This window comes from Netta rufina (assembly GCF_964035555.1).
Source record: "Netta rufina genome assembly, chromosome: 1".
Lineage (NCBI taxonomy): Eukaryota > Metazoa > Chordata > Aves > Anseriformes > Anatidae > Netta > Netta rufina.
The window spans coordinates 160,991,889-161,136,067 of record NC_140123.1 but is presented as its reverse complement, the minus strand read 5'-3'; positions in this window follow the sequence as shown (position 1 = coordinate 161,136,067).

The following is a 144,179-nucleotide window of genomic DNA, read 5'->3' as shown; positions in this document are numbered from 1 at the left end:
ACATGCACCACTTGTTCAGTCCATTGTTCAGGAAGACTGGGAATTTTGGCAGGAGGCCCACTTGGCTAAGCAAGAAGCTTCTTAATGAACTAAAATGCCAAGCACATAACAAGTGGAAACAAGGGCAGTCAACAAAGGAGAAGTATAAAAGTATTGCTCAGACATGTAGGGACAAAACCAGAAAGACCAAAGCCCAGTTGGAGCTAAAACTGGAGAAGAAACATAAAAGGTAACAAGATGTGATTTTACAAGCATGACAGAAGTAAAAGGAAGCTCAGATAAAATGCACTTCTATTTCTGAATGGGAGAGAACCTAGTGGTGGAAAAGCCTGAAGCACTCAATGACTTTTTGTCTCGGAGAAAACCTGCTCTCAGATCTCTGCACACACTGGTGCAATTTGGGAATGAGAACAACTCTGTGGGGAAACAACAGTTTGGGACTATATAGGGAAGGTGGGTGGATGTATTGAAGTCCATGGGGCTAGATGGGGCTCCTCAGCAGGTGCTGAAAGAAGGTGCTGATATGCTTCTGAGGCCACTGTCAATTGTGAAAAATCATAGCATTTGAGGGCTTGCTGATAACTGAGAAAAGGCTGATGTTACACACAATTTTATTGGATTTACAGAGCTGTAGGCTGGTTAGCCCCACTTCAGTACTTTGAAAACTAACAGAGCACATCTATTTCTAAACTCATGAAGGACAGGTTGTGACCTGGAACAATCAACAGATTTAATGAAGTAAATCATATTTGTAGAAGTGCAGGGTAACTGAGTACTGGGCTCCGTTAAAAGATCACAGCCAGCAGATTGAGACAGGGTGGTGGTTATTTCCCTCTATTTGTGTGGTGGTTTTACTTGGGTGGGCAGCCGAGCTTCACCACAACTGCTCTCTCACTCCCCCTTCTAAAAGGGCAAGGGGAGAAAATATGATGCAAAGGGCTCCAGGGTTGAGACAAGGACGGGGAGATCGCTCAACAGGTATTGTCATGGGCAAAACAGACTCAGCATAGGGAGACAGTAAGATTTATTGCCTATTACTAACAAGCTAGAGAAATGAGATACAAAGAAAAGAAACCAAAAGCGCCTTCCCCCTATCCACCCTCTTCCACCTCCTCCTCTCAAGTGGCACAGGGGAATGGGGGAATGAGGGTTGTGGTCAGTCTATAGTGCTTCTTCACTGCCGCTCCTTCTCAGTCACTCTTGTCCCCTGTGCCATGGGATCCCTCCCATGAGATGCAGTCCTTGCTGAACTGATCCTGTGTGGGCTGCCCACAGGCAGCAGCTCTTCAAGAACTGCTCCAGATATGGGTCTGTACCATGTGTCATGGTTCCGCTCAAGTGGGCAGCCGAGCTCCACCACAGCCACTCTCTCACTCCCCCTCCTCAAAGAGGAACGGGGAGAAAATAAGATGAAAAGGGCTCAAAGTTTTAGATGAGGACAAGCAGATCACGCGGTAATTATTGTAACGGGCAAAACAGACTCAACATAGGGAGATAATAAGATTCATTACTTATTACTAACAAGCTAGGGAAGTGAGAAACAAAGGAAAGAAACCAAAAGCACCTTCCCCCCCATCCACCCTCTTCCACCTCTTCCCCCTGAGCGGTGCAGGGGAACAGGGGAATGGGGGTTATGGTCAGTCTACAGCGCTTCTCTGCTGCTCCTTCTCGGTCACTCTCGTCCCCTGTGCTGTGGGGTCCCACCCACGGGATGCAGTCCTTAATGAACTGATCCGGCGTGGGCTTCCCACAGGCAGCAGCTCTTCCAGAACTGCTCCAGATATGGGTCTATAGCACGGGGTCCATCCCTCAGGAGAAAACTGCTCCAACTTGGGTCCCCCACAGGCAGCAGCTCCTGCCAGGTCACCTGCTCCTGCGTGGTCTCCTCTCCATGGGCTACAGGTCCGGCCCAGAATCTGCTCCAGCAGGGGTCTTCCACAGGCAGCAGCCTCTGTCGGTGCAGGGCCACCTGCTCCACCGTGGTCTCCTCCATGGGCTGCAGCGTGGAACCCTGCTCCACCGTGGCACTCCATGGGCTGCAGGGGGACATCCTGCTTCACCACGGTTCTCACCACAGGCCGCAGGGGACTTCTGCTATGGCACCTGGAGCACCTCTCCCCCTCCTTCTTCACTGACCTTGGTGCCTGCAAGTCTGTTTCTCACTCCTCTCACTCTCCCAGCTGCTGTGTATGGCAGCATGCTTTATTTTTTATTTTTTTTTTCCCCTTTCTGAAATATGTTCTCACAGAGGCACAAGCAACATCTCTTATTGGCTCAGCTCTGGTCAGCAGTGAGGCCCTTACCTAACATGGGGCAGCTTCTAGACTCTTCTCACAGAAGTCACCCTTATGGCCCCCTGCTACCAAAACCTTGCCACATAAACCCACTACAATTTGACCCTTATGAAACCACATCTGGAGCACCAGTTTGGCCACCCCATTTCTCCTGTACGGACCCAGCATGAAGAAAATACTGACATTCTAAAGCAAGTCTTGGAGGGCATTGCAGTTTCACCCCGGCAAGCAGCTAAGTGTCTCACAGTCACTCACTCACTCTCCCCAGGTGGGATGGGAGAGAGAATCAGTGAGGTAAAAGTGTGAGAACTCACAGGTTGAGATAAGGACAGCTTAGTGGGTAAAGCAGAAGCCGTGCACAAGCAAAGCAAACCAAGGAACCCATTTGCTGCTTCCCATTGGCAGGCAGGTGCTCAGCTACTTCCAAGAAAGCAGGGCTCGTCACGCAGAGCAATTCCTTTGGAAGACAAATGCCATCACTCTCAGTGTCCCCCTTTCCTCCTTCTTTACCCCAGCTTTATTGCTGAGCATGATGCCACACGGTGTGGGACACCCCTGTGGTCAGCCTGGGCCAGCTGTCCTGGCTGTGTCCCCTCCCAGCTCCTGGTGCACCCCCATACCCTTGCTGGCAGGGTAGTGCGAGGAACAGAAATGGCCTTGGCTCTGTGTGAGCACTGCTCTGCAACAACTGAAACCATCCATGTGTAATCACCACTACTTTCATCAAAAATCCAAAACTTGGCACTATTTGAGCCTCTTTTAAGAAAATTAACTGTCTGAACCAAAACCATAACTGGGAGGGCCACCAGTGTAGCTGGGGTTTGGAGGAGCAGGGCTTGTTCAGCCTGGAAAAGAGAAGGCTACAAGATCACATTGTTGATTTCTACTACCTAATGGGTAGTGGAGGTAGAGACATACACTTCTTGATGGTGCCCAGTGAAATTATATGCTATAGCAAAGGTGATTTTCATCACCAGAAATATTCAAAACTCAGTTGAACAAGTTTCCAACCAACCAAATCTCAGCTTTGAAATCAGTCCTGTTTTGTTTATTGGCAGGAACTTGGACTATTGTGACCTTCGGAATTCACATTCAACCTAAACCCTCCAATGTTTTTGTGATTCTGTGTTCAGCCAACCTGATTCTTTTTTGTGGCAGAAGAACTGACTACATGGATGAGAGAAGAGTAGCAACCATGGGTTTTCATTCCATCCCTTGTATCATTCTTGCCTGGAAACTGAAGTCTGGACAAATGGACTGTTAGATGAACTGAAAACTGAGCCTGACCACCAGGCTTAAGGTTGAGGCAGCAGCCAGTAGCAAACAGAGTGCCCAAGGGCTTGAAAACAGGGCTGATACTTCATCGTCAACTTGGATGATGATATAGAATGCATCCTCAAAAAGCAGTGGATGATATTAAACTAAAGGTGGTGGCTACAGTTACTCAGTAGACCTTTAGTTCAGACAGAGATTAAGAAATTTAATATCTGGGCTAAAACGAATCTCCTGAAATTCACCACCATGGCTGGGAGCCTACAGGCAAAGTGTCAGGTCTACCAAAACGTAGGGCTGGTGATTGTAGTGGACATTAAGGTAGTACTTGCCAAAAGTATGTTCTCATTACAAATAAAACAAACTGCATTCTAGGCTACATTAGGAGAAGCATGCCAAGAAGTTTAAAGCAAATTTTTATTTTCTTCTGCTTGATGCTTGTGGGGCTACATCTGGAATATTACATCCAGTCTAGAGCCCCTAAATTCCAGACTGGTACTGAGAACTGGAAAAGGTTTGGTGGAGTGCACCATAACAGTCTTGCTCTTGAGGCATACGACCAATGAAATAAGATTGAAAGAGTTGGTCTTGCTTAATTTCGTAAAGAGAGTATTTAGGGGGAGAATCCAAGAGCAGACTACAACAGGTTGAAAGGAAGTTACAGACACAAAATCTTCTATTAGGCAGCAGATGGTATAAAAATATGCAAAGACCACAAACCATAGTTTTGAAGGTTCAGAGTGGACATCAGGAATAACTTATTCACTAGGAGTGTAGAGCAACAGTGGAACAAACTTCCCAGAGAGGTGGTGAATCTCTGACTTTGCATGTTTTTGATTTTCACTTTTTTCACTTGCTAGGCTAGACAGAGATGCAAATCTTGACTTAGTGTTTACAGTATACTTGCTTAAACAGGACTCAGGACTAAGTGACCACTTCCAGTCAAAATTGTAATCACTCTATGAGGCATACTGTGTCTGAGCAAAACAAGAAACTTGACAACGTTTCCATGATCACCATGGTAAATGCACCACTACAGAAGCATCAACACCCCTGGCTTCTACATAAGCACATCCCAATAAACATTATGCACTGATCAGTGAGACAGATGCTCACACAGTTTCCATGGGAGTAAAATAACAATAATCTCACACTGGAAAAACTCACAGAGATCATCACTAAAGGACAAAACCTCCCAGTTAGCAGACAGACTTTTTTCACAAAACAGCTACTCCATCTGCTACCACTCAGGCCTAACTCTCCAGGGAGATGAAAAAGCACCTTTGAAGAGGAGTGAGGGTACTAAAATGCACACCCCTGCTGGACACTAAAAATTACAGACTAAATAGAGAGATTGACTTTATGGCACATTGTAATTCCCTCCTCAAGCCCCTTCATCTTTCACAGGCAATGAATTACCTGTCTTTTTTTCTTTTTCCCCAATAGGAGCTAATAATCTTATCAACTTTTTCCGTGCTCATACCACTCTTCTGCTCCACAGGTGCCAACCACTTTCTCACCCAGATAGTCTAACTATTTAATGTAATCAAGTTAAACTCAGACCAACTGCTCAATTGCCTTTAAGACTGAAGGTACTGCTTGTATTTCAGCCTTGAAGAATAGCTCTTGAATCTGAAAGGCTGTCTGTTTTTTTTTTTTTTTCCCAACAATCTGTAAGGTCTAATAAAAGATACTCTTTCCCCAGCAAACCTTGCCACATTTATATCCATAGATTATCATGCTATAACAACAGTGCCAATTTTGTGAATTGTATCTTTTCAAAAAAAACAAAAAAGAGTTTTCAAAGAAAAATGCATAATTTCCTCTTCCACAATGACCCATTTTCCTTTGTGGAAGAGCATGCCCAGACTCTGCCTGTAAACTGAATTTTCTAGTGGAACCAGCTGATATGACAAAAGTTTAATTTACCCTAATGTGGAGTGCTCTAGGTCTTAATCCTGATATAGGTCAAAACTTACTTCTCACAGTCTGCTGAAGGCTGATACAAGTCAGCCATTGAAAGTTATCTGTTTGTCTTTATGAACTGCATCAATCTAAGGCTCGTCAGTACAAACACAAGACGATGTTGTAGCAGACTTCTGTGCTCCTGGAAATTGCAGAGCTGAGCAATTTATAATAGTCAGATGGTCTGTCAAGCCTGTACTGTTTAGGGCTAGAGAACTTGGTTAAGAAGTTGTTTTGTTTTTCCAAACATTTTATTTTATTTTTATTTTTTTACTGATCTAAAATCAAACCATTGGCTAGTTTCTGAAAATACAAGGGAAATTCTGAAACAAAAAAAAAGGTATTACAGTCCTCTCTTGATGGATCATATACCATGCCACAGTCACGGCATTTCATCGTAAGACTAATTTAAAGTGAAGACTTGTGTAAAATTCAAATATTGCCTCAAAGAAGGATTGCAGCAATCGATAGTTAAAGTACACTAACTTCTATAACTTTTATTGATGTGCATATACCAATTATACTCTTGCTAGAAGCCAGCACCATCACTGAAGCTATTCAGGATTTTCACTTTCCTTTGGTATAAACAGTTTCACTATAGGTCAGGGTTCGCTATAAGCTGCTCCACTGTATAATGAACTAAGCCAGAGGGGTTGGCTTAGTAGTTTAAGTATCAGCTTTGAAATATCCAGACACCCTGGAAACAAAGGTTTAAATCCCAGCAGGGTTGACTCAACCCTTCCACTTTTTGAGGTAGATAAATGGTGTGCAGTGTGCTAGACTATCTATGGACCTCTGATAAGGTGACACCTGAAAAAGAGACATGTGATCTATTCTCTGTATAGATTAAAGAGCTTATTGCCTTTTTCTTAAGTGAAAGTTTGTTTAAAATTCTTGGCCAAATTTTTTCAGCTCAATGAGTTGGGCAGTTTAATCTGTATCAGTTGTTTGATTGACCATTGCCTCCTGTTTTAGAGACAGAAATGCTCCAGCGAGACTGCTGGCACTCCAGCCTGATCCAAAGCCTGTCAAAATGAAGGTCCTTCTAGTAACCTTTACGTGTTTTTTTTTTTTTTTTTTCTTGTGCAGCACCTTCCAAAAAAACCTAACACCCACTCCTCCAAACCCAAATACTATTACTGACAATCCCTGTGGTTTAGTATATCAGAAGCACAAATGCATGTGTAATACCATATATTTACATCCTATTAGATATGCATCTGTGCACACACATAATACAAAAATGAAATCAAACAAATGTGACTCAGTCCTCCTAGCTACCTCAGCCCACTTGTCCCAGTCGTGCAGCACATTAGCATTCATCTCACAGTGATTTGCCTACAGAAATTTTGTGAGATGAAAGTTTGATGCATAAGAAGGATCTCAGGACACAGTGGTTCCCTTAGCAACCCTGCAGCCGGCTCCTGCAGCCCTGACCCAGCTACAAAGCCTTCCGCCAGCCGCGGAGACATTTAATGACAGCTGGCTGAAATTTGGGTGCACTGGTAAATTGCGTTCTTATTTTGAAATCACCTTAGAGGAATATTATCTTTATTGACTTGCTTTAAAAAAAAAAAAAAAAAAGCCTACAAAGCGGCTGCTACAAATTAGTACATAATAATAAGCAGCGATACCAATTTATTAGTGTGCCCTCCCTCTCCAGCAGTAAAGCACCTGGGGCACTGAATAACAGAGTAAAAATAAACACGGCATAATTAATTAACACTGATTACACTCCCTCCCCTCCAGCCCATCGACTCTCCAGCTGTTGAGGCCTGCCTGGCTCACCATGTCAGGCCTCTGCCCATCCGGCCTCTACAGGTCCTTGCCACCTTCCTCTGCTCTCCCACTGCCTGCACAGGCTCTGGCCTCATGTCTTGGAGCTGGCGTACAGCTCTGTCCTCTCGCTATTTCTGTCAGTTGCATCCCTGCTTTCCAACCCTGGCCTCCACTTTGTGAAAAAACAAAAACAAAAACAAAAACAAAAATAAACCAACCAAACAAAAAAAATCAGTTTTGTCTTTTGTTGGAGAGAGCAGTGAATTATGGATATGACAGTATAGGAACAGTGTGGAAATATTTAGAGAATAACATTATGGCCTGGACAAATGTTGCAATGATTTTTCAGGTCTTTCTACCCACAGTGCTAAAACTAAGTACTATCAAAAGTCTGTTTTTTAATGACATGTCCACATGGTATCTCTGGGCCAGACCTGAGCCTCCTCTGACAACTGTGCTGTCCAAATTAGCAAAAATAAAGTATCTCTCTCCACAGAGGGTTTGCAGTTGTTGGCCTCTCTGCTTGGTGATGAGGTGCTGCCTTCCAGCCTTCTGAGTTTTTTTAATCTCCTCCACTTCACACTAGAGCAGGCTCCTAGACAAAGACAATGTTTAGCCAGCAGGGATTGCAACAGAAAACTTTTAATGTGTTTGTGTGCTTGTGTATTGAAGATAAAGGAGGTTCAAGAGAGCTCTGCCACAGAATGCAAGAAAATGTTTTCTCTGTAGGTTATTCATCATCAAGATAATACCAACAAGATGAAAACAGTAAGTTGTTATATGTCAGAAAACCAAAAAGTGGCCATTAGCATCTTAGTTCTCTCTGGTGTGCACCTTTTCATGCTGAACCTCTGTCACCACCTCTGGTGCACATCTCTGCAAGCTAGAATGAAGCAGTGAGATCCCCAATAGGGACAGCTGTGCCAGTGCATAAATACGTGAGAACTCAGTAATGCCTTCCCACCTTAGAAAAACAAACAGACAAAAACACACACACGCACAAAGTGTTATATAATAGTTACTACATGGGGTAAACTGTTGCATGTTGCAACAGGTTTGACTGAAGCTTGTAGTGACTTCCTTTACATTACTCATATTAGTATTAAGACAGAACTATAACAAGATTAATAAAGTTCTGATGGGGATGGACCCCTTGGTTTCCGAGATAAAAGTTGCTCATGTAAACAGAAAATCTGCATGTAAAAAAGGAGATATTCCCTTTCACAGCTTGTGCCAAGTAAGAAATTGCATGAGTTGTGGCTGAAAAATGAGTACTGTGTAGCCATGCAAGGCTGTGGCCAGGGATGTGACAGTGCGTGTGACAGCAGCCTCAGTGGTCTGTCATGCTGGGGTGAGCATGAACCTTCTTTCCACAGATTTACATTTTGAAGGGCTTTATTGTGAAGATGAGGTGTTTTAGGACAAATACACTCAATTTAAACCACCACTTATTGCAGGCCTCAATTCTGCATCTGTAGACATTCAAGAATAGAAATAAGTAGGTTTAGATTAAATGCTGATAGATAAACAAACTATGCTTTCATGCCTCATGTTATTTAAAGCGATTTTCATCAGATTACTCACCAGTCTCCAAAGCTAAAAAATATCCCTTGTTATGAATAGACACATATATACAGTTTATCCTTTTCAATCATCCTTCCACCTTGAGATCAGCTTGGACAAAGTTTAGGCACGGTCAGAGCAGGTAGCTGCCTTGGATGGCTAACTGCTGGTGGCTGCAAAATTATGGTCAGCTCTGGCTGCTGCAGATTTGGCTTCTTTGCCTGCTTTGGCCTATCTTCTTTTTTTTTTTTTTTTTGGCTAGAAGGGTTGGGGACTGGCTGCCTGAGCTGCTGAGGTATCTGCAGAGAGGATATTTCTTGCTACCTGCACAGATGGATGTGCAGGGAGGAGACCTGTGTCATCACCCAGCAATACCATAAATCTTCCTTAGTCTCCCCAAAACTCCCCAAGCCACTGAAACTTCCATCCCTCTGCAACACTCAGCCCTCTTCCTTCTCTCCTTTCTCTCCAGGCATGTCATTCCTATGATACATGACTTCCCAGTTGGCACACGCCTTTCCCCACAATCCCTATGCTGCACCTGTGTTGCTTCTTTTCACTCAGGGTTTGATCGCTCCTACCTCTATATTTGACATAAGCTTTCCTGATCTCAGAGCAAAGTGCTCCTTTTTTTTGCATCCCATTTGTGTACTTCCATCCTCCACAAATCATGCCAACTTCCTTGGCTCTAGGAGCAGAACTGTGCCAATGTGTTAGCTTTGCCCATGCACTGGCATAGCTTTGGCCAGTCCATGCTCTTGCCGCGAGGCCATGAGGAGCAAACTGGAGCTGTTGGCTATGGACGAGCCCTTCAGCATTGGTATGCCAGTTGTGAAAAGCTGACAAAAGCTTTGGCCATGAAAGTCACTGCGATGAAAAATTTACAGTCTCGGTAGACAGGATGAGCACAGGCTTGTGATAAGGGAAACAGTAAAGCAGAGAGAAGAAATATGACAGCCCAACACAGGATGTCGGTAATGTCTTCAGAGCTAGATGTGCTAATGTGTACCTGCATCTCAAAAAGAACAGGGTATGGCTAGGGGACCATCACTCACAGGAAGCAGGGGTATCAATATTTTATGATCAACTATGAGATCCTTGAAAAGGCTGCATTTAACCCTCTAAAACCTAGCTCAAAAGAAAAATAATTTACAATGTTACATGAAAAAACATCAAAACCTATTAGATATCCATGGTGGTGCCCTAAGTTTAAAAGCCATGACTAAAAAGTTTCAGACTTTTGAAACAACAAGGGAAGTGTTTACTCCAGGGACATCACCTCTGAAGTAGACCAAAATACTTACAGAATACATGGTGAAATATGTAGGATAAGAGAAAGGACATTCTTGCTAGCACAGTACTCTAAATTAGGTGTGATTGAAAAGATTTCAGAATTATATCTGATTTTTTTCATGGAATGGTAAATCAAGGAAAAGAAGAAATGTGTTTGTCTCAAATATGCTAGTTTTGTGTTGTTTTGTTGATTAGAAATAACCCAATGTGTTTTATGATATCATTTGTTACTGTACCACAAGGTTCCAATAAACACTTTAATAAACATCATAACCCAAGAACTCCTCATCCCTGGTTATATCTCCATAAAATTTATTGCCACATCATTCTGCCAAGGCTCCTGACTGAAGAATTTAACTTAAAAGGTTATTTATGATTTTTGAGTGTGAGGAACACATTTGTGAAACAATTGCCATGCAGCTGGCTAATCACATCAGCTGCACAGACCCATAGCAGCAGACATTCAGACATTTGTTGAGGCATTTTGCATCTCCTGACCCCCACAGTGGCCTAGTGAGGAAAGGGATGAGAAGTGAAGCAGTTACAAACCTGAGCCTGGGCTCCAGCTCAATCCATTCGCTCTAACTTGACATTGTCCTGCTGGGTCCAACTGTTTATACTGGGGCTGGTGAGTGACTCTTTCTAGTCCCTGGAAGGTGAATTCCAGTCCAAGTTGCCTGACTATTGCTTTAAATGTATCTCTTACCTGCCTGATCTTTATGGTTAAAACACTGATGAGAAAATGCTTGAATTGACATCACCCCACAAAACCAATTCTGTTCTTTCTTTCTAGTTCATAGTTTCAGCTAGTAGTTTTGCATATTGAATTCATATTGAAACAGTGAGATTATTTGCTTACATATTGTAACAATACATAATGCTATCAAACTATTAAAATAAGCTCTAGTACAAAGACGTTCAGCAGAGATAGACTCCAGGGATAAGGGAGCAGAACAGCTGGGATAGAGAAGCAGCTACAGAAACAGGGAACTCAGAGGTAGCTTCTTAGATGAATCAAATGATAATGTATGCTAAACAGAGGTAAAGGAAATTTTAAGACAGTCATCAAAGTCTAAAACAGCTGGAGCAATCAACTTAAAAATAGAGAATACATGAATACAGCACTTGAGGAAAGAGATGAGGGGTGAGATCCCTTTTTGTGCTCTGGTAATTATGAACTGTTGGAATGGTTCCCTCAGGAGACTGGTAGCATCAGAAAAGCTGCCATCCTGCTTCCCTCCCTGGTCATTTTCATCCCCTGGGAAGCCCACACTTATGGTGGCCCAGGGGACCCGTGGGATGCAGCACACCTTGTGCTCCTCTCTGCCAGGGGGACCAAGACTGGATCTGCCCATGGCTCTAGGTTTGGTGGGAACCAACAGCATCAGCAGAACAACTCATAAGAAAGGGCGTGAAAGAAATTAACAATGAACAAGGAAGAAAAAAGGGGTCTGCTGCTGTTTGGAGCCTCCTCTTTTTTAAACTTTTATTTTTATTCAATTGTAGTTGCAGCATGGTAAAATAAAATACGAGGAATAAATTTGATACTCTCAAAGACAGTTCAGCTTAATGGTAGCAACAATCTGTCACATTCCCAATATTAATTGGCCATGTTTGTCTCCTCAGTTGAAAAGAGACTTTACCAGGAATGTGATTTATATAAAAGATAGCTGGTTTTATACCTCTTTATACAAAACAAGCAATCTTGGCATAAATCAGCATTAAGGCATTTAAACAATAAGTTGTTAACTCATAAAACAATAAGTCAGCTTCCAACACAAGCCAAAATCTGTCACTGTCAGGTTCTGCTCACTTGGTAGGAGTCTCCAGGCAAATTCTCTCACATCTGTGCCTTAAAAATAGATTTATCTTAATGCGTGGGGGATTTAGCTCAGATTCCAATTGCAAAGAGGTCCATTTCCAGGCCATTTTTATAGCAAAGTCATAGATGCACACAGGTGTGGGGCTTTTTTATTTGTTTATTGGCTTGCCTTTTTTGTTTTTAAAGGAAATGACACTGTTTTATTTTTCATGGGTATTGCACCACAGAGACCAAAAGTATATGGGCTTCACCACCGTGCCTTCATTTGTAAGTTCTCCTATGGCTCAGTATATGACTGTTCTTTACTACATTGGCTTATGCAGCTTTTTCCTTTTCAATTTTCTTAGTATTAGTTCCTACTGTACAGCTCAAGACTAAAAATAAAGGATAAAATGACAATAAAGGCTCCCAGGGAAAAACAAAAGAGAGGAAACATGAAAAGGACTTGAGAAGAAAAGAGTACAAAAGCACGAAGTACAAAGGAGCCTAGAGTTGAAAAGATTATAGAATTACAGAAAAAAAAGTGCTAATGTAATCTTAAAAAAAAAAAAAAAAGAGAGAGAGGGAGAAATAATTCAAATGAAAAGCTATCAAAAGGAAGATAAAAAAGAGGAACATTTAAGAAAAAACAGAGATATTTTTAGACAGCCTGCTTAACCTGAGGGGACAGCCTTCAGGAAAGCCAGATGTAGTTTACTGAAATTATTATCCTAATAAAATGTGTAACAGAACACAGAGCACCACAACAACACTTCTAATGGCAAACACAAAACCATGTTCTCCCTCTCCTTTCATAATGCCTTTATTTTGAATAGATCATGAGCACAACTTTCATACCAGATGCTGGCATTCCTAGCTTGTTAATTCTCTGGGGAAATAATGCCTGCATGGTTTGTCTTTATTTTCCTATGATAAACACTGAAAACTTGGGATTTCACACTTGGTCATATGTGGTCATATTATTTTGGGACCTGCCATCATGGAACAGGAAACTGTTAAGGACCAGCAAGACCCATTGGGGAACCCAAAGACTCCAAACTTGGCAATTTCGGCCAAAATGAACTACACAGGCAGCTCTGGAAGGCAGGTGAGAAACAGCAAAGGGTGGGACCTCTTAGCAAGAGGGAACCCCCATTGCCATGCCTGCTGGTACCTCAGTGGGTGAAAGGGTGAAGATATTTCAGTGCCGGGCAGGCAGGCTTGAGGCTGGTGGGAAGCAGTCACTAAGTCCTTTGCACATGGGGAGAGAGATAGGGATGCAGCCCTTCAGGGTGGGAGCAGGGTCCCCAGCCCTGCCCGCCCACTGCCCCTTCCACTCATCCCACCTGGCAGCTTTAATTATTTACGTGGTGCTCTTAAGCAGGGTTAAAATTGAATGGCCACTCTGAGGGCAGGAAGGGAGAGTCAGTTCAGCCTGCTAAAATGCAGTCATTAATTTTCTACATAATCTCTCATTATAGTGCTATATTTAGAGCAAAGAAGTCTCTCTCTCTCTCTCTCTTTTTTTTTTCTCTCTCTTTTTTTTTTTTTCCTCATTCCAAGTTCTTATTTACAGCAACACATCTACCTTTCCCAAAATATCACATTTTGACTGGAAGTTATTACGTTTCTCCTCATTGCAGAAATAACCTGTTTTGAAAGATCTAAAAAAAAAAAAAAAAGTGTTAAACTTGTGTTTAAATGGTATCAGTATAAAAAGATAAGAGTGGGGATTCTCATTAGTAAACATCTCATAGAATCATAGAATATCTGAATTGGAAGGGACCCACAAGGACCATTGAGTCCAACTCCTGGGTCCCCAAAAGACTGACCCCCAAAACAAAACAACAAAATCAGATCATGTGTCTGGGAGTATTGTCCAAATGCTTATTGAACTCCAGAAGGCTAAGTGACAGTCTTAATTTCCCATTTAATTTCAGTGGTGCCAAGGTATATCTCAGTTGAAAAAGTGGTTAGATAAACAAAAGAAACATTCATCAAGGACTATTAAATACAAAGGTGCAAATTCGGTCTTTGTCTTACAAAGCTACTAAGCTAAGTCTCTGGGACTACTGTAAACTGAAATAACTCTTAGTTCTTACCTTGCTTTTATTCTTGTGTTTGACCAGATGGAGCTGGTCTAGATATACTACTGGAGGTGGCTTATAACATATTTTTATGTTATAAAAACAGAGCTCAAAGAACCAAAAATACCTTTTTAATGTATTTTTCATGTGGATTTCTTTGGCATGGAGTGCAACAGAAACCAGGAGCCAGATTCTTACCACTACATACACTGTAAGGGGAGTGCCTATGGAGTTCATGATACTCAGCAACACATAGCATTGTCTAGGTTGGAGAAAATTGGGCAATGGAGACATGGATATACACCTTTTTAGGTTTTCACACATGCAGGGAAAAGCCTTGCCAAGTGAGTTAGAAGACTGCATAAATATTCAGAAGTGGTGAGTGCAGTTCCTACACGGGGTGAGTGGTTTGTGATGTTCATGGCAACTTTCTCATTATGGGTCACACATCACCAAATCCTTTCAATAGCTGACCTAATCATTGCAGGGATGGGGATAAAGGAGGGGAAGCAAGGTTAAAATTAGAGGAGCCTGGACAGCAGGAAAATTAAAGGTAAAAAATAGACCACTGCCAAGATGTATTTGACATTTCTGACATGCAAACCCCTGACAGTTCAGCACCTGTCTGCACAGCCAGGAGTAGGTTCAAAACTTCATTTCTGCCCATAGTCTGATGCAGAAGGTGCGTTGTCTCTGTGCCATAGCTCAGAGCTAGTAAGCCCTGAGAATGCCATTGCTCTCCTCTAGAGATGGCCCCAAATGTTTGACCCTGCCTTGGCCCTTCTCATTGCTCCTAATGAAGAAAACCATACTTGTACCAGCATTCAGTCCAGAAGGATCTCCCATTGTAGGAATTCCTTCATCTGTAGATGTTTTTTATTTTTTATTTTTTCACGATTTTATATTCATACCATGTATGTAGAGGAAATGCAAGTGATAAGGAAGCGAGGCTAGAATAGGTGGAGTACTAATCAATCTTCCACTGGCAGAACAGCTCTCATAACAATTTCATTTGTTTACAGATCTTCCTTGGTTTATCACATTTAGGCTCAGCTTACCAGCAAGAAAGCAGTCTGTCGTGTGTGGTGCCACGTGACCAAGATGCACTGTCAATCTGGAACAGTAATGAAGACAAATCACACAACCACATTTTGCGTAGCCCATGAACTGAGGTATATTTGAATAACATTGCTTATCAAATCCACTTGAGAAAATCAAGGGTGGTTTGTGAAATTCCCAGGAATAGAAAAATAGTCTGCTGGAAGAACTCATTGCTGATCACAGAAAGATCTTGGTAAACTATTCTGCAGTAAGTGGACCAAATGGGATGGAGCAGACAATTTCTCTGAGAAGCAGATGCCTTTTAGGAGCAGAGCAATAAAATATTACAGAATGGATGCAATGAGATGTAGGCTGGTCTACCAGTTTAGACCCACAAGCCAGGGACTAGACCTGTGCATGTGAACTTATTAATGCAGGACTGTGGCTCCCTCAGTTAAAAGACAGTCCTGTCTAATGGTATTAGTACAATGAATCTGTGGAAATTAAAATAAAAGAAGCATTTCCCAAATGGTCATGCATATGGCTCTTCTTGACTTCAAAGCCGAGTGCATTACTATGACCTGTCTTTCCCCCACTCACTCCCTTTTCCCAAGGGAAGCAACTCATGTCTCCAGTTCTTTTGCACCTTCCTTTGAACACATCTTAATGTTAACTCCATTCTTTAACAACATATTCTACTTTGTATAAGTCTGAAAGCAAACTCTCACATGAAGGTTGGTGTCAATATTCCCCTCCACAACCTCCTTATCTTTAAACAATAAAATTGTTGACACATGGCTCAGAATATGAATATTTGATCAAAATGAACCTTCAGTGATTCCAGAAATTTCACATCCCCAAGCGTCTTTTTTGGCAGATGGCCAGTAATCATCTACATTTTTTTCCGTTTGGATCCACCTTGTTTCAGGTTTAATGCCCTTAGAATAGAACAACCATTATGGAAATTAGTTAGCAGCTGCTGTACATCAATGTTTAGAAAATTAATATTACCCACATTACACAGCACAGAAGCTGAATTTTAATGAAGCATGGAAACTATAAGCAAATTGACCTTTAACCTCATCAGAGAAATAGTCAAACACAACTTTGTCTGAGAAAACTTATAATTTCCACCAGAATTCTCTGGACGCGATAACAGAAATATAGTATTTTCATTGTAATAGAAGAATTAAATGCTTCAGCAGATTACAGATGACAAAGGAAACTAAACTATTACCTGTTCTTACTGCTAAGCTTTAGAAATATTTTCTCCTAGTCATATGAGAGTGGAAATTATTATGCTTTGTAATAATAGACCTAACACATGAAGGGAAACGATGAGATATATGCTGAGAAGAAAACTGATCTAAGCAGTCAGCTGAGGTTTTTCCTGGTTTAGGAACTGTTATCAGCCCGTACTGAGAAGACAACAGCACCAGTCCCTTGCTGGCTTCTCTGTTTTGCTGTTCTTCATCGCTGTTCTTCTCTTTTCCTTTTTATTGGACTATCTGAAATGTTCAATTCTGACCTCTTTAATTTGAATAATGTATTTTCCTTTATAATCTAAGACAGTTATAACTGTATCAGAAAAAAAACAGAAGGGATAAATTTATTATCATCAAGTAATGTATCATGGACATTTTAATTTCAACTAGAAGTGTTTGGTTAATCTATTTTTCTCTCCTTTTTTTTTTTTTTTTTTTTTTTTTTTTTTTTTTTTTTTTAATTTGCAAAATCCACTTAGGAAAACTTGCAGGGTATCATTCTTCTCAGACTTTCTAAAACAAATTTGTAGCCTTATTAAAACACCCTCCTAGTGTGTGTTTCTGTGTATGTGTTTGTGCAGGGTTGAGCTTTTTGTAAACATGCGTCAAGACTGCCAGTATAAATTTACCTGGAGGGTACATTCATTCTATAAATGGCAGCTAGTACAAGAAAGTCCTCCAATGGAAAATTATGCACAGTTTCTAGCAGAACTGTTTACTGGTATTCAAAGTTAGAGGAACAGGTGTGAATGCTGTAGTGGCTACATTTAGTTTTTATTCACATTTAGTTGGCAATAGCTCTAAAACTCTCAAAAGTTAATATATGTAAATAAATAAATAAACAGTAGGATATTACACGATTCAGATACTGTAAAATAAACGGACTCACCTGGCTGTGGTATGAATCCAGCTCCATGAAAAAGGATTAAAATTAACAGGACTTTAGAGGAAGGAGAAATTCGGCTTCTCATTTCCTTCAGACACAATGCTGATTAGAAGACTGCAACAGAACAGAATGGGCTATAAAATTACTTAAAGGTCATCACATGTTGTAATAAACGGTAACCTAATTTATTTTTTTAATGCTGACATGAATCTGCTGAAACTAGAAAAGCAGGTAACTTTTTCAATTAATGTCAAAATCTCCCATTTTATTTTATAGGTTGTTTTACCCATTCTGAGTTAAAATGATGCTTTATTATGGCATCATTTTATGAGCCCAAAGAGACATTTTGACATTTACCATAATCTCCCAAAAGCCAAAAGTGAAATGGTTCCAAAAGATGTACTGAATAAAATGCCCTGAAACAAAATGTAAGAAACATTACTTTATAAATAAGAGTGGTGATTAAAGTATTGTTTTTTTCCACTTCAAATGCAGGGGCTGTATTTCCCCCCACCTTCTTAATACGCTCTGACACTGTCTTTGAAATAAAAGGCAAGCATCTTGCAAGAGAGACCTTTTAAAAGCAATAAAAATCCTTCCCCAGCCTTCATTTTTGTCTCGTTATTTTACCTGCAACCATTTGATGACAGTTCAGTGTAGGGGTGTTATGGATTTAAACCGCAATTTATGGACAGCCTCTGTTCCTTCCTGGGGCAATGCAGGTGAAGAGATGAGACAGAAAGTCTTGAACAATCTCAGTTGGGGAGCTGGTTCTTACCAGCCCTCTCTGAAGTCAGGCATTTGAGCAGCCCTGGTTTCCTCATCTCATCTTCTGAAGGGCATTCCCTACTTCTCTGTCCTGTCAGAGAGCTGAAGGGTGGAGGTAGCTCTGTGAGGACACTTTCTGCTGCAGGCAGAATTTGGAGGAGCAGATGAAGGGCAGCAGTGGCCCGGTGGGGCCAAGCTCTCTGGGCTCAGCCCAGTGGGGTATCACCATCCTTGGAGCTTCATTGCCTCACCAGGGAGGAAAGAGGAGGTTGTGCTTCATTAACTGTTGATTGCTAAATGCTGACATGGTGTCAAGGTTTCTCCATTTCATCAGCAACTACTTTCCAAGGACCTGGTATCAGTTCAGAGCAAACTTGACTCTTGGCTAAGAGCAAACTTGACTCTTGGCTGCCAGTGGAGACGATGCATGTTAAGATGCAAGATGTTAAGATGTTAAGATGCAAGATATTTGTGTGGAAGCAGCTGTGCATAAGGACATGAGGAAAGGTGTAAGGAAAGGCCTGGGCCTGCCCTGCCTTGGTGGCCACAGAAGTCAGGGTCTGTTTTCTGCACAGCAGTCCAGCTTTCCCTGCTGTGCCGTACGAAGTCCCAGCAGAGGTGCAGGTGGTGACCCTCAAGGCTAGAACAAGGTTGGATTTTGGTTTTGTTTTGGAGCCCAACAGTGCTAAGTTCTTGCACATAAAAGGAGCAGGCCAAGTGAGTACCATCACACCTTGGTTTGAGGCTTGAACTCAAGTCAGGCAGGCAGAGAAAAAAGTCTCAACCACTCTCTAGCACCACAGGATAGATATTTGGCCACTGAGCAGGTAGCAGGATGGGATGGACCACCATCATCTCCCCATGCTGGATGTGTTTCCATTGGGGTTTGGCATGGGGAGAACACCTGGTCCCTGAATGGTGCAGTGCCCAGGTGGCAGGCTGGTGCAGGGCAGTGTGTCAACCTGTCGGCAGCAATTTTCTCATGGGATTTAGATGCTGCCAAGCAATAGAGAGCATGGCAAAACCTTCATTCTGAACAAAGAAACATTCAGCTGCAGTGAATTACCTGTGGCTGCCTTATAAACCTCAGGTATTTTCTGCTCTGGTGGTGCTTATTGGAAAGACATGAAAATATATCTGAAACAAAAGAATCGGAAAAAAAAAAAGAGAGAGAGAGAGAGAGAACAGAGTAAAAATAATGAAGGCGTGGGCTTTGCTAAGCAAAAGGTGAATGCTAGAAGATTGGGCATATAATTTCAGGTATAGGGCTGGAATCCCCATTGATCTAATGAGTCTCACAAGTTGCTTCTCTCTGTGTGTTAAATCACCAGGTCCCTTCCCTGGTACACCTTGTAATATACTGCCAGCCTGCCAGCTGGTTTTCATCCTGAATGATACATTTGCAAATTCTCCAGTAGGCCTCATTAGCAAGGAGTTGCTAGCATTTGCAGCCATGCGTTAGATTTAACTTGTATCTTACAGGCACATTTTTAACGTCCTTGTTATGATTGCAATGGCAATTTTGAAAGATTATGCCAACTTCAAACAACAGCAACTTTCTAAGTGCCCACAGGAAGAGGACAGCAGTCACACTGTTTGAGGTCAGTTGGGAGACCAGGGTTTTCTGTTTTTGTGGGTTAATCAGAAGGCAGAATCTTAAGTGCCAATTTTGTAAAGAACTCTGTGTCCAGTTTTCCTCCAGCCCCAATGCTGAACTGTCTGATCAATACTAAATCTAATTTATAATGATGGCCCCTGTGAAGCTTGCAAATGTTATGTCAACATATCTTAATAGCTTTGGCTTCCTGAGCAGCCTTGTTAGCTGCAACCTTGTCTGCTTCTGCTACTCTCTTAACTACTTCCACCTACAGAGCCCCATCTGTAACAATGTTGACCACTTCTCCCATCTTTTTTGCTCTGTTCTACCAGCAGAGGCTTCAGAGCGGTCAGTTCCTGTTGTGTGATGGCCCTCCAACAAGCACAAGGAAGAAAAGAGAAGAGGAAAGAAAACAAAATTAATTCCCTTGTTGATTCTCCCCCTCCCTGCAACTGATGAACCAAAGAAGGAAATAATTGCTACTCTCTTTTAATAATGGCACGTTTACAGAAATTTCCATAAAGATGATTCAGAAAGGAATGCATGGATTTCTTCTCTGTGGGGTGTCCAAAATGGTTTGCATTGTTCCATAATGTTATGTTATTAGTGCTCCATCTAATTTATATTTGCATTTCCCTGTCTCCAGGGCAAACTGTTACAACTCACTTGCAAAGTACTAAATGAAGAACTGCTGCAGTGCTAAAGAATCGTATTTTCTAGCAAGCTTTCAAGCCATCCATTAATTGCAAAGAGGCTGAAACCTGAAAGGTATTGAAGGACTCCAAAGAAACATTGAGTTTTCTCCATCCTTGTGTGGAGCGGAAAGCACACAGCACTGTAGGAAGTCAGGACTGTATGGAGAAATGGTTGTTCATTACAGTTGTTGTGGGATGGAAACTATAAATATACACAGTCTGTGTCTGTAGACTGTATTCATTGTAAACAGGAGGGCTTGTCTTCCTGCTTGTCACTGGAAGAAAGGTTGAAAGTCGAACAGAATCAAACAAATGATGAGTGACAGCTGGAGAATCACTGTTTTTCTGAGGAGTCTCACTGCCAGAATATGTGCCACATCCACGTGTGTGGCAGAAGAGTTTAGGCAAACAAATTTTACTAATTGGATACTTACAAACACTTAAAGAGACCAGATCTTAACCGGGTTTCTCCTGCCAGCTACTGTGGAGGCAGTCTACCTGCCAATGGAACAATAGAGGTGAAGATAGGAAATAATGATAGTGGCATTAATGAATTATTCTGAAGTAGCAGTAAAATCTCCTTTATTGCATTGGGAAACTGATGCAAAGATATGTAAATGACTCACTCAAAAGTCAGATGAGAAATGAGTGGCGGAAGGGAGGAGGAGGACACAGATCTTCTGAGTCTCAGTTACATTCTTCACACTGAAACCATTTCTCACCTTTCAGATATCATCAGTATAAAAATATAAAAATGTATAAATATCTGTAAAGAAAACAAACAAACAAACAAAAAACAACAACAAAAAAAACACACATAAATTAAATCTCACAAGTAATTTCTTATTTCAGAGAATGAGTATATTTCAAGAATTTACCCGGCATCTCAGGGCAAGCTAATTTGGGTCTAGCAATACAAGCTGCAGATATGCCTGAATAGTCAGCAAGGGTAAATGGCTACTCTTTTCTTCCAGAAATAAAGCTAAGACTTCACAGACTATGGAGAATCTGTATTAAAAATCACCAAGTCTGGGAGAGAAAGTAACATATTGTGAGCTTTTTGTTCCAAATACCTGATCAAAGGACAAGAAAAGAAAAAAAGAGGCAGCTTTCTAGCCTTTCTGGGCAGCAGAAAGTCATGATGATTTCTGCGCCTTTGATGCCAAGGTGGCCGCCTTGTTTTCTAATGAGAGAATATTATAGTCCAATTAAAACAGGATAAACTTATTCCACCTGCTTTTTAATGTCAATAACTCTAGGCTGCAAACTCCATCCACACAATGGGGAAGCTGCACCTGCTCAAACATCAGGTTTTAATTTGGCCAAAAATCTGTATGGATGCACCTCAGATTTTGTTTTCATGAGTCTGCATGTTTCACTGGGTGCTAACCTTTCAGATATATTTGCAAAGCAGAAAAGTGTAATATTTCAAGTCTTAACCATGTGCCTTAGTTGGTGACTCAAGCCTTATGTTCCAACATTTTTTAAAACTCTTAATTAATTCAAGGTAAGAAGGCAGAATCACATAAGGATTATTTATTTATTTTTTTTTATTATTTTTTCTCAGCAGGGATTCAAAGAATCTGTCCACCTGTTCAAACCAGGAGATGAGCCAAAATTTCATGTTGGAGTGACAATTATCCCTGACAGAGAAACAGAGATATCCCCCCCCTTCCTTTTGGTTGGCCCATTCTGCAGTGAAGGTGTAATCTGCAAAACAACTCTTCTGCACCTCAGAAGATCTAGCAAATATCATTTGCAAACACTATGCCAAGTTAAAAACAGCAACAAGAACAAAACCTAATTTCTACTTCAGCAGCTTGAAGGCTAGGTTGGAGGGGAAGCAATGCCGACACTTGTGTTTATGAATATTGTATAAGCTCTAACATATAATGAAAGTTATATTTTAAAAATGAGGTAAATGCTGGTCAAGAGAATGTCCTGCTACATAACTGTTCAGACTCCAAAAGCTATGAGTATGGCTTTCACAATAGCAAAGAACTACATCTATCTCAGGACTAGTGTCTTCCACTCCCTTTGTTCGCTCCTCCATAGATTCGTCTCTCTCTGTTCCTCTGGCTTTGGTAGTCAGCAAGCAATTTGCTCTTTGGCAGGAGGCATTCTGTGTGGCAGTGATAAACATCTCCTCACTCACAACACTAAGATTCTTCATAAGAAAGAAAAACCTTATACAAGGTGCTCAGAAAACCTGTTTCTATATACTGGGATCCTAAGGGCAACAGCAGTGGATGGAGAATATAAACATTCTCTAATGTTTAGGAACAAGTACCTGTGATAAGAATTTAATAACTAGGCGATGTTTTCAAGAGACAGACCAGAAACTAACAGTATAACATGGAAAATGATCTTTAGCTCAACATTTACAGTTTCTGCAAGCTGGGTGCCTGCAGGCTCCGAGTATGACCTTTGGGAGACCCAAAGTCAGGCTCTGTATGAAGAGTGCCTAAATGAATCCCTGAAGATGATGCACATTGCAAGACAGGGCATCATGTGCACTTTTTCTGAATGTGTGTTCCTGCATGTTCTTTGAGGCCATTCCCTTCTCAGATATTTGGTTTGGGTGCAGTCCTGCAGTTCTGTCTCAGAGAGAACCCTCACTGAGGCCTATGGATTCTGATAGATTAATCAGCCATCACACAAAGTCATTTTAGCTGACTGAGTCATATATAGTGGATGTGTGTGCTCCCTGTCTGCCCCTGTGCAATATTCATTGGTTTAGATTGAACAACATTTAGGGGTATCTTGAGCTGACGCTGCACTCCGAGGGAGAAAAATCCACTGACGTGATGTGTTCAGCTGCACAGGAACAAGCAGCTGCCAGGAAATGGCTGACCATGGTAACAAACATTTAGGAAGTTTTAGATAGGTCAGAAAAGTATTTGTTAAAGGCAATCTGCCCTAACAGTGCATGACTTTTCACACAGGTTTGAAAGGGTTAGAAAACATTTGCAAACAACCCCCTACAAATCCTACTCTAAACAAAGCCAGAGAGAGGGAAGGGATGTATCTGGAGGGTTTGGCAAGCAGTCAAGCCGCTTTTTCCCTGTCTGTAGCAAACTGTTAAAAATAGAACAAAATTCAGAAGGCTCAGATCTGCCCTTCAAAAAAAAAATAAAAAATAATAATAATTGGAGAGTTTCTCTTACTGGCACGCTTCTATTTCTGATGTGAAAATGAAAGAAAAACTAATAATGTTCGGGTTTAATAGCAGAATATCCCCAATATACAGAAGATGCTTTGATTTTGATTAGGAGTATACAAGGTAGGCTGCTGTTAACCTGTGCTTAGTAAATAGTGCACAGTAAAATAATAACTGCAAGGACTGAGATACAGGTCATATAAATCACAGATAAAAAAAGAGGGGAGAGCAGTGACATCTTTCATTTCTCTGTCACCCTGTAGGGATTTAAGAACAATAATAAGTAAGCAGGTTAACAGCTGCCCACAGATGAGGGGTTTTGCTCACCAATGGACCTGGTATGTTTAGGACCAGGGTTTTAATGACCAGAACTGGTCCAAATTTCAGCCTTAGCATCTCAACAGAAGTTTGAGATTATCTTATAAAACATCAACAAGAACAGAAACTGTAAAACAGTCATTACAGGATCTGATTTCTGATTTGTTGCCTGGAATCCTTATTATTGATGGCACTCAAAAAAAAAAAAAAAAGTACAAACATGTATCTTAAAATGGCAGCTTGGAATAAATAGCCATTCCCTGTGAGACTTTTGAGAGATATGCATCCAGTTTACTGAAAAAAAAAAAGACATATTTTTCTTTCTGTCACCAGAGTAGAGGCAATATAGCTACACGTGAACATACTGTATTCTGTCTCAAACACTTCCCTGGAGAATTTCCAGTTAAGTTCTTATTCTACAATTTTTATAGTCAGTGACGATATATAAAATACAGAAATAACATAGTTTAACTTGAAGCTACCAGACTGAATCTGCAATCTTGATCAAAGAATTTTGAATTGACTTTAAAACTGAGGGGATTTCAAATGGAATTTATTGTGCAGAAATATGTAAGGTATATTTGGATGTCATTTTTATAAGGACACTTCTTACAGCAACTGAAGATGCTATAAACTGAATTGTGGTACATGAAACTCCTTAAGGTTTATGGCAAAGTTTGTGACTGCTGAAATGAAGACAAATAATTTGAGATAACAGGTGTGTCAGCAGCATAGAGGCTAAATATGATTCATTTTGATACAAAATTCAAATATAATATTATCTGGAAATATTAGAAATCCATTGTCATATTGTAAGTACTGATTTTGTATTAATTCAGACTGAAACAATTTACTTGCCTCTTTGTTGCCGAATAGATTATATTGCACTATAAAGCTTTTAGCACTGTTATTCTTTTTGCAACAATATACTTGCGGCATTTCGTAGATATTACACAGAGGAAGTCCTTGGACATGAAAATATGTTCTGTACTCTGATCCCACCAGATCTGTTTATGCATTTCACTCTCCTGAGTTTGTTTATTAGAGCAGTAATTACTTACAAGAGCATAGCTTGCTTTTTTCAGTCCTAAAACATGCTACTCTACCCTAATTAGGTTCTTTGAAGCTAGCACATTCTGTAAATAATTCAGACATATCTGATTCATGAAAACATCCAAATGCCCTGTAGAAGTTATTTCATAAAAAGCACAGATTGGGACACCAATTTCTAGATCTCGATCTCTTCTAAAGAAGCACTGGGGCTGCAGAAGGACTGCTGCTGCACTAGAATCGTTCATGGTCAAGATGTGCCCTGGTGGCTCAGGCACCAGTATGCTCATGTAAGGCAGGGTGCAACCTTGGCTTCAGCAGCAATCTGGCAACTGAATATTAGTATGGTTCAAACAATCTTTCAGCCTGAATGCAAACATCATACTTGTATCTAACCAATACTGAAGGGAGAGGATGCACTTGCCAATCAAAAAGCTTGTCTGAGGTTTTGCAAAAGGTTATGAGACATGCAGTAGATATAAAGGAGAGGAACAAACCCTGGATACATGGAGAAGTGAAGTCAAGGCAAGTGTTTGCTGAATACTAATTGCATTTATTTACCACTGGAACAGGTATTTTTGGAAAACAAACAAACAAACAAACAAACAAACGATTTAATGATAGGACACTGCAAAGGAAATACTCACTTGTTTCTTTCTTTTTTCTTTTCTTTTTTTTTTTTTTTTCTCTCTTTCTATCTCTCTTTTTTTTTTTTTTTTTTTTTTTTTTTTTTTTTTTTCCCAGAACAAATGGGCCAAATGTAGTAGCCAAATACAGCAAAGACAGCAGCCATGCCATGCAAATGGTGTGCAACCAGCTGACCTGGAGCAACCTCCAAGGGATAAAAGTTGCTTATTACTGTGGCCCATTTAATCTTTCATTTTTCAACTAAAGAGATGCTAACTAATGCAAAAGAAAATAGTGGTGTTTTTGTTTGTTTGTTTGTTTGTTTGTTTGTTTTTGCAAGCCAATTCCTGCAGTGGTATAAAACACATTGAAGAAAGAGACAGCTGCAGCATAACAGCAGCTGAGAAAGAGCAGTTAGAAAATGTGACAGAAGCAGCCCTGCCATCACCAGGGTCAGTGCAGGAGAGCAGGAGGTGCTCCAGGCGTGCAGTGCAAGTTCCCCTAGGGCCTGTGGAGAGGCTCCTGGAGGAGCAGGCTGTCTCCCTGCAGCCCATGGGTTCCACATGGAGCAGATCTCCACACTGCAGCCCGTGGAGGAGCCCCCAGTGGAGCAGGTGGATGTGGCCTGGAGGAAGCTGTGGCCCATTGAGAGCCCCTGCAGGAGCAGGCCCTGGGCCGGAGCTGCAGCCCATGGAGAGGAGCCCATGCGGGAGCAGGGGTCTCGGGTGAGCTGCCGCCCATGGGGAAACCATGCTGGAACAGTTTGCTCCTGGGAGATGGACCCCGTGGTGCACAGCCATGTGGGAGCAGTGCTTGAAGAGCTGCTGCCTGTGGACAGCCCCCGCAGGCTCAGTTCGGGAAAGACGGCATACCGTGGGAGGGACCCCACAGGGAGCAGGGGCAGAGTGACCATGAAGGAGCGGCAGAGAGGAACTGTCATGGACTGATGTTGGGGAGTTCTCACTCCTTGCTCTCCCAGCTGCTGTGGCACAGCAGTTTTTTCCCTTTCTTAAATGTGCTCTCAGTGAAGTGCAAACAACATGGCTTATTGGCTTGGCTCTGGCCAGCAATGCATCCCTTTTGGAGCCAGATGAAACCAGCTCTTATTTAACATGGGTCAGCTTCTTGACTCTTCTCACAGAGGTCACCCCTGCAGCCCTCCTTGCCAAGTAAACCCAATATACCTAATTTCAAGCCACAAGCCTTTTTTCATCAGATTTTCTTCCTCTGTTTGTTGTGGAGGGGGAGTTAGAGAGCAGCATGGTGGTGCTTAGTTACCTACTGGTGTTAAAAAAAAAAAAAAAAAAGAAAAAAAAAAGGAACACAACCAGGGATAATATCTTCCAAGTAGTAAAAGTGCATATAAATATGTAGCATAAAATAGTGCATAGTAAAGCAGAAGTTTAAGAATTTCAGATACATTGATCATAAAGAACAGAAATGTAATAGTTTACGGTCCTCATTAAAACGTTTTTAAAAGCTTGATGGAAGTACTTCTATTAAAAGTGCAACTCTATTAGATATGTCTAAGCTTAACCTCAAGAATATTTTGTAGTCTTCTCAGACTTCTTATATACCACAGTGATGGCTTCTTAGCTGGTAGGGATCTCAACAGAAATCTTTGTAGTAAATGGAGGTGAGTGTGCGCATGTGCTTTATGTTTAAGGGAGTAAGATTGCACAAAAAAAACACTAGTAAAGTTATACATTATAAAGATAATTCTAACAAGACGAAAATATTTAACTGTTTGACATTGGAAAACAGACAAAATGGCTGTTATTCCATGAAGAGCCTTGTAACTTTCTTCTGTGACCTCTTATCAAGCTCCAGCCAAGTTGCCTTACTCAGCCAAGTTGCACATACTCACCTCTATGAGCTTGGGAAAGCCAAGAAAATCCCTACTAACAGCTACCTGCTGTGCAGGCACACAAATTTATGAGAGCTCTGGAATGAATTTATTGAATTTGTTTCTCAACAAAAAGCCAATCTACTTTGTTCAGCATCACTGTAAAATGTATAGCTGAAGCACTCAGTTGCACAAGAAATTCTTACCACTTAACTCATCAACAGAATCACAGGACAGGAGGGCTTTGGGGACCTCCTAATTATATTCTAAAGCAACTTTTCATTCTCTCCAAGCTGACACATGCCGCATATGTGACCTTGGAGATAGCCAAGGAAATCACCACTGTGCTTGTGCTTCTGCTTCTGGTGTGTAATGGTGTGGGATGGGTGCAGGCACATGCGCAAAAAGGGAATAAGAAAAATTTTACCAGGACTTATAAAGTTATTGTGGGAATGGATCCCAAAGGTGAGAGCTGCTTCACTGCTCCACTATCAGAAAGACAACAGTTCATATAGTTATTAGAGTCATCTATAGAAAGAAAAGGTTGCAGTAGGTTTCATCAGTCTGAACATAATGTCTTTGAAACTCTAAGTTATCTGTTTAAAATCAGTTATGTTTTAAGAGACAATGAGCTATACCATACTTTTGAAATGACACTGACCTATAATTGCAGCATAACACTTTGCAATTCTCTCTTAACAAATAAAACCGGGTAGAAAATGTTATAGAATAGTGGGATTTCATCTGCTAAATTATTACAAATATTTTAACAGATACTAAAAAGCAATACATGAATGATATATATTTCAAAAGCTGAAACATAGCTGCCTTGCACTTCATACATTTAGCTTTGCTGCATCCTGTGCAGAACTTGAGATCCACTTTAACAGTGAACTTTCCAAGTACATATTTTACAAAAGGCCATCTCATTACGCAGCCAATTAAAACGATTTGTTTGTTCATGATGGAATCTAATGTAGAAATTTGTTTTCTTCCAATAGATACCTTCTGCTAAGAAGCCAAATTGGCACAACTTTATAATTGCACTAGTTCCACTGGGAGCTACAAAGAAGTTTGTGAAGCTGATAATTCTTTAGTGCAAATGAACTAACAATAAAGACAAGCCACTTATAAAATTTTCCACTGTGAAAACTGAGAAACATTGCAGCATCCAGAGAAAATGTAGAAGATTAAAAACCCCAGGATTTTATTATATTACCATCTTTATTGTATTACTTATGTTATAATATTTATTATATTAATTATGTTACAATATATATTATATTATCAGCTTTATAGATGACACACTGATGAAGTCTTCATCATGAGGATTTTAAGACCAACAACACAATATTGCAAAAGCTTGTTCTTTCCCAAGCAAGGTACCAAAGATGCTATAAAAGTTGTCACAGTCACAAAGTTTTGGCCTCTGTTTCCCCCAAAAAACATTAGTAATAAAAAACATACTGAGCATAAAATTCAGTAACTTGTATAAGCATGTTTTAAAATAGGAAGGAAAACCTATAAAGCCTTATTTTGCTTGTAGTGAATATGAATGGAAATTTGCTGTGAGCATCAATGCTGCAGTAGAAACATTCACAAAATAATCAGGCACTTTTTGGCTTTAAACTTTGTTATTCAGTTTTAATTCTGGGAAAAATGTAGCAGAATCAAGACTATCAATGTGATCATGGACAGACCCGATATCCCAAAGCTAATGAAGACACTGTTGGTCCTTGGTGCAGACGATGTCATCACAGAGGAATGTGACCGTAACTGCTCTAACAAGTTATATTCATGGGTGACCAAAACTGCAGGCTGCTCTCTCCCATACAGTTCAGTCTTCAGAAGAGACAAAGAATAAATACTACTACTGAAAACAGAGGAAACCTTGCTCACTTTCATTCTTTTTCCTTATCATGTGCAATCCAGCCCAAACATGAGGAAGGTGAAGGGGAGCTCCAAGGGCCCTAAGGAAGGGCTGCTGGAGCACCTGGAAGCTAAGCAGAGCACTTGGGTAATGTCGGGTAATGTCATAATGACATAGGTAATGTCAGAGGACACAAGCTAGCTGGTGGCCTGGGCAAGAGGATTTAGACTAGGGAGGATTTAGTGCAGCATTAGCAGAGAACTGTGTTCCTTTTTCTTGGACACGAAACTGTGTTTTATACCATTTGCTTCAGAAGACTAAAATTAGGGACTAAAATTTGGTCTATGCTCAGATCCTTTCAAAGATAGGAATATCACTTGGAGCATTTAAATTTAATCAAGAAGACCTATTTCTATGGTTATAAGTGGGTGGCACTAGCATCACCTTAGGTTGTGACTTCATTGCTTTTCAAGTCAGTGCAAAGCATCAGTCAGTGCAAAGTATCAAGTCAGTGCAATGTACCACCAAGCCAGCAGTGGGTATCATTGCATTTTGGCTCATTGACTCTGTAAGTTGCAGAAGAAGATATGGTTTCTTACAGTATTTGAGCTCTTTTCCTTTGGACAATAAATGCTAGTTTGAAACATCATTATTATTCTTATTGTGGATAAAATTAGAATTTAAACTTGTAAAATACATGGCAGCAGCTGATCATATAATAAAACGAAGTTTTGGAACTGATGACTAGTTTATACTGGGGTGCTCAAACAAGATAAAGAATGGAGTTAATGCTGAAAAAATGAGCTGGATACATCTCATTAAGGGCTTACTGCTGTATTTGCATTTTTGTTTAATACTCAAATCCTGAAGCACTGCAAATGAGCTGTAACTTTGCAGTCTTTAAAAAATAAATAAAGATTAGATAAATGCAGATGCTATGCAAACAGTCGATCAGCAGCAGGCTACTGAGCAACCATTAACGAGTGCTGGAATGTTACACAGGTGATCATGAAAGACCTTTCCAGCAAGACTAAATGCCACAGTGATGTGTGAGTTTCTTCTGATACTTTCCTCGAATTTGTCATGCAGGCTATACGAGGTAATCTGAAGTTATGCCTTGTTAGTTGAGAAATGATGTATCTGTAGGTGGGGAAATACACGTAGAATTACTATCATGTAAAGAAGAGACAAATAGTATAATTGCACAATGCCTGAATTATTGCAACAGAAAAGAAATAACCTTTTCTATTATTCCTAGTTTTTCTTCATTACCAAATAGCACATGAATAGCTCCAGCATTCAGGATCATACTCAGATCTTCTAAAAATGACTCATCCTAGACCAGAAGAGACAGTTGCTCATTTATACCCCAGATTACAAAAGCATTTTAAAAATCATTCTTGCACTATCCATTTATTTGTCTTCCCCATACTTTCTTATTGGTTGTTTGTTATGAAAGAGATTTATAGCTTAAAACTCCATCTTATTTATCCCCTTCTTTTTAATGAGTAACTATAAAATAAGCATCATTTTGCTAATGTGCATTTTGAGTGTCAGAAATAGGCAATTTAAATGTGAAGCTTCAAAACACTATTAATGCCTCAATTTAGTGACAAAATATCTCTCAGTTTCCAGTGCCTCTTGCCACATTTCTTCGTTTTGATGATTTATTGTATTATTTCTTTAGCCGTATTAGTTAGGGCCCTAAATCATTGGTTTATTTTTGTATTTCTCCTCAAATTAATACATTTCTGTAATGGCTGGCTCTACCTTTGTTTGACAATCAGCTGAGAGTGACGCGATGTCGGCCCCCCATTGTTCCAGGCCCTTCTAGACACTATTCTGAGATAATCTCTCCATTTCCAGCCTGCGTATGAAGCCTGAATACTAACTTGGGAAAGAAAGCTCAGACTGCCATCAGCAGCCCCAGTCTCGCCAGAGAGCAACCACGGGTTTCTCCTCCTGATGACAAGGGGGAAAAGCTGTCACAACGCCTAACATGAAAACGGAAGTAATGATAGAGATTAGAGGGTTTCTTGATGATTAGCTCAGCTTCATGTGCTCCAAAGCCTTCAAAAGAGGATGAACTCTGTCTCAAGAAAAGCACTGCTGCTCCGGGAGTTTACCAGTCTCTCCTCTCCTCTCAAACACGGTACAACCACAAGTAACTTCTTAGTACTCAGTGTGTGGCACACACTGCTTCAGGGTGCTGGATTGTATGCCTGCCTGCATGAGGTACAATGTAAATTATACAGCATCCTGCTGCTATTTGAAGATATCGAAAGACCATTTCTATTTTAAATATGCATTCAAAATCCGGAGACTATACCACCATGCCTGCATTAGATATACACTTGTACTGAAAATGTTTTCAGACAGCTTTATGCAAACTGGACATTTGGGAAAACGTACTGGGGTGCTTTGAAAGCTGCAAAAGGACAAATTATGCATGACAAAGCCCTCCCATGTTCTTCTCCTCTTCTCTTTCCAAACTTCAAAGCCTGTAAAAGTAGCATAGGTACCCTATTTGTACATATACTTTGTATGAGGTGAGGGAAGATTAGCATCAGTATTGCCTTTTAGGACTTAGGAAATAAGTCCCAGAGATGTGAGATACCTATCTTGGTGTTGTACAGCAGATCTATAAAAACCTCCCTTGCACAGTACCCTAATCAAATATTGTTAAATGGCTGACACAAGTAAGTTCTAATGACAATGTCCATACAGACAGCTATATCAAGTTATCAGCAACATTTGCTGCTGGACAAATACCTGTTGTTTAAGTGTGGGCCTGAATAAAGGGCTCCTGTGTCCCTGCAGATCGCGAGCCCCTCTTTGTTGAGATTTTGTCCTGTTGTTGTAATATTTGCAGAAATGCAGGAGTCTAGTTCTGGGGATGAACACATGGAAAGCATAGCCCCCTCCTCTGCCTAAACATTCAAAGAGCCTGAAGGGTTATTTCTAGAAGAAACCAAAGGTGTTAAGGTGCCAAGGTAAACAGGAATTATGGCTTTATTGTGAAACTAAATGATTTATTGTGATTAACAGCTCAGTTTGGTGCCACAAGAGCAAAACAGTTGAGATATCCTTACAGCTTATTGTTTTCCTCTGTGGAAGGATAATATCCTAGCAGTGGACATGGATGGACATGTGTCTCCTGGGTAGTGGAGAAATAGATGCTGAAAAAAGTCACCCAAAGGAAAAACAATTCTGAGAGATACAGAAAACAAAACAAAATAAAACAACAACAACCACCAGGTAAAACTGTATCTGTAAAATCTGCCCAGGCTTGTTGTATTGTTTAGGAGGGTCCCAAACAAGTGGTTTGGTCACATCTTCCTATCTTTAATTTTACTTAGATGTATATCCGTGAAGTATTTAGAAGTATTTAGCATTGAAACTTTTTTTTTTTCTTTTTTTTTTCTTTAAACTCCAAACTACATTTCTGCAGGGAGCAGAAGAAGCATGTATCTCTTTAGTAGAAGTGTTCTCGAAACCAACCCACTCCTACGCTCAGTGGAGAGAGGCTGCATGGGAAGATCTTTAACATACTACCTAGACTATGGACTGGACAACCCTGTGGAGCAAGTTTTGTACAAACCTCCCTAAATTTAAGATCTTGCGTAAAACTTGGGGCACCCAGGAGCTGAAACAACCATGCCCTCTGGTTGATTTAGAGGTGACCAGTTACATAAGACTGCATGTGTCTGAAATTCTGCCATTATGAGCATGAATTATATCCACTTGATATTCAGTCTCACCCTGAGTTTTACTGTGTGAAGACTTAAGTTTGCATAGAGCCTGAAACAATAGATTGAAAGACATATATTCTCCACCTGAAATAAAATACTGAAATTTTGTAAGAGAAGTATGAAATAAATGCCATTTTACTGAATGAGTTCACCTGAAAGAACACATCAACCAGAAAATTGTTCTCTACATGCACCTGAATGCTCCTTGATTGCTGCAGTCAGTCACAGACCATCACATTAGTCTGTGAAAGAAGAAACTGCAGACTGACTGCAGAGACTTGGGGACATTAGGCCAGCAGGGCTTGGAGTAACTCTGAAGTTTCTCTCCCATCTCACATGGTGTGGCTCTGCTGAACATTTTGCAGTTTAGCTAACTGCAGAGGAGACTGTCAACTATTTTTCCAAGTGATAATCATGCCACTTTTGTGGAGAATAAAAGATGGACATAATAGGAACAAATAGTGCCTGGGAACAGGAGGATGGAGATGGCCCATCTGAGAGCACCATTTCAGACACACTTGCCTATGTGAGCCCAGACTGCCCACTCCTTCAGGCTGGTCCTTCACTGCAACAGCATGATCTCTTTTTGTTCTCATCTGAAGCAGTCATTTATCTTTTACTTATTTTAATTATTGGGTAAATTGGTCATTTTCTTATTCTGACATTTTAATTTTCTTTGAAGAGATAGAATAATCAAAGAAAAAGCTACCAAGATCATCATCTTATGTCCATGCCCCTCAAGATGGGAGTAATTTTTTTCCCTTTGAGTGAAGTTTGTACAATGTTTCTAAATAAAAGCCTGAATAACTCACTCAAACAATCTATTATATCCAAAAGTCACATGAGCTGCACAAAAAAACATTTTACATTTTTTACCAGTAGAAAAAAAAAATTAGAAATAAATGTGGAATGATGTAGCTCAGGTTTATTAAGTCTACTTGACCCTTATGTCATATACTGACATTTTAATTTTACTGCCTGACATTTAACAAATCCTTAGCAGTCTTGAAAAAGTTAATGATTAAAGAAAAGAAAAAAAAAAAAAAAAAGAACTCTTTGCATAGTTGGCTTGAATATATGCAAGTAAAATAATTAACAGCACCTTTTGTTTTATGATATAAAACTGTTCACAATGGTGATTTTTAATTGCATATTCAGCATGTATTTATTCACAGCCTTTTGACTAATAGCTTGCCCTATTTCTCTAAGTAGTGGTAGTGGCTTAAAATAGCAATATTTTAAAAAGTGGTTAGGCAACAAGAAGAAGAGATCGCTATAATAATAATTTATAATATTCCTAACATTTGTCAGACTTCTCCCTCCCTCACGCAACTAATCTGGGGAGCCAGTTTTACTGGAATGAAAGTGCTACGATGCCTTTGCATATATCCTACAATAGAATCATGTCCCTCCCAGCTATTTGCAATAAGTCCTACAGGAACAATTATGAAATACCCTCATTCATTTGGCACAATGGCATATGGAAATTTCCTGCAACACTAATTACTATGGTTGCAATTTTTAGCCAAAAATGTCAGTGTCTAGGATTTAATTAGTCTGCAGCAGGATTTTAAAACTGACCTTCTAGTTTAGTTAATTAATTTGCCAGTTCTTTTTTCTTCCTTTTTTTTTTTTTTTTTTTTTTTTTTTTTTTTTTCCTTCTTTTAGAGAACCCTGTCAAATCAGTTTTTAGGAGATTTTAATTAAAAAGAAATCACTACTGCCAATGCTAGCAGAATATATAAAAGCAGTTGTGAAACATTTTTAGCAAATAAAAGCAATGAGATCAAGTTCCTATTGCTTTAGAGTGCCCCCATAGACATTGCCCATGAGTGCTAATATTGCTACCCAGGTATTTGTGCAAAGCAGCCTGCAAAATATAAAAGTGTAATGAAGTTTTCCCCCAATTAACAATTCACCCCTATGCTTGTCTCAGCACTCTGCTGGTACTGGTTTCTTTACAGGATTTTTTTTATTATTATTTTTTTTTTTTCCAGGATTGATTAGAGATCTATTTCTAATACTAAAAACCAGCACACTGAAAATTTTGGAAAGTTTGAATTGTCTCCGTCTCCAGTGAGTGGCTAAGGCTGATTTCACATTTGAACTAGAAATCTTGATATAAATTCAGTTTCAGAGTTATAAAGACAGAACTGTGAGAAAGATTTTTTTTTGTTCAGTTTTATCTTGACATGAGCCAAAATATGCCTTTTATTCTATCCTCTTTCTTTGTGACAGTTACTCTGCTGAGAAGTTACACATTACTCTTTCCTGTGGAGAAAATTAAAAACAAGCTATCTAGCAGTTCCAGCTCTGCAGCACATTCCAGCTACTGAACTGTGTCATACTGTTTTAAAAGAAGAACTATAGTACATCTCCTGAAATGGAAGAAGCTGTGACTTTTTAGGTGCAAAGGAATCAATAAAAGGATGAAAAGTACATGGACATGCCTGAAACTGCTCTTGACACATAAACCTGGACACAATTACGAGCCACAGTGTACCATAATGGTGGGGGTTTTACAGCTAAGATTTAATCTCCATGAATGTTGCTAGCTAACCCATGCAAATGAACCTTTTGAACCTGTTTGTGAATGACAGTGCCCTTATATGTGCAAAGTATAAAACTTTGGCCGGAGCCATTCATTTACTTCTGAAAAACAAAGTATTAAGTCAGGTGAAATATCTTGGTAATACCATAGAGCTTCCAGTAATTCCTCTTGCCATTTTGCGGAATTGACATGTCCAGAAGGAAAAGAGACTAGGTCTGTAACAAACACTGAGAAGTAATTAAATTTCTTCCTCATCAGGGGTGTTGCCCTCCAACTGTTAAGACCTGGAAGGACCATGTTCCCCACTGTCAGCCCTTTCTGCTACGTTGGCACAGAGACAGGACCTTCTGTCTGGATTTGCATACAACTTCCACTTTGGTGTATTCTCATTTCTTTTTCCATACTCCTAGAGGGTCTTTCAGAGAGATTATTTGAGGAATTCAGAGTATTTTATTTTTTTTTTCTTCTCCAGAAAGAAATAATGAATTCATCTGAGTCATTGAACCTGGAACACTCCCTTGGAGAGAGTCATTACATCCTGGTTACTTTTCAAAGACTATTTCTAAGGCTTACCCCAAAGAAAAGGATAAGAAGCTCCATGTGAGACAAAGCATAGTTACCTGGAGACAGATAAGATCGACTTGACTTAAGTAGCACTTCAAAAGCTGAATGCTTCTTGCTCCCTGCTACTGCATGCCCTACCGTGTTCATGCTATGTGACTTTGATAAAGCAGCTGTTGTCCTCCAAGTTCGATGGCTGCAAGATGACTGAACATTTTCCAATAGATCTCAAGAATCCAGTGATGGACTCCTAAAGAAAATTTCACTGTTACTGTTTCCCAGCCATCAAGTGCAGATAAAGCTACAGTTAACCTCAGGAGAGTTACCCTTTTTGCAAAACAAGGGCAACCTTGACTTTCTATGGCAAGATTTGTGGTGTATCTCTAGTCACAGGATCATTCTGTTTCTCATATGCTGGATGAGACAAAGGACGTTAAATATTCAACACAGGTGTAAAAAGGCATCACAGTGATAAAGTCATCGTTGTCCAAAAAAGCCCCAGTGATACATAATCCCAGAGCTATCACCTAGGATAGCTCATCAAGCCACTAGGATAAGCAATAGCTGTATCAGTGCATATCCACAGCTCAATCTGCCTGTATCTGTCAACTTTCTGCTGCAGGGAAACGTCTCCCTTACAACTGCAAGATGCTGCTACATCCTAGAAGCAGAAGAAATGCTCCATTTTTTAAAGATCAGGTTCTATAGGAGACGATGGATACAGAGAAAAAAATGGAGACACAAAAGAAGCAAGATTTGAAAGAGGGGAGAAAGGAAATATTGGAGAAAATAACTTTGGAGAATATGCCCATTTAAAGCCTAAAAAAAATATAAATTAAATTAAATTAAAAAGGAAAGAAAGAAAAGAATAACATAACACCTGCTCCATTGTTAATGTCAGTATCTGCCAGTGAGCAAGCCTGATGGTGAGCTGAGGGTCATTTGCTTCAGCAAGTTGCTCAGTAGAACATGACTCATCACTGGTGTGTTATGAATATTGCATCAATTCACTTTTGGTACAAAATCTCTCTTCAACATCATGAAATCTCCAAAATGCAGGAACCTGCATCAGGTGTTTTGTAATTTCCAGGGATCTGCTTTTGATGTTACCCCATTACTCATTCATCAAAAGGGGCCCTCTGGACCTTTGCAAACTGAATGTGCTTGCTTTCATTTCATGGCACTGGGCTTGCCTCAAGACAAAAATTATCTTCAGAGGTACTTTTTCCAATGTTTCTGGTCTCTTCCTAGTATTAAATTCTGCCATGGCAAGGTAAAATGAAACTGCATCTTTACATGATGCTAAGTTCCCTGCAAGGACTACCAGAAACGAGGTGAGTTCTCTGTCCTGTTTTAACCTGTTTTAACTACTGAGCACACCCTCTTCATAGAGCCAGAGAGGCTTTGTTTCACATGTGACTGAAGGAGGCTGTGTGGTTGCAATGTTTGTTCACTTTTTGTCTTCATCAGTGGAGGGAATTCATAGCTCACACCTTTAGCTGAATGTTTCATGAGAAGCATCACTAAGTTAAAAATCAAAGAATTTCTCTCCCTTTAAAACATGAATCACAGAGAATATAGCCTTTTAGTTGCGTGGTAACTGTTGTCCATTTAACAGTTCAAAGCAAGTTCTGAACAACATCAAATATAGACTTTGCTTATTATTATACACTAAATGAATGGATGACTATTTCTGTCTCAGGAACCAGAGAGCAGACTAGCAGTAATCACTTGTGAAGTGAAATTAAGCTTATAGGCAGCTAGACTGAACACCTCATTTCTACACTACCATTAACAATTTTGACTTTGCACTGTACAATGTACGTTCCAAGGGCAGAATTTCATTAACCTGAACATATTTTGGGCTCATCAAGTTAAAAATCAGGCAAGGAAGAGAAAAACAGTCAGTGCATCTTTCATAATATTTCTACTGTTACAAGCTTCAAGGCTTTCATGAATTGCCTGAAATCATTAGCTGATTTTCTTGTTACCTTCACAGTCTGAAAGGAAAGTACCCTCTCTGCCAGATTTGACTGTCTACAACTTTATCACAAAGGACCCAGTAGACTTCCTGTACCCATAGTTGCATTAATTTTCATGTTCCTTCAATAGCTGGAGGTGCTTGTTCTGCCTTCAATAAAATCACCCCTTACCAATCAATAAAAAAAGCAGAGAATATGAATCTTTCAAAATCAATAATATGTACAATAATTACACAAGTATGTTAGTGACAGCTAGCGTGTCAAAGCAAATCCCAAGACCCGTGATCTCAAAACCTTCAAAAAGTAGCAGAAAATGATGCAGTTTTATTCACTTGTGCTTTTGTATGAGCCAGTGTCAAGATTAGATGATGAGTGGGTGTATTAACTCCTCAGCCTATTCCCTCAGCTTTCACAAAACAGGCTTCACTTAAATGCAAGGATTTTCAGTGTGATCAAAAACTTTCTACTGCTGGCTGCCCATTGAAATGGCAGAGTTCAGATGAAGTGGCAAAGAACAAACCAGTGTATGTCAGCGCTCACCCCTCACACTAGCCATTTATATGGTACAAAGAGGATTCATGAGGCAGCCTTACAGAAGGAAAAATCACAAGTCTAGTTAGATATGATTGGAACAATGCAAGCTGAAAGCAGCTTGAAAAGTCTACGTTTGGCAAGGAGCTAGTCCCTTGGGTGAAGGTCTGGGGTACTCCTCTTCTTCAAGTTTTTCTGTCATATTAGGAAGTTAGCTGGTGGGTGCTCTAGGGAATGCACTGCTTCCTAAATAATACATCAATGTCATGTTTTTAAGAAGCCTACAGTCTTCAAATTCCAAGATATCAAACCATTTCCTTGTAACGGTACAACCTTTTCAAACACAGAGGCTTTTCCGAATCTAAGATGCTTTCAGGCTGTGTATGGATGTCTTGAAGTCTTTCTTAGCACTCATTCTGAGGTCCATGCTCACATCTGTTCACTTTCCTATAACGAAAGTACAGCGTTTGGAAGTAGGAAATGATGAGAGATCAGGGTGGCTGACAAAAAGGTGTGTGTTTTCACATTTATCCACATTGCAGCTACAGTTTTTGTTCAAAGTTAGCCTCAGTTTCCGATGTTTTTACTTTCTATTTTTTTTGGTCCATAAAACTGAAAGCCCAGATTAACAACCTAGACTTTCTCTGGTTTTGACCATTTCCTAAATTCAGCATAATGGAGTAGATAGACACCCTCAGCAACCCAGTCCTCCCTGTGTTGGTGAAGCATAGCATAAAACTGCTTTCAAATGTCATCCCTTCAATTATGTTCAGATTGAGCAATATAAAAAGTGCCTTACAAACAACTCCTCCCTCCCTCCCCCCCCCCCCCCCCCCCATTCCCTACCTTTTTCTACCTTTTTTTTTTTCCTTGGGAATACAAATTTTTACTTACATCTTTTCAGAGTCACAAAAATATTTTTGTATGGGTTACATTTACATTTACCTATTTCAAGCTGAATATGCTACCCAGAGAGTTTGCTAAACAATCCTTTCTGGGGAAGGTTTAATAGGATTTACATAAACACCAGCCATGGCTTGGCCATTCATGCATGTTGTTGCCCAAAACTGTTGTGGAATAGAGGCAACATGAGAACTTGAAAAAGAGAAAACACTAAAAATAAAATAAAAATTTGAAAGTACATTTCTATTGATGTTTCAAAGCACCACATTATAACTCTGGTTTATCAGCAGAAAACTGGATACACTGATATCAAACAGAAGCTCTAGACTGTCAGTCAAGAGTTCAGCCAAATCTTGTTTATGAGCATCTGCAGTTCTTAGAAATCCTTTGGAGATAAAGTGAGCTTGGACGTATCCTGCATTTCCCATGCCCTTGGACTCCAAGGAGAGCATTAAAGTTGTTTGAAAGCAAACTTTCTAGAGTTATAAATATCTGCCCTTTGATCGTGCTTCTAGTCAATCAAGCCAGAGAAGCTATGAGTTTGACCATACAACAGGACTAAGCATGGGCGTAATCAAAACACAAGAAAAAAGAGAATCAATGTGAAGAAGTAATTGATAAAAGAACATAGAAATTTAGCATGATGACTTATTTATTGTTTTAATTCACCCATGGCTTTCTCTGCTATTTTTATTGCTCTTAGGTTTTGCTTCTTACAATGCTGGGGCCTCTATTTTATCTTCCCCATTTTACTTTTCCTCCTAAGTTTATGTTTTCCAGATATTTTAAAGGCTCTACAGGCTTTTACAGACAGGAAAGACTGGAAAGGATACACTACAGAAACAGGAGGCATGAGCCTTTTATCAGCAGGAGGGAAGGTTTTCTGAAAGACTGAAAATTCAAATAGAACTTAACTTTTCCTCAGGGTTGGACATTTGCAGTTGTCTTGTTATCTTATGGTCTTACACTCACTCCTGCGTGGGTTATCCAGTGCAGCAGCCTGCACCACAAAAAAAAAAAAAAAAAAGAAAAAAAAAAAAAAAGAAAAAAAAGAGATGAGTGTTTGTGGAGCTCTTTTAGCATAAGCATGTTTCTCTCCCTGCTGTGTTGGTGCTACTCTGTGAAAAGTTTCCCTATTCATTTCCACAGTAGGATTCAGGACAAGCGAATTTGCCTTGTTAAAAGTTCCCATTTTCATGTAACCCACAGTTCTTGGCATATATATACACATATATTTAAGTACAGATTTAATGTAGTTAATTCCTTCTACACAGCTATGGAAAGAGTAAACCTGAGTTTAAAGATATAGGCAAGTATATCCTGAACATGACGAAATATTAAGGGTGATCAAATCTTTGAGCACTACTCCCTGTTAAAACAAAAACAAACCAAAGGAAAAATAAGAAAGACAAATGAACAAACAAACAAAAATCAGCAGAGACCTATTTTATAAAGAAGAAAACAAAGAAATATGCAAAACTTTAGCATGGTAGTGGAAGATTTGGCTTTGTTTTGCTTTCCAGTTCACAGCAGTAGTGTATTGCCATATAGACAGAGAGTGGCAGATCTGTAGACTGAATAAATAAGATTTGCAATTAAGACTTCATTGAAAGAAATGCCAAAATTCACTACCAGGTCTCTTTGCAAAGAATTTCATCTTTTTTTAACTAGTTCTGATAAATGAGGTGGCAGATGGCCCTGAATTCAATACAAGGTTGCACTGGCTCAGGGGGCTCTGCTTGTTCATGGGTAGCAGCTGAACTCCAGGACTGGGCAGCACCCTGGGAGCTGCCTTTTGTTTTAATGACTAACGCTTCAAATTTTTGTCTCCATCCCAATCCCCACTCTTTTTTTTTTTTTTTTTTTTTTCCAGTTCCACACAGTGGCCTGACAATGATTCCTCACTAGGTTTCCTTTTTGTTTTGTTGGCAGCCATTTTGCCCTCCTCCAGTTCTTAGGGGAAAAAGCTTGCATAGCTTTTCCATATTGACCTTCTTATCTGTGCAGCCAGCAGCAATATTGGCAGTGCTGGAAATTGGGTTTGTTAATTAAACTAGTGCTCCCTCTGTTGGCTGGATGTCAGCGGCCCTGAAACAAGGATTTACACAGCCAAGGAATGTATTGATTTTTGTAAAAACAGATTCAATGGACAGAATTAGAACCCATAAGATATCCCAGAGTTACAGATGTCTTGCAAATGAAAATTAGGTCCTGAATAAGCACCTTCTTCAAGTGCAGCCTGGGAGCATCACAGAAACGTGAGCTGTATAACTTTGAACTCTTCAGAAAACATTTACTCCTTGTGCATGCCACAAATGCTTCCCCTTCATTTTCATTCATGTAAGTCAGAAATAATTTAGAGAGCCTGAAGTTTATCTGGCAAAGAAGTAGAATAATTCAGGCCTGTTATGAAGCCTGAGAATTAAATTTATTCTATGTCACTTTGATCAGTGCTCAAATTCAACTCAGGAAGGTTTCAGAGACAAAACTCAGCACCTGTATTGTAGCCGGAATATCGCCTTCCAAGCATCTGCATCACTGCAGAAAAATGTGGATGAATGCACACATACAAAGTTAAATGTGAAAAAAGACATCTCATTCAAGTTTTTTAAGACCTGCACTTCAAAGCTGTATAGCACTTAAAATTATGCATAACCCAGTCTGCTCATGTTTGAGGGTTACCCTGTCTCAGTGGTTTCCCCATCAATTGCTGAAGAAGAATGAAAAATTTCCCCCAAGGAACTAAATTAGACATCCAGAAACTGATGGAATATTTTGGGTTCCTCTGTTTATCTCACTCACATTGATGGAAAGTGAGACAAAAGAGTGTAATGAAGTTTTGCCCCCCTTGCTCTGCTATGACATGGTGATAGAGAGCATCATTATTACACTATTCTGTTTATGAGGATTGGACAAGGCTGCTGAAAAACTGTGATTAACCAGGCTTTCTACACAGTGCTGAATATCCTCACTAAATTACAGATCTTATCACAGAATCACAGAATTTCTAGGTTGGAAGAGACCTCAAGATCATCGAGTCCAACCTCTGACCTAACGCTAACAGTCCCCACTAAACCATATCCCTAAGCTCTACATCTAAACGTCTTTTAAAGACTTCCAGGGATGGTGACTCCACCACTTCCCTGGGCAGCCTGTTCCAATGCCTAACAACCCTCTCAGTAAAGAAGATCTTCCTAACATCTAACCTAAAACTCCCCTGGTGCAACTTAAGCCCATTCCCCCTCGTCCTGTCACCAGGCACGTGGGAGAACAGACCAACCCCCACCTCGCTACAGCCTCCCTTGAGGTACCTATAGAGAGCGATAAGGTCGCCCCTGAGCTTCCTCTTCTCCTCTTATGTTCCAGTACTCGTGTTGTTCTCCATTTCAAGGAAGCCATATGTATCGACTTTTAAATTAATTACTTACCTGGTGCAAGATAAATACATCTGGGGCTGTATTATTAGCAAACAACATTATCTTGTATGCAGCCCATTGGGTTGTCAAGCATTGCTTGTAGCAAGGGAGACTGCCTCTGCTTGTTTGGCACAATGCAGTTTAGGATAATTTGAACTTCATAAACTGAAGGGGATGCAAAACAAACTGAACAAAAATCCCAAGACATGTGCTTCAACTAAGCTCAGGAATTCCTCTGATCCTACCTCTTTGTAACACACTGCCACCTGCAGAGGCGTTTCTTGGCAGGGTTCTGGCACTGGCTGCGTTACTGAGGCTCTGAGCTGCCAACAGGGAATTGTCTCACCTCATCTGAGCTTGCTGGACATGAGCTATGTTCCCATCCTCATCCATTCTTGAAGCTTGTCCACTTTGGTAGCTTACTGTAAAGATCTCCTTCCTCTTTAGAAAATCTTTTTTTTTTTTTTTTTTTTTTTTTTTTTTTTTTCTTCCTTTAAAGCTGTTTATCATCTCAGTTGCAATCTGACTGGTTTATAGTTGCTCCCCTTGTAGAAAGTATTCTCTTTACTTGCTGCTGAAGCCGTATATTCTGCCAGCACTTACCCTTCCCCACCTCATTTTTTTGGTGTCAATCTTTCTCTCCTTTTCCCATTTGTGTTAGCTTAAATCTCGCTGAAATCATTTCTGGCATTTCAGGTACCACAGGGAAGATCAATACCAATTAGGAGAGTGTATAGTAATAGAGATGTATTAAAATTTTTCATTCTTATAGGCTGATTTTATTCCTACTGAAGGGTAAAATAAGGCAACAATTTAGTGACAATTCCCTTTTCCTGAACAGGGCTATATATCAAGTTAGCTAAGAGCTTAGCAGGGCATGCTGCATTTGCCTACAGTAAAAGCCTTATCCCTTCCTATCAAAACACTTGTTCTTAGTTACTTTGGATATAGAATAGCCTATTAAACAGACCTTGGTTCTGACCTAAATGTAGGAAATGGCTAATACATGACTTACAGCCTTGAAAACCACTGAAAAATTATTTTAATGAATGCATATCATTTTTTTTTTCTCTCTTTATTGGAAAAACGGTATAATCATAGCACTGCTTTCTTCCTTCTAGGCAAACGCAGAAATCCTATTCCCTTCCTTGGGGCACTGTCTTTGGCACAGCGCTGTCAATACGGGCAGTAAAGGCAGGACACACAGTTACAAAGTTTTAAAGCTTGGATGAGATTCCAGAAAAGTGGCAAAGTCTGCATCAAAACGTTTGGTCAGCTCCTGAAGGAAAGATGCTCTTCCTGTTTTCGTTAGGGAAGGAATCAGTGGAGATTACATCAAAAACTGACAGCGAGACCGAGGAGTCTCTGCATGGCTTCCACCACCAGGAGGGGCCATAGCTGCAACCAAGAGCATGTCCTTGACTTGTACCACACCCGTGTCTTCCCTACATCAAAACCAAAAATGACTTAATTCTTTTTTTTTTTTTTTTTTTTTCTTCATGTCATTGCCAACCCCCAAACCCAATGAATTTGCCTGCTCTCCATCCACAAGCTCTCTTTAATGGATAGCGCAAAGCACCCCACACCATCCCCGTGCTATTAAGTGCACCTCAGAAAGTGGAATAGAGTCAAAGCACAGGATAAGGACAGGCTTTGCTATTTACTGCAAATGAAAGCGGGGGGGGGGGGGGGGGGGGGGGGGGGCGTAAAGGGGGGGAAGTGAGCTTTTCACAGCCTCGTATTAAAAGGTAACTGTCTGCATCTCTGCTGCTGTCAGGAAAAGCTGTTCTCTAAAGCAAATGGATGCCTGACAGAGCCCGTTCTAGCAGTTGGAGTTTAAAATAAAGGCCTCAGATTTCAGTTAAGCATTTAACAAACAGCAAATTAAGATTTGCATTCTCAGAGATGTTACTGGAACAGGCTTAATCTCTGGTCTGCCAATCAGACAATGAATGGAAAAACATTGAAGGAATAAATTGCTCTCTCCGGTCCTCCTGCCTGTCTCCAGACAGGCAAACCCACAGCCCCAAGAGAACATGTTCTGCCCAGGTTCAGCCTTTGGGACAGGCACTATTCCCCTAAAAGGCCATCCTTTTCAACGCACAGTGACCTGATGTGGTTAGGGGACAGACGCCATGCAATACATTTCCTCAGTGTTTCCCCTTTCCCTCTGTTCACACACTGGAGCCGCCTCCTTTCTCTGGAGGTTTGCTCAGGTGCCTTTGCCATCACTAGTGCCTGCAGTTACACCAAATTAACAGAGCAGAGACTTAATCCCTACTTTACTAATAATTCTGAGGCTTCCTCTTGACAATCAGTACTTCCCCCTTGCTTTTCTTCTGCCTGCTTCTTTTATTTTGCTTAAACAGTCTTGGCAGTAATTCTGTCAACTCACTGTCTCTTTCTTCTCTGAAAAACTGCTGCTAAATTTCAACTGAAAATGTGCAGTGGGCAAGGAAAGAGCCTGGACTGCAGTGTCAGAAGGCTTGAAAGCCTCATCACATTTTCGTTCCGGTTCATAAAGCTACTACCCCTGGGGGTGGGATGGAGGGGAAGATGCGGATGATGCCTGAGCCTTAGAAAAGTGCTGCGTGACTGGTGCTAGATCAGTCCATCTGGTGGTTCAGCTTCTTTATGGCTTGCTGTGAGACAATCGCACGGCTCCCTTCACGCGTGAAAGAAGCAGAGAAGACAGAGGGGTGCTGCTGTGATCTGCAACGCGGTGCTGTCTGATGCCACCAACAAGCTGTGTCACCCCAGCCTGCCAGTGCACCAGGGAGAGGTCAGCAAAACCTGAGCAGAGGAATGGGAGGAAGAAGTCTCGCTTGTTTCAGTGACACACAAGATTCGTGATTGTCAGTGTTTGTCAGACAGCTATTCTTTCTCCTGAAAATGATTAACAGCTGGGGAAATTTTGCAAATGAAAATAATGGAAATGCTTATTCCTGTTTCAGCTGCACTTGGTGACTCCCTGCCTTCTCTCTGTCAGGCTTCTCCCCACAGATTCCCTTTTATCTCTTGACAGAGGTAGGGACCTGGCATGTGACTGCCGTGCTCTCAGGGCCACCAATAACCCCTTCACTGCCTAACCCAAGAGTTTTCCAGTGTGCAAGCCCTGTAGGCTCTTTGCTTTGCCATTTAGTTCTCCACAAACATGCAACAGTTCAAAAGTCCAACAGGCTTTTGCAGAAGTTTCTAGCCCCACTGGTCTCATACATCAAGACTGCACAAGAAATAAAACATATATTCAAAAGAGTGACACTCCCACCTGATTTTCCCCAGTTCAGTTTCCTTACCAATTTAAAGTGTCAGACTCTTAACACATACAGGAGACATCTTCTTACCCATCCTTGGGGCTTCTCTTGTCTCCTTCTCTTCTCGGTCAGTGAAACAAACCTGTCCTTCTTGGCTTCCTGTTGGGCTCCTTCATCCACATGTTTCGAGGCTATTGGAGGACTGTTATTTTAAGCTGGTTACACTCTGACCAAGAATGCTTCATTTCAGCAGAAAAATATCAAAGCATAACCTTTCTCCACAATAATTCCCCCCTTTTTTTTCTCTGAAATGTTCCCAATCTTATGATAAAAAGACAGTAGAGAAGGTAAACAAGGCACAGACTCAAAACATGATTTGCATAATAGATATAGGCTATATATATCCTTATATATAAGTATGTACAATATACAGCACATATACTGTATGTATAAGTGTGTATGTATATAGAGAGAGTTACACATATAACCTATCCATATATGTATATAACACGGAGTTTGGGAGCACTTCTGACTGAGAAATAAAACTGTAGTTATTGCTAGAACAACAACAGATTAAGCAAATATAAAAATATACGTTTTTTGTTTTTAAAAAATAAAATGGGATAAAATCAAAATGTAAAGAAAAGTCAAATAATATTAGTTATGTTTCCAAATTTTCAATGGAAACTGTTTATTAAAAATTACCTGGCTATTCATTTTAATGCTTTCTGTTGTTCATCAGGGTTGGTTTTAATTTCCTTTTTTTTTTTTTTTTTTTTTTTTTTTATTTTAAATCTAGACTTCTCAATAAAAACCCTTATTTTCTTGGCAAGAACTGCTTTCTTGTCAGAAATGTGTGACAGCTTCAGTGATGCTCTTATTCAGTGAGCAACAAAACTAAAATAATTGTGATAGGGACAAAGATACAATCTTGTTTGCATATCTCAATTTGCTAGGAGTAACTGTTCAATGCATATGCTATTTACCAAGAGCACTTGTGTAAGCAGTAGAAATAGTAACACTCCCAAAATGTTAGACTAACATTTCTGAACCCATCATTTCAATAACAACAATTCTGGATTTTATGCAAAACTTAACACCATTCACTTACTGGTGACCTTCTGGAGACTGTTTTGAAACTGTGGATTGATGTATACCACCATCAAGGAGTAGTGGTATACATTATGGAAACTGAAAGGATTTGTGAGCAAGAGATATATAGAGAAGTGAAGCTAGGATTCCTACCTAGCTTCCAAGGAAAGATTTGCACAGAATATGAAAAAGACCAAGGAGCCCTATGGGGATCCATTTGAGGAGAAGAAATGTTCAGTAGCTGGCCAGTAATCTTTGTTAGCTACCTGAAGAATCAAACAGGACAGCATATAGAAAGACTGTCATCTTGCATCATGTAAAGAAGGATTTGTGTGGGATAAGGCCATTGAGAAGAGGGGCAGAAGAAAAACACACTGGTGAATCTCATATGGTTTATATAAACTCCATCATGATAGACAGCAATGAACAAGTATGTACACACATTCTGTAAATCACCAATTTGTGAATCCAAGGAGATGTGTATGTTTCCATTACATATCTCCCTTTCAGATATGCTGTGTGATATGCACAAGGACTTCATGAGTGCTGTTGTGAGGTGTAAGCCAAGAGAAAGAAGAAGTTTCTGAGTTGATCTTGTCTTCCTCATTCTTGCCCCTTGCACAGTGTGAACCAGCTTTCTAGGGGGAGATTGCATGATTGCATTCAACAGAAGAACAGCATACTCTCTTCAATCCTGGCCTTCTAAAACAACATTTTAGAAGATGAAGGATTAAAAAGATTAATGCTCTGAAACTTTTTTTTTTTTCATGTAAATACTCTCCAAAATCTAGAATCCAAGAAAGGATTGAAACATATATTGCTTTTCTTATTTTGTGCTTGCCAAGTGACTTCTCTCATTAATAGATCAAGTATAAATAGCCCACACAGTTGGCTCTGGTAATTTTCAAAATATGATATACATAAATTTAACTTTATAATCTCATGATAAGTATGACTGTATGAAGAAATAATAAATGATACACTCCATAATGCAGCTTCAGATGCTGCCAGAATATTTTATTGCAGTAGCAAGATTCATACCATGTATTGCTTGAGGAGTATGGGGAAAATAATTTCTCTTATTCTGTGCCTGCCCCCAGTGCCCTCCAGAGAAGCCAAATCATTTGCAATAGCCCTTTCATAGGTAATTCAACTGATATTCTGTGTCTGCACTGGGAATTTGGGGCTGAGTTCAGCCTGGAGAAGGTAGGGACTATAGACAGGAAACCCGTGAGGTTGTATCAGCTGAGTCCACAAATGGTTTTGGTTTCCCTTGTCTACAACATCACAGAACTGCCAGAGGTAGAAGAGTATGAGATCTAAAAGTGAAATAGTGTTACTCAAGGGGATTCATTTTTCAAAACTGGAAGTTCAGAAGGAAACAAGGGGAAAAAGTGGCTGGATAGGAACAGAGGAGCAGTAGAAGTGGGATGTGGAGGGTGAAAAGTTGCAGAGAAGTCAGCTAATCTGCACCCAAGCTCTCCACATTCCATGATCTTTTTTGTTCAGTAGCAGAGCTGAAAACTTAATCCCTAGATATGTACCTCCTTAGGACTACTCTGGTCCACAGACACTGCTGTGACTACAGTCTCCAGAGACACGCTTGTACTCATATTAAATGAGTACATTACGAACAGCTTGGATAACAGTAACTATTTAACTGGGACAACACACAGACTGGCACAGACAAAAATGCATTTTCTCAGATTTCTGGGCAGGCTTTGTTGCTGATGCAAAGCCCATGCAGAGCCCTTTGTTGCCATGACTGCCCTTCCAGTAGCTTCAAGTTACTTCAAGGAGGCATCAGAAGGGCCAGACCAGGCAGTCAGCCCTTGGGCTCAGCCCTGACAGCAGTGCAAAGTGGCACTTGCCTGACTCTTCAGAGTACAGTCACACAGTACTCTCTGCTTACACACATACTTACAAACCGTAATGCTCTAGACCTTTTGTCCTCATCCAACATAGCTGGTGAGTTAGGTTTTTTCCATCTCTTACAAATAAGCAGCCTGCGGTGGTATCTGGGTCAGACTCCGCAATATTATTCAAAGTTCAAACACGTAAAGTCACAGGATTCTTGAGCAATGGGCACAGAGTAGGTGGTGACTTTTCTTAATGAGATAAATGAAAGAAAAGATGCTGTTTTGATGCACAGCTGTTATGATGGAAAGCCCCAGATAATGGGCTGCTTCCCTACTGTGTTCATAAATACGCGAAAAGGCATAAGCATCCACAGACCTATTCACTATCTGTATGACATTATACTAACTATATACATACATACATATATGCATACACAGATACATAGATATAAATATATAAAAGTTGATATATGTGCACATTTCTTTCTCCCTAGAGCAGACAGACGCAAGTAGTGGACAGATGAAGCAGATGTTTTTTGATTAACCCAGGAAATGTGATATTTACTGAAATAGAGAATACTACACAAAATTGGCCAGAATCCTGACCTTTGTCAAATATGCAATATCTTCTGGGTCTTATGGGATACCTGGATGGAAGCACAGGGATAAGGATAGCCTTCTGTTGTCTTTGCCTGGCTGACATACTTTCATTTGCTTGTCCACAGCAAGAACTGCTCTCCGTCCATTTGCCGGAGAAGAGTCTCTGTCCATTTGTAGCTGAACACGACTATCTCAGACAGCTTGAGTCAGATAGTCCAGTAACCTGCAAAGGCTCAAGTGAACATCTCGTTTTTCTTTACAAAATTCCCTCATCACACATTCCTTCAGTCTAAAGGCCAAGTCCTGCTTAACAAAAAACCCTTCCCAAACTTGGAGTGATCCGCCTGAGAAACATATCCCTGAAGGTTCATGTTGTTCACTAGAAATCCATCACTGAAAAGTACTGGCTGTAAACTGATGTAAGTTGAGGACACAAGATTGTCTGTCCAAACACTACATGTAAAGCTTGGTTATGAAAGAAATCAGACTGAGCTGTACTGCATTTAAAATTAAACTTTTAAACACATCCTTTCATTAGGAATGGTATCAGTAAATAAAGCAGTCAATGCCTATGTAGGGGGAGTGGAAAAGAGAAGCACACGAGTGGTATTTTACCTCTCTCTCTCTCTTTTTTTTTTTTTTTTTTTTTCCCCCCTAGCATCAGGAAATGATGTTTGTGTCATCATGGGAAAAGTTACCCACCACACAGTATATATCTTAAGGCAGGATTTATTCCTTTTTATTGCTACATGTTCCCTCCATTTCTTCACTGGTGCAGTTAAACTCTCTGCCTCATGTTGAGCCCATCTTTATTTTGCCACCTCAGAGCCATTTTGTAACATATGGTCTATTAGGTGTAGATGTGCAACCGCTTACATAACTTAAGGCTTGCTGGAGTACAAAGACCTAAATACACAACAGATGCGCAAATGAACGTGGGGATGAACGTGCTGTGGATACAAAATGATGATGATACTGCTCAGAATCAGATTTATTCAGCTTCTCCTGCAGAGTACACCTGTCTTCTGCTGGCGGTATGCTTGAATCCAGCCAGCAAGGATTCCTAGTCCAAAACTAAGCTTAGATCTTCCTTCCCTCCTTAGTGCACTTGTAACTCCCTCTCCCACACCTCGTTTGCACAGGGTATCTATGTTTGTCAAAGCATTTCATTAGCATATTCAAGACATACCCCCAGTAGGCTTGAATGTGATACACAGAGACGCAAACAAATAAACCTAGATGAGCAAACACAAGTATACCTCGTGGGTTCGCAACAGGTTTAAAACAAATTACCAGAAAGGAGATTGAAAGTCATAACAGCTCTCACAATAAGAGAGCAAGTCTTCTTTGCTACTTTGTTCTGGCAGTTCATGTTCCCCTGTAAAGGGTGCTGTGTTCCTCATGCCATGAAAGGAGCTGCAATTCTGGTCTTCTGCCAGATGGAGCTATTCCAGAGACTAGACATTAGCTCCTGGCTTCTGCTCCTTCACTCTGCTCAGGTAGCACAAAGGTGATGGAGCTGTGCACATCCAGCTGAGAATTATTTGGGCAGTCTTCATGAGGGGTAATTCTGGTATGAATGAGTTCATACCATCTGCTTTTCCCTCTGACACAAGTATTTGGGCATGGTCAAAAGTACCAGCACAGAGCTCAGTACATTGGGCTCCTGCAGGCCAAGACTATTTTTAGGGAACTGCGGCAGACACTGAAATTTATAAAAGGCCTTTGACTAGTAGAAAAATTAAAATATATCGTGAAGCAGATTGTCCAGGTAAAGGTCTAATTGCAAAGCTCTCTTGATTATTTATCATAAAAATGACTTATTTCCAAATGACTGAGGAACCAAGGGCACTTTCACCCCTTCACACAACACTGCAGCTTCAGGTTCTCCCACACACCCAGCTCAATATCCCAGCCCACACAGTGGGCCTGGTCCTGCACCACACCTGTCTTTCCCTCACCAGGGTCACACCTGCTGTGTTCATGATGTTTTTACATCTCTGAGACTGCAGTAGCTCTGACAAAACTGGTTCAAAAGTTGGCAGGGGGTAGGGGCTAACAGACAATGCAAACACAAGAGCACCATTTCTTTGGGACTTCTTACCTGCATGAAACCAGGAACCTTTTTTCATTGTCTGCAGTAACCACACAGATAGCGTGATGTAAAGCAGGCTCTGAGGCAGTGGTGGGTCTTTTACTAGCAAATCTCTTCTATTTAGCATCCTCAATGGCTTTGCTGCCAACAGTTTAATCACCTTAGAAAGCCATGGATCCCTCTAACAGTAAAAGATACTACCTCGAATTACCTCAGCTGTGTCTTCCTGTGGCTATATTGTCAGACATTATCAGCAAATATTTGCTTGTTATAGATTGTCATTGGGGGAAAAAACATGCCAGTCTTCTTGCCTTCCAGGTAAGTAATGCTTTGTTGTTTATCCAGCGAAGATCGTCTCCCTCGAATTGTTCTTTCTGTGTATATTGCTCATCCAGACAGGCTGACAAGTGACAAGCTGCACCCACAAGCAGAAGTAATTCTGAGTATATAAAGGAGCAAAACCTTTATATTTAAAATGGCATGAGTTTGTTTTCTCATTGTCCCTACCTGCATCTTCCCAAACACCATCTCATGGTTTATACAGAGGGTAAGGTAGTATGAATGCTGCTGACAATGCAAAGCCTTATTGTTCCTAAAAGGAAAGAAACTGCTCTATTCATTAGAAAACGAGAGATTTTGGAGCTGGAAAATTACATGCATTTCAATCACTGTTTCCCAAGTTCAGTATAAAATGATAAAAAGATTCTACCTAATGCTTTAAGCTCTTAGTGCAATTTCACTTTGAAAATATTAAGAAATATTCTATAGTTTTGAGAAAACATCTGACTTGAAAACACCCACATTTCTCCTCTTTTATTTCCTGGCTCCTTTGTATTGTACTACAAAAAAAACTAAAGCCTTTATTTTATTTGGTTAAGGGTAAAGAGAAAGGTAGGAGTTCCAATTGAAATGCAGACACTACCTGCCAACTTTCATGCCTCTCTTTTGAAAGGCACAGAGGGAACAGGCTGAGGCTGCCATATAAAGTTGTAATACAATGTTAAACACATATTACTAGAAAACAAGATCTTCAGTACAGTAATATGTATAATGACTGGTTTAAGCATAATTGTGAACCATAATAGTAATAAAGCTTAGAGGAAGTACTAGTTCTTAATTAATGGCCCATTCTTTTGGTAAAAGTGCAGCTGCTTTATACCTTAGGTGTATATAATTAAGTGTATCATAAAGTATAGTTACATTTGTCTAATAATCAAGCACTGTAATGGAGCTTCCATGACTAGGTGCTATTTTACTCTTTTTTTTTTTTTTTTAACTGAAGATTAACTAGACTTGCTCTAAAACAACATAAACTTCTTTTAAATATAGACATATGCAACATAAACAAGGAAGCATCTGAAGTCTTTCTTACAACCAGTATTAACATGAATCATGCAGAAAAGGGCCTGAGTCTATTATCCACTCTTCCCTAAATACTGGCTGCATGTTAGGAAAACCATCTTCAAATGTGTTTTAACCTCAAAGCCACTCATTTAAAAACAAATGATCCTGTTTTAGTCCTTTAACAACCATGAACTAAAATTTTATTTGGAACTGTTTTGCGCTGGCTTAAATACTGATGATATTTTCTCAAAAACATGAAAATGCATGTTGTGCCTCTCTCCCATATAGGCTTGCCTTTCTCATGCTGTAATTCACTTCAACATATAAGCCTTTATTCCTTTTTCTATACAGGGAGTCTTGTAACTTGGAGTGTTTTCCTGTTGTGACTGAGAAGATGAGGAATTATAAAAGACTAACACTACAATTTAACGCTTCAGAGAAACAGTGTATATCATTACTCCGCTGTAGCCAAGCACACTAATTAATATTTATTGCACCTGTCAAACCAGTAGCCATGGTCAATCCATTGCTGCAGCAGTTCAATGGGAGGCTGGGCACCATATTTCTCCTTGGCAGGCATGTTTAGGTCATCAACAAAGACAAAAGCCCTTTTCCCCAGTGGAGCACTGTAAACCCTCTTCTTTCTCCTGCAAAATTAAACCATTAATTTTATTCATGTTAATTCTCATCTTACTTTGAAACAGCAGAAGAAAGAGAGAGAGGAAAAAAAAAGAAGACAAGAAAGAAGGAAAGAAAATCACACACTTTCAGGGGAGCCTGCCTGACATTATTATTAGAACCAGTTCTTTTGGAATCCATGACCTTTTATTTTTATCAGATGTGCCGTAAAGGTCACAGAAACATGGGGAGGACATAGTTATAAATCCACATGGAGTTTAATCAAAGATGGCACGTTGCTCTGAAGTAAACAACCTAATAAAACTATTCCAGTTTAAACAACAACAAAAAAAAAAGTAAAGAAAAATCTTTGTAAAAGACTGTCAACAAAACTGATGAACATGAATGGCTATCAATGGAATTAATTAGGCAAGAGGGATTATAATAAGCGAATTTCGGTGTTGCACCTACAGTAGGCACTTTGGCACCCTGAGTGAAACGCTTTTATTTCCAGCCTTGCGTCTCGTTCCAAAGCATGTCACTGTGCGCAGCGTGCTGCTGGGGAGCTGCATTCACTCCAGCTAATTACAAGACAATGAGAACTTGAACTAAAGGCAACTACAGAGCAGATTGCTTCAGTTCTGCCAGTTTGTATCCTGATTGCACTGTGAACACTGGTGACACTGTGAAATAACAGCATAAATGTAAGTGAGCTGAGATATTACACCCTACATTTCAGTATGTAGTATGAAAACAAATTTTAATTACAGGCTCTGCAAGAACATTTTTTTTTTTTTTTTTAACCTTACCAGTCTTGATAGGGCTGTCAGCAAAAGGATACTGCACTCAAGTGTGGACACTAGGTAAGCTGCATAGTAAAAAATAAGATATTTGTCCACTGAAGCTGAATTTGTTGTGCTGACTCCCTGATGAAAGTCTGACATATGAAAGTACCCACGCTGCTGAGACATGATGGTCAGGCAATGCAAGGTTATGAAGTAGAGTTGAAATGGCAGCTATCGAGTGTGCAAGTTGTGAAACAACTGGAAGAGCTCCCAACTAGAGGAGGAGTAATGGATTTTCTTCTTTTGTAGAAGGCAAATACCATCTTATCGAAGCCCAGTGATCCAGGAGTCCTTGTGAGCTCTGAATTCAGATGCCAGGACTTGTAGAACATACTATAAAATGCTCAGTGAATGGCTATTTTAATATTATAGATGTATATGAATAGCATCAAGCTTCTCCCTGCAAAAGACAGTGGGCTGGATTTTCAGTATATATGCAATACACAGAGAAATAGATATATGTTTTGAGAATGTTGCTGGCTGTCCAAACAACTCTTTGAAATAAGAACTGGCTGTCAGACCTACTAAGGTACATTTGAAAATCACTCTAGCAGTTACATGACTCAACAGATGTCTAAATACCTTTGGAAATATAACCCTTTATGGTTAGATATATAAGGACAGATGTATACATATTTTTCCTCTCCCACTAAGACTTGTTACTTGAATGAATCTAAACTCACAGGGAAGATTTAGGTCATGTCACACACAGCTTTTAGACACTCTGCCTTCTTCTATACAGCCCCAAGCTGGATGCTGGAGGCTTTTCCATACAACCTGGAGAGAGCTGGTCGCTGAAGAGCAGATCCAGAACCACTGCCTGCCCAGAGACCTCAATCACCAGGAGACAGCAAGACTCAGAGCAAGGCAAAATCCCACTTTTTCAGGAGTTAGATGCCCCTCTGCTCTCATTTCTTGTTAGCCCGTGTAACAGCTTGTTACTTGGTATGAGAAGCAGGAACTGTGACAACCGCAGAAAAATGCCTGGGGTAGGGCAGCTCTCCTGAGAAATGGCCTAAATGCCAGCCCAGGTGGAGGGGTGCCTTGAGCCAGGGGACACGTGGGCAGCTGGGGGCAGAGCAGGCGGGGTGGGCTGCGAGCACCCAGGGGCATCAAGGAGCGCGAAGTACAGGTATCTGTCTTGTGAGTCTAACCTATATTTCCTGGCTCCTTAATTCCTCCACAGGGTTTATTACGCGAGGCTGATGAAATGTATCAAGAGCTACACCGTGGGCTGAAAGTGGAAAGAAGCCATTTTCCCTGTGCAAATAATTATAGAGCTAATTCTCAGGTCTTTTGTCAGCTGTCTTGCCTCTCCCTTAAATGCGGTCAGATGGTTGTTAGCACCATAAAACAGGTTCAAAATAATGCTTGAAATTAATACAACTTGATTTAGATGACCATTTATTTCATAGCCCTAGTTAAAATGTCGGGGAGATTTAATGGAAGATAAACTTTGTATTTGGCCCTTTAAGCTAGAATAATTCTAGCAGTGCAATGTTTTGTTTAGGAGCGTAATGCTATTGTATTTTTCCTTTTCCCCGACAAACAGACTGTTAGTTAGCCATCAGTTAATAATGGACAGGTAGAGGAGATATATCAGAGAATATTTCATATCAGAGAATCCCAGGAATTGGATGCAGACGAAACTTCTTAGATCATTCATGTCCTTACCAATACAGAGCTGTTTTGTATTCTATACTTCTGTACAGTTCATTTTACATGACCTAAGAAGTGCTGCCTTCATTGTTTCTCCTGAGTCTATTCATTAATGGCAGTTTTTTTCCTAATATGCAGCCTAAACATTCATTACCTTATTATGCTTCACAATGAACTGAATTCAGTGCTTCCAGCATATAGTCGTTATTTTTACCTATCAGCTGGAAATGTACTCTACTGTATGAAAACGTCAGAATTACCATACACCTACTGCCTGATAAAACATTACTCAAACCTTGTAATGTTTTCAAATCTTGAGCTATTAATAATTTAACATAATTAATTCAAAACACTTCACTCAATGTGAACCAGAGAGAGACGATGGGGAAATGATGCATATTCCATCTTTCAAGGGTGGAATTAAATATGGAAAACAAGGAAAAGATAAAGAGCTGCCAACACTTATTTGGAGTGTAATTCACCTGTTTTGAACTCACTATATATTTCACATGTCTAAGACTTTCAACTAACTTCACAGGCATAAATAAAACCCTTTCCCCATCACAAGTGAACAATTTAACATGGTTAGAGCTGTTTGTCAGGCATAAGAAGAAAAGAAACAAATTAACAAATGGGGGAGATTTTTCTACAAAGGGAAGTAACAATTAAGTAAAAGAACAGCCTTGCAGGAAATGCTTTAAAATGCAATGCACAGAGATTCCCTCCTTTTTGTTAATGCTTATCAGCAAACAGTATTGTATCACTAACACTTTTGCTTGATTAAACCTTCTCTGAAAGCAGCTTGTTGTTGCTCTTTTCACGATGGGGTTGCTTTTTAAATTTTATTTATTTAAATCAAGGCTGGACCTAACCTTTTTTTTTTTTTTTTTTTTTTTTTTTTTTTTTTCTCGTTGGAAATTCTTGCTGCTAGGGAGAACTGCAGGTGCTAAATTATGGCACAATACATCGCAGCTGCAGAAGTGCACCTGGAAAAAATTAGGCTAGTAATGAAAATTTCACCTGAAAAGTGCCAAATTGGAAGTCTCAGAGATTGAATGCTTCCATTAAGCCACAGCTCAGGAACAAACCAAGTAATAAATATTGAAACTTTTTCTCTTTACTTTGACCATGAGTGCTTATTTCAGAAGTCTGTTGCTGTGTATTTGGGGAACGAAGGGATGAACACAGAGAGAACATGTTCATCTCTCATCTCCATTAAATCCCTAGCCAATCTCTGCTGCCAATAGAGGTACCAATTAGTGTTAATTGTAGTAGACACTAATAGTGTAGACACCTGTCACTATCTATTGAGCTGAGACCATCAGTAAATTCACAAAGGCCACCAAAAAAGCATCTGGAATAACAATGATCATCATTTTGGTACTGACCCAGTCTGAAATTAAACTGTTGATTCTGAGGTAAAAAGCTGAGCAATGCTTTTCAAAGGTACAATAATCTAATAAAAGTAATGCATGTATATATATATATATATATGTATTGTTTTTTATTGCAGAAACACCAAAAATGATACAGGATTGGTTACCATAGCAACAGTGCTTCTTGCACTGCATGGACCAACAATCCCTCACTATTTTGGAGCATTACAATGGATTCATGCTTTATAGAACAAAGCTGATCGGCAAAACCTAAATATCCCCCTGGGTAGTGGCAGGACCTGTGTGGGGAGAGTGATGAACCCCAGCCAGTCCTGGTCCCCTGGGCAGCTGACATGCACATCACTCATATCCTCACAGGCAACGTTCAGGTTCTACTATTTCATGCGTAATAACGTCATAATTTCATATGTAATATGTCACAAAGCAGTGAAAGGTAACCACCTTTCATTTTGACAAAAAGCGTGCAGTCTGTCAGCTTCATCGCAGCAAGGGCAGTTCAAGGGCCAAGCCTGAGCGTGTTTCCAGGCCACCTACTGATTACGTGCTGTAAGTCATTCCTGTAAATGCTTCCTTCCCTCAGAGTGGTTGTGAGAAAGACAAAATCCCTTTTGATGTGAATCATGCTAAACCAGCCATCTAGGTGCAGAACATGCGCTGTTTGGCTTGGGAATGGTAAACAGCACCTGTTGGTCTTGGGGAGCACGTATTTCCTGCAGTTTTCCTGCAAGCACTCCAGGCATGCTCTGCAAGCACTACTAGAGTGATAACAAGCCCATAAAACACTGAATGTTAGAGATTACATGTAAGCATGATGGAGAAAAATTAAATCCATTAAAAATCCCTGCCAGGCCATGATTAGCTATTATTATTTTTTAATTCACTGTGCATAAGAGAAAAGCTAACAAACATAAATGAGAGGGAAGTTAACAAACACATTAATTTCCATTTTAACTTAGACCTCTTGCCTAGAATAAATGGAAGTGGTAACTCATCTAGATGAGTAAGATCTGCTCTGAAAACTTCTGGATGAGGGAGCCCTGCAGAAATACCAACAGGATGCCATTTGTGAGGGGTTTTTCTCTGGTGATGAAGGGAAACACCAGCAGTACTCATAGCAGGTCACTTTTCCTCCACATAGAACAGCTGGACAGCCACAAATTCTCAGGTAGTTTCTTTGCATGGAAGGAAAAAGGGGACTGGGTGTTTAGAAGGCTCCTGCAAGCTCTCTCCAGCTTGAAGCTGAGCATAAAACAAATTCACAGGAATATATTTAGATTCAGAAAGTCTTTTTCCAAATACAGAAACATATCATTTTCAGTTCACAAAGTACCTTTTCAGATTTCTGCATGTTGGGAAATCTGCCACAAAGATTCTCTCTGCCTTATAACCTGTCCTAAGGCTGCATTTCTGTCCCAGCAGCAGGCATCAGCTCCAGCAGTGCCCAATGGGCCCAGATATGCTGCTAAGGACAGTCTCTTCCCTTTACTTCCCCCTCCGTCACAGGAAAGGTTTGCATTAATCCCTACCTCTCCAGGGACAATTTGGATGTGGAACTCCCTTCACTCACCAGAGGGCTGTGCAGACAAGCATGGAAAAGTGCTGGTTCGCTTCTTGCCTTTCAGAACAGCACTTCATGTTCCCCAAGCAGGCGTGAAGTGATGTGCTTAACAGTGCAACCTACCTATATGCCCTGATGGAAAATAATACCGCAAGCAAATAAGTTTCTTTTCAGGGCCCTAGCTGTACAGCCTGAAAAGACCTTGTCTGTGAGAGAAGTTGGCAAAGATCTCCCTCTTTTTTTTTTTTTGTTTTTTTTTTTTGTTTTTTTTTTTTTGTTTTCCAAGAATTAATTAAATACAGCCACCAAGGAATGATGAAACAGTTCAGGCAAAGAACTTCAAAAACAGAAGCTGTAATCAAACTATGAACATCACTCAACCCACATTTGCTTCAGCAGGTGGGTAAATGCAATCTGCTCTGAGAGACAAGCTGCACAAAAAAAGCTCCAAGGAAGAAGATGAAGTTGCTTCACCAGTCCCTGAAGAGCATCTTACTCCATCTCATATACCAGGCCAGAATATTTTGACTGACACAGAAGAGGGTACACTCCAGCCCTCGCCTCCCCCTCACTGCCCTTCAGCAGAAGGTTTGGACAAGATACAGAGAAGTACAGGATGTCCTTCCTCCCCCACTGGTTCAAAGAAGGGCAGTCCAATCTTTGTCGTCAGGGAATAAAAGAAATCTCATTTTTGAGAGCACACTGTGTGCGCTGTTAGTTCCCTTATTTATTTGACTGCTTAATTCAGTACGTGACTTCAGGCATGTAGTCAAACGTCTGGTGTTCATTTTCAGTCAGTTGACAAAATGCCTGGAAGTTTGAGTCATTTGATCAAATACTCCACTGAAATAATCACTGACTGAATCACTCTGACAGATCCAGGATGGGTTCTCCTTTAGCTGATTTCCTTATAGACTGGAAAGTTGCTTTGTGCCGTATGTAACTTAAGCACCTCTTTTATCAGGCAGTTTGGCAGTGTTTGTTACACCAAAGGCACGCTGTGTACTTCTGTCACAGCCTCCTGCTGCCTCCAGTCTGCCTGAAAACCCTGTATGACTGACTCCCTCCGCCTCTCTCCTCTGGGGCCAGCACCTCACTGATCTCAGGGGATGACTGTCTGGATGGATGGATCTGTATTCATTTGACTTCCTTCGTCTTACTTCTTTACAAAGAGGTGAGCCCTGCCAGGCCCCCCATGAACACCTGCACTGGAGATGTTTTGTAAGGGCTTCCCTGACACCACAACCACCCACAGCTAGGTTGCAGTTTCCAAATTGCTACCTGTGCTTCCAAACGTTTCACTTTCAGTGCACCTGCATCAAGGTGACAGCCACCTATACCATATGGAACAAGCTGAGTGCTGTGTCATCCCAGCATCAACTTTTGCTAGACTAGACCGTGTTGATTTGTACATAAAGTGCAACATGCTTTGTGATGAGGCTTCCAATTTAGTGGCAGATGTTTAGCAATAAAAAAGTTAATAAAATACAAACAATGACCTTTTGTACAAGAACAGTTTCTCTGTTCTTTGCTTTTACAAGTCTCCGTGATCAACTGGAAACCTTAAAATGAAGCTCTGCAACATCTGTACTACAGTTTGATTTCATTCCCAGGAAGTGCTTGTAGATGCATACATTAGAGATTCTCTCAGTCTGAGTAAATGTTTCTGAAATGTTCCCTATCTGTTCCAGTGGATGGGAAACTATGCTACAAGTTGTACCACTGTAATCTTGGCCTCTAATGAATAAGCACAAGTGATCATAGCAAGGCAGAATCAGGCAGAAAAGCTCTTTGAGTCCTTAAAACTCTCAAAGCTGTGTAGCTGGTGTTTCTCACTAAAAAAGTACATCTTCTTATGGATTTGGAACACTACATTTCAAGTTCTTCAGCAGCTTTTGGCTCAGAAGGAAGTATAAAAACAGCACGAGTCACTTTTTTCAAAATATTTAACTTTTCCCAGATATTTGTTACTTTTTTTTTCTTTTTTTTTTCTTTTTTTTTTTTTTCTCCAAAATCTGCATGTTCTCATTCATTTCATAGCTAATCCATTGCAATCAGTTATCCAAACATGAACTCTTCTCATCGTTTTTATAAAGAAGAAAGTGATAATGTTAGTAATCAAAATTTGGCAATTTTGACCTTCTCTATGTTGAACTAGCACTCTCCTAGAGCCTATTCAAGTGCTATATTTCTAACCAGACACACTGGAACAGCCTATTCATGAAGAAGACAGCCAGTGTGTGCGTATGTGATGAAAGAGATGAGGATTGGGACTAAGGAAAGAGGTACCAGAAGTCAGGAAACCATATTTTAGTGTATCCATACTTTTTTTTTTTTTAAATCTCAGGGCTTGTTAGATAAACTCTACCTGGATTGGATTTCTTGGGACATTGTGTATGTAAAAATTTAAAATAAAAATAGTAAAAAATAGTATGTGTATGAATTGCAAATGGTTCCCTCCTGAGAATTTTCCTCATTTTCAAGTAAATTTCTATTACAATGTGGGCTAAAACAGTCCAGCTGCCCACCTCAGAGAGCACAACCTTATGGTGAACCCACCAGCATTGGTAATCGTCATTTTTGGGTGTCTAGTTATTCTAGACCTCTTGCTTAAACTGCCTTAATATTCTCTTTGATGATGACAGAAGTCTGGAAACACAGCTTAAAGAAAAATATAAATAAAAAATAAAAATAGATGGAGTGGTTTTATCTTAGACTATCTAGAGATGAAAATGATCGTGACTTGTGAGCCTCTTCAGCAAATAGCCTCATAGCATTTTCTAGTCCTTTGTACTTTTGGTAGGATATATTTCTTCATTCACTAGAGTTTGTCAGTTTTCATAATAATATTTATCAAACTCCAGTGTGCATAAAAATGTATTCTTGATGGAGCTGAACTATTCATGTTATGTCTAACCCTTAATTTTGTTTGCTTAGGGAAGTTGCAATTATTACAGTACATTTTAACAGCAAAAATATCATCTATAACATACTTAACGACTCATGCCCATGCTGAGTGTTTTCAGCACTTTCTCCTTACTTTTTTATTTTCGTTAATAACTGGTGTTGCCCACAGATCTCATTTCTGGTGCTTGCAAATGCAAAGCTCCAACTTTTGCCCAGGCTGTCTGATAGGCAAGGATCTCCACACTGAAAGGTGTAGAATACAGTATGAGCTCCCTTTTATCATGCCAATTAATGTTTGACTTGTTTGTCTGCCATGTGATGAATTAAAAATGCATGATTTAGATGCTGGAGAGCTAGCCATTTTCTAGATATAATCCCCTGGATGCTGCCATTCTTCCTGTTGATCTTTTTGCCCTCCATGTGTTGGCGAGTACCATATATAGCCTACTGTTCAGACCTTTCCCTAACAGATGGCTCTCTTTACTGGTTGAGACCCAATCTGGTGATTCCCTTTAATATGCTTTAGATGGCAGAATATCCAGGGACAGGCAGCTGAATCATTTTAAGCAAAACCAGCTAAGAAGACAAAGTTAAGGAGGTGTATTTTCTGGATGATATCTCTATGAAATACCCCATAAATCAGAATATTTGTCAGCATCAGTTAAGGTGTAGTTTCCCCAGTAATAAACATTGCATGGAGAAACAAATCAGCTTTCATTTGTTCTGTCAGGAATGGAAGGAGAGCATTTCATATTATTTTGCGGATAATCTCTGTGGAGTAAACTAAGCACAATTACATATTTGATTTTAATTAAAACTCTGGGTACCTTTCAACTTTCGTTAGGAAGATGTCCTGGGTATGATTAGCTGAGGCCTGTGCTGAGAAGTTAATTTGACATACAACATATTTTTCATGAGGTAACTGTCGCAGGAAGTTGTTTGTAATAGCTATCTTTCCCAGGCCTGTGGGGGCAACAAAAAGTAATGGCTTATCCTGAAGCAGCAACTTCTCCAGTATGCAGTACATCTGCATAACAGTCCCAGTGGTGCTCACAATAATGTCATTAAGCCGGGAGAATAAAAGAAAGAAGCAAAAGATGCAGATAAAGGTGTTTCATTACCTACTGTACACAGAACAACAATAGAACACAGTCATAAAATAGTTTCAAGCCACAATAAAAGCAAAAACCACAGAAAATACCTGGGAATGACAAAGGAGTTACAGTTTATGAGCAGCAGGCCGGGTGGAATTGCCAAGTTGGAGGCTTAAGCACAAAAGAGCACTAAGAAATCCTGTTTGGTGTTGAGGGAGGGAGGCTATTATACCCAAAGCTGTTAATGAGAATGCAGTGAGTTTGTGTCGTTAACTGTTTTCTTTTACAATATTTGACACCAGGATGGCTTAATGCTATGTTGTTTTCTCTTCAAGCTACAGTTTTCCTTTGCGAGAGCGTGAGAGCAGAATTCTAATGTGGGTATGCACTGGGAAAAAGGGCCTCGCTGCTCAGCTTTGTCTTTTCCAATCTCTTACACTTTAACTGGAAGGTCATTTCATTTATTACACACAGAAAAGGGCAGGAGCCAGGCTTAAAGCTTAGTATGTACTCGTATATCAAACTGGCACTTGTTTTGTTCTCCCTTATCTGGGTTAGCCTCCTGCCCTCATCGCTGCTATAGGTGCCTGCGTCTGGCTAGAGAGAGGTCAAAATGACCTCATTGCATGCACTCCTCCTTTGCACCCTTCCAAAGGAGTTAACTTGACTCGGGGTATTGGCAGCAGAATTGCTCTGCTGATCCATTGGGCATTTTGTAACCTCTGCAGCTATTCCTCTGCATGAGAAAACTACCAGGAACGTGTGCTTCATGCGGCAGGTTCACAAAGCAATTTCATCTATTCACAGCTGGCTTATTAAGGGAATCTAGCAAATGGCAGTATCATTGAAGCATTATATTTCTTGCCCTTTTTCTTTTGAACATAGCTTTGAAAATGTAACCAATATAAGCTGATAGAAACCAATTGCTGGGGTTGATAGCTTGTCATTTATGTTTCCTGAAAACCAGAAGCTATTCACAGTCCCCTCTAGTGGGGTCCAAATTGTTCTGTGAGCACCCATAGCTGCAAGTGCCTCATTCTCCATGGTGGTCCAGGGCTGCACATAGTGCCACAGCTGTGCCACTGGCCCCAGTGCATAGGCTGGCAGCTCTCCTCCCAGCACAGCCCGGCTACAGCACAGCCAGTGAGCTTCCCAGCAGCTCAGAGTGGGCTCTGGTGCAGAGACTTGGGTCGAGGTGTGGAAATGCAGAGGACTGAATGCTGTAGTAGCTGCATTTTTCATATGAACTCCCTCACTGGTTAAGGTTGTACCACACAGGTGTCCTCCCTCATTTGTCCTGGATTAGCACTGACAATGAGTTTGCATCACACCAGCTACATTGCATGCAGCTGCATTTAGCTAGGCAGTATGTGGATACACAGGTAATGGTAAGCCACTGCCTGCAAGAGCCTGCACTGAACTGACAAGACAGATAAAGGCTTGGGGAATGGGGGTGGGGGTGTCAGAGAGGGAGCAATATCCCAAGGTCAAAATAGCACCTTTGGGACAAAAATATTAACATAGTCCCTGAATAACTGGCTCACTCTATGGTTCCTTCCAGCAGGATGCCATGGTAGACAACTGAGGTTTCTGAATAAGGCTGTTGAGTAAGACTCACTATCCTCAAGTGAGAATACCTGTTGCATTTATAGAGAGCCATGGCCAAAACCACAAAATGCATCAGAGGGTAGGGATCTAACAAAGTCCTTTTTATTTTAGCAAGAAGCCTCTGAAGCCTTTTAAGGCTGCAGATTGAAGGGTAAGCTACTGGCCAACACTTCCATGGTAGAATATGCCTTCCTATGGAATTCCTACCCATTTTAGTAAAATATGAATTAGTTCCATTTAGGGAGTGTCCTGAAGTACTGACTCTCTGATCAGACCTCTCCCTTTCCATATGTTGACATTGGGCCTGGCTGTACTTGACCAATGGGCTGGAATTAGATATTTTTTAAAGATGGGCAAGTGTTTTCAGTATTGCTTCACCTCTGCATAAAACACGTACCAGGGATCCTTGTCATGCCCTTTAGATGCAAAGATTGAGGATGGCATTAACAAAGGGGAAGGACAAGAATTAGGGAAGAAAACTTCAAAGATGATTTAATTACCACCAATGTTTTGTGGCTCCAGAGTTGTACACTATATACACCTGAATGTACAAAATTAAGCTGTGGCTTAGCCACAGTTTGACCTGTACAACATTGGTAGCTGTCCTTACAGATTGGTTTCACACCAGTCCAAATTCTCAGCCTAAAAGGTTAAATATATAATACCCCATACTGTCAATAATCCATTTTTCCTGCTTTCAGCAATAGGAAGAAGGTGAACATACAGCTAATTAAAATACATTTGTTGAAAAGGTCATGCAGTAAGCTGCAGTTCAGCTGAATAGAAGGATTACGATCCTATTCACCCAATCTGGTGACAAACATACCGAAAATGGAGCCTGAGACACAATTAATCTGTTTTGCTGTCACAGAATGGGAAATGGCTCACACTTAAGAGTATTCAGGTTCTGAAAAAATAATTCCAATCCTTAGTGTTCCAAACATGCTCTAGTACAGTGGTAATAGACTATGTCCATGTTTTTCACAAGGGATTTAAAGAGTCAGCTGCTCCAATTCTATTCAAATCCAGTTTGAGCATCACATTCACGTTCCTGTAAAAATACCAGTTTACTTTACAGAAGCAATTTGTACAGTGTAGTCACATATTAGTGACTACTACCTCCTGGCAAATAACTAAGCAATTAAAATCTATGCTCTGTTTGAAACCACTGATCATCTCCTTTTTCCTGGGAGAAAACTTACAACAAACAAAGTTATGTGTGCCTACATCTAAATGTTCCACTGTTGATTCTGATCTCAGTTCAGGAGTCTAATATTTGACTTCATCAAAGACAGGAACTCTTTTATGTTTAGATTTCACCAGCCACCAGAGGAATCTAAAGGTACCTCCTCTGCATGAATGTATGAAAAAAAAAGAAGTTGTGAACACATTTTTTTGTGCTGTTGTCTGTTCTGAGACAGACACCTCCATGACACTACAGGCAGAAAATTATTATGCCAAGCATAGCTGAACTATTAAAAACATAATATTAATCAGACTCTTGCATTACCCAGAAGAGGTTTGAAAAGCCACCTAGTGATCATTATTTACTCTGAGGCTCTCTGCTGAAGTGCCAGCTTCCCATCATAGTCAAATTGAACACCAGTGCTCCCCAGGAACTAGAGGAGCTCAGCATCTCGCAGAGCCTCTATGTATGTGTTACCTATGAGGTGACATTGTAGGATTGTATGACCCATGCATTCCTGAATAGTCTGCAGGGTACCAGGAATACACTGTTATCTCTTGTATCTGTGCAAAGACTTCTTGTATGGGAAGGTAGAACACTAGCAAAAATAAAGGAGTGAGAATATGGTGAGAATAGTTTCCTAACTGCCTAGAGCTAATTGACACATGCAGATGACAGCAATAAGTCCCGTCCCTCAGGCAGAAGTCACTGCCAGAACTACCTCTTGAAGACTGACTTCTAATGTATATAAATATCTGAGGGGAGGGTGTGGAGAGGATGGAGCCAGTCTCTTTTCAGTTGTGCCCAGCGACAGGACAAAAGGCAATGGGCATAAACTGAAGCACAGGAGGTTCTGTCTGAATATGAGAGGGTACTTCCTTACTGTGAGGGTGACAAAGCACTGGAACAGGTTGCCCAGAGAGGCTGTGGAGTCTCCTTCTCTGGAGATATTCAAAACCTGCCTGGATGCCATCCTGCACAATGTGCTCTAGGTGATCCTGCTTGGCAGGGGGTTTGGACTGGGTGATCTTCAGAGGTCCCTTCCAACCTCAGCCACTCTGTGATTCTGTTATTCTATACTCCTTTGTTTACAAGGTCTGAGTGGGTTCTCAGTTCTTGATGCCAATTCCACTTCTGGTCCAGTTAATTCTTATTTACGTCTCCTCACTCTGTGTACAAAGAGTAAGGATAAGCAAGGGAGCTATAGGCTAGCTTGGGAAAAGGATGTTAAGCAGCCCCTCTCTTGAGTGTGTGCCACTATATTAAAATAATGCAAGACAGGTAGGAAAACCAGGAGGAAGGGCCTGATGAGAGATATTTATAAAGAAAACTCACAGATAACATAAATCCCATAGCTTAAAGAAAGAATGCAGTTTTTGTGAGAAGAGAGACTTGGGTTCCAACACTGTTGAATGGAACAACTCCAGAACGAGGACCAAAGTGTAGTGTTTGACATCCCAAGTGAGTCTCTGAACCAGTACAATATATAACATCATAAGCAGTCTACTACATCATCTCTGAGCTTGTTTAGTGCACACTGCCAGAGCCTCAGATGCACCTTTGCCCTTGCCCAAGAGCAGTCCTGGGCCTGATCTGGGAGGGCCCTTCAGGCAAAGGGGAACTGAGCACTGGGCAGACAAGCACAGTACACTAATGTAGAGAGGGCAAAGGGAAAAAGGAGGCAGTTGCTATCAGAGCTGTTCTCAAAGAGCAGCTTTGGCCTTCCCAGGAATGTCCATGGCCTCCAAAGACTGCTTGGACTGGCCTGTAGATGACTCATCAGAGGAAAATTCTGGTTTCAGAGTGCCTTTGGTCTTGATCTCAGGTTGAGAATGGGCTGCTTAGCTCTTTTAACACTGGGTGAAATTGATAGGTATCAAACTGAATCTTTAGGAATTTTCAGAGTTAAATAAATAAAATAATTAACTAATGTAATACTTGAGGCAAAGGAGAAATTCTGCAAGTAATGCACCCCAAAGCTGGTTTCTTTGTTGGATTAGCTACTGCCTGAGAGAATACGAGTTCTGACCAGAGACATCTCAGACCACAGCTGGGATTTCTTATTCCCCCTCTCTCTCTCTCATAGAGTCTTCAGTGGCTAATAAGGATTAAGCTCATGCTGCAGGCTTTCTCATAGTAGGTACCCTAATTAAAGTCTTACTCCTCTACACAGCTGTTTATTTTCATCAAACATGTGGAATTTAATATATTTAAGACTCTCATTCTGCTTTCAAATCTGGTTGAAACTAAATAATGAGTTCAAAATGTACTTGAAGAGGATTTGTAGGTACAAAAAATAAAAAAATAATAAAAATAAAGTGTACTGGATGATCACATCAGTCTTACTTCCTTAAGAAACAAAGCAAAAATCCCCAATACCTATGAAACCTAGGTCCATCCAGACATACATTGCAGCTGAAGGGGAGTTTTCAAAGGTACCTTTTGGAATCAGATGCTTAAGGTTGATTAAGTCCCACCAGAAGATCTATTTCTGGGAGATTTTTCTTCATTAAAAACAAAACAAAACAAAACTAACAAGCACTCCAGAGGAATGGACTCATTTGTTGTCTTGCCGTGTTGAAGAGAAATCTTTTTCTTTCTTTCGACCCACATGACCCTGCATAGTGTTAGCAGTACTAATTGTAAACAAAAGTCACACTGTCAAAATAAAAGGGAGATGAATTAACAACAATAGAGTTCATTAAAGCTTGTTAATCTTTAAGAGGATGGGTGCAATGTAATTGGAAGAAAGGCTAAGAGCTATGTGGATAAAACATTTCAAGGGAATACATTTCACTTCAAATGACAAAATATAATTAAAAGTGAGCAGTTAAATCAACTGTCAAAAGCACAGTTACAGCTGTCTTTTTTTTTTTTTTTTTTTTTTTTTTTTTTTTTTTTAAATCTTAAATACAGCAATGTTCTTTTGCCAGCTTCCCCACCCGTCCGACCTGCTGTGCTCAGCTCTGGTTTCAGCTGCAGGCTCCACCAGGCTGGTTCTAATGCCTCCAAGGGAGACTGTACCCCTCACGTACTTTCTTCTTTCCTGCTCCTTTGTATCCCATCCTAGGTACTTAGCTACCAGGTCATCCTCGTAGCAACATCTGCTGCATCTTTCCTTTTTCTCACTGACCCTTAATTTCCTTCCTCTGCAAAGCTGATAGTCATTTTGACAGCCAACCATGAAACAACTGTTTTCTAGTGACTCTCTCCTGTCTGTAAGCCAAGCAACCAGGGACTTGCAATCTTCTGCCCTTGCTTCAGTCCCTGAGATCCCGTTATGCCAGATGTCTCAGACTCCTCTCCTGGACTCTATTTTTACTCTCTGCCCATAGATGACATCTCCTTCTCTGCAGCTTTGCAGTCATATCTTCTCAACTATTGATTTGTATTTCCCTTCCTATTTGAGATGCCTGAACTTCTGCTAGCAGTGTTTATTTTTTTGTTTGTTTGTTTGTTTTATTTTTTTTATGTGGTTTGAATATTTTCTCTCTTCTGCTGGACACAATAGTCTTGTGGTTATGGTTCAGGTCTTCACAGCCAGCACAATGCTCCATTCCCTAGACATCCTCTGCTATCATTTCAGTGCCAGACTAGTCTGGCAGGCAGTATTTAAGGAAACCTGGGAAGCGTAAACTTAACGCCATAACATCTGCACCCACAGCATACACTCACCAAGAGGATTTTGCTTGTCTTCCTTTGCATTATTACATGCTATCTCATCTCTCAGTTTAATGCTTCTTCTTCTGGTACCGCCTATCTTAGCGAGACAGTTGGCTCCTGGAGTCACAAGCTTTTATGTATAAGCTATCTAAACAGCACACATACACTCAAGGTGTCTCTTCCTCCAAACATAAGCACTTATTTTACTCTCACAGTTAAAATAGGAGCTTTCCAGGGAGGAGAGACAAGACTAAATAGCAGCATACTTTTTTTTTTTTTTTTTTTTTTTTTTTTTTTTTTTAACCCCCGTATCATCACTTCTGAGTGTTCAGTTGTACTTCTGAGTTCTGATTTTAAACCACAGACTGCATGCTTACACACATGCACATCCATTTGTCTTAATAAACATGAGGAGAGGTGTGACTATTTTCAGGGGCCTGAGGGCACCCCCAACCCTGCCTGTGCCAGCTCAGACCCCCAGGCCTCCTCCACCGGCTCATGACCCAGGACACCATGTCACCTCCAGAGCTACCAGCCGCTGCCCCAGCAAGGCTGCAGCAGGTCTGGGCTCCGTCTCCCCGCAGCCCTGCCATGCCCAGCTACGCCTGTGAGCCCGAATCCCAGCCTGGTCTCAGCCAAGCCCTAATGCCTGGTAAGTGTCTGGTGCCCCAGGGGGCTGCAGCTGCCCTGGTGCCCTGCATTATGGGATGGCATAGGCTCTGGCTGCCAGGCCCTGCCCTGACAAACCCATGGGGCTGGACCTGCCAGCCCCTGCAGGGCCCTGACAGTTACACCCAGGAGTTTGGCATTTTCTGGAAACTTTTCACAGAGAAAATAGCAGGAATGGTTGGATATCTAAACATTTCACCCAGGTCCCCTGCATGCCTGCAGCCACACTGAAATGATCAAAGCCTGATTTTCAGACTTTCAGGCTAAATGCGAAGTTTTTGTACTTGTATTTGTGGAGTAATACTCTTCTTTTTGTAGTGCACTTATGACAAAAAGAAATTCCACCCCCTCCAAATCTTCTGGTACCTCATATTTGCCCTGTTGTCAGGCTGACGATGCTGCCTTCGGTCAAGGCTGTGCCAGTGTGATTCTCCTGAAATGTCAGCTTCTCCCCTCTTCACACCAATATCGCATGACACCTCCTGTGTTCAACTAGATTCTGAATGCTGATTTCCTCGAGTGTAAATAATAATCCCAGAGGAATCACTTGATAAGCAATGTATTGTGAAACTGCTATTCTATTAAAAACCTCTGTTCCCACAGCTATCAGCAAATGAGTTTTCTGTCATTTTTTAGAGGAGTCACCTATTACAAAGCACCTGCAGGTCTACAGGAAGCATTTGAAGCATGCCCCATTGACCAATGGCAGCAAAAAGATTGTCCCTGCAAATCAACTAAATGTCAACCACTCTACTAGCATACAGTTTCAGAAGAGGCACAAACCCAATTTTTCACCCTACCAAAGCAACAAGATTTTTGTTCTCCTCTCAGCTCAGAGTAGCCAGCTTCCACCTAAGTGCTGGGAGCCATGTGAGCACATCAGGTTCTCAGGGCTCCATTAGCTAAGCATCAACCCACCCCTTTTGCATGCCAATGGCATTGATTTCACTTCATCACAGAACCTTCTTGTGATGGACTTCAGCTTCAGCCCATGCTGGCATGGTTGACATGCAGAGGAAGGCATGTGCCAGCTTTCATGTGGGCTGGTTGCTGTGCTAGCTTCTCCATGCAGATGTACCTCTAGACTCTGCTGTGAGATCCAGTGCTGGAAAGAAATGACAGAGATCGCAGGTCTCCTGTGCCTTAGTTCCTGCTTCCAACAAGATGATATGAAGTGACAGTATCTTCCAAGCAAAAAGAGGACATTACTAAAAACTTACAATCCCATAGGATACACCAGAAAACCTCAGCACCTTGAAAGCACTTTTAAAGAGCTGGGGCCAGCTGTGCACTGCTGTGTTATCTGCTTCCATCGGGTATGGGAGCAGTTGTGGGCATGGATTGTTGTGAAGTTAGTTAAGATAACGAAATGAGAGAGAATCATGAAAAAGACTAAAGGAAAAAGACTACAGAAATTACTTCAAATATTTCAGTCATGAGCTTGTATGTATGTATTGTGCCCCAGCCTCCTTTTACTTATTAGTAATAACTACTCAGCAACTCCTAACTTTGGGAATAGGGAATAGTTTGATTATGTGCATGTAAAATCTCCAGCATTCTGTGCATGCTATATAAATAATACATAGTTTTACTAATGAATGACATGCTGATACGATTCACAATTCCACAATTGTCATTTTCATCCTAGCCAAACAGGCAGATAGAAACCACATCGGTACTAAATGAAAAACACCATAAAAAGAAAAGACAAAAAAGTGAACAAAGAACAGAAGAAACAAAAGCATCCTCTTTCCTAACTTATCTGAATTTCTTACCCACCAGCAATGAGAACTTCTGTTCTAGGTTCAAAGTTAGAAAGTCAAATCAGTGGAACCAAGACCTAACATGAAGAACTGAAAAATTAAGGGGTCCCCAAGAGTTGTTTCATCAAGATACAGGACAGAAATACTAGAATAAAATGGAATAGTTAAATTGGAAGAGACCTACAAAGATCGTCTAGAAGCCATACCACTTCAGGGATAACTAAAAGTTAAAGTATATTATTAAGGACATTATCCAGATGCCTCTTGAACACTGACAGGCATGGAGCATCAGCCATTTCACTTCAAAGCCTGTTCCAATGTTTAACCACCTTTGGAAAAGAAATTCAGGGTAAAGATTTTTTTCACAGTAAAGAACTTTTTTCCTAATACGTCGTCTGAACCTCCCCTGGTGCAGCTTTGTGCCATTCCTGCATGTTCTGTCTTTGGTTATCAGGGAGAAGAGACTGACACCTCACTTTCCATTTTTGCTCTGCAGGAAACTGTAGAGAGCAATGGGGTTGCCTCTTAGCCTCCTTTTCTCCAAACAAGACAAACCAAGTGTCTTCAGCCTATCCTCATAGGACATGCCATGCAGCCCTTTTATCAGCTTTGTTGCCCTCCTCTGGATGCTTTCAAGTATTTTAATATTCTTCTTATATTGTGGAGTCCAGAACTGCACAAAATATTCAAGGTGAGGATGCACCAATGCTAAATATAGAGGGAGAATCATCTCTTTTTACTGGCCTGGCTATTCTGTGTTTAATGCACCCCAAAATTTGTCCTCTTGGCTGTCAGGGCATACTGCTGGCTCATATTGAGCTTGCTGTTGACCAGCACCCCCCAGATCCCTTTCTTTAGAACTGCTCTCCAGGCACCCAGCTCCTAGTCTGTACCCGTGTCCAGCATTATTCCATCACAGGTACAGCACCCTGCATTTACCTTTGTTGAACTTCTTGCTCTTGTCTCATTGTCCAATGTTCCAAAATATCTAGACCCTGCTACAAGTCCTCTTGTCCTTCCAGAAAGTCAACAGCACCTCCAAGTTTAGTATCATCAGTGAACTTGTTAAGTTCACTGATTTCATTTTTTTTTTAAGTTCACATTCAACTCCTGCATCCAGACCATTGAAAAAAATGTTGAACAGAACTGGCCCTACAATTGAGCCCAAGGGAACACTGCTAGTGACTGGCTGCCAATGTACAAGCCAAGGTAAAACCATTAGCTCAGTGATATTTATACAGTCAGTTTGGGCTGTCTTCCAGATGAGGTATGTTTAATAGTAGAAACAAAGATTATTACTGCAGGTTAATTGCATAACTACAAGTGTATGCAGTTGTTTAAATAACACTGCCGTGAACACAGATCTGCTTGCCACTGTCACTATGTTTTAATATGCTTTCTTGCAGCGTGAATTATGATTAATGAATTTCTAGGTGAATGAATTACAATATTGTGATTAAATGTAATACATTAAACTGTCTCTGTATTAGAAAGGAATTAGGCTGACTCTTTAATCTTTGCTTGTATGAGGGCTTCTAAAACATGTTTAAGCAAATCCACATATGATAGTTTTGGAAAAGTGGAATGGGGTGCTTTCAAATAAAACTTATTATTAAAATATAAGTAACTGAGAAGAAACTATACCATCCTTTTTGAGCTCATGATCTCTGACTTTTGGTATGGATACACTCTGACTTTGGGAACTTAATTAAGAATTTTTTTCATTGGCTCTTTTTTGAATCATATTTTGGTGTATCAAAACAAAGCCATTTTATAACATGACTTTGATGCATCATGTTTCTCCACTTGAGTACCATGTATCTCCACTGCTGTTGCATACCTAACGTTTTGTATAGGTTTATTTTTCCTTAAGAGAGCAGGGAGTTTATGATCATCTCTAGCAGGCTGAGAAAATATCTTGTGTTAAAGAGTTTATCATTAAGTCTGGCAACAAACCTAACTTAACTCGGTCACAATTAAAAATGGAAGTATTAACTATAAATAATGCATAAATAATTACATTCTTTTAAATACTTAATGTTTTATAAAGAAAAGAGAGTTTAATTTTCTCTGAAGCCTTGAAGGTGTTTTGTACCATTGTTTTATTGAAAAGATTATCATTCACTTTTTTTTTTTTTTTTGATTAGAAGTATATAGAAGAAAAATACACATCCTGATTTTGTAATGCTTTTTCTTTCTGTCAGATCATAAGAACATGAATGGCATTTTGCCTTTGGCTTTTTGTTTTGCTTGTGTTTTATTTTGGTGCACATAAGCCACATAAAACCAAAAGCCCAAATAACTATTCCAGCCCAAGGATACAGACTGAAGACTAACAAAGAAATTATTCTGCTTTCAAAAGATTTATATTTCAAAGAACGATGTGCTATGTTGCAAGTACAGCTGATGGAGTACATTCTCCTTAAATATTGCATTCTAGTCTTAAGAGTCAAAAAGGTGCAACCCTTCTACAAGATATTGATGAAAAACTGCACTAAATTGTTTGTGCCACCTTCAATTCCCTGAACAGTGGCCCTTTAATATTTTTTCTAATAGGAATCATAGATCCAGGCTGCAGCATACTAATGAGTATAAGCCTACCAATTACATTTCGCTCTCCATTTCAGATTAAATGACTGTCTGTCTAGGCACTCATGCAGCCCACCCCCTCCCCACACCACGGTGTCCTGGTTTTCAAAAATAGAAATAATAACAATAATAATGTACTGTATCTTTCCAGTTAGCTACAACTCTATATGCTTTGTTAGGCTAATGATAAAGAAAATGCCTGAATCTCAATGTTATGCTAGCTGCTTCATGAGGATAATCAACTTGCCATGCATCCCTGATGCTTTGCACAGCAGAACAGAAAGATAGAGAAAGCTTTAAGGAGACGGAAACAGTGAAGTGTGTATACAAAAGAAAAATAACCCACAGATGAAACAACAGAATAAAGTTGACAGGTAAAAACAGTAGAACTGCTTGGATTTTTCCACTTTATTCTCCTGGGGGCTCCTCCCCCAAAGTGCTTTTTCCATTTTCCATTTGGAGAAGGTCCCTTCCATCTTCCTGTCACTGCTTTGCTCCACAGTCCTGGTCCAGAAGAGAGCTGTGATAGCTGCTGTCTGTCCTCCATACAACCTGGCTGTCAGAAGAGCTGTGGTTTGGGGTGATCAGCTTCCAGCAGCACATGGGAAGGCTTCTCTGTCTCACCACTTGCCCATCAAGTACATCCAACCATGCTAAAACATTGTGCTTCCTGTGAACTCACACCCTGTAAATCTGCAAAAGCAAGGAGGCTGAAACAGACCCACACCTCCCATGATTTGTCCCTTCCACTTCTGAGGGTCTGGGCCCCACCTTGGACATCGACACTGTACTTGGTATTTTATTAGTTGTGCCAAAACCATAAGTAAACCAACTTCTGACTTTCAAAATGGTAACATAAGCTTTAGGTAACATAAGCTTTTTCTGTCAATAGAAAAATGCCCCTCCTGCCCCACCCATGTCCTTGCCACTTGGGTTCACAACAGGTGGGAAAGCAGAAATAGAGAGTAAGCAAGCGAATATAGGCCATTTTTATGAGAGCCAGAGTCTGGGTTTATGCAGACTAGCTGTAGGAAAGGTTAGACATAGACTTGTAAGAGATGATTATAGTATACCAGAACTTGAAATCCATGTGTATCCAGGAATAGTATAGGGCAGGAATAGGTTAGGGCAGGACTGCAAACAGGTTGCATAAGATCAGAGACAGGCCAAGGCCTCTCCGCATTTCTTCAACACAAACTACTATCTTCACATACCATGAAGACCAGGACTGGTCTGCGGGAAATGGAGGGAACACTTCCAAGGGATATTTCCCACAGATTTTCCCCATAGGTATTAGCTTAGTTCATTCCCTCCCTATTGGGAGGACATTTTGTGCCAGGGGTGTGTGTGAGAGAGCATTTAGTCCTATGGACCAGCAACAGCCTGCCTGGCTCTGAAACTTCAGAGTATGCAGAACAGTTTCAGGGGCACTGGTGCACCCATCTTCAGAGGTCACTGTTGCCCTCTGGAGTCTCCCAATCCCCATCTTACATGTGGTAGCAGAAAACTTATTTTAGATTCACAGCTTCACCACTGGCCTGTGGGGAGTTGAGGTCTGTGGTGTCATTTTCTTGATGCGTGCTGTTTGTTGGAGAGCCCATGCAGCTAGTGACTGGAAGAGCACCCTGAGAAGAGAATTATTCCTATTGCTTGGAGACACTCCTACCTATTGCTGTGGATAACAGAAGGAAAGGAACCATTCTGGAAACTTCTCTTTGCCTCTAAGTATGTTGGCCTGGCATTGCCCATGTCTCAGCTGCCAATCCCTGTTCACGGTCATTTACTGAATTTCTCCCAGGCAGAACATGCATTTCCCTTCCTTCCTTCTTCCTCACCACAGGTGAGCTCCTGCCCTGTGCCAAACTCTTTTGGTCTGCTTTTAAGTCAAGAAGAAAACCAATTGTCTTCAGCCTGGTACATCATGCATGAAGAGAGGAAAATGGGATACCAACAATGGATTGGCATCTGACTGAAGAGTAGATGCACAGCCCTCAAATTGGCTAAGCTTATTGAAGAAGGATGGCTGACCTATACTGTAGAATATAGTTAGTATCCATCCCTGTATTGCTAAATGGTGAGGGGGAGAGGTAATAAACTTGCTTCCTAAACCATGCATCTCTCACCTTGTCCTGAGTCTCAGAAATGTTGAAGGACTGGAGGGGAAGAAGGATGGGTCTGTTTCTCTTCTCCGTTCCAAGGCTGACAGTATGTTCCCAAACTCCTCGATGTCTGTTGAACAGATGTGCTGGCTGGGCAAAAGAGGGCAGGTACCCAGTTTCACCCCCATCTAACTCTCATGTGGCTAGCCCATTTAGAGGCCTCCTGGGCTTTCTTTTATTATAGATTTGGGTTGAAACTCTGATTATCTTCTCTGCACAGACTACAGAATGACAGCAGAGTTCACCTGACTGACACATGGGAAGTCCCATGATAACCCTATTGAAATTGCTGGCAAAACTCCACATCTGGGAGCCGTAGGTAAGTTTTAGAGAAGTCACTGCTAGGTTACAAGCCACTAAATGACTCCCACTAGTTTTGAATCAAGCATATATACTGTAAGTGAACAAAGTGAGTTAACCTACACTGAGGCTGTTAATTTTGCCTGCTAGGCACAACTGAAAAACAAATAAACAAACAATCATAAAAATTACAGGTACTTCATCTGTCCCTTCAGAGTTCAACCACATAAACTGCTGAACTGGAACAACTACAGGGACAGAAAGACCTCACAGTGGAGAAGGGGAAGTTATGGAGACTGGGTGATTTGCATTGGGAGTTTCCTAGAGCAGATAGATGACTGCCCTAGGATATCTCTGCTCCATTTGGGAAGATTATCTTGGTCAGTTCTCCATCCACTTTCTTCATCTTTCCCTCCCTCTAGGTTGCTAAATGGAAAGGCAGGATCAGGAGGCCTTTAAAAGAATGATCAAAAGAAAAAGCAGGGTATTGTTTCTGAAACTGATCAGTGGCAGGCAGGTCCATGTTTAACAGCCCTAATTTGGACTTTACCAGATGATCTCGCTTAAAAAAAAAAAAAAAAAAAAAAAAAAAGAGTCCTCAGGGTTGGCTCTGCTTTTGTTGTAAGTGCAAAGAAACATCGTGGCCAATCGCATTTTGTCTTTGACTTCAGTGGGACTAGTATTTCACCCATTGAGCATTGAGTATGTTTAATTGATATTTCCCATGCTCAGATACTTTTTACATTTCATTCCCCTCAAATCTACTACGTCAACTTCCAGTCAGGAATACAGCTCTACCTGCAGCCTTCAACTTGGTTAATTCTGCTGCAGAAACAATCTTACTCTGAGGTAAAGTCTTACTCAACTGCATCAGTAACCTATCTGGAAGAAGAGACATTTGCCAAGGAAGGGTAAGTGGCAATCAGAGGGCCTGACATATATAGAAAGGTGAGAAACCTAAATATGAATAGGCAGGCTGAGCACCAAGTAAGAGTAGGAGGATGCATGAGCATACAGAAGTATCAGAAACACCTGAATGTTAAGGATGGAAAGGAGTTGATTAAAGTGGTATCAGAGATAAAAGCAGGAGCAATCGCAGGATCATCTTTTCAGAGATGATACATTCACAGCTAAATATAAAACCGAGCTTTGATAATGAAACTTGCCACATACAAGAACAGTTTTTCACAGTAAGTTATTAAGCCCCGTCTGCTGAGACCTTAAACCTAGACTCAGAAAGTACCTTATAAGGCAGGAACAAAGCTGTCACAGCCTCCAGAATGGAAAAGATGGCCCAATATATCTTTTTCTTCCATAATTTCTATAATTCTATGAGCTTTCATATTTTGAAAATAAAATTCATTTCTGTTCATCGAATGCTGCCACTGCCTGTTGTCTTGCAGAAGTAGAAACCTCTCCCCAAAAAGTTTCAGCTGCCCTTTATTGCAGTCTTTCGTCACTGTCACATCATCGTCTTCAGGCTATCTGCACCAGAAAAAAAGTGTTTAGGCACTAAGATTAATAACAGGTTTATTGGAAGGGGTGAAAATGCAATAGGATGCATGATTTTTAGCCTCTAGCTGTTAATGCAGAATCTTACACACTTTAGCACTCTTTGCCCATGGAAAACAGGAATGCTGTTTCTGCAGATATTGGAAACATGGCATGTTCACAACATTCTGCTTTCAGAAGACAAGTAATTTTTGACCAGTTGCTTTTAATAAACTACGAAAATATGACTGTGAGTATAGCAGTGCTTTCAGAAAGGACATTTTTTCCAGCTTACCCACCATATATTTTTTTAGCATTCCTGAAATGCGGTGTGTCATTTTTGAAATGAATTAAAGTTGATATGGGGTAGAAGAGTAAAATAAGCAGTGGGAATGGAAATGAATTCTTGATTAAAGAAAGAATGCTCAAAGTAGATATAACAACAACAACAAAAAGACTGTGGAAGAAAACTGCTCTGTCAGTGACTTATTTTCCCTTGGTACATGTTATGAACTATACTCTCAGAAAGAAACCAGAATCCCAACAGGAGTCAGTGGGGCTAGAAAGGTGACACAAATGAGAGATGGACAAACAACTGTAAATAAATTTCCTGATCATTATTATTTCCCCTCTCCCCACTTCTTAATTTCTTTTCCTGGTGACAACAAATCTTAATTCCACCTTTTTTCTCATTCTTGTGTATCACATGCAAGGTAGTTAGCCCAAATTTCATGGAGTGAAATGTGTTCCATTGGGAAATAATTGCTCAGTTGGGAGTGAGGAAGGGGAATGTTTTATTACACATCTTGGAAAAGGAGATGTGTTCAGATCATTAAGCCATACTTTTCTCTCTGGATAAAATCAGATCAGAGGGCACTGGAGACATGACAACAATGAGAGAAAAAGATAGATGAACATACACACTGATAAGATGGATGGACAGATATGACAGATGCTGATAACAGGGTTTTAATATATGGGTTAGAAGAGATTGTAAAAACTACAATCTTCCTTTGGCCAGATGTGGAAACTGTTTTCTGAAATGTTACATTTAGCGTTAAGAATTCTGTAAAAGCATTAAAGTGATCTGATGTATATGATTTATAATAACTATAAAGAAGCTACCAGGCTGTAAATGGAAAAATGGAAAGGCTCTGAGGAGCAGAAAATCATGGGACAACAGAAATAATTTGAAAAATAGTATCCGCAAGTAATATAGACACTTTCTCACAGGTATCTCCAGAGAAGAAACTTCTTACTGAAATAAACAGCAATCTTGTATCTAGTCCCTGTAACTGATTACATCATCTGCTATATTTAGAATACCTCCAGTGTAACCATGGAAACTGCTTTTGCTAAAACTCGCATTATTCCATTCAACATTAGTTGACACTATGGAAATACTCTAGAAGGCTCACAAAACAATTAATGTATCACTATTATTATATGCCTGTATGTATAGCTATGTGGTTTTGTCTTTTCTTGAAGTATGCATTGTGCATACCTGGAGATATCAGATTTCTGACAAAGACTACAAAAAAACAGATACATAGCAATGGAGTGAGCATACAAGACTACAGGAGAATTCAGAGTACATCCTCTGTACTTTCTTTCAGCCCAGCTGCCCAACGATAGGGCTTATGCTGTCACTGTGCATCCACATGTCTGTGTGCCTTTTTTTTCCCACATAATTTTTGAACCTAATTTCAACCAAATTTGATGAAGACAAGAAGAGAATGGAGTTTTTTAAAAATCTTTTCACAAGCTTTGCAAAGGTAAAGTTATGCAGAAAGAAGTTTTACCAGTGATCCCAGTGAAAAACAAGCAGGGCAATCCATATTAGACACAGCAGAGTCTTTAAAAAAAAAAAAAAAAAAAGCAAAACAAAACAAAAAAAATCAAGAAAAAAAAAAAGAAAAAAAAAAAAGAAAAAAATACCTAATGTAGAAAGGAATTCAGAATACTTCCAAGCAGGAGTCCCAGAATCAGCCTTCCAAACTGGAGGAAAGGAACTACAAACATTTCAATATAAAATTGCTTTAAATTTATGCAAGCAATTTTCTGAGATTAAAAGGTAAAGCTAGTACTAGGAAACAAAGGCTTATGTTACACAGCAAGTACAGACAACCAGTTTTCACAGTACAGGAATGTTACTATAGGTTCCAAGGTACATCTATGCTCTGCAGCATGTTCAGAACTGAGCTATAAAATGGGAAAGAGGTGACTACATGTGCATACCAAAGTTGATTGTGAATAATTGCAGAAGGATCTTCTGATATTATATGACTGAGTGATAAAATGGCAAATGAAGTTCAGTGGTAATAAATATGAAACAGGGAACGCATGTGGACAATAACATAAACTATACAGGTACAGGGATGAGATAACTTACCAACTATTACTCTGAAAGAAATACTGTATTTGTAGTCACCTCAGCACAATGATGAGTAAAAAAGGCAAATCAGATATTCAGAGTTATTGGAAAAGTTATCAGAGCAAAACAGAAAATAACCTATGCCATTTATAAATTCAGGGTGCACACATTTTTATGACTCTCTGTGATTTTAGTCACCTCAGAATTGATGTGAGAGAACTGGCTAACATGAGGAAGAAGAAGAAAACAGAGCCAGGCTATGGCATCCTTTCAAGAACAGAAGAATAGATTAGAATTCCTCATCCTGGAAGAGAGTCGGCTGAGGGGTGGTAAGATTAAAGCCTACAGAAACTTGAATAGTATGGAGAAGATGAAGGGGGAGTGACCTCCTTCACACTGGGGAGAGGATGAAACAGGAAGAAGGGAAATGACCTTGACCCCAAATTCCACTTCATGTGAGAGTCCTGCCAGTGGTGTGTCTTTTACATCTGTCCCAAGTCCCATATCCTGTCTCTGAGTAGTGCTAGCTGAGAGCATATGTTGTATATGAGGTCTTAGCACCACTGCATAAAGAGACTGCAGAAAAACAGAGGAATCATTACAGAAGTGGGGAAGAGACATTTCTAGTAACTATCTAAATGAGCAAACACTCACCAAAGATATTGATTTTATTCCATTAGAGCTTTATGGGTAGCATGCTGTCACTAGCAATAACCTGATTCTGCAGGAGCATGATGGCAAGACCAGCTGGATCCTTCAACTGAGTGGCACAACACTTGCTTTGAAAACACTACAGTTTCAAACCTTTTCTCAAGAACAGCTGCCACAATTTGCCCTTAACTTACAATTAATTGGTTGTGGCATGGGATCAGATCTGTAGAACAAGAAGGATAGTCCTGATAGTTTGAAATCTTCAGTAAAAGGCCTGAAGGAGTGAAGGTGCTTCTGCCTAGTTCTAGGCCAGTGCCATGGGCTGAAGGCAGCAGAACTCCTGCTGGCCTCCCACTGCTCCCTGGGCTGTCCTGGCACCCCTCTTCTTGTCACCAGGTTGTAAAAAAAGGTTGTTGAAATGTTCTAAACAAAAAATAACCAAGCAGAAAAATCTACTCAAAATATTGCTCTGCTGCAAATGATGGCCCACTGCTTGCCAGCTGCTGGGTGGGTTTTGTCTACATGGCTTCTGAGGAAAAGTAGTCAAATGGACTTTGAGTGCAGTGGCAGAGCAAAAGAGAGCAGCAACAAAATGTCCCCAAAGTCACTGGAACGAAGTACCTAAAAGTCAATCCTTGCAATATCAAGTGATAGGGTTCCCACACATACCATGGATAAGGGAATGAGTCCTTCCTTCAAAGACAGCTCTGCAAAACCTTCATGGTGCAGATCACCAGTTACACTGTACAAAAGAATCGAATCATTATCGAATGCATAAAATCTGTAAATATTTCATGTTGATAAAATATTTTCACTCATGTGTAGTAGACTGATTTTCAAATGAGACAACTCTGCCAACTTTAATGTTTTTAACAAACTTTTTCTTAGGCACCAATCGCCATTCAGTCTTTAGAGTATCAAAGATGTTAGCTTGAAAAGCATAACCTTCCAAAATATTTTGCAAACATTTAATGGTATATCCACTTGTACTATTGGAATTCTTTCACAGAAAAATCAGATTGTTACCAACATCCAGAAACTAATTAGGAAGGAAAAGTACATTTCAAACTGCAAATTGTCTTTTCTATACTCTCAGAGCATTACAAATTGAATGACAACTTGATTTTCAACCCCCATCCCCTTCTGCAATGTTAAAAATGTGAGTGGAAAAATAATATCTTACCAAGCTGAAACCTTGTTTTACAAATACAAGTTTTAGCCCAAGGCAATAGTTTCAAACAGTCAAGTGGGAAATCCTGAAAATAGGGGCTGGAATGTCCTGTTAGAGTGGAGAGGCACCCTGAACTAATGCGTTGTCTACATGATGTGTTGTAGCATCTTATTCCTGCTAATGGGGTGGAGATGATTTTGGATTGATGCTATTTTTGTATGCAAAGTCATTAGACACCTCCAAGTCATTTCCATCTCACTTTAATCCTTCAGTGTAACACAGACAGTTTCATAGTCCCACATAATATGAACCAGCTGAGTGGATTCCAATTTATCAGGAAACTATAAATTGCAAAATACCAAACTGAAACTGCAGCATCAAATCCAGTGATCACTGTCCCATACATTTCAGATTGTTATTTAAGGCCTCCGGGGAGATCAATGCTGTATAACCTATTTCTCAGGATTCCTGTCAGTTATATGAACTCGGCAACTGCTTTTACTAATATATTATGACTTGTTTATGATACTGGAGAATAAGTGATGGGATCAACATGGTCACGGAGAAACAGGAAATGATGTGGAAATTGTCTGGAAAGGGTATCATTTTTTTTTTCCTGGCTATATATGCACATACCAAAGGACAGTGCTATTACTAATTTATCCCTTAGGCCTTCATTTAGGCCCTTCAGACATTGTGTTTGAACCTAGATGTGTCCTCTTTGTCAGAAATGCAATATCGAGGATAATGATACAATTTTAATCTGCCCCTCAACAATAGTCACAGAATTCAGACTTAAGATTTAGCTTTAAAATTAATTTTTGAAGTTACAAAGAAAATTTGTCAGAGAAACTTTGTATCTGTGGATTTCTTCACAGATTATGTGGCTGTCAGGCAAGCAACACCCCATTTGAGAGCAGCCGATAAAAGAGCTCATTTCAACCTCCGCTGTGTTCGTGCTTGCTCCCTGCTGGTGCAGGGAATGGCTTCCAGCAAAGAGGAGGCTGAATCCCTCCAGCAGGGATTTCCTCTCCAGCTGCTGCAAACAAGATGGATCCACGAGGCTCTTTGTGGGAAGTAACACAACAAGTTCCTGCTGAGCAGGAAATTTCCTAGTTACACCTCCATTACATTCCCACTTCCTCAATCAGCACTTACCAGTGAATAAGCCAAGTCTCACCAGCAAGACACTGGAAAAATCAAACAGAAAGGCAAGGTGGTTACCCTCCCATCTTTCTGTAGGAGTTGCTTCTGATAAGGAGGCTTGGAAAGTAGTTATGGCTAAAAAGATCAGGGCACTCAACTGACAAAATTTCATATCCTTTTTTTTTTTTGGTCCTTCTCCAAGCCAAGCCCTCTCGCTCTGCATCCCACTACTACATCATATGTGTTCACATCCTTATGCACAACCCCCTGTGCGCCAGCACCTGAAGAGCATATCTTTCACTCTGCCAGCAAAAGACATCACATCCCTTGGGAGACTGCTGCATGCAAACTGTTTTCAGTGTTATATCACAGATTTCCCAAAAGGCTCATGCTATCAGTACAATAACTCCCATTTTACAGAGGGTATAACAACAGCTGAGAGCTTATACATTTTTCTTAGAAATTGGTAGTATGAATAATAGATTTAACTCAGAAATACGTTTAAGTACATATTTAAGTATATTTGCATTGTTCTCTAGGACTACATTCTTAAAGACTTATTATAAAGCTCTCTTTAAATCCTGTTGATTAAGGTCCATGACTATATGGCTTTCTGAGTAAGAGAACTTCACCAAATTGGAGTCTCATGTATACTATGGATGGCTTAAAAAATAAAATGCTGTTCACTGTAAGCACCCAAGAGACTACAGGAATATATCAAGGGCTTTCATACTTACTGTCAGGCATGAGCAGATTCATTTTGGGTCTGCCTTCTGAGCAGAGAAAGTATCAGTGAGTTGGAACTGTAGCACACAAAATAAGAGAAATCAACACGATGGTCTCATCTGATAATTATAGTGCAATGTGCGTTCTGTTGCCTTCCTCCCCACCCCTGACAAAAAAAAAAAAAAAAAAAAAAAAAAAAAAAGGTTACTTGTTTTCTGCAAAGCACTGAAGTAAAACCATTTGTCTAATAACAGAAGGTTTCATTTCTGATTACTTGCAATGCCTTAGTGTATCCTACATCATTCTTATATGGCAGTGAGTTTTGCAATCAATATGATCCTAACCGTGATTCTGTGACAAGGTACTTTAAAAGACAGTGCTCTACTGTCATTTCCCATGTAACTCTTCTTCCTCCTCCTTCTTCCCTCCCTGTACAGTGCAAGATGTAGCCTGAATGAGATACTTGCGATGACATCACCTTAATTTCATACACACAGACATACAGATCTCTCACGGCAAAATATTGTACAGTGTATTGAAATAAAAGCCATAATGAGAAGAGTTAAATTGTAGGATGTGTTGGAGTTGTTAAATGGAAACTATTAAAGCCTTTCTCTTTTCTGTCACAAGACATGGTACATATCTTCATAGTATCACAATTCAAGGAACTATTGAATTAGACTAGGTAGATTCAAGTTCTCATTCTTAATCTTGTTGTCTGTGTCATGCTTTTATAATGCTACATTAAAGAACAGTGTTGTTTTCATGTAATCGAAGTGTTGTTTTCACGTAAAAGAGAGTCTAGTTATTTGAACCCTTGCCCAGCTTTCCTGTTATACATTGTTCATAGCACTTCATCATAGACATATGAATGCCCGAATGTGCATATACACACTGCCTAACTCAACCTGTCAACAGGAGTGCCTTGACTACCAATAAAATATGACCTTTTGAGGGTGAATTCTTGCAACTATGTAATGGCATGCAGTCGTGCACATTAATTTTAAGAAGTTGGAGGCTTGTCTGTAGAAGGAGATATAATAGTAAACCAGTCACAGAGATTTGGCAAAGCCATCAGAATTAATAGTCAGAGGCTTGAACACAAAGCTATCTATATTGAGCAAACATGGTGAGATGCTCAGCTTTATGGTTAAGTTAAGCCAGGGCATTTCCAGCAGCAACATCTCTGCTGCCATTTGGACTTAGCACTGATTCAGCCTTGACCTACCAAACTCCCATCACCATTTTCTGCAGCATGGACATACTGCTTCTATACACTTATGCAGCACAAGCTGACAGTGCTCAGCTCGCCTGAGGCAGCTTTGGCTGGACTAGCTCGAGCACAAGAAACAATCTAGATGAACTATATGTTGTTCCTCTCCTGCCTTGCTAAGAAGCATGCAGTATTGATATAGGCTTCCCACCTAAGCAATGATTTACTTTCTCCTTGCTTAGCATATCAATTCAGACAGGATCAAAGTACTAGCTGACATGGCTGAAAACTAATCAGCTTATAATTTGCACAGGCTACCACGCTACTATTGTACATCATTAATAAATATGACAAAAATCAGACAACTCTGCTTGCTGGTCATTCATATTGCATAGGAAATTGACTGAGAATGTCATTAAAAAATCTGTATTCACTCAGAATCAGAAGCACTTTTTCCCATTTTTTTCTTTTCAGAAGTTGTCCAAATCTTTGAAAATATAGCTGATTTTGTAACAGTTGTGCTGATTTTGTAAGGTTTCAGCTATCCCTAAGTGGCAATCCCTAAGTTTTTTTTTTGTTGTTTGTTTGTTTGTTTGTTTTGTTTTTCCCTAATATTAAATGTATTGACAGGCTTTCTTGTTTTCAATTCTAGGAAAGTTCCACAAGTCCTTTTTTTTTTGTATGATTCTAAGTCATTAAATATCAGGCTATATGCAGAGGAGATGGGATGAAGGGTGAAGCAGATGAAGAGTCATCAGATGAATTGCTTATTATAAAAGATCTACTAAATTAGAACAACATTTTTGAGACACTGGAAATCACTCAAAACTCTTTGAAACAGCTCCACTTCTCTCTAACAATCAAAATATTTTGCAAAAGCCAGTCTAAAGAGTTTGTCTTCCTCCTCATACTGCAGGTATGATCGGCCTGGAAACATTTTAGCAGGGAATACAAGACCTTCCTAGCAATCCTGTGAGTTTTCTGGTGAAAACATGGTTAGTAAATGAAAGCCAACAGAAAATCAGTGTGTCTTTCAGCAAGGGGAACAAGCAATGCTCCTCAAAGTGCAGTGCAAAGGGTTCATCAGGATGCCTGTTTTCTTTGACTGCTGCATGGTCTTGCCTGCACGTTGCAGTCCCACCGTGGTGGTCAGGCCAGGCTTGGGGAGCATCTCTCCTGCTTTTTGCAAAACCTTTTGCTACTCTCACACTAGCCATGCTGCCACGGTCATCACCCTTTGGCTGGTGGCCAGGCCAGTGTCACTTTCTGTGGGACCGGAAGCTTTCTGGTGTTCTCCTGGCACACTTGATGTGACAGAAGTCAGCATGGCCTAGCATGTTCAGCAGTTTCACTGCATATGCAGGAATGCATCTCCTAGTCAAAGAGAAATTTGAGGCTTTTGATCACCATGTCTGGCTGATCTTTCTCATTCAATTAGTAAATATCAGCAAGGGGAAAATAATTCTGAGAAATTATGTTTTTTTTAAAGGCTAATGTCATACATAATGTTATTTTCAAATGTTTTGTCTCAGGAAGATCAATTAACGAAAATAATAGACTAAAATAATCTCTAAGTGCAAGTATTATTGAAAATACTAAATAATAATAATTTAAGGCCATGACCAATAATAATTAAGGATAATGCTTGTCTCAGGCACAATAATAGTAACAGATAGCAACACCATTTTAGCTGGAGGAAAGTGAAAAAAAAAAAAAGTTTCATCTGCTTTGATATTTAGGATGCAGTCTTTGACTTTGTTAAGATAAAGTTGAAGAAATGAATTATTCATGTAAATGCTTCCATAGAAACAAGCCAGCAAGTAAAATAATGAAAGCAGCCACTTGTTTTTAAGGGGGAAATTACAAGTTTTAGCCCATTGGCTGTGAAAGTTTGACAGTTTGTACACTCTGAGGCAACTGCAATGTGTATACCTGCATCATACATACAATCCTGATTCACTCTCTATGATCATTTTTGGCTTTCAGAAGATGGCAGGAATGAGTGCCTCAGCAAGCCTCATTCTGCATTGGATAATTCTCTGAGCACCACCCAGAATCTAACTGCAATGAGTAGTAATATATATATATATATATTTTAATAAACTATACAGCGCCATTCCCTTCTTTATTAAAAGAAAACTAAGGCCAAAAATCCAAGCACACCAAATCAGAAATAAATAAATAAATAAATAAATAAATAAATAAATAAATAAATAAATAAATAAATAAATCCAGTGCAAAAATGATAATGAAAGGATTTTCAAATAGCACATTCATGTACACAGATATACAGCTTGGCATTTTCAAAGCAATTAAAACAATTAGGGTGAAACCTACAAATGGAATAGGCGATTTTTTTAAACTGCCTAGTGAAATTCAGAGCCATGTTCTTGTGTCAAATCCCATTCAGTGCATGTGTAAATTCTACGTCAAAATGGCTGCCATGCAAGATCTGACATGATGAAACTGGGTTTCTTGAAAAAAAGGCAGCGGACTAGAAAGGAGCATCCCAAGCTTGCAGCTTGAGGCACAGCAAAATGCCAAAGTACTGATCCCCAGGACAGGGGTCTCTGCACAGACACCCAGCTAGGGAGCACTGTGGGGTGAGGACCTTGTCTGCTTCTGTGTGCTTACCCCATGTGTGGGTGAAGCATTGCTGGGAGCTGGAGCATTAACTCCCCAGAACAGTTGTGCTCAGGACACTCACTTGGGAATGGGAACTTCAGTATTTCAGTGATGACAGATCTAAATCAGAGCAACAGGAGGCTGCCTGATTGTTTTGGATGTTTCTGCTGGCTTTTGGAGGTCTCTCCAATCTTCTTTGCTGGGGGATCACAGAATCACAGAATTGTAGGGGTTGGAAGGTACCTCAGGAGATCATCGGGTCCAACCTCCCTGCCAAAGCAGGTTGCCCAGCTAGGCATCCATATGGACCTTGAATATCTCCAGACAAGGAGACTCCACAACTTCCCTGGGCGGCCTGGTCCAGTGCTCTGTCACCTTCACTGTGAAGAAGTTCTTTCACACGTTGGTGAAAGGAATGTTGGTGGGGGATGAGCATGCTCACAACAGCTCCTTACGGTTGTGGGAGCCTACACTCATATAAAAATATTTGCTCCTCTGTACTTAGTGTTTAAAATGCTAGTTATCATTCAGCTTGAGAACAGCAGTACAACTGATAACCAGGGTGCCACAGAGAATGCTAACTGGTCAGTGTGGACAACCCATGGTGTGAGACTTGTTTTCCTTAAAGTTCTTGTAGTTTTAATCATACGTGTTTGGGCTTATTTTGCAGGTCTATTTCTATTCAGCTTTTTCTCATGCCATTAAAAATCAGCTCAGCAACAGTACTTGGCTCTGTAAATAAACCCGAGGCTAGGCCAGGAGCAATACCAGTTTAATGTCAACAAAGAAGCTGGTATATATTCTTTCATATTCTCTGCCCTTTTTCCCCCTCCTGCTTTTTTCTTTTTTTTTTTTTTTCCCAAAAAATATTTATTTTAAGCAACTGAACAAATGATTGGAGAAGACAGAGTACAATGTGATATCTTTGTAGCACATTGCTTAATATCCCAGGTGTAATCAATTGCAACAATCTGTAGCAGTGGAGAGTTTACATAAGTCAGCCTGATGTCAGGAAAAACTTAAATTCTTCTGCTTTCTAAAAAGCTTTTTTAAAAATGTGTATTTTTTTTGGCCAGAAATTTAATGTGAATAGGTGTTTTCAGTACACCTAGACGTTATGCATATATACTCTGGCATCCTCTCCACCCCCCCACCCCCCGCCCCTTTTGTTATCATTTAATGCTTGGCTTTACGAACTTTGGAACTAACTAATATTAGATCATTTCAAAGCTACATCTGTTGGTTTCAAGGTTAAGCTAGGTGTTGCAATACAGTACTGCTAAAAAGTTAGCTATACAGAAATACCTTGACCAAGGTAAGGTCCACTTTATGAACAAATTATTGTCTTGGAATATTGTATGGAAACAAGAAACAGAGATAAGCTACACTATGAGGATAGTTACAATAGCTTCAGTACGATAACACTAAAAGACTGTGTCTTTACATTATTTTTGAGTCTGCATTCATGTAACCAGCAGCTTATCCTAGCATTGATGCTGCCCAGTCAAAGCTCCACAAGATCTCTCCACTGCATCTCTATTGATGCAAAAGATAAACAGGGCTGGGTGAAGTGGGGCCCTGGACATGTCTTGTGCAAGATCCTCCATCAGCATCACATAGCTGGAAACTACTAGTGTGTTGAAGCATCTCAAATTGAACCCTCCAAAAACAGTGCTGAGAGATTATCAAAGACCCTTTCAGCTGACTCCACAGGCCAGTAAACAAAAGTATTTTAGTTGCATTTGCAGTGGTTATTTTCATTCCACCAAATTAAATAAGCTAATATTAGTCTAACTCCTGGCAATTTTCAACTTACCAATTTACCTTGTTTGTTTTGCATAAAACTGCCTCTTATTCCATCTAGACTATTTATTAGATCTGTTTGTGATGACAGATGCTTGAGAAGTAGGCAACTACGAAGGTATTTGTTTTTTCATGTCAATAGCCTGAACCCCAATCTCAGGCTAGGGCAGATTAGTGCTCATACCAGATAGCTCTACCAGGACCATGGGTTTCAAAAATTCTCCTTAGGAAACAGAAGTTTCATTAGAGGTTAGAAATATAAATTGGTGAAGTGACAGATTCTATGATATGATGGAAGCTCAATTATAAGTGGATAACATAATATAACAAGTGCAGATGAAATCCTATTAAGGTCTGAAAATCCAATATCTCATCTTCCTGACTTTTAATTGATCTTTACACATACTGTCATTGCAGTCAAATATTTGAAATGATTCCTGTACACATAAACAAATGTAAGCACATTAACTCTGTTAATAATTTTAACAAGTAATTTGTATTTCCCATTAGACTGTCTTACAATTTGCTTTACTATAATTAAAGATATCATCAGTGATAAGCTTTAATGTATTATTTAAAGTCTGCCTGTTTATAAGATTTGCTTTTATCATTAACTGCTGGTTGATAAGATTCACACATACCTTCATTAAGAAATTATATTTTATGTCTAAAACAAATGGGGTGTTCAGGTAGGGAAGGACTGCTGTTTTTTTTTTTTTTTTTTTTTTTTTTTTTTTTTTTAAAAAAAAAGAACCTAAGTATGGATTTTTCTTCCTAAGGTTTATCTGTGGTTAGGCATGCAAGTTCATTGCACCAGTAAGTAATGGCTTTCAGTCTGCTTTACCAGAAAAGCAACAGAGTTGTTGAACAGCGTATCCATTTGGCATAAAATTGCATGTCTCCGTGATATCTACAGTACTGAGAGAAGAGAGAAGTTCTTCACATGAAGATAGTTATGGAAACTTACTGTGGAGCAAAGTTGCAGGTCACTGTGCTTTTGGGTAGGATGAAAAGCCCTAAAAATGGAAATTCTTTTGTCTGGGTTTCTCAAAGCCCAGACAGCAGAGGCTTTCAAAGACCTAGCTAGAGAAACAAATGGATACCATGCAATGTGGAGCACTGCTTAAATCCTTTGCAAATACTGTGCTGTTTATACTCTTCCAAATCAGATACAAAACACCCCTTCTTTACTCTTCAATAACACAATGGGAATCAGCAGACTACCCGCCTCTGCCCCTGTTCTGTTTTACACAATTGTTATGTGCCTCTTAAAAGCAAAGTACTCTTTACAGACTTTTGAGATTATTTTTTTCACATTACTTGCCAAGAAGAGAAAGAGAATTAATATGTATGTTTCCAGCTTGAGGTCTGAACTATTTACTTGTGGTACAAATGTGACATTTGGGAGTCTTTCTTTTTGTATACCCAACACCACCACACTGTAAACAAAAGCAACTTTTGACACCAGCTATGACTAATCCATTGCTTTAGTTCAGTAGGTAGAACATACGTTCAATTCATAACCAAACAGTTGAAATTACCCTGTGAGGCTGGAAAATTGATGAGCAGTTTAACAACTTTTTTTTTTTTTTTTTTTTTAATAAAAAAAGGTTATGCGAATTCTAGGCAGCAGTAAGTAACATCCCAGTGAATAAACTGGCAGAGTAGGTGGAGGTAAAGAAATTTTCCTTAGTTTATTTTTCACTTGTGGTTTTGTTTCAAGTTTTGTTGTTGTTGCTGGTTTTTGTTGTTGTTTGGTTGTTTTTTGTCCTCAATTTTATTTTAAGGGATGAAACACTTAATCTCCAGCCTCAGCACCTGCTGCTTTATTGTTCTTATTTTTATGTAGAGAGGAGATGATTTGGACCTTAATTAAAATTGGGATCATTTCTTGCCATGGAAGTTTATTAAACATTTTACTAGCAAGAACTAGCATGCAGTAAAAGTTTTTTTCTATTATCTTGATGACACTTTCAAGATTCTTCTATCATAAGAAAAGAAGACCACAAAGACATAACTGGCAAGTAATAGATGGATGCTCTTCCATTCTGTGGTACTCAGAACAGCAAAACTGTATCTTCCTCTCCCAAGATCTGTTACCCTTCCTCTGTAACTTACATTTTCCAAACTGTCAAGAGGAGAACAGATTCAAGTATAACATTAACAGAGAACTGTTTAACTATTTATGCTGCTATAATTTTGTATTGATTTTATGTAAACTTTTAACCAAACACAGATTGCACTGCTTAAAGAAGACTTTTGGGAGTTCCTAATAAATTGCCTTTCCGATCTTTAATGGAGCATTAGTAATTATCGGATACAATGTGATTTAAAGTCATTTAGAAGCCACAGAACAGTAGTTTGATACAGTACATTTCTGTCTCCCTAGCAAATTGTGTCATATGCAGTTTATATCTGACAAAATACTAAAAAAAGTACTGACAATAATTTATCTTGATTGTAAAATTCTATGTTATCATCAGGACACTGTATGTTCTATAATGTATTCACTGTTAACAATAGTGATTTAAGCATTTTTACATGAAAAATAATTAGCATAAATATGGGAAGATGCACAACAGAAGCAGGAACTTGAACCTATTTTCAATAATATCTAAGCCAAGGGAAAGAAACCAAGTGCAGAGCAGGTAAGAAAGCAAATGCATGAAATCACTTTACTGCTTGCAGTAGTCAAAATTAAAATTGGCTGCCCATTGAAAGATCCAAAGAAAGAGAGATTATTATTCTAGAGTTAAGACAGAAATTCTGGTGATGACCAAATCTTTAAAAACTTTCAATCTGTTGTGCATTAACAGCCGAGGGGACCCAATGAATGTGCATCACTCAGAGTATAGACAAGAGTATATGCACCACGGGAAAACCAGAAGCTGCTATGACATTGCAGCTGGACACAAATGCTCTGGAGGGGATACATGAATGGCCTGACAAGTCCTCTGTGCCTTACCCATTTTGTTTCCAGTCCTGATAACACCTCAGATACTTGCTTTAGATACAAAAGTCTCCAGTAATTTTTCCACAGTCCCCCTGATAGTTCTCTGGCATGGCTGGTTCAAGGAGGCTGACTGTACAGTGAATCGATGACCCACTGGGGAAAAAACTCACTTTGTTGTTACTGCTTTTTCCTTTTTTTTTTTTTTTTTTTTTTTTTAATCGCTGACAATCCCCGTATCTTCCATAGCCTGTGCCTAAGGCACTGTCTTTTTATTAGGTACCCCATAGCCATGAGCAATGGCCCCATCACCTCAGAGTTGCACAGAGGCCAAACATAACGCTGGTACCCAGTATGATAAAGGTGCAACAGCTTTCAGTCCATCCCACCATCACTATACACAGCCAACAGCTCACAACATACACAGCCAACTCATAATGCTCACTGTCCCCGTTCATTGTTGCTCTCCTCTTTGTTGCTCATCCCCATGTGCCCTGAATCCCCTGTCCATGTCCTTCTCAGCTGCTAATCCCCCATGGCTCAGCCTCCCATGCCTGTCTTTTGTGCATCCAGCTCACATCTATATGTATTTCTATGTGCAATGTCTGAATCACATCTTCAGTTTCTTTTCTCTGCTAGCCACTTCCACTTTTTCTATCTGACTGTTACTGCCACTCAATTCTCTTTCATATTTCCACTCTATCCACAGCAAGCACTGCCCAGGCCTGCAATAAATTTAAGCTAACCCATTTCTTTTTCCTTCCATCAATCTATCCTGATGCCTTTTATCAGTTTCCTCCCTAGGGAATTACTTGCCCTTTACTTGGCCCCTATAACACTGTTGGAGTAACTGTATTCCTAGCAAGTCTCCCCATCTATCTTCAGCATTTATGGTACTCAGGTCATTACAGAACATAGGCACCACTACCTTTCCCCAGATCACCAGTTACCGTTGGAGCCTCTTCCATACCATTCAACCCATTAATCACATATTTTATCAGTAGTCTTATTCCTTTCTCTCTACCTCTACTTCATACATACATTTCCATACCTTTACTAATCTATAAACAAAAGAACACACAAGAAGTCCACACAGATTAAAAGAAGCTTGGAAAACTTGAATTTGTAGATATTTTCTGCCAAGCAGAGCTGAACAAGCTGTCCCAAAGAGCAATGCCCTCCTATTTCTTTGCAGATCATCAGATTCCCATCTGTGGTGTAAGGCCCCAAAAAATTGGTCCATTAATTTGAGCAGTCAATAAATGGGGTCTGCTGCTTTATTTCTCCATTTTGTGGAGCAGAAAAGAGCAAGACGATTAAGCAAACATTTTCAAGAATTAGGAGATATCTTTATTTTTTAACATTCATTTCATGGTACATAATAAGTCTCAGAGGTCACGGGCTTGACTCTATAAAGTAGAAATCCCACAAATATTCCATACAGCCGTTGCTAGTGGGAAGAAGCAAAAACATTCACAGAAAACAAGCAGCTAGCCTACCTCATCTATTACCTCAGTCAGCTTATTCCCATGTGTGCAAGAACCTTCTTAGGTAGATCTAAAACTAGACAGTGATTGATTATGGAAAGAACTGTTATATAACTTAGACATTATCTTGGTTTCCACAACCCTAATCACAAAGTTCCAAATGCATTCAAGTGACAAACCAATTTAAAAACAATTTGACTCCCAAGACAATCACAACAGGGAAAGACTTTAAACTGAGCAGGTATTACAATGCAATTAGCACAATTAACCCTTTGTCACAGCAGCAAATCAAGAGTTTCCACCTCTTAGTGTTTCTTTAAAAAGTCTGTGATTGGAAAATTGACTTCCAGCAGGGAGGAGTTAACACTATGGCAATCTCTTCCTTACAGATTTTTAACAGTCACCAGGTGGCAAAATCTATTTATACACCATATGTTTGTAATAGGATCTCAATTTGTAAGATACAACATTAAATTTCTTGAATGAATATACTGAACAGAATAGCATGACAACTGGAGCTGAAATAACATGATGAAACATATTAAAATTGGTGTTAATATAATAATCATCTGTGTTTTGTTCCATATGGCAATTTATGTTAACAGCTAAGTTAAACCCCATCTGTTTCTTCAAAAATCGAATGTAATAAAAGAAGAAAGGTCATGATCATGAACTTCTGCCTCCAAGTCGCATTGTGTGTATTTAATAATGAACATATAGCACACTGGATTTCTATGTGATGTGCACCAAGTCAAAAGACAAGCTTTTCCTCGTGCAAAAACTAGCATTTTGGATGCTCTGTATCCTGACTTACTGAAGAGCCTTGAGGAGGGGACAGCTGGCAGCAGAATGGTCAATGGCAACATAAAGAACTGATCTAATTTTTTCCTGCTCCAAAGATCCTGTCAGTACAGCGTACACCTGATTCTGCAGCAATGACAAGACAAATGGTGTATTCCACACATCTAACAGGTGTGCTATGCTACCCTTCTGCTTGTACTGAAATGCGCTGACAGTACAGCAATGGGGAACATTTGTCTTTATCTTTATAACAACTGACAAGATGCATGATTACCACTGTAAGGGTATCGGGGAAAAAAAAAAAAAAAAAAAAGAGTTCTGTCTATGAGCCTAGTTATTAGTTACGCACTGAAATGCTGACCAAGTCTAGCAGAGTAGGAATTATTTGTAAAATTGCCTTCAAAAAACATTATCTCCCACTCCGCTTCCAATAAATATCACACAGATCTCACCTGCACTAGCTTTTCATATTCTTTTGTTAGCATTTATGGCAGTTTTGTAACTTAGACAAGTTCAAACTATTAATGGCCACCTAAAATTCATCACATCTGTGATTTTATTTCTTCAAACTTTGAAAAAATCTAATTATTATAATATATATATGTATATAATCAACATAAAAATCTCATGAATATGATGAATTCACCTGCCTGTGAATTTGCCCACTGTGGGCAAAATATGTATATTGTGTTAGTCTTTGAAGGCAATACTCAGTCAGAGAGTCCTCATTTGGGCATCCACCTCACATCTTGTATTGCACTGAAATACATAAAGAAAGGGTCTAGGCTGTCAGTTTCTGCCATACACATTAGCAATATTTCTTATATCAGCCCTTTAAATAGTCCAGTATCACTGAACCATCCTCTCTACAGTGGGTGAATTCCCCACTTGCTGCCTGCAAGTTAACCCAGAGTGTAACCTTTGTAACTTCTATGAATACATTGATGTGTGAATATAATCTGTCGATTGTTTAACAGCATAGTCCTGAGTGAAGTGCAACAAATTTGCTGCATAAACAGCTCTAGGCTTCCCATTTGGATCTAGGAGCTGAAATACAGAAGGGTAAGCATTTATGCAACCTGAGAGACTTATGTTAGCTACACAAATAAAGAAGATTAGGAACATTTCTTATTCCTGTCAATTATAATTTAAGCTTCATGAATTGCCTCAGAAGGCACTGTAAAGGCAAATGTGGGTTTTTCCCTACCTATGCAAGTATAGCTTCAGCTAACTCCTTTCTGCAAGGAAATTGTAACTACAACACAGCTAGCTGGGACTCAGGCATGGTTCCTTCAAGGATGTGGATTAAGAAAAGGTCAAAAGTATCTTGCAAAATGTCCTCCAAGACCTACTATGTGCTCCTCTGTGAAGACAGTGGATGAAAACCAGTGTAGCTGCGTGACTTATTACAACAGTCAATCTTGCCTAGGAACACCAACAGCTCCTGATCAGGGCAGAGCAGAGAGGATACCCAAGTCTCCAGTACAGTGAATGTTGATTTTAAATTTTTTTCCCTCAACACATGTTAGCAAAAGGGATAATTGGAAAACAAATCTATCTTTGAAATAGTTCTAACAACATCCTGTCCCTATTCAGAGTCACAGTCATGTGGTTTCTATTGCCTCCTTGCAAGCCTTAGTTTTCTGTTGCCTGTCCCCTCTGTAAGCTTCATGGCCAGGTATTATGCCCTTATATCTGTCTGCAAAAGCTACTAATAAATTGCTTAGCCAGTTAGGCATATAACTAATAAATAATAATAAATGAGGAAAGTAGGTATTTAAATAGGTTGTAAAGAGTTACTTCTGTTATGGGCAGGTATCACCTCAGGAGAGCTGTTGTGGCCTCTTTCCATATTCACAGTCCTACACGGTTCTTTTTTATTTATGATAAAGTAAAACAAAAATGAATTTAGAGGGAAATGATATCACTTGTATGCCATTAAAATTGAGATATAAGCCACAGAAGCCAAGACATGCAAAGACAAGACACAACTGTCATTTTTCCTGACACCATGCAGTCTGACACTGTGTCAGACTTAACTTTGAATTTCCTGTCTTTGGTGGGTTTTTGTTCTAACCCTGAGACATCATTTAAATGTAGTTTGTCATTTCTGAATATAACTGTAACTCTTATATTATCAATAATAATAGGATACCTTCTGCTCCTCAGGGGCAAACTCTCAAACAAATGGCTTGTGAATCAATAAATAGGTTAGTCTGTTGCAGCTGAATTCATTTATTCATGAGATGCTTATCTCTCTGTAAATTCCTTAGGAAAAATCCTTAATCCTGCCATACTGAATTGACTATTTATCAGTTTTAAATTGGACCTTATTAATTTTTTTTCCCATGTTGGAAAATATCTCTCACACAATGTATTTTTGTATGGAATTAAATTTCTTTCTGACTTCCTTTTCTCTCTGAGGGACTAAACCCACTGGTTAAGAATGGGAAATAACAGATGGCAACAAGCTCCCATATACAAATCTGCTGTGTCTGAGCATCCTATAAGCTCTCTTTGCAATCTACTTGCAGAAGTCTGTATGCTACAGCACAAGCACAGTCACATTTGGCTTCTCACTCATCGGTGACAGGCTGCACTGTTTCTCCCTTTGTTTTATTGCCGGCTCATTGGCAGCTGCTGTAAGTAGAGATCAGCTCCATCACAAGTGAGCACAATTATATTTATAGGGTACAAAGGTACTTACAAACCCTTAAGCATAAAATTGAATTCAATGCTAAGGTTATGATTCAGGTTTTGCCTACTGACTGTGGCAGGAGATGTCTTCTCAAGATCTGGGAACTAAGAAAACAACGTTTTGCTGTGGGCTCATTTGAATAATCTCACTACTCATTAAACACAGCTGCAAGGCAAGGAATGACAGAGTTCAAAGGCAAACCAGGGGAATATATTAGTAACAAAATTATTGTCAGAGCCTTTAGGTATGTTTCCCCAATCTTCCTCAACATGATACCATTAATTACAATAGGAATGATTTTGTCATTGCAAACACTTGAAAAGGTTAGAAGAATATTCTGTGTGGGTAGCCTAAGTGTCTATTTTTAGCAATGTTGTTGCTAGAGAATTTCAAAATGCTATACAATTTGATTAAGGGCCAGAAGATGGGTTAGGTGGGGGTGCTTGTGGCTTATTTCATTTTATGTGATTGGTGAGTTGTAGAGCCCACACAGTGTGTTCTTCTAAAAATGGCTGTTGATGTAATTAAAATATATTGCCTAATTCTAATATTTTTCAAGAGGCTACTGACTGCAGGAAAAAACAGCATTCAGAGATTCACACAAGGTTATGTTTTGCTTGTGTTTTTACAGATTACTGTCATCGAGCTCCTTCTCTGGCCAAATGGCACCCACTGGCTCGTCAGCAATGCGCCATTCTCCGCCTTTTGGCAAAGGGGTGGTTGGGCTCGTGGCATGTGTTCGCTGACACACCTGTTACAACAGGCAGAGAGCACGGAGATGGGGAGGCTCTCTCAATTCAGTTCCTGTGACTGGAGGGTGCCAAAATGCTTCAGGGCTACTGAAGTGTTGACATCTCTAGTGCAATTTTCATCACTCTCTTTGCTAAATAAAATAAGCTTTCCAATATGGCCCAGGAGATTGGAGTAGTGTCTTTTTTCTTCTCTACAAATCAGAACTGCTTCCATTCTTTAATATTTATCAACCCGAATCCTGAGGGAAATATTCAGCCTCTCATTCTCCACAATATGTGTTTTTCCTCACCCAAAAAAAAAAGCTGCTGGATTCTATGAGGCAAAGAGATTCAAATGTATTTGATTTGGGAGAAGGGAGATATTACAAGTGCTTGGAGGACTATGTGGCAAGTGGCCATTTTTCAGATCTGCTATTGTGATCAGAAGCAGAGTGACTGGAAGGTATTTTCCATAAAATACCTCTCTGGAGCTAAATCTAGGGACTGGGGCATTGTTTGTGAAAACACGGTCATTTTTAAAGGAAATGTACTTGTTTACAAATCATAAAAAGTTTAATAGATACCTCTCCCATAGGCAGAATTACAGCCAGCTAGAGCTGAAGAAAGTTAATTTATAAATACCTGAATTGAGAAGGAGCACTGAAAAATAAAAGACCGCAAGTGGCACTGACAAAGCTTGTCACTTTTACATCTTGTAAAAGTTGCAAAGGGAATGCTTTGTGGGAAGGAGTTACAAGAACTCTCAATTAACCCTTGGCTTGCATGGCACTTGTGCACCTGCTTATTTTCCAGCCTGTAAGAAATAACTCCGTTAAAGCAGAGCACAGCCTTTAGCAGGGGCAGGCAAGGGGGCCATGCCGTGCCATGCCATGCCATGCCATGCCATGCTGTGCCCCTGACTGCTCCTTTCTTAAGCTAGAGAGTGAAGAAGCCTGCCAGCAGCAGGTTTATTCTGCAAAGCAGATCAGCAGGCATACAAAGTTTGGTCATGTTTACTGTGGATTTAAGTCTTGTTTTGGTCCTGCAGACGCTTTGCTTAACCCTGCAATGTCATTCACAGATGAGTTCACAGGAAAAAGTCCTTTATTATAACAAGCCAATGCCAGCTGTTTTTAGCCTTTCTATGTGGGAACAAATGTCATGAAAAAGAAGGAAAGCGAATATGCTTTTCTTCATGGGGAATTAAAAGCACTGAAAGCCACGAGCCTATCTCACTGCACAATTTAATTAGACTATTTTTCAGCGGTTTGTTTAGTTCTCTTATTTATATTTAATGCGGCTGTAAACAGCAAGCAAGGAGTTTGATTCACCAGTGTAATGATGCATTATGTTAGCAACCAAACCCCCGAGACTTTGTGATCCTGGCATTTCTGGCCGGGTCAGCTCCTGTTATTCCCCTTGGGGCCCGGCATGTGAAGCACACCAGCGTTTGTCCTCGCGGGGTGGGGGGCAGGCCCACCAGCAGGCCAGCAGCTGCTGTTGCTAGGCAGGAGCCAGGGTCCTGCCATGGGGTCGCGCTTGCTCCCTCCACGCTATCTGTTTGTCATCACAAATTACTCCAGATGGATTGAAGGAAAGTAAACTCGTATTCTTGGGAAGGTCTGAGCACATAGAGCGCATGGGAGAAATGTGGTGTTAAGAGCAAATTGTTACTGTTGCTCAGGATGAGTGCCTCACACTCATCCCTAAGCTTTCAACATCGCTTTCTCTCCCAGGAGAGCAAGATGCATGAAATGACAGGCAGGGCAGGTTGTGTCAACTGCCTTCCCAAGTGCTGGGCAGCATGGCACCCCCTTCAGCCACAGGGAGAAAGGATTGACACCAAAACACCTGGGGCCCCAAGCATTCATTTTCCCAATAGCAGAGAACTGCATCTGGTGGGATTGAGAAATCCTTGCCCTCGTCATCCCTTCTCTTTGTTAGCCCAGTTTCTGTCCTGCAGTTTATCTTAACTCCAGCACCTTTTCAAATGCCATGCTCTAGGGTAGCTTCCACTTTCTGAGATATAGAAAGCAGAGATGCTTGGGACATCTGCCAATAACACACAAATGTAACAGGGGGATTTTACATTTTGTTTTTCTGGGCCTTTTTTTTTTTTTTCTATTTTCTTTTTTTTTTTTTAAAGAAAATCAAGCTCTGATAATCTAGTGGGTGAGATACTAATTGATTTCATTTTCTCAAGTCGATTATAGTCTGCAATTTCTAGAGCACATTTCGGTGAGTATATATAACAAATGTTGGATTTCATTTAACATGGAAGGACATTTTTAACAGTTTGTACAACAAATTTCTTGAGTATATATAACAAAAAGGCAGGCTGACAATGCCATGGCACCTTTGTAAGGCTTCTAGAAAGTGAAAACCTATTGAGAGGTCTCAAATATTAACTTCTAACTAATATAAGGAATACAATTTCCACTTCTTATCTAGAAAAGTTTCAAAATCTTTGTCCCAGAGGGACAATTAATATCCCAAACAGGTCTTACATGCTATTCTAGTCATTTCATATAGCATCGGTGTAATGGATTAAACTCTAGAAGAACAGAGGCAATAAAACCAGATAATCTAAAACTGCTCATCATACAAAGGGCTTTACATTCAAAGCTGCTGTAGACATAACAATATATCTGTACTTAGCTGGAAAGAAGGAAAGCAAATGAAGTCTACTGATGGTCTTTTGCTTAGAGAATGTTTTGCCCTCTCTATATATCTGAGAAAGAGCTATACTGGCTTTGAAATGAGTGCATAAAAATAGAACAGTGGAAAAATCCATGAAAGAAACTCAAGATGAACCTGAACACTATTTTAAGTGGAAGGCAAAAGTCTCTGTATGGAAAATGAGCAAAAAATTCTTAAGAAGGCTGATGAATATTATGTTAGTGCTAAAGAGCAAACTGTGTACAATTGTCAGATGGAGTCAATGCAATACTTTCACAAAACTAGCATGCTTCGTTTTAGAAACTAATAAGCCTGCAAGTAAATGCAAAGTTTAAAATGTTTTCTGGGATTTGCATACATTTTGCAAACAACTGGTAAATGTCAGCCTAAGGTGTGCCTGGTGTAGTTTACAGCCAAGGAAGCCATACCCTGTACTGGGACTCATTTCCTGAGCTGTCTTTCTAAGGAGGAGAAGTATTCAAAATACGGTCTTGCCCCATTAACAAAGAATGGAAAAGTGAAGATCATTGGCCATATGGGACTTCAACTTATGATTAGATAGCCTAGTCAAATATCGAAAACTACACAGTCTATCAGATCTGAATGACTCAGGATCACACTTAGAGAACTTTGTTAACATTGGCATTGCTCAGGGAGGGCTGTCTGGCAGCAAAAGAAGGGGATGAAAACCTATGTGTGTTTTAATATCAAAATGAAGAGAAAAATCTCTAGAGGTGTTCAGAGACTTCTTAAGACTCCACCCAAGAGTCTAAAGAGTGATCAGAATTATTCATCTCTTTCTGTCTGTGTCCAGAGTTTCCCCCCAAAATCTGTTGAAACAAAACACTGACTTCTGTGCATATAATCAGTTTCAAGTTCAAGTCAAAAGACTGCCATGTCACAGAGCTCCCTACTCCATGAGATTATATATGAATACATATGATAAAAATAATGGTCATAAAAACAATGAAAAATTACATGCACTGTAATTGTAGACAGTATACTCTGAATACAGCATTTGCATAAAAGCGTTGCTTCACTTCATAGCTATATAGTGACTATGCAGCAAGCCTATGTAACTTTTTGGCAGCATTAGCAGTGCTGACTGACATTTTAAGATGCTTTATGTTACACAACTGAAATGATGGAAGTCTAGAGATATAGCCTGCAGTAAGCCAAACTGGACAGTGGCCAGGACACTCAGCTAAGTAATACTATTGGAAGCTCATGAAAAGCAGTCTTGGGATCCTTAATGACTGCAGAGGAGCAATCTAACTGCTTTACAACTCATCTGAAAAAAAAATGTTCATCATCACAGTGGAGACATTCAGACATTGGGCAGCTGGGAGGTCTGGGCTTAATTCCCCAATCTGCCGCATGCTTTCTGTGCAAATGTGGGGATGTGAGTCCATCTGTCCATGACTCTGCCTCCCTGGGACACACAGTGAAGCAACCAGCCTCCATTTGCTCCAGTCTTTTCCTGTCTTGTAAAACTGGAGTGCAAAGTGGGATGTGACATGGGATAACCCAACATAGCCCTGCCCTTGGTGGGGGCTGTTCCAGCACTAAGAAATCACCTTCTGGGGCTGGTGCAATGTGGCAGGACTGAGCACCATGTCCTGTGCATATGGGAATGCACATGGCAGAAAGTTGCATATACCCTTGGAGGTATCCGCTGGGAGTGGCCCTGATGAGCAAAGCCCTGCTGGAGGCTGGGGTTCTTGTGCCTATATCTGTTCCTACAAGAAGGTCCCTCATGCCAGGAACATCTCAATAGATCTGGGCTCTACAGCTGTCACTAAGGCCTGAAAGCAGGAGAGTCATCCCAGTACTGTAATGCAAATGTGTGAGGAAGAAAACCTGCCTTGAAGGAGTGTGAGACCCAAAACAACTGATGTTTAACAGTCTGGGTCTGGGAGCATGGGCAGGGGAACAGCAGCCAGATGTTAGAACAAGGGTTTATGAAGGCTGACTCAGAAATACTGAGACTTGCTACTGGAAAAATTAATCTGGAATTAAATAATATTATGTATTTCAAAGGAAACATAATAAAATCCCCAGATACATCACTATGAATCATGTAATTTACCCCCCTAAAATATTCATACTTCTGAAGTACTGTGATATTTAAATCTAGAGATAGGGCATTCAAAGATTTAATTTTGTTAGCTATAGAATTATAGGCATTTAGCCTAAATCAGTAAAGACAGCTGTAGTTGTTGCCTAAGAATAACGTGAGACTTTAAGCTCATTCAGACTAAAATTAACTAATCAGAAACTGCCAGCAAGATTTTGAAATAAATGCTACTATATCATCTCAGACATGGAAGAAAATGTTTCAGAATTAATCACATTAAATAACAAACTCAGCAGATTAAGAAAAAGAAAATGTAAGTAAAAAAGAACTCTTTTAGGAAACTGAAAACAAAAATGGTAGTGGACCAGAAGGACCAAGAAGCTGCTCCACACAGATTTTTTTATCAGTGGAAATGCAGCCAACCAAACTGTTACATAAATCTAAATTGGTGTGCTAAGATGTTACAGATGGAGAATAGTTATCCCAGTTCTAATAATTCATATCACTAGTATAAAGGAAAACTGATTGGGTTAATTCTAACAATCATTTGAAACATTCAGATAAAGAAACTCTCAAATGACAAACATCTACAGACGCATACTCACAAGGTCAAATAGTAATATTTGTTATAGTAACATAATGAATTAAGTGAAGGATTATTTCTTTGTTACAATAAGAGTAGTTGACAGATATATCAATACTTCTCTCAATTTATATAAGCAGATGAAATATTTAACCTAGACATTGAACATGTTAATCTGTACCTTTTCATTCATGGAAAAGAGTCATTCTGAAAGAAAACTAGACAGTCTATGGAGGGGAAGGAAAAAAAAAAAAAAAAAAAAAAAAAAAGGACAAACTAGAGAAACCACAAAGCCCATTTAAAGCCAAGCCACACAGTTCTGAAAACAAACTTATTAAATAATGGAAAGTGATCATGTTCAGATTGTTACATGACAAATTGCCAAATGGGAACATGCAGGGGCACAAAGGAAGTGTCTTGTCATATTGCTTCTTATTCTGCGTCCAGGTGTATGGGTCGGAGTTGCTAAGAGTGAAGTCAGTTTTTAAAAAAAATGCACAAATGGATGGACTCTGGAACAAGGGGCATTTCAGAAAACTGGACTTGGAGAGAAGAGCTGACTTCTGTAGGACTGCAACTGATAAATAACTTGCATGCCAGGAAGATGTAGACCCAAATCCTTATACATTTTATATAGAAAGGCAGGGATAACCATGGTCTTCAGTGGAAAGCTCCTTGAAGTCAATGGCTATGTGTCTGCATTCCCCTTTCAAGTCAATGGAGTGAATAAACACTCCAAGGGTAGCTTCATTTCAACCTAATGTAGGTGATTGGAAATAGGTCAGATTATTCGCACTTTAAAAACTGCTTATTTCATTCACGTGGATAAAAGATATCTGGCTGATAATCTACATGGATTTCCAAAAGACATTCAGCAAGGTCCTTCTACAAAGGCTTCCAAAGGAACTAAATAGACATGGGATAAAAAGGAAGGTCGTTGCATGAATAAATAATTGATTAAACAATTGGAAGAAAGGGTAAGAGTAAATGGCCAATTTTCACAGCAGAGGGAGGTCACCAATGGAGTCCCACAGGGACTGTGCTGGGACTCATGCTGTTTAACATATTCTTAAATGCTGTGAAGCAGAGGGTGGGCAGTGAAGTGACAAAGTTTACTGAGAATACTGGGTTATTCAGGGTAGGAAAGTTGAAAGCCAACAGTGGAAAACTGCATAAGGATCTCTTAAAATCAAATGACTGGACAACAGAACTCAAACTAAGGAAAAGTAAAATGAGGAAAATGAGGAAAATCTCCAGATACACAGCAGAGCAATTTTATCTGATATTACCATTCAGGAGCAAGATCTTAGTCTTCTAATGCATAAATAGATGAAAATGTAGGCAAAGTGTATGGTTATGGTGAAAAAAAAAAAAAAAAAAAAAAAGCCAACATAAAGAATTATCAGGAAAAGAACAGAGAGGAAAACAGAAAACAACATTATGCTTGCAGAAGAAATGACAGAGGGAAGAATATAATAGAAGATTATGAAATTGTAAGTGCCAGGGAGAGATCAGCTGGGGAGGAGCTCTTCACCGTCTATTTCTGCAGAAGAACAAGAAAACATCATCTAGTCCTAGAAGGTGGTAAGTTCACAAAAAGATGAAAGGAAGTAGTTCTTCACACACATTATACTTCAGCTGCAGAATTTCTCGCTTCAGCATCTTGTGGATGCTAGAAGTTCACACAGATTCAAAAAGCAACAAGTCCAATTAGAAGAAAAATAGTCCTAGGGTAATTAAATAAATAATTAATAAATTAATAATCATAATAATAATGATGATGATGATGAAACCAAACCAAACTTACCAAACAAACAAAAAAGCAACTAACCCCTCCCCCCAAGCAAACAAACAACCAAGCAAAAACAAGCCAAAAACCCCACAGCATATTGTCTTAGGAACTACTGATCTGCAACTTGGAGGATGGGAGAATGTTTCCAAATTATTATTAGATGCTCAACAGCTATTAAAACTCAACCTTCTGCTGTTGGCCATTGGCAAGGGTAAAATATTGGGCTAGACAGACCTTTGCCCGTCTGGCTAGTTTTATATTGCTTTACATTAATACAAGGACATCATTGACAAGCATTTGTCTTTTGTGGTACAGTGATTTCCATGCTCAGTGCTAAAATATTAAAGGTACAACTTAAATGTGAAACAGAAAACTCTGAGTAATTTCAAAGACTGACAAAATGCAGAACAAAACAAAATGCTGAGAAAAGTTTTTTGGAAGAACGAGTGCACACACTGCTGTACCATTTACCAGATCTGCAAAATATGTGAGCTGAAAACCAGAGAGAAACTGAGACTGACAATGCAATGAGTCGTTTAAAAGAAATAATAAGCTCAGCCCAGGCTGCATAGAAACTAGTTCCCTTGACTACCAGAGACTTTTGGAATGGGAAAACAAAACAAAACAAAACAAAACAAAAAAAAAAAATAAAAAAAAAAACAAACACACAAAGGTGACTGAGAGAATAAGCAAGTGAAAAAACAGGGGAAAACACAGTCTCCAATTAAAATGCACCAAGAGAGACTGAAAAAGATTCATGAGGACACCTTAGATGGCATTATGCAAAAGACTGGGCAACAAGCAGACTTTATTGGGCCAACTTGAATGCACAGACAGTAAAAATGGTCAGAAATCATTGCCATAGTGCAAAGTACCAGAGACAGAAGCATCAGGAGGGTATGACAATTTGTGATGCACCCAGCAGAGCCTGGCAGCAATTGGCAATTGATTTATTTGAACATGGAGGAAACCACTGCCTGCTGATAATTGATTATTACAGTTGTTCTTTTGAAACTAACTGAAGTAAGCAACACATTAGCCAGCACTCTAGTGAATCACACTGTGGTAATAGTCACCAAATACTGTATTTGCAATGAGCTCATTTGAGATAATGGACCACCATACACTTTGAAGGAACACTGAAGATCTGTAAAGTATTGGGGCTTCAAATACAGATGGTAGCTCTTATAACTGACAGTTTAAAGGCATGACCAACACTCACTAATAGCCAAACAGGTAATAACATGGACAAGAACTTTCTTTAGGCTTATAGGCAAGCCCTTATGGAGTGAGATGCTTTACTGGCTCAGATACTAACAAGCTGAAAACTCTGCTCTGTAGTGGCAGTGGAAAAGTTTTCTACACACCAGAGCTGCAAATCACAGCAAAACAGGGAAAAGGGCAGCAGAGAGGAGAAGAAGGTAGCAAGGCCAACATGATCATTCAAGAAGCTATAACATAGTTCTAGGTAAATCAGAGATAATGATGTGGCTTGTGGATCCTCACCTAGAAACGGTACCTGTGGAACAATTCATTTTATCTAAAATTCAGATAGAAAATGGAAAGAAACAAGATTAGCCTCAGCTGCTAGAAGACAGATTATAACATGCAACTGCTCCCCTCCCCCAATACAAATCTGATTCCTGATGCTGAAACAGCATCTGAGAGAAACACCAACTACAATCCCACCATGACATAATGCCACTCAATGCGTAAAAGGGAGATGATTCAGACCTGAGCATCAAGTGGTACTTGAACTATACTATGCCATTCAAAAAGTTCAAGAACAAAGAGCTGGTGTCCTAGTGCTGTGATTACACAGAAACATTGGTAAGAGCATTTCCAGTTTTAGGTTGCTTTCATGCACTGTTAGGTAACTGGTGCAACACCGTTTACAGAAAGGCTCTTCAAATGACTCCAGGAGATTGTCTCCTGCTCACTTGCTCGGCATGGGTGCTGAGCTCAAATGCTGAGAGCAGTGAGTGCCTTTGAAAAGCCCCAGTTAAAAACAAACAAACAAACAAACAAACAAAAACTACTGTTTAAGTTTACATGTGTGGAGCATTGTTCAAGTGAGCAGTCTAAGACAAAATAAAGCTCATATAAATAAACATGTATGTTCGTATCCAAGATAAAAATTCACACCTGGGTTGCAGGAGGGTTGGGGAAGATTTGTGTGGCTGAGACACATCACTTTCCTCTCACTAGATGAAAGGAAAGCCTCTGTGATACTGTAGCCCTGTCACAGATATTCTCTCATACAAATAATGACTTAACTAAGAATTAAAATAAATTAAGGGCATTTTGAATGTCAAAAAGCAATGTATACATAATCTGTATAACAGTTGACTGGAAGAATATGTGATGTCCCTTTCAATGTAGGAGCATGTTCCTTTCCATGCAAGTCTCTGGGAGCTATCTGCCTGATAAACCACTGGGTATGTGAGCTGAGTGGCTCTTTAAATTCCCCTGTTGCCACTAAATTTCCACTGAACACAGTGGGAGCTTAGACATGTAGAGCAGATGGACAGACACTTACATATAGCCACCTAAATTTAGGCATCTTAAACTGAATTGTGCATTGTGACTATTCCTCTTCTCGTCTGTGACTATTCCTCACCTGGCAAATGTCAGACTAGGGAATATGAAGCCAATCATATATATATGTAAATGAAGTAATTGTGACTGTTTATCAACTTTCTGTTCTTCTTAATTACAAAGTAATCTTCATCTGTATTTTGCATAAGCAGCTACAATTACTTTTTTTTTTTTTTTAAACAGTATGGTCAATTAATTTTAATTAACTGTAATAACTTTTTCTGTTACTATTTCATTTTCATAATAACCTCTTGTTCTCCCAGCTTTATTTAACGCTCAGGATTTTCTCTGTTTTTTCTTCCAAATATTGGTGAAACTTAACACTGGTTAGTTTTCACATCTGACAAGATCATAACTTGATGTGTACTGTTATCCATTAAAAATCACTTAAGGCAATTGCTGTTACCACCGTAACATGATAAACCTGACAATAGACTGTTAGTTCAAAAGAACCCAGTAATTTCATTTATTTCCCATTTCTCAAAACACCTGCAGTGACGTGAAAGAAATGTCAAGTTAAAAATAACAATTCACGGGTCATGGTATCAACTGTGGTTTCATTACATTATGTCTGTGAGCAGGCAAAAGCTGCTCTGGCATTCAGAATTTATGTGAGATGGTAAATGGCTTAATCTGTTCCATTTTAACATTATCAAATATTCAAATACCTATGAAGTGTCTCCATTTTCCTGTATTCCAAAAGGAGAACACAAGATGGTCTCCACGATGGGGTGCAGACAGATGCAGTTGGGCTTTGCTTGAAGTCTGAGCCTGCAGGGTCTGCGTTAAGCAGAGCTGATGGCTAGCATGGTGCTGAAGGTGGCTGGCCAGCTGGGCAAGGAAGCTGGTACATTGTCATGGTCTCAGCATTTTGACAATGTGGCTTTCTGTGTTTTGTATGGGAACTGTGCTGCAGCACACACACAAAGCTTGTCTGTCAGTGCTCCCCCATGGTGACGTGACATAGCCATGGGAGAATTGTTGCATTAAAGAAAGACTTTCCAGTCCCTCCTAAACACCTTGCTCCCTATTCTGAGAGCCTGCTATTAAAAATCAGCTACCTTATCACTTAGAAATTGTAATAAGTGAATAATATTGAAAGATCTGACAATATGACAAAAAAAAAAAAAAAAAGTAAAATGTACAAGTAACGTCTCCCACCTCCTATGCATTTATCACAGTATCTAGGACTTACAGGACCTAATAAGATTATCTTCAGCTCTGAGACATGTGATAAGAAGTTTCACCCTTATTTCAAAACTACATTGCTTTAAACTCAGAAACCTTTAGGCCTGGTCTTTCTTCTCGGGAACAATAATTGCTTAGCCCTAAGTGAGACAGACAACACTGAAATTGAGAAGAAGAACTGATATTTCAAGACTTTATTTGCTTTAAGCTATTTGCAAGAAATATGAAGCTTAAATACTGGAGTGATAGGCACTTTAGAAATCCCTGTACAAAAAGGGACAGACACTCAGAGATATGGATGATTGTAGGTGCCCCTTTCAGAATGTATCCACCTAATGTCACTGCCCGGTATTTGGGAAGAAAGGATCTCATATATAAGAATGACAAAGGCAATAAAAATTTAAAACACGCTCAAGGAGAGAAAATCCATAGACAGAGAAGCTTTTCACCTTTTTTTTTTTTTTTCCTGAAAGCATCATGTCTGCAGCTAGTGGTTTGAGTGCATGCACAAATTAAGTTTACAGATTTCATAAAGCAATTCATTCTGCTTGAATGTAATAGCAGTAATTTTTCATGTAAGTCAGCAAAATACAATCCATAAAGGAAAAATACTGCCATTACTTTAAACTCTATTGTTCTTATTCAATCCAAATGTGAACTGGAGCTAAATAATTCACTGTGTAAATTTCATTTTTAATTTTATGCTATTCCAAAAGAAAAGAGTATGTGTGAGAGAGAGAGAGAGGAGCTTCAAAGCTTTAAATCCTTGTATCCTAATGTCTGAACAGTAAAATAATCTAAGGAGCGTGCTTCAGCAAAAATGATTGCTAGGATCTATAATAGGATTGTTATAACTCAATAGTGTTTTATAAATTTTTGATTCACTCTGAGTTTTTGACAGCTTGCCAAGTTCCAGTTTTTATCTGATCATCTTTGCATTAATAATACATTACAATAAGTTTCTCTGAAAAGTGGCCACTTTTTTCTCACTGAATACTTTACTTTTGCCAGCAAAATATTGACTTGAGTTTATAATCAATTCCTGTTTGGTTTGAACACGCTTAGCATGAAACTAAAATATTTGCTGCTAGACAGCTGCCAATACAAATGTCATCATTGTTCTAGTCTAACGAATTCCATCGGTTGCTAAATGATCCGCCCTGCAGGTTACAATACATAATGGGCTGAAGCCCAAAGCTTCAAAGACATAGGGATGCGAGTAATTGTACTTATATGAGACTCGTGATCCACTGCCTCAGAAATACTTCCTGCCAGCAAGAGCATCCATTTCCATATAGCAAGACTCTAAGTAACCTGTGGCTTGCTCACTGACAGGATTCAGTCAAGAATAAACCTTATTTTCTAAGCAAAAATGCTGAAGAAAAGAAAAAAGTGACAAAATATATTTTAGCTACCTTCCCCCACCTTCTCCAACATGAATGAAAATTGATTTTGAAGCCAAAAAATCCCACTACAAAAAGACTTATTTCTCAAGAAATATTTTGGGAAAAAGTTTTTAGTAAGATGCAAGTCATGTATCTATCTTGCTACATAATCATAATATTTACATACAGATTAATTATGCTTGATTGGTATCAAGACACAAAATAGTCTGAGAAATATAATTGTATAATCTAACTCAGTTAACTTGCTTCTTGAAGGCTTAGTACCCATTATGTTTTCCCACGTGTTAGCATGGCACCTAGAAAGCCCTGACAGGCTCTGGTATATGCACCCCAATCCCCAGATTTCCCCTCTGGGGAACAAAGCCAAATGTCCTGCATTTCTCTTTCTGCCTGCAAAATTTATGGGACAGCTATTTGATAAATCCAAAATCCATACTGAGCCAAAGGTCTACACTCTCAGTGAGATTACTTTGTCACATTGACCAACTGGTGAAGACAAGCATGGACACCTCTAGAAACTCCAAGATGGTGATGGATGGTGTACACTCTGAGGAAAGGAGAAACCTTTCTGCATCCTCAGCTTCCCCCATTGTTAATAAAGGTTGTGTTAGCAATGTTGCTCAAGCACCAAGACGAAGACCACAGGGTGAGAACATATCTGGAGAATATAATGTTGGAGTCTGGACTAAATGAAGCTGTGCTGAGGTCCATCTGTCTGAAAGACAAAACAAGTACACAAAAATGGCAGAGGCACAGAGGGACTGCCAAACATCCAACCTGATCTTTGCAGTGCCATCTTTCCTGCTACAGACAGCACTTTGACAATGTTAAATGCTCTGATGCTCTGGCATCTTGTGTGCATCTGCAATTGATAATATATGTTGTTCAGCTCATGCCCAACTTGTATATCCAGAAAAAGTGAGGAAATGAAAACCAGGCATGTGTAAGCACCACAAACCAACAGATTTTTTTATGTCAAAGGATACCTTATAATTTTACAAAATCATTCCTGATGTCCAGCCACGCTTTATAATTAATCATTACCTTCAGGGTGTCCCCTTTAAAAAATGATAACATGGAAATATGAGTTTAGATCTAAATACAATTACATATTATATTTATTGCTTAATATAGTAAATTTCTCCTTTCCTTCAGGCAACAGGGGGAAAATACAATATATGTGAGCTGCTAAACAATGCATGGGCTTAAAAGCACTGCATACATTAACTGTGTCCCTGTAGCAATGACACTGCAAATCCTAACAAAACAACATGCCCTTTATGAAAGTCATTTTCCTACATCTGATCATTAGACAGGTATTTTCAAAAGTATGTTGCATCTTTCCAAAAATTTAAATCTCTTTGAGGGAAGCACATGGAATTTTGTCTCTGAAAACTGCATGGCTTATCCATGGCAGTCGTGTGAAACATGATAGAACAGTGCCCCAAGCCTCAGCCTTGGCAATCTCGAAGAATAAACCCGCTTTATATAGTTTCATCTCACTTGGGGCAAACAAGTAAGACAAGAATGTGAGTTTGCTGCAGCTGCTATCTCCTGCCTGGAAATGGCTGTCGAACAGCTTGAAAGGAAAGGAAGACACATTCTTCTCATAGCAAGACACAAAGAACTGAATGTAGTGGGAGCTCACCAGGTCAAGGTAGTAAAAAGCATCATCTGGAATTAAAATTGAAAAGAACTGGGCACTGACCTTCTTCTACTTCTGTGACAGATCAGTACATTATGATGAATCAGTTAATGGTTGCTGCTAGTATAACTATTATGAGAGTTAAACAACAGAAATAAAATCCAAATGAAACTAATAAACCTGAACATATACCTCAGTGAAAAAAAAATAATGCTCCGGATTGCTGCAAAAAAAGAGTGCTCATTATTTTTAATGTATGCTTTCTATTTGCTAGAGGTGGGCTTCCCAGTCCTCAGGTTGGGTAAAGGTGCAGATAGATGGGACTGCAAAGAACGATGAATACATGTGAATGACACATGGGACTGAGTTAAAAATTACCTTTTGTCTCACCAAACAATAAAAAGATGACAGTTTCAGATTCACTCACATCACTGTCCTTTTGCAAATCCACAACAGCAAGTCCATCACTGAAGCAGTATATAACCTTCCCCATTCCAACACAAGGAAACATAACCTACATGGTTGCAAAGAAAGTTTAGAGGCAAGAATTGCTATCCTGATTTCCCTGCTGACAGTATAAAGTGTTTCTATCAGATTTGAAAGAGTCTGTGAATGCACTGAGAAAACTGACAGGAAAGTAAAAATTAAAATTCTTTCTCAAGGTCCTGCACATACATATAAAATGAGAAATATCTACCACATGGAAGCACACGGAAAACAATTTTATAATTTTAATACAAAAAAAAAAAAAAAAAAGTAAATAAGTAGGTTCATTCAGTTTTGGTTTCCCAAACTCTGACTTGTTTATACTTTCTTCTAGTAGGAAAAATTATGTGATCTTGGCTATACTTTCCACTGAAATATCAATAGATGCAGCTGATTGGTGTCTTCTTGCCTGTGAATGATTACCGTGACTTGAATAGAGATAGAAGACTGATACTCTGCATTTTGTTGCACAGAGGTTTTCTTTTGTTTTCATTATGGGGAAGAAAAGTGAGCAGAAAACCCATTAGGCTGCAAAAATGTATTGTTTGTTAGCTGGAAACATGTAAGAAGAAGTCATTAATAAGAACATCAGCAATGCTAATCACTTTTTCACTTTGCCAAAGGAGAAAAATTTTGAGTTTTGTGTGTGTGTGTTTTCCATCGTTGAAACAATCATTCCTCTATTAATGGACAGGTGTCATTATATCATTGGTTTGTGTATGTGATTTCCTACTAATGTGGATGTTTGAGGCTTTGTCCAAGCATCTTGACACCTCGTTTTCTCTGACAACCATCATTCCTATCACAAATGCCAGTGGAGAATGTTACAAGGGAAGAAAGTGAAATTCAGTGCTTTTGTAGCATTTTTACAATGATTGAAGGTCAAGCATCAGGTGTACAAGGTTTTGTATGGTTGCAGCAACAATAGCAGTGAGTGGCTGATGCCCAGGAAATCACCTTTTATTGCTTCCTTTTGTGTTACAGAGACCCTTGTGTTTTACTGTAGACTGACTTGACCTGTTGTGAGATATGTGGCATCTGAAAATCGATATCATGGTTTTTCCTCCTTCCTCTGTACCAGTGGTCAGACAAAAGAAAGGCATGTATTCATATATATATATATATATATATATATATTTTTTTTTTTTTTTTTTGAGAGTTCATCTGAACTGACACTGTGGGTACCAAAATTTCAAAAGAAGGTTGGTTCCATTAAGAGGAAATACATTCAGAAACAGTGAGATTTTCATCTATAAAATGTGAAGCTGACTCATGCAGTTGAGGAAGGGACCAAAACCTGATACTTATCTTAAGAATATCACAAGTTCTCATCTTTGGCCTGAGGCAACATGGGCATTTCATTACATCAGTGCATATCGTGGCTTTTTGTTTATAACAACACTGCCATATCTTAAGATGATCCCTACTTGGCTGTAAATCACACCTCCCCCAGCTTCTGACTCAGACAAAAGCCCCTGAGCGCTTGAGAGTGACAGACAGAAACAAAAGTGTTTTTGAGCCACAGAAACGAGTATTTATAGTTGCAGATATTGGACAGAGGCTCAGTATGTTTTCCAACTGAGCCAAACCAGTTTGTCCTCTCCTAGTGCCAAGCCATATGCATGTAGGTCCTTGGTTTTCCATGTTCATAATGTCTAGGGGAGAGAGGAGCTGTTAGATGCATGCTCTTCACTTTTGGTCACGGGTGCTAGGAATCAGACCATTCTCTACAGAGATGCAGAGGCTGTATCCTTTTCTCCTTTGTATTTCTTGCTCATCTTCTTTGTTCTCATGGTTTCCTGACACTGGCACCAGCATTTCCACTTTAAATGGTGCTTTAACATGGATATTCCCCTATGTCTGTCATTCTTCCTTGGAATAACATTTGCATGGCAGATGGTGCAAATGGCCCAGCAAATATTTACTGGATCAGTGTTAGAAAAGCAAAGCAAAGCAAAACAAAACAAAACAAAACAAAAACATCCCAGCTGCCAGACTGATGACTTTCTGGCACCATATCATGTGGCATCAGTGATCAGGATGGGGAAAACACCACAGGAAGAAAATTGATGTTGAACTTGCTGGACTTTTAATAGTATTTTTTGAATCTTATTGTTTTGAACGCCCCCAAAGGGGAGGTGCAAAACCAGTTAACTTTCTTCTTTCTTCATGGAATCTGCCTTTGTCTCCATGTTTCAATGAAAAGGAATTATTACTACACATTAATATATTCTCCTTTTAAATAAAAACCAGCCGTACCTGTTACTAGAATTGTATTAATTACAGAAAACAGATTGAGTTCCTTGCAAATGGGTTCTGGTGACATTCTGATGGCAAAGTCTGGGATAAGTATACTAATGATTTAAACAGTGATAGAAGTAGAGGGAAGAGATCAATGCTCAGAGTAACCTACAGAATGCTACTCAGGCTTTTGGAGTCACTTACTTCTGTTATAAATGAAGTCTCAACTCAATCTGAATTTAGTAATATTTATAAAAGGAATATTTATAAACGGTATAAAAGGCAAGTAAACAGTGCTGGGTGTGCGGGGTGTCTACGCTCCACCAACACGCACACACCAACATCAAACATTCTAAATATACAGAACATTGCTTTTACATACTGAACCCGAGTATGCCTATACAATCAGAAAAAGTAACAAACAATCCTTTAAGTTCCATGACTTAACAGGCTCCATTTTCCATTCCTTTTCTTAATTACTAACAAGTGTCCATTTTCCATTCCTTTTGAACAATATGTCTTGCTTTAAGTTGTCAAGCATCTCGGTCTTTGGGCCTTATGTATCCCATTCTTCCTGGATCGAAGAAAAGCATATCCATCTCGTTTTCAAGGCCAATAGGCCTGGGTCAAAAGGCACGTCCAGGCCACCAGGGGGGCGTAACAGCAAAACCCTTCGATGGCAGTAGTGGTAGGGGGGCCAATGGCGTAGCATTCCTGATGGCCTCATTGTTAAGAGTCTGATGTTACCATCAACCACGGGGCTTTCCGATCCCCACGGCCACACTCCCATATCTCCCCCTTCTTTATTAGTATCAACCATCTTCTCGACACAGATTACCACTCCATATATAACACTTCTTAAGACATACCAGAGGAAGTGCAGTAAAGTATCTACCCAATGAAGTTGCCATATTTCACCTTTTAACTTAACCTGACAATCACTATTCCTTTATTTTGCCATTTCCTTGGCAGCTCACTGGATGAGCATCTGTGATAGTGAAGGATGATGAAATACCAGGAAGTGTGATGGGAAAAAAAACACAACACACTTTTTTCCTATCACTGTAATGCTCTATATCCATATAGAATCAGTGCAATTTATATTACTATTCAAACTGAGGCTATTTTCTAACCAAGTTGGACACACCATAATTTAAAAACAAACAAACAAACAAACAAACAAACAATAAACACTCTGTTAATATTCAAATGAAAATGATCAAGGAAACCAGGAAAAATAACAACCAAAAATATCTGAGCCACCCTTCTGGAAAGTACTTCAGCAGATACTAAAAGAAAGATTTGCAAATGAATGGGACACAGTAGAAGACAGAGCACATTTCTTCCAAAACTCTTGTTCCAGCTGGAAGTCCAAGCCACCTGAAAATCAGATCACACATTATACATTTCATTTTTAATTGGAATTACAGTCTAAAAAAAAAAAATATTGAAGTCTTTTAACCTACTATTTTTTAAGGAACATACATTTTCCTTCTCCCATCAATCCTTCAGGAAAGATTCGGTTTCTCTTTAAGTCTACAAGCTGGAAAAATAAGAAGAGAATGTACACACAGCAGATATCAGGCAAGAGAAGAAAGAAAACTCAGTCTCCTGTAATTGTATTTTGCCCATTTATCTTGTACTGAAAACTGTGAACTAAATGAGAATATTCTGTGAACCAGAAAAGGAAAAAACAACACAGTCCTGATTAATCTAGTTCACCCTAAGTTCTCTCCTTGATCTCATGGCATTTCAGAAAGCAGTGTTCATTGGTTGTCAAGGCTAAGCAAATATCATTGTATCCTCAGTGTCAAAAGAGAAGTGGAGAGGTCCTCTACTGGAAAACTGAAGTGACTACAAAATCCTTGCACAAAGTCCACAGAGGATAGGGCTTTTATTGGGTCCTCTCTAAAGGAATGCTTGTATGACTTTCAAACAAATCTTGATTTGTCAAACGTATATGCTTTAACCCAAAGGCTGGGAACATCTAAATTCATATCTGAACTCTGAGACACTCAGAATTTTAGCGTCAGACATGAGCATCCATGAACAGTCAAAAAGTTTAGCTACAGGCACTATTCCAGAGCAAAACTTTGTACACTAATTAGATTCGTATAGTTTGAAAAGAGTCGATTGTTGTCATGTGGAGAACAAAGTTCAGAAAAATGTCAGTGAAAATGATCTGTTTAAAGACACAAACGCACAGACTGGGATCGTGAATCTGGAGAAAATGAATCAAGATATTCAAAATGGTTAATAGTTCTAACTGGTCAAAATAAAAATAAAAATAAATAAATTTGAGAAACAGCAAAGAGAATTTGGCTTTGAACCTCAAACTCTTCTACCGGCTGATTAAAAATTTCTTCTTGAGATGTTCTCATCTTGGACAGAACTAATTCTCCAGCCCTAACCTTAACTTCACTGAGTTATGTTGTGCACTTCAGCAAACATTCATTTAAAACATGATATAGTAACTTACTCAAATGGCTTGTACTGATTTCTATAAAAATAAATAAAAAAAAAATAGATAAATAAATAAATAGTTAAATAAATAAATAAACATAAATACACCATTGCTTAAGTAATTTGTCAATGTTTTAATCTTCTTCCAGCAGCACACCAAAGAGAGCCTTTCTGCCATCATTTCTACTATTTCCTCTCCGTGATTCCAAACCAGAGGCTAATCTCTCTAAAGCACCTGCAAACTGCCATCTTCTTAAGCCAAGAAATCCACCAAAGGATATTGGATATTGAATTTCACTGGCCCAGGATAAAATATCACCAGGTCTTTATTTTAACTCACTGCTTTTATGTGGTAAACAGCAGAGGTTAAGCAAGAAAATAGAGCATTCAATTTTTGTGCCCAGTTTCTTTTTCTTGTTAGACAAAGGTGGTTTAAAATTGTATGTTACTAGAAACAGGCATACTATGGAAGGCTTTAGAGCTTAATATGCTGGCAAAGAGTCCAATGTCCACAATATATATAATTTATAAGGGATCTTACATTTCATAAGGAAATCTGTTCAATATATCACTAAAGAAGCAGCCATGAAGTCATTGGCCAGCTCCTCAGCTGGAGGGGCTTGGCAAAGCTGTGCTGAAGCTTACAGACCTGCTGATTGGGAAAGCTTCAGCCTTGCTTATTTACATAGCCTCTTTGCTTCTCTGGACCTTGGACCTTTTATATGCATTCTTTCATGTGGAGGTATGCATGACACATGTATCTCATACACATGTACTTAACTATACATACATAAATACTACAGGAAAGTCTGGTCACAGCTTACATAGCTGGGAGTGATGTGTCTTGTGGAGATAGCATTGTGTTTTCACAGAGCTTATTACAGTTGGAGAGACCAACATTTTCTGTGTGGAGTTGCTACCTCACGTTGTACTGTGTTTTTTTTTTTTTTTTTGTTGTTGTTGTTTTGTTTTGTCTTAATTTTCAGCCACAACATTCAACAAATAAAATGTGGGGAGAAGATTCTTTTGCCCATCTTGGAAAAAAAAGGGTTCTTTCTTGAAAGGATGGAGGAATAGAGGAGAAAACAACTCAAATATATGCTAGCACTGAGGGTAAGTGGCAATGTTGCAGGTCCCTACCTATAAAAGAGGGACAGCTGACCCTGCTCTTCCTAGGGTATTGTGAAGATTCATTAAGGTTTGTAATGTGTTTAGATATAGTGAGAAGAACTACAGCACGGTTGAGTAGGAAATGAATAATTCTGTCTTTAGAGCCATTCGTGAGCAGTGTGCAGTAAATAAGGCCTGGGGCCAAACGCCAAGCAATAAGGATAAAAGAACATATTGAATAGCTGCTCATTAAGTGAGCACCATCCATCCTGTGCCCTGCTGAAGCAAGTGTCCTGGGGAAAAGTAATAGTATGCAACCTTGTAATTAAAACTGTATCATAATGCATATTCACAAGGAGGCAAAATTAAGGATGCCCTGAAAAATTCAGTCTGATATTGCCTAACTTGTAAATGCAACATTTTTGCAACATTTATGCTCTTTTCCTTATATATGTATATATGTACTTTTTTTTTTTTTTTTTTTTTTTTTGACCATTTTTTATATTTCAAGAGGTAGAGATGTATAATAGAAGACAGCAGAACACAGTTTTTCTGGCCATATCCAGACAAGAGTAAGAATGTATTCAAGCCAATGGACTGAAACTAAAGCCACTACATGTGTCTGAAGAGTCCAGAGTGGTGTTGAAAGGTGGAGATTTACCTTACAATCTGTAAGCAAGATAAAGAAAGTCTAAGGATGAAGAATCATCAGCCTATAGCCTACAGATAACAGGCACTGATGCACATCAGGGTTAGATCTTGGTACTTATCTTGTCTTACCTTACTTGGCAATCTGGTTAAATTTTATTACAAACTTTTGCTAGCAGATCTACTGAATAAACTCTATGCTCTTTGACTTCCTCCCACTCGTTCTGCACTTTTCTTTCTACCCTCTTTTTTTTTTTTTTTAAACACATTCATATTTGACTTATCCCAAAGAAATATTAAATAATTTTCCACATTTATTTTCTATTTTTTAAGCTCTTTCAATCCTTTATCATTTTTCTGTTCTGTACACTTATTTCCAGCATTTTTTCTTTTTGATTGATAGTTTCTCTATACATATGCATACGTAACAGAATGAAAATGGTTGAAAACTACTTAGAAATACTTATGTATTCACATATGCACACGTGTGAACACACATTTGCACACACCTTTTACACGTACATAAAATGGATATTAGAACAATGTTAATGTCACAGAGACAAAGTCAAAGCAGTAAACTAAACAACTCCATAAAGTTGTTTGAACTTAAGCCACACACAATAACTCTTCCTCTTTTGGTGTACTAACTTTTCAGTGGAACTGCTTTTGCTTTTAATGAAACAAAAGTTTATTCTTTTGTTGACCTCCAGATGTTCTGGCTGAGCAAAGGATGTCCCAGTATGTCCATCCCCATACCCTGGGGACTGCAGTGCCAGGACTGAAAATCCCAGCCAGAACTGTTCCCTGGCAGTGCCCGAAGACCAGTGCCTACCCAGGGATATGACCCTCAGCGATCCACCCTGCAAGTGCGATGGCTAAGAAAATCTGTTTTTATCCAAAGACTAAATTCAGTATTCTTATTGTTTACCCTGTGGTGTCATGCTCTGTTTTCTGTACAACAGACACGGCAGACAAAGCTATTTACTGTCTCATAAGCTTTGGCTCATGGGATTTATCTGGGTGCTCAACTTAAAATGCAAATAACTGCAGTAGTTAGGAAGCTCTAGTTTCCAGTCCTGGTGTCTAGACTGACACACCATTTTTCAGTAGTGCATTCTGTACACACTACATACTTTGTAGATGACCTGTTTCAAAAATCTTTTGAATCATTGCTTTTTAAATGCGCTGTTTTACCACCTGCTTATTTATAAAGGAAGAGATGTTTTAATACTCCAAATGCCATTTTATAGGCCTTGAGGGAAGAGAAAACTCTCCAAAGTTATCAGAATGACTTTTCTTATATAATAATTCAATAAATTTAACTTCTAATATCTAATTCTAGTGTTCATTCAGCTCCTTTGAGAGTCTCTCTTTTCCTAAGAAAACATTGCTTGAGTTTAAATCTCAAGAGCTTTTGATTTTCAGTCTCTAAAACAGTTATAGCCTCTAACAAAATATTATACACACTGAAGCTTACGGTTAGCACAGTATAAAGGTAAAGTCATATAAGCTGCAAGAAGGAAAGCAGAGTGTTGTGCTTTTATTTCTTCAGAAAAGTAATTGTGAACAGCAGAACAAATGAGAATGAGCTTTCAACATGTTTGTGTCTTCTGATTGGTCTGCCAGGTGGCTAACAAAACACAAACCACAAATGAAGCTTTTCCTGCATCTGGAGGAGTCTCATGTGCATGGTGTGTGGTGGGGACATGTGCCTGTTCAAGTCTTATACAGATTTCCTGAAGTCTAGCGCAGCATAGGTTCATGCACAGCCTTCCCTCCAGTGTAAGCTGCTACAGAAATATCAGTCTTCTCCTTGTCCTATTTACATAAAACTTGAAGGACTTTAAGATTTTTTTTTTTTTCCTGTCTGGATTATGACACACAGAAGCACTTCATGCTCTCTGATTCAAGCATGCCTTGCATGGGGCAACACTTGGGATCCCAAATGAAATCTGGATAGAGAGAAAAAAGGTGCAGTCATGTTCAGGGTGATAATGTAGGATGATCACAGGTTGGTTTGTACCATGTATGGGCAGAAGACTATGAACATATCTCTTAACATGTTCACTGATCCCTATGCCTCCATACAATTCTGATTGACACTGGCTGACTGACTCGTAAGTATTAGACACAGAAACACACAGACAACATCATAGAAACCTTGTTTCTGGAGGAAATCCAGGTCAAGATACCATTAGCCTATAACATCTTTGGGGTGCATATAATGTTGTGGGAAGGAGATGGTTTGATGATCTAAACACAAATCACACAGTCAATATTCGTACCACAGTCTTCTTCAGCTATTGGTCATAGCAACACCAAGAGCTTTTAAGACCGAGCACAAGAAAATCTGAAAGACACCACTGTGTAATTGCAGTTCCTCTTTCCCTGATGTCCAAGCAGAATTTCTCTTGACATAGCACTAGTCAGAAAATACCTCAGGTTTTTTGGTTAGCTTAGACAGCTTGAAATGAAAAAAAGAAAAGAAAAGAAAAAATATATATATAAAAGAAAAGAAAAACATGACCAGCAGTTACCCCTTAAAACACCACCTCTGTTTCATTAACAGATTATGGAACCCTCACCTGAGATGGCTCAATGCCTCCATTTGATGGCTCAGAGCCCGATGGTTGTGGTGGCTGATGCCAGAGCAGTATGTTTTTACATGGCACTGAGTATGCTGAGACATTTAAGTGATTTAAATATCTGACAACCAAGCATCTGAAGAAAAAGAAAAGGTACAGTGAGTTGATAGAGAGAGGTTGTAAGTTTCTAAGGGACATAGCTCTCTGGTCAGATCTGTTTGTCTTGGGAAATTATGGTCTCAGACCTCTTGACCTCTTGTGGCCTGACACCAAGTAGAGCTTGCTCACCGTAGTCTTTCCTCCTGACTCTGCTGAACTCACTGCAAATAGGAATGACTGTGACAGAGGTTCACAAAGCGTGTTGCATTTAACAGGGTTAGCGTTTGCTTGCTAGATATCAGATGAATGCTAAGAGGTAGTCGAGAATCTTTCCATGCAAAACCAAAACCAGCGTTTGAGTACTGTGGATATATAGAATATAGAATATATATTCTATATAGAATAGAGCAAAGTAGAGGCAGAGAGAGAGGGGGCAGCTGACATTTAGCCCATGCTGTTAAGGTGTGGAGGGATGAGCTCTTGATTGGAGGGACAGCCAACAGAAAGCAGGGTTCTGTGCTGATGGGCTCCTGCTGCACCCCCAGAAAATCAGCCTTTTATACCTTCCTGTAAACCAACAGAACCATGCTTCTGTTGGTTTATATATAAATATAAATATACTTGCCTTCACCATTAAATTATCCCTTAAATACTTGCCTTCACCATTAAATTATCCCTTAAACCACCACGTCCCACACTGACTGGATCTCTAAGTCTAAAATGCTGAGCACGTGCCATACTGCAGTTCCTCAGGACCCAAGTCTCTGAGCAGCTGCAACTGCAGGATGAAAGAGGGGAAGAACTGGAGAGTCTGTGGAGCTGATGGACTTGCTTGTCTCTTTGATGGCTTTATAATGCATGGAGGTAGAAAAGGAGAAGTGAGCACAGCCAGTGAGTAAATGTGAGGAAAAGAAGCAGTACACAAGTAAGTAGCTGGTTCCTCTGTTTTGCAGCTCAACCTTTCTCTATTTAGGGCAATAAGGGGATTTTTTTTCTTTAAAGCTGTACAGAAGAATTTTTTTTGTAGTTTACTTCACCTGATGCCAGTCTTACAGTGGTGGTCTGCTCAAAATTGCTTCTAGCAATTCTGGAAAGCCATGGAATAACAGGAAAAAATACGGGGGTGTTGGAGCAGGGGAAAGCTTAATATTATTAATAATAATATCACTAATAACATCCAGCACCATTGTTTATGTTTAATATGAACACATGGCATGAACTACAAAACACTGCTGCAGTTATGCTGAGAAGGGAACGCTAACCTGAAAGGGTAATAAGCCGCCAAAGGTCACCCTAGCTTTGCTGTTTTCAGGTCTTTAGGCATGCTCTGTGAAGGTATATTCATCTCTGGCCTGCCATGTCCAGGAAAAGCAAGATGGGTTTAGCTAGTCTTTGTTCACCGTGCAATAAGATGGTATTTATGTGCTCTTTTTCAAAATGAGAGAAGTGAAAGGACAGGAGGAGGATTATGAAAAAGCAGTTCACAAACTTTAGTTTCTTGTTCTTACTCATTTCTTCTTCTTCATGTGAGACCTTTCCAAGAAGGGTCTTTTTGAGAAGAATATCTTTGTGCTTTGTAATACTAAATTCCACCTACAGCATGCTGAAATTCCAGTGTAACACAGCTTCGACATACCTGCTTAATGATGAACATTTATTTAAATTGCATCCTTAGTCAGAAAAGGATTCAAATCCCTTATGAGCCTCAAGGACTTGCAATTACTTTTCAGACTGGAGTGTAATACATCTGTGTAGGAAAAAGAGACCTTGAAAAACAGCAGTGTAACTAATGGAATAAGAACCAAGCCTGAAAGGTATATTTTTAAATATCAAAAATAATAAAAAGTTACACATAGTACATGAGAAGAACTGTCTCAGCACAGAGTATGTAGTTATTATGGTTCTTCTAACGTGTTAATGACATCTTTGTCGTCTGGACATGACATACTATAGCTCTTATTTTGATATTTTATCCTCAGGCAACTGGACCATATGGAACAGAAGTCTAAAGCTTGCTGTGGGTGCTACAGGCCAAATTGTCCCCACCAGGATGTTCATCTACATAACCAGCAAAGAGCTTCACAAATGTGGCCTTGGCATTTGCCCCAAGGTAATGAAAATTCACAGCTTGGTGTCAGTAAATGCATAAAGTGCAGAACACATCCCACAAGCTGTATTAGAATTCTGAAGTTTTATCATTTTACTGCATTCAATGGAAAAAAAAAAAGGCAGAAGAAATATCACAGAAGATTTTTGCTGCCTGTCCAGCCTGTTTCAGGGTATAAACTGAAGCTATTTTTTCAGCATTAAGATATTTCAGTTTAGGTATTGGATACCCCATGGGAGCCTTTTATGTATTTATTTATCAAACTGGGGAACTGTGGACTTTATAGAATGTGAAGATAGAAAACAGAGTGGTATCTGAATCAGATCTTAGCTTTCCTGAGTATTTGAAAGCAGTTTTACACCACACTTTATTCAAATTGGTGTACATATTAAAATATACCTTATTTTTGGAAATAAACTGTTATATTAACAAAAAGACATAAAGGTAGTCACCAGATCAGTTACTTTTCCCCTCAGTTAATTTCTCTCTCTTACATGAGAAATAAGTGAGCTTATACATCAATTTCTGCTTTGAGGGAAAAAAAAAAAAAAAAAAAAGGAAAAGAAGGAATTAAATCGTAAGTCCTATACCAATGGAAAAAGTTAATAGAAATTTTAATGAAAGTATAAACTACGTAAGATTTGAACTCAATATCCTTGAAATATAAGGCATTTATCCCCCAGGCTAAACAGATTTTTGTACCATCTACAAACAAGATGCATGATTTTCACAGGCTCTCCTGAAGAGCAGAGTTATTATCATACATTAGATTTTGCTTCTTGATTAAAAAATCATATTAATTAAATGCAATTAAATTAAATTAAATTAAGAGTTGAAGATGTAGCAATCCATTTATTATTATTTTCTCACAGTGTGGGACACACTCTAATAGAGTGATCACCCTCCTAGTCTCCCAGTCATGATTACTCAACATCCCTGGAGCACTTGCAGTGACTGTCTACACAAAACAGACGTATTACAGAGGTACTTGCATATTTTACTTGTCTTTAGTAAGATTTTTCTTGCATGAAGAAAAATGTTCGTGTGGTCTCCTCTTGATCTTTAGGGTCATCTTGTCTTCTGAATTGTGTTTGCTTTTCCTTCCTGTTAGTGAATTGTCTTTTCTTTGTCTCATTGTCTTACTTGTTTTTGCATTGCATCAGTCTATTTCACTAACAACTCCAGAATTCCTGGAAACCCTCTTGAAAAGGACAGATGTCCCTGCTGATAGTTACTCCTATTGCATCTGTGTTGCACGATCATTATGAGCTCTCAAGAAGAGAAGAATGGAATAGATTCCTCAAAGTAAAAACTTATTTATTTTTTTTTTCTCCTCAAAGACAGGATAGGTCTTCCAAAGGGCACTTTTGATTTCATTTAGAGATTCCTGAACAAACTTTAAGCAAGTAACTTAACAACTAGAGGCCTAGGATATGTTTATTTGGCTAGGGAGGAGAAGGTCCCATGTTGGCAGAGAAAGTTGTCCTGCAGGAAACTGCAGCATCAGTAGGCAGACTATTCTTGCACCTAAGTTACTGCCAGTCCAGCTAAGTTTGCTCTAAGTCTTCTGCTCTACTTTACATGGACTCTTCTAGCTTGGCAGTACAAAATGTGGTGGCAACCCTGTGGGGCATCTCTTCCTTCCTTTGTGAGGATCTGCATCCTCAGAGGTTGAGGTGACAGATGGCACAGAGGAAAGAAGGCATGATGGCAGGATCAAGGAAGACCCATTGATTCCTCATTGGCTGAAAGCAGGACATATAAACACTTTCTCTGAACATATTCCTGTGTACTGGAATCAACAGATTTAACCTGGCCATCCTTAAAACTACAGTAGAAATGATTGTTTTGCACTCTTGTAGTTCTCACTGTGGTTCTCATGTAGGGTCTAGGAAGGAGTTTCTCTTTCAAAATGGGCAATTGAGTTAAAGATGGAAAAACTGAAACAACAACAGCAGCAGCAGCAACAACAGCAACAACAACAATTCTCCGAATTATCCATTCAAGCCATAGAAACTGGCATTTAGTCCACAAAGACACAACACAGATAATGCTCACTGCAGCTTAGTGTGATTGCTGGGGTGGAGGAGGACAGGACCTTGTCTCTGCTAAACCAGATTTGGAAGCAATGTGTGGGCTGTCCTGAGTCATGACATGAGAAGAGGTAAGCCATTTTGCTCACTAGTAAGGTAATGAAGTTCCAGCTGTTTGAAGAACTGTTAACAGGTGTGGAGTGGGGAATTTTCTTCCCCCAGGTATGGGAAAAAAAAGATGACCTGCATTTCTTGCCAGATAAGTCTCAGAGCAGTCCCACTGACACACTTGTGACCTTGTTAAAACAAACATATTCTCCATGGATTTTTATCTTCCTGAAAATATGATAAATAAATAATAAAGTATCTATTATTTGAAGCTCTTTTTAAGAGTACAGTCCTCACATGGGAGAATGAGTGGGAGCCTGAGCAGGTGCCTCTACGAAACTAAAACCAGCATCTTCAACGATGAGTACACAGGCATGCCCCTAACCAGCAGGAGAGCCAGTTCTTTAACACTCATATAAGAAAATGTGGAATTAGTCTCTGCTGTTGCACTCTCCTTTCCTCCACTAAGCTGGCACTGCCATCTCCCCTGAATGCCTGCTACTCTCAGGAGTATTCAGCCCCCTCCACACTCCCACTATCTGTGAGAAACTTTTTCCTATATCATTGGTCTCACCCGTACTCTATCTCACTTCAATTCACTGCTGGCAACATTCTTTCCCTTGCCCTCCTTAATTCCTTTTCCTTTCTCTCAGCAATACCATTTTAGATGTTAATATTGTTATTTAGCATTGTCTCAGGCTCCTGGATGCAGGTCATACCAAAGTAGCTTGTTGCATTACATTTGCCTCAGTATTTTTATACATTATGTTTTTATCTCATATGGCAGATTTGTTTCAAGGACATTAAGAAAATGAGTCTGTTTGTGATTACTTACTGCTGATTCAAGACACAAATTTGTTTTCCTTTTGGAATTTCATGTTGGCTAAATGTCTTTCTTTCTGATATCTCTGGACAGCTTCTGCATCGTGCTCCCTTATGACAGTTTCAGAAACAGATTAAACTCTAGTGCAAAATAATATCTTTATGCTATCCAATTCACAGCAAATACTAACAGGGACTGAAGGGAAGGAAAAGGAAGATGTATTCTTCCTTACTGAAAGGAAGATGTATTCTGTAAATAGAATGAGTGCATAACAGCTTTTCCTCCAATATTTTTATATTCAGAAGCATAAGCTTAGAATATATCCTTTGCCTCAAAGCCAAATTCTGTTTGGATCTTCAACTCACTTAACTGTACAAAGGAGTATGCCAGCTTGTAAATCAGAGCAGAAACCACCCTGAATTGGCCACACCTTTGCTTTCCAGATAGGTAGATATATGCGTATTTGCCTACAGTCATCCTCTACACTTAAATCCTGCAGTGAAAAGACAATTTCTGAACCAAGTTGGACAGTAACCAGGGATTTCATCACAACCAGTTCCTCAGTCTTTTGCAGTTCACTTTACTCACACTGTACACTATTGATTCAGATGGGCCTTTTACTCATTATCACATTTAAAAATAGCTTTAAATAAGTTGGGTTTATTTGTAACATATGTTCACACATGGAGAAAAAAAAAAAAAAAAAAAAAGTTTGCCAGGTGTCCATTAGTTTTCAAAGAAAACTCAAACCAAACTAATCTCCTGAGTCTGAGAAATCAAATTGTAAGCCTTTCAGGAAAATTGCACTATAAAATAGGTCACACATGAAAATATAATTAAAGTGGTTAGTAGTTTTCACTACAGGAGCCCTGTTCAGCTCTCTGAAACACCATCCATCCCTCCATTCATGTTAAATTGAATCAAAATCTGCCAAAAAACTGCTCCACATTGATAGTTTTTGGGTTCATGAAAACATGCTCTACTCTATGTTCATCCATTAGACATTTTGCTTCCTGCTGTTCAAGAACCCACCAAGTACATTCAAAGCAGAGTTTTTTACACCCTAGAGGGCTTCTCACCAACATAAAATCATACCAAACTTTTTCAGAGACCTGTCAAAAACAAACAAACAAAACCAAAAAAAGCATTAATTTATGGAGAAGAAATGCTTAACCAAGAGATTATTCAGTTTTCCAAGACAGCTGTTACATATAGTCTAAATGTTCCCCCTTGAAAGAAAACATTTGCATTATTCCCTAAAATAAACTGTTTCTGTTGGTTTTTTTCAATGGGGGTGGTAGAAGGACTGGTAGTGCAGCCCTAAATTTACAACTTGCAATACATGATTCAACATATAAAAATGATTCAACATATAAAATAAAAACAAAGGGTTACAGATCCATGAAGGAATATATTGTACCAGTCCTAAATAAGAGAGTGTGATAAGGGGAAGGAGAGGAGGATGGATTTAAAGGAAAGGTTGTTTTTATACAGGAATACACTTTTACATGTCTAAAGATTTTGCCCTGGAAGTCCATTTATCAACTTGCTTAAACAGTGCACATACATAGCTCAAAACAATAACTGTTTAAGGGTACGAAAGGCTATGTACCATCTCACTGAAATGTTTTCACATTATTTACTTAAACCAAAGAATTCTGTACTCACATTTTAAAGTATTAGAAAGAAAGATGTCCTGGTTTATATTATCTAACCAATGAACCAGGAAATCAGCTGCAGATTCATTTTCTGTGTGATTTCCCTGATGGATACATTCAGGATGCTACAGTCAGGAACTGGTAAAACAACCCCTGGGAAGAGGTCAGAAATGATGATATCAGAGAACAGAATGCAGTGGGACAGGCACAGAAATTAAAAAACAAACAAACAAAAAAAACAAACAACAACAACCAAAAAAAAAAAAAAGAAAGAAAGAAGTGTGCAGGAAGGGCTACCACTAATGTAATCATTTTAACTTCTCTTATTTAAATCTTCTTTAAACCTTCATCTACAATTAATAAGATTTGCTATTTAAAAAAAGTTCAGAGGGTTCCATGCTTATTGCTGAAACATGAAAGTAAAATTCTGGCCTTTCATCATCTAAAACATATATAAAACTTTGTGAATCAAAAGTCTCTTTCAAACATCTCTGAGGGTTGACAAGTTAAAAAACTGCCCAAAATGAACAGTTTGTTGTCAAAATCCCACCACAGAGCAGCAAAGGTATAAGCCAAGATGATACTCAGTGGTATGCTGAGCTGGCATCAAAGAAAGAGAGCATTCCATGTATTTTGGAAGATAATTTTTCATTTAAAATAAAAGGTAAGCCAGCCATTAGAGGTGCAAAGATTATCTTTCTCATACCTATTAGTGTCAGACAGAATGGGTATATAGATGGATGTAAAAAGTAAGTGCAGGGAAAAAAATACAAAAAGACTGTTAAATATGGACTCTCACAACAGAAATGTCAGTAATCATAATATGGAAAAGGAACTGTACCCATGGAGTTTTCTGTGCTTTTAGACCCAGATAAGATATTTATACATGCACAGAAGGGCTATTTTCATAACAGAGTGTTGAATTATGCTAAACAGCTCAAAGTATTGTTTAACACATAGAGATAAGCCAATGTGGTATGTAAGGAAGGCAGGTGCCTGTGTGCCTTTCCTTTACTAGCATTACAGAGACCCATGCTGTCTCTGCATGAGCATCAGGAGGAGATGGAGTGCATCCAGTCCTAGAAGAAAACCACCTCATCCTTTCTGAGCATCAGCAGCCACCCAGAGCCACGGGGTTGTGTTATCCCTCATCACTGCAGCTTCACCGCATGCAGCTCAGACACAGCCTTCAGACTTCTATTTGTCAGCTGTTACTCTTTGCCCTGTTCTGCAGGATGAGCCCTGCTTAGACATCTGTGGCTACTGAAGACCTCTGACAGAAGAGCTGGTGCCACTCTGGTGTGGGCACAGGGGGCATAGGGGACATGCAGGCACTGCCACCCCTGGGTGACACAGAGCCCACTCTGCTGACCCACCTGCCTGAAAGGCTGCAATACTGAAGGTAAGCAGAGCAGCAAAGAGTCAAAAGGGCTACAAAATGTGGATTTCCCTTTATGACCAAACCCAGAGGCTTTGAGAAGACTATGGTGTGTTGCAGGCAACATGGACCAGATCCAGAGCTACATTGTTATATATAAAAAGGATTTTTTTCATTCTTCTCTATAGTTTTGCTTCTGACCTGATTGTTTTTTTATCCATTGTTTAGCTAGGACTCCCTCTCTACCTTTGAATGTCTTGTGGTTTAGAAAGAATTTCTGGGTATAATACTTTATAAAGAAAAAAAATCTTTCCCAAATGGCTTAAGAGCAACAATAAGTGTAAAAGATTTTTTTTTTTTACTGATTTGATGAAAAAAAATATATTTTTTTCTCCCCTTTTACTGATTTTGTGTCAGAACTGGAAAAGAACCCAGGTACCTGAAGGTTTGTCAGGTACCTACAGAACAAGCAGTGGTGGTGTCTTGAGAGGTCTGGGACATGGCATTATTTTAACATGAAAGGAGACATCATGACTTTTTGTCATTTATATTATTATTGCACATATATAGAGAGAGGCATGCACCTAGGAAAATAAATTCATTTGTTCTGGATCAGTCCACACACTCAAGCACTTCCCTCTCTCTCTTCAATAGTGTTTCTGAAATTAAACCAGGAAGATTCTGTTCACACTTCAGAGAGTGTTTAGAGAGTTTTTTTTTTTTTTTTTTTTTTTTTTTTTCCTCCTGCAGCTATGAAACCAAATGACCTGGATGCAACAAACCACCTCTTTGGTGCCTTTCTCTGCTCCCCATTTCCCAGCCATACTCTCCCAATGCTCAGTGTCAGAATGAGATAAGGACAGGGAATGGGAGAGGTGATTTGCTCCTGCTGATAATACACAGAGAGAGGAACCCTGGCAGGGGCATCCCTTAAGATGATTAGACAAGCCAAGGATCCTTTAGTGATGAAATTGCAGCTGTGGAAGATGAGCTGCACCAACAAGATTTTATTTTTCAGTGGAATACCTGAACAGGCATAGATCTTTTTTCTACCATTAGAATACAGAGGTATATACAGTATACTTCTCATGAATGATATGTACCTTCATATGCAAGGAAAAGGAGAGGAAAAAATAAACCCACCAATGATGGTGTGCATGTATATTATATTTTGGATATACTCTCAAAAGTCTCTCAAAAGTGAATCATTTTTGTTCATCCAGTTTAGTGGCATTTAAATGGATCTGATTTGCACAGTTATCCTTCTGAGGTGTCCTAATTTGACCTCCTTTCTTAAGCTAATGGAGCTAGGTTGAGATACGCAAACAGGTAGTTTGAAAGAATGCTACTATTTCAGATACAGCATGTAAGAATGGCATTGTTCGCATTTCTAAGCTCACAAATGTCATATCATTTCAACACACAAATATATCTCACATCCAAATTTCATATGGCAAAAAAACTAATGTTCATCAGTGTGGCTTTAGTCCTATCAGAGATACAACCATGCCCAAAAGAAACATTTGGAAACTATCCTTTGATCAAATTGCATACATAATGTGAACCAGGCTGCTCACTGTGACATATAAAAAACTGAGGTTGTTGCAAGGCAGTATAAACACACTGAAGGAAGGTTTCACACCATAAAATAAATAAATAAATAAATAAATTAATTAATTATTGCACAAAAAACATAATTCAGATCAGCAAGGAGAATGGCAACTTCCAGAAGAAAAGCCTGACAATCCCCTCCCCCTGCACCATACACATACAGGTAGGTATGCATCCAAGAGAAAATAACAGTTCATAGCTTCCATTAAAATACATATTTAATAACTCTACACAGCTGTAATGACATTTTGAGATTTTTCAAACAATAAAAAAAAAAGCATTTCCAAATACATTTCAAGAAGTAAAGGCTACTAGCAAATTCCCTGCCAAAACAACTTAAATTACCATGCCACTTTTCTATGCTTGTTCAAAAGCAAAATGGAGATGAATATGAAACACCAAGTCTAAGATCTATTTTTCAAAGTGTTGAAGCTAACACATGAAAGTGAAATATTTCTTAGTCTCCCTAACTATAGATCCACTGCATTAATGCAAGACAACGACTAAAAGCTATACCAAAGCATTTAAAGGCTAAAGAACAAGCAATCAGGTTTTCTCAAGGAGGGCAAAAATAAATTAGCTGTAGAAGAAACAAAAGTGTTCTGAATCGTAAGGCAACTAAAAAACTGCCTGTTAGACACCGAGGATTACCTAAGTGTGAAATTTCAAAACCTGAAATATCTAATTTATTTCTATTTTTAAGATGCCTGTTCCTCTTAGGAATATGAAACAAGGTACATGCACAATAATCTGAAAACCTCAGGAAGATGCAGAGACAGATGGAAATGTAAACAAGTTTGAAGGATCTCTGCCAAAAGTCTGCTCTAATCCACTGTCCAATCATTAAAGAATAAACACCACACAAACCCCTTTGTTTTGAATGAATTACAACCTGGAATTACTTGGCAAATATACAATGCAGAATGCCATGGAAATAAAGAAATAGGAGCTAGCATAGAGGGACATATTTGCAAGTCATCTCCTTCTGTGCAAGAACACAAGAAGTGAAAAATATGTCTTTAGGACTCTGCTGGTCGAGGGTATAGAAAACAAACTTCACTTTTTGTTCCATGGTTCTGGCAGGAGCAGGTTAGAGGTGCTGAAACCAGCAGAATCCATGGATCCAGGTCCAAGCAGGCAAGAAAACTGGGGATGCTACCACATCCTGGGGCAGCTAGACTCCAGTACAGCTGGCACTCTAAAAGGGACCAGAGGAGCAAACTGCTCCAACAGTGGGTGCAGGAGTTGTGAGGTTTCTATCCTAACAACTGCATCTCAAATGTTGCATCTTCATAGGGACAATGGCAAGGAAACTCTAATTATTTCCTGGACCTAGCCCTCTGGTAGCTAGGTGGCTGTGATTTATATCCCTCACAGTAAAACTCCTCTTATTTTAGGAAGAGAAAATATCCTTACTAATTTCATATTCACTCCATTGTCTTGTGATGGCATGCATCTTAGAGTAGGGTTTATCATTGGAGAATGTGCCGAACATGGGAATCATATTTCATAGAAAGAGATTATACATATCTACAGAGTAGAAAACTAGACTTGCAAGGAGAAAATCACGATTCAGTTCCCTTCTCACTAGTCTTGTGCTCTCAGCAGTCCCCTTCATCTGGTGGCATCAGCAACACCTACCTGGAGCTGTCTGACCAGGCAGGAAAATGGACACATTGCCTTTAATTGCATGACTCATTAAGTAATGAAATTAAGTTTGATCAGCAAATAAATTCTATGTTCTATTTCTTTTATAGTTTAGATGAACCAGATTCACATAGATAAAATCCTTTCACTTTCAAAATACCTAGTATCTGCAACAGTATCCCAGACACTCCCTGTCAACATATTGTAACAACTATGGATGAATGATTTTCTGCAGACAGTAGGCACAGAGAAGGACCAGACATCCCTCTCATCAATGCCAGCATAGACTGGAAGTAATTCTATTAAAGTCAGCATGGACTTGTCAGACATTGCAAATCCATATTTCCCATGGAGAGAAGACAGCAGGAGATGGAGGCAGGAATTTGGTAGGACAGAAAAAGGCAATTATATTAGGAAAATGTGTAGGGTACATGTATACTATACATATATATGAGAAGGATAATACATTCTCATTCGTTGGGAAGGTCTGATAAAGATTCATTGGTATATATCTGTTTTTATTTGTCTAGGTTCATCCCAGTTGGTTTTCCCTTTGTCCAAGGAACTTCATCTCCAAATTAGCCAAATATCAGGATACTCTTTCTATGATTAATTATACGTGCATGCACTTGTTTCAATTAAAGATTTGGCTGAGCTCAGATGAAATGTCTCCATCCAGCTCTGTTTCTACACTAGCCTTTTATATCAAATGGGCAACTTTTTGTGAAGAACTGCTGCCTGTGCTAACTATGCAATGGCAATCATAACTTTATTTACCAGACAGAGGTGATATTTACATAGCTTTATCCTTTGGCCATTGACCGGTACGATCCCAATATAAAGGGGTCTCTGGAGGAGAGAGGTGTGAAAGACTGGGGAAGTGGCTGGGGAAGAAACTAGCGAGGTCCTTAAGAGAAACAATTTCCAAAGTCTATTATTTTCCATGCAGAAAGCAACATAAGTCCTTTAAAATGTCTTCCTCCCCACACACATCTGAAAAGCACTTGCTGAAATGGCTAATAGAAAAAGAAGGTGCTTGGTGCAAGACAAGGTGCAAAGCAAGTCAGATCAGATGTGCCGTCTCCTCACACTGCTCTCTTGCCAGCCTCCTTCTCACATCTCCTTCCTTTTGGGAAGTTTTGCCTCTTCAATTACTATTTCTGGAGAGCAAAACTTCTACAGAACTTGGGAGTTGTTTCACATGACATCTTTGCACATCATAATTGGGAAATGTGTTAAATCAGCTGTTAGTGTCAGCAGTCAAAGCATGCTGACTGAGACCCATGAGGTGTGGAGTCCCCAGCTGGGACTAACAAACCACCTCAGTACTGGAAGCACAAACTGGGAAGAGCAGTGAGAGCAGGCAAGGGGTGGCTGGAAGTGAAGAGAAAAGCTCAACAGGCGTGCGGGGAACCTGGTGACCCATTGTGGTTGGCACAGTGTGAAACACAGTGCAGAGCCAAAGGAAGCTCACAGCTTCCTCCAGTTGTAATAATATCCATTAGTTGCACAGCAGAGTAGAGTTGAGTGAACTTTAAAGGGTTTGGAGGTCACTTTTTTCATGACATGGTTCAGATGATCAGATGAGCCCCTTAGGCCCATAGGACCAACCTTAAAACTCATGTAAACAAGGTTGGCAGTGAGGTAGTGAGCATTTTTACTCCCCTTCCCAGACAGTGTGAAGCAGTTTGAAAAGGCAATGACAAAAATAAATAAATAAATAAATAAAACCATAGAATGGAACTTTTCAAAACCAAGAAAAGCTGCTTCATTTTCACTTGCAGACGAGAACTTGTAACATTTCTTGTTATTGGATGTTTTGGGCATACTACCTCACACATCTAAGTGTAGTACTCACTAAGCCATACAGGAACTCATTTGTTCAGTTGTTCCAATCACTGTATCTCCTCTCTCTCAGCCCCAGCCATCCAATCTCATGGATCTTGATAAAAATATTAAGATGAGAAGAGCCTCTTATTTGTTTTCCATGGAATAATCCCAAATTCTTAATTCTTATGGTTTTTATTCTGCTTCAATTAGTTGTTGGCAGTGACCTTGTTTTCATATATCTTTTTCTGAGTAACATATGTGAACAAGGAATCTATAGTACACTTATATTTTCACCAGAACCCCTGCTACCCTGCCTTGTCTGCCCAGATGCACACACTGCACTCGACACCACCTTACTCCACAGTTTGATGAACTCCATCAAGTTGCTCTTCACTAAACTGCAGTGCTGAACACAACCCACAAGTGTTTGCATCTCACCTTGTCTGACACTTCAGCTGTATGCATGCAACCACTTCCACTGCTCTGTAAACCCTCCAAAATTGTCTGACTCTGGCACTGAACTCTGCTGAGGTCTGCAAGAGCCCTGGGTGCATGTGTGTGACCCAGCATTTCTCCCTGCAACAGCAGTGAGAGGCAGGGAACCCAGCTTTGCTTATAGATCCCTGACATATACTCAGTAAAGTCATTGTTTTGCAGCAGGTATCAACACTGAAGGGAACTTTCCCAGCCCTTTTCAAAGCACATTCCCAGGACTAGGTCCAGAAGGAGCCTCTGTGGGACAATCTCTGGCTGTTCCTGGGACAGCTCTTACTTGCCCTCACACTACAGTGACATAACAGTGACCAGGACACAGCCCACCCTTCACACAGAAATCCCACCAGTCTGCCTAGAAATCCTGGCTGTGCGGAGAAGTTCTGAGCTTGCAAAGCCAGAGAGCTTCTCCAACTGGTGAATTTGATTTTTAAGTCAAGACCAGGAGTGCTTTTCCCCGACAGGGAGGTGACTTGGTGAATCCCATTAACCGTTCATCTCTCCTGGCTATCTGCAGGTACTATCAATACACCTTCCACTGCCTCTCCTGGGACAGCTGAGACACTTGGCAATTAATTTGCAGGATCTCAAGCAGAAAATTATCTCTCTGTAGAATGAGCAAACTCCGACTGGTCTCCATTTTAAGACAGACGGTGTAGAAATGGCTGCTATTCCCGTGAAATCCTGAACATGCACCCTCCTCTCCCATTTATTCTTTTTCAATCCTTCTTGGATTCCTGCAGGTAATAAAGGGCAGGGCTGTGGCACAGAGAAATCACAGCCACACAATGTGGCCAGAGCCACCCAAAACAGGGCAGCTCTGAGGGAGCCATCTGATTACTGCTGCCCACATCTGTGTGAAAAAGCTGGCTCCAGCCAGCTCTTTGGTGCAGGCTCAAATAACTGTGTATACAGAAATTGTTTCCTTTTTCCTCTTAATTTTCACCGTGGAAAGCAGCACCTTAAACACATGAGAATCAGGTGTTGCACATTGCAGAAGAGAGTTTCTGTTTTCTGCATGTAGAGAAACATTGAAACAAATATGTTTTATGGGTTATTTTGATTGTGGGTCTGGAGAAGAGGATCTATTCCAAGTGACACCTGTCATTTAAAGCCTTAGCAACATGAAAATTAAAGTCAATTAACTTTTAATTTATTTCCATCTATTTATTTTCCAGAACCACTAAACTCCAGACTAGAGAATACTCTCCTTAGAATTTAAAGCGTATCATATTATAGTTCTTTACAGATACTTGTAATTTCCTTATGAAATTGAAATCTATTGCTATGGACACTCATGTTCAGTACAAGTAACTATGCCTCTTACTATACAAAGAGTAAGTTGTATACTCTTTTCTATCAAGAAGAAAAAAGAGTTCTAAATGATAAAAAGCTTTTTCTTGGAACAGCTTCACCATGAACACTTGTAAAAGAATATCAGAAATGATAATGAAACATAGATGCAAAAATTAAATCAATGTTTAACAAACAATTTTTTTCTATACTTTCTATTTCATATTTATCTAAAATAAAATGTCTAGCTTTCTGTAAATACTGCAGTTTGCTTTGCATTATTATAAATTTGCTAAGATTTGTTGTAAGAGAACTTTTCCTTGACTTTGGGATGGGAATTTTGTGAATTAATTGGGTATGTGAATAACAGAGAACAACCACATCAGTTCAAATCCAGTGTTAGCAATTCTTTTTCCCCACTTCCAGGTGAGCTAGCTCACAGCAACTCAGCAGCTTCAGACTTGCATAGTTAAGAAAATTGAGAACATTGCTCTTTCCTTAAAGTTCCCACAAAAGTGGTTAATTCATACTCAGGGCATGAGAAATAGGTTTCTTTCCTCCCACTTAAAATTAAAGTAACATTAATTACTTATCATTAATAAAAGTAATGTTAATTATTTTACCAAAGGAAATGTATTCTCCCAATTTCCCATTCAATTAAATTCTCGCTTATACTTTGAACAAATAGACCCTAAAAATAAACCAAAGCAAACCCCAGAACCCCTGAAAGTGCTCTGCTGTCTGGGAATGTCCTGGCAAAATCTGCCTGTGTATCTATTTCAGATACTGACATAGCCTCCAGCAGCAGACTTCCTGAGTACCTCTGTGTATTAAATGCATTTACTGCACAGCCTCTTTGTGCCATTATCCTGTGAGTCAGATGAACAAAGCACAGTGTTTGTCTGCCCTAATTTGAGTATCTAAAGTCAGATGTCACCCCAGGCTCACCTGCTCAATAACCCTCTGGAAGCAACCACTCCTCCACCTCCTCCACCAGGGCAGTGCAAAATTGTCAGCTCAAACATAGATATCTTAATATTGGATCAGAGTCAGGTGAGACATATCCTGGCCTTGGAGATTTACATAAAGTGCAATACTGGAAAAAGATTTCATCTTTCAAGCCCAGTTAACTACAAGACTGTTTTTTCTTGTCCTCAGTTCAAAAGTGAGCAATAGCCATTGTTTCAAGTAGAATTTTGAAATATACCCTTTTATGCTAAAGAATTGCTGTCTAGTTAACTAGACAATTTTTATTTATTTTTTTTTGTGTATGGAGAAGTTACAGATCATTTCACAGAACACCTGATTTATATAGCATTTGGGAGGGGTTCCTTTATTTAGACTTGTATGTATGGTGCCTTCATTCAAAATGTTCCTGATAAAATCAGACAAGATTAGTTATATTTGTTACATTTTTATTGTTTTTGTACATACCAGTTATATTTGGTGGATGTTCATAACTCTATTGTTTCAACAGAATACTTTGGGGTGAATCTCAGAGGCTCAATGCACTGAGAGTCCATCACAGTCCCATTTTCATGCACAGGTTGAAAGGGAGTACAGGGCAGTTTAATGATTCAGTGTACTTGCTGCAGGAGCATCAAGTGCCATACATGTTAATGAGGTAAAGAAAAAGCAGCTACAAAGTACAAATGGTCACAAGGACACCAACAGAATCAATATTTGGAGGAAGGAGTAAGTAACCTGGCAGCAGGTATGTCATAAGAGCTAGTTAAGCTCTCGGGAAAGAAAGAAAAACAAAACAAAACAAAACAAAAAAGTAATTAATATTTTGTAATCTGTTTTTAAATAGAGCCTTAATACAAAGTCTCACCTTAAAAATCTATAAGGATTTGAACAGCCACCACATCAAAAATGTCCTCTGGCCACTTTTACTGATAATGTTTCTGATGTCCCTAGCTGAAAAGTTACACCTTTCCAAATCTGGCCCAACTAACACCATCAGCCAATCAAGGTGTTTGTAAATGTAATTGACAATAGACACCAAAAAAAAAAATATGTATTTGACACAGATATCAGATACTTTACATGCTTCCAAATAAGGAATACATACTCAGCAAAGAGATTCCTTAACCACACACAAATTATTTTGAATACACTCAAGGTTACAGAAAGCCTTACATAACAGAAATCCTTTGGGTAATGTCTTGCCTGAACCCCGTATTTGTTCACCTGTCAGCCTAGACAGAGAACCCCCTGCCTACTTTCTAGTCTGGATGTTAATGTGTTAGTGGTTGGCCACTTGACAGCAACTTTTGAATAGATGTTCAAAAGATGCATTTGGATCTTAGAAGGCTTCATGAATCCAGTACAGCTACAACTTTAAGGGACAATCCCTTTCCATCACCACTTTCATGTCTTACTTTTTATTTCAAAAAAAAAAAAAAAAAAAAAAAGCTTCTATTAAAAAACAAACAAACAAAAAAAAACAACTCAGGTTTAGCAAAATTGATCCTCTGGTCGGATTACACCTTCAGAACATGTGCTAAAATCTTATTGCACGGAGTTCTCTCTTTTTTTTTTTTTCCAAAACTGTGACAAGAGAGTGAAATTGCTCCTGCTTTATTGTTTACTGCTTAAGGTGGACCTGAACTGGGGGGTTTCATGTTGGGAAGATGCTTGATTGATTTTAGGATAGAATCTTGAATGTTTTATAGATATTTTTGTACACCAATTGAAGTAAAAAGTCAACTCTGATTGTACAACTGCCTGCTTAGAAGAAAAAGAACACGACATTTTTTGCAGACATTTGTTTCCAGTCCTTATGAGTCTCCTGGTATGTCATTATAAATGGGGGAAAACATGAAGTGGAAATATTAATGGCTTTGTTCTCATTTTCTTGTCTTAAAAAAAGGGAAGATAAAATGAACCGAATTCAAAGTTGGTGTGATCCTCATGAATTTACATTGATGATAAAAATAAATAAAATGGAATGTTTATACTTTGATAACTACACTATCTTGGATAAAACAGTGCTCTATATCCTCCTGAATATTTTTCTTTTTGTAAATTCCAGTGTTAGGCTGTTTGTTGAAATTTCTCATTAATAGATCTTTAAGTAAGAAAATATAACATTTTATCTGATATTATGAGTGAGAACATACTGTAAACAGAACACAAACTTTAAAAATCTCCCTTGGATAGTTTCCAAATCCAGCAATGAAGCACTGAGCCTTTTATTTCCTTAGTTTAAAAGCCCATTTAGAATATACAATTTCTCATTTCCAGCAAGAGCATTCTAAAACAAATTTTATTTAAAGAGCCGTAGTGCCTACCACACTGGACCATGTTGACTTTGTCTGGTAAAGCCTCCCACTGAAACGTAGTTTCTGATGTGTGGAGATCACAGCTTGTCTCCATGTAGTTGAAATGCCAGCTCAGGGTTTGTCTCATGTACCAGGCACATCTTTTACCCAGAGAGTTGCCTGGATAATTCTCCTTCCAGAAAGCCCCAGAGAAAATTCTCCAGTGAACAAGACCAAAAGGCAGTGGTACCCAGACTGTTTGTGGGTGTTTGGGGCACCCCACAGTGCCTCCCTGCCCAGTCAGGCCAGCCCTGTACATGGGGCCATGTGGGCAGCTGCTCTGACCACCTCCTGTCATCCCGTGCAAGTCTTATCTCTGACCAAAGCTTAATTCTCTTCAATGACAGATTATTTTTCTGTATATGGTCTTAAATCATCCTGACAAAACAAACCTGTGCCTGGAAATTAACTTTCAGGTTTCCAGTAACAATGAAGATGGATCTTACTCTTGTCACCCACAGTTTTGCAAAGATGGATCCTGTGACAAGGACTAAGAATCTGAAATTCATTTTAATATCTGATACAACACCATTCATTGGAATACATCTAAGTTAAAAATTATAATGGAAAACTTTAAATTAGCTCAAACTTCAGCTCTGAATTCAAATAAATTCAAGGGCTTAATGTATACCAGCAAGACAAGTAATATTGCATCTGTTTTCACACTTGCTGCTTCAATGCTGAATTGATATTAAAAGTAAGAATGTTAAATAAGTGAATTTATTTTTAATCAAGAGTTGGTATTGCCTTTGCTTTGTGTTAGAGGGTCATGAAACTACCTCAGCAAAACTGTTGGTGTTTGCAGCCTCTGTAACCTACTTCCCCGTAGCACCCATACAGCTAAGCTACTTGGCTAGCTGTTAAAAAGTTTGACTAGCTGGAGTCTTTAAGATATCACAGAGAAACAGGAAAAAGCTTGATAAATCCCTCTTGAATATAATGACAAACCTCAACGAAACTGCTTTAGAAAGTTTATTTACCAGGAAAAAAAAAATAATCACCTTAAATGAAATATTTGTTTTTCCACAAGGTTTTGTTCTTCCACAATTTAACAGCAAGGTTGATTGCTAAAAAGAAAAGCTGTTTGAGTTGCTACAAACCATGTAATGAATGGTGGCTTTTCTTATAGTAGAAACTAGAGCTCTGGGGACTCTCATCAACAGACCATCTTGACATCCTGCTGGGCCATCGGGGATCCTTGTGTTTTTCCAACCTAGAGAGTGGCTGTGACATATGGGGTGAAGTGATGACGTTTTTTATTCTGTGTACTGGGCTGCTGGACACAGCTGTAGAATAAACCAGTAAGAAATAAAATTAAATTAAAATAAAATAAAACAAAACAAAAATAAAATAAAATAAAATAAAATAAATAAAATAAAATAAAATAAAATAAATAAAATAAAATACACTATGAAATGTAATAAAACAATATAGTCTGGAACAAAAGACATAGTTAATCTGGAAATAATTTCTGGTTGGTATAAACATGAAATCTTCAGGCTTTGACATGATAGAAAACCTTCCTTATGCCTAGAAAGCAAGTAGTGTGCATTCTTGTTTCTTTTAAAATTCCCGTTTTATGACAGTCAGGCTAGCATAGTCTCTACTTTGAACCCACCTCTCAAATACGTTTCATCAAAGGAAAACGGTTGCCTACTGGAAATCTAATATCAAAGATATGGTGTTGTCATACAGGATAGAGTAAAAAGGACAGGAAACATGTTGTTTCCAACTTAACTGCACATAGCAAGGAAGAAGTTCAGTGACTATTTATGTATGCATGTGTGTGTGTGAATGCAATTATACCACGAAAAAACAAAACAAAACAAAACAAAACACTCTCCTTATGTTGTTACCTTCATTATCTATTAAGTTATCACTACACCTGTTCAAAAATATCTGTATATTTTCCCTTTACCTATTTTAATATCTAAAGTAGGCTACAAATATTAGACATCGTGTTTGGATAGTACAACAGAGAATTGCTTGAATTCATGCAATCTCTTTTCCACCGTGTCCAGAGATGGGAGGAAAAAAAAAAAAGAAAAAAAAAAAAAGTAGTTAACAGATGGTCAAAATAATAATTATCTTGACTTTTAATCACTTTTCCCATGTTGTATTAAAAAGAAAATAGATAAACAGCCCCTTTTTAATATGAGCATGTTAAATATAACTTTTTCCTTAGAAAAAAAATTGACAAAAATGATTGGCTTGAAATTCAGTTTGACAAAGCCAGGGTAGAGATTAGGAATTTTACTCAGAAGTTTGGAATTTTGTTTGGTTGATTCAACATCACAAATTAATGTGGTTAGGAACATGGTGTGTGTGTGTGTGTGTGTGTGTGAGAGAGAGAGAGGGGGAGAGAGAGAGAGAGAGAGAGAGAGAGAGGAAGGAAGGAAGGAAGGAGGGAAGGAAGGGAGGAAGGAAGGAAGGAAGGAAGGAAGGAAGGAAGGAAGGAAGGAAGGAAGGAAGGAAGGAAGGAAGGAAGGAAGGAAGGAAGGAAGGAAGGAAGGAAGGAAGGAAGGAAGGAAGGAAGGAAGGAAGAAAGGAAGGAAAAAGAAGAAAACAAAGAAAAAAAGCAAACAAACAAACAAAAGAAACCAACAGGATGTTGATGTGACCATTAAAAAAAAAAAAAAAAGGAAACAGACACCTGATTACTTGAGGTATGGGCATCTCTATAGATATGTCTCTTCAGCCTCCAGTGCAACAACATTACCCTTTCCACCTACAGCACTCAGGATGTCTGTTCTCTGCCCTGTGCCATTGGCACTGACTGTCTGCATGGCATGCAGATAGCACCAGCCAGTGCAGGGTATCACCCCTGAGGCCCTCCTACCTGGAGGCTCAGCCTCATGATTGGAAGACAGCTGCCTCAGAGGCTGCTCTAACCTGAGTATGGTTCCTCCTTCTTCTGCATAAAAGTCCACCTCCAAACTCTTCTTTTGTCCTGTCTCTGAGATAATGATGGTTTTGTTCTTTTTTGTTTGTTTGGTTGGTTGGTTAGTTGGTTGTTGTTGAGAACCAGAGCAGTGTTTCCAAGGAGTGCTATGCTCCTGCTCTGAGGCATGGTGCTGACATGGCTGAAGCATGATATCTCTACCCCCATCACCATGCTGTGCAAGATCTGCATCACATTCCCTATAAAAGACAGCACCTGTTCATCATCTCTTACCTTGAGGGTTATTCTTTTTCCTGGTTTTCTTTTTGAGTGGTAGTTTATTCAGCACAGCGCTTGCAAGCCTTTGATGGCATGAGGTAGGAAATCATTGCA